The sequence below is a fragment of the Macrotis lagotis genome, chromosome 1 (assembly GCF_037893015.1).
Source record: "Macrotis lagotis isolate mMagLag1 chromosome 1, bilby.v1.9.chrom.fasta, whole genome shotgun sequence".
Classification (NCBI taxonomy): Eukaryota; Metazoa; Chordata; class Mammalia; order Peramelemorphia; family Peramelidae; genus Macrotis; species Macrotis lagotis.
In genome coordinates this window covers 252,665,239-252,809,417 of record NC_133658.1, presented here as the reverse complement: position 1 = coordinate 252,809,417, position 144,179 = coordinate 252,665,239, and the positions used below count along the sequence as shown (strand labels likewise).

Here is a 144,179-nt window from a genome sequence, read left to right as displayed (position 1 = left end):
TAATATTAGTTTTTTTTCTTCCAAGGATAAGATTGAGCCACCTCCTCTGTGAAGCTTTTGCTACTCCTTCTTCCTGTTAGTCTTCTTTCTTTCCTCAATTTATCTTGTATTATAAGGATTTGTGTACATATTGTACTTGTTCAGGAGAGTGGAAATTCCTTGAACATAAGGACTCATGTTTCACTTTTCTCTGTGCATCCTCAACAGTCAGGACGGTGCCTAGCATTAAGGGGCTGATTAATAAATATTTGATGAATTAAATTTAAAAGAATCAAATCTTTGAGTAATCAACAAATTTCATTACTGTAGTCCCATAATCTACATTCTTCTTTATTAATCAGAACTAGCATTCACATTGTTCATAGCAATAGGGGCAGAGAGCAAAGAGCCCCCAAAATATTTACTGAATGGGTCATTATCAGTGTGCAAACTGGTAAAAGCCTGGGGAGAAGGGCAACAGGGATACCTCTCCTCCACTGGATGCAAGCTGGCTTCCTGGAAGGGGAGGCAGGCACAGACTTCTGCCAAGTTTGGAAGGAAAAACAGGGAGGAGGCTGGCAAAAGAGCTATGGAAAAGTGATTCCAGGCCTCAGGGAGGATGTGTGTAGGGGAGAGGTGGGAGGAGGGGGGAGAAAAGAGCAAAGGGAGGTGGTAGCTGAGAACAAAGCAAGGTCCAAAGAAGCTCAGAGATCCCTTCTCAGGTTGTCTTACCCTCTGCTCTAATCCCACCCCAACCCACTTGGAGTAGGCCAAGATAGTGCGGCAAAAAGCCCTACCAGATAGGCAGAGCTGAGATTTCGCCATCCTGGAGGAACCCCTGAGGGGGCCAACTGGGAGGGGAGCTGTGTACTGTCTTTAATATCTCCTCCCCCCCAACCAGAATGGCAAGACTTTGGCCAGGGAAGCCTTGTGAATGAGTCTCTGTACTGTGCCCCCCCACCCCCACTCCTGTACTTTCTGAGTGACTTAGAGGGCTCTCAGGATAGCAAGGTTCTTAACTTGATGCCTGTTTGTTATACATATGGTATTTATTATACATGTGAAATTTTATTTTATATATACATGCACATATACACTTAAATATATTATCTATATTTAGTTATATTACATATAAATACAAAGTGATAACACATAATATAAATATATTAGCTATATAAATATGATATATTACATTAAAATATATTTAGGTATATCACATTCTTAAATAGATTATATGTATTTAAATAAATTATATATATATATATATATATTTTAACTATTTCAATATGATTGATTTTCTTGGTAATCCTTTCTATTTTTTAATGCATTTGCAAACATTATTCTGAGAAATTGTCCATAGGCTTTATCAGACAGTCAGAGGGGACCATAATACTAAAAAAAAAAAAAAGGTTAAGAACCCTTCCTCCCTTAGCACTAAGAGAAACCTTAGAAGAGACTATAGAATGTCAAAGCTGTAAGAAGTTATAAAAAATAGAATATAAAATGTTAGAACTGGATTGGTCCTTAGTGATTGTTCTTTCTACTTCCTTTCTCTTATGCTTGCATTGCTTCACTTTATGGATGAAAACCTGGAACTTTAAGACAGGGATTTTGACGTGACCAATGTCACATAGTAAGTTAATGGCAAAAACTGAATTGAGAAGCTTGTTTCCCACTGAGTTCTCTCTCCTGTACCATGGGCTGCTGCTTACCTGGATTGTGATCTACCATAGAAACAGATCAAATAAGAGAGAAATAACTACTCTCTTCCTCCTTTCTGCTTAAACTCCTGAACTTATATCATAGAAACATAGGATTTTCAACCGGAAGGTAAATTCAAGATCAATTAATCCAAATCCCTCATTTTACAGTTGAGATCCAGTGAAAGGAATGGCTTGCCCACACATGTAACAGAGGCAATATTTGAATTCAGGTCTTCTGATTCTAAATCTGACCAATTCAGACTCACTAGAAAAGGCCAGTCTGGTTTAGGGAAGAAGAAAAAAAAAACTAGGAAAAAATGTAATATATTTTTAAAGAAATATTACTTGATTAGTTTCAAATATTTCTAACAACTGGGTCACCAAAACATTGCCAAAAGCAGGCTCTTTGTGGACTTGCTTTAGTGGGTAGAAGAATCAGAATCACAGAAGCTGGGGGATGGGGGGAGAATCTCAGAGATCGTCTAGTTCCCCACAATTCACTGCATAAAATAAGCTTTGCTATTATTAAGGCTGTGTAGAATCATGGAGTGTAGTGTTGACTTGGAATCATGAGATCTGAGTTCAAAGCTCACCACATATAATGGTAAATGCGTATTTAACCTTTCTGAATTTCAGTTTCTTCCTCTGTAAAATGAGTATAAAAATATTATAGAACCTGACTTACAGTACTGTTGTGAGGATCAGCTGTCTCTGTCTATGTCTCTCTCTGACTCTATCCTTGGAACCAAAGAACCTTAGTTGAATCCTGACTTTGTCACTAATTATCTGTGTTGTCTTGAACAAATCATTTCTCCCTTTCTAAGCCTTGGTTTCTTCATCTGTTAAAAAAGAGAAGACTGGACTCTGATCTTTAAGGTTCCTTCCAGTTCTATGAACCTTCCCTAGTTTTGGCACTCATGTTTTGTGTAGCTCATAAAGATTAACAAATGCTTATTGGTGTGAATAATGGGACAATGCAGGAATGAGTTAAATGCAAAAAATGTTTTCAGCAGTTCCACAAAAAGATTTTACCATCTGGAGTATATGAGTTCAACAGGTTATTATAGTGTTTTCTGCATTTCTTCACATTTATCTTTTAGACCTTTGAATCTTGGGCATTTTTGTGGGAATAAAATAAAGTCCTGATTTTTAAAATTTTCTTATTGACTGACTGACTGAACTTTAGTTTCCTTATTTGTAAAAGGGGATAGCAATAATAAATAATAATATTATATTAAATAATTATATGTAACAATATCATATAAAATATAAATAATAAAAATAACTAATACTCAGTACTTTAAGATTTATAAAGCTCTTCCTACTCCACCTCCTTCCCCTGCATGAGGTAGGTATTGATTGCAAGCATTACTACTGTTCCATTTTATTTTAAAATTTTTTATTTTAAAAATTTTTATTTTTATTTTTAAAAAATAGGGAATTTGATATTTGGAGAAGATAACAGATTTAGCCACCATCTCACAGGAAGTGCTAGAACTAGGATTTGAATATAGTCTTTTGAGTCTTCCTCCTGTGCTTCTTTAACCATCTATTACCATACTACCCTCTCACCAGGATGTGGGGAGCAAATGGAGACTTTTTATCATAATCAATCATGGGACAGCAAGACCTGAAACTACAAAAGCCCTCATCTCTACATTTCATTTTCCAGGCAGTTAGGTGGTACAATGGATAGAGTACTGACTCTGGAGTCAAGAGGACTTGAGTTCAAATTTGGCATCAGAAACTTAATAATTACCTAGCTGCGTGACCTTGGGCATGTCTCTTAACCCCACTGCCATGCAAAAACAAAAACAAAAAAAAATTTTAAATTTTACTTTCCAATCCTCTTGCCAGAACTATTGGTGAGGAAATCTCTTTGTAAACTTGAAGCTTTATGGAAATTAAAACTGTTTTAATTATTCTTAACATCTTGGGGGGGGGGGGGAAGGACATGGGTTTTGAAGGGCCTGCACAATCCTGGGACAGCCCAGAAGGAAATGTTTGATCCAGGACCCTAAGGAGATAACCCTCTGTTTGGGGAAAAAAGATCACAGGACCACAGTAGCATATGGTGGAGAGGATAAAATGCTAAATTCTGAGGCAAGAAGAACTGGATCTGAATTGCTCTTCTACCACTTATTTTTGGCCTATGAGCAGGCATTGATCTCTGAGCTTCAGTCTTCTCATTTGAAGAGGGGGCAAGAGGGTAGGGAAGAAAGGGAATTATAAATGTTAGCTTTAGCAATAAGAGAGAAGAAGAAATTGAAGGAATTAGAATTGGGAAGGAAAAAACAAAACTCTCACTCTTTGCAGATGACATGATAGAGAATCTTAAAAAATCATTTAAAAACTACTAGAAACAATAAGTAACTTTAGCAAAATCACAGGATATAAAATAAACCCTCATAAATCCTCAGCATTTCTATATATGACTAAGCAGCAAGAGCTAGAAAGAGAAATCCCATTCAAAGTAATTTCAGACAATATAAAATACTTGGGAGCCTACTTGCCAAGACAGACTCAGAAACTCTATGAAAACAACTACAAAACACTTCTCACAGAAATAAAATCAGATTTAAATAACTGGACAAATATCAACTGCTCATGCATAGACTGAGCTAACATAATAAAAATGACAATTCTACCTAAATTAAACTACTTATTTAGTGCCCTACCAATCAAAATCCCCCCCAAAAAAATACTTTAAAGAGCTAGAAAAAAAATGTAAGTAAATTCATATGGAGAAATAAAAAGTCAAGAATTTCCAGGGATTTAATAAAGGGGGGGGGCAAAAGAAGGTGGCTTAGCCCTACCAGATCTAAAATTATATTATAAACTATCAGTCATCAAAACTGTCTGGTATTGGCTAAAAAATAGAGTGGTGGGATCAGCGGAATAGACTAGGTGCAAAAGAGGTAGCAGGAAATGATTACTGTAATCTGCTGTTTGATAAACCCAAAGAATCTAGCTTCCAGGATAAAAACTCTCTCTTCGATAAAAACTATTGGGAATATTAAAAGTTAGTATGGCAGAAACATAGATTAAACCAACATCTCACTCCTTGTACCAAGATAAGATTAGAATGGATACAGGATTTAGACATAAAAGACAATATTATAAGAAAACTAGGAGATTGAGTAATAGTTTACCTGTCAGATATATAGAAAGGGAAGCAGTTTATGATCAAGGAAGAGATGGAGAACATCATTAAAAACAAACTAGATAATTTAGATTACATTAAATTAAAAAGCTTTTGCAGAAATAAAACCACTGTATCCAAGATCAAAAGAAATGTAGTTAAATTGGGAAACAATTTTTACAACTAGTATTTTTGACAAGGGACTCATTTCTTAAATATATATAAAGAACTGAGTCAAATTTATAAAAAAACAAATGTTTTTTTATAACAAGCTATTTTATTTTATAACAAGCTATTTCCCCAATTGACAAATAGCCAAAGGATATGCAGAGACAATTTACAGATGAGGAAATCAAAGCAATCCATAGTCATATGAAAAATTGCTTTAAATCATTAGATTAGATCAAATCAAATGATTAGAAAAATGCAAATTAAAGCATCTCTGAGGTACCATCTCACATCTCTCAGATTGGCCAATATGACCAGGAAGGACAATGATCAATGTTGGAAGGGATGCAGGAAATTTGGGACACTAATGCATTGTTGGTGGAGCTGTGAACTCATCCAGTCTTTCTGGAGAGCAATTTGGAAATATGTCCAAAGGGCAATAAAAATATGATACCCTGAAGATATCATGAAAAAGGGTAAAAACATCACTTATACAAAAATATTCATAGCAGCTCTGTTTGTGGTAGCAAAGAATTGGAACTCGAGTGAATGTCCTTCAATTGGGGAATGGCTGAACAAATTGTGGTATATGCACAATATGGAACACTAAGAAAACCAGAAGAACATTGTACACCATAACAGCAACATGGGGGTGATGATCAACCTTAATGAACTTGCTCATTCCATCAGTGCAACAATTAGGGACAATTTTCAGGTATCTGTGATGGAGAATACCATCTGTAACCAGAGAAAGAATTGTGGAGCTTAAACAAAGATCAAAGACCTTTATTTTTTTTTAAAAAAAAGTGATCTTATTATGTAATTTTGCTGTCTCTTATATTTTATTTTTTCCTTAAGGATATGATTTCTCTCTCGACACATTCAATTTTGATCAATGCATGACATGGAAATAATGTAAAGACTATTAGACTGCCTTCTGTGGGAGGGAAGTAAGATTAAGAGAAAAATTAAGAGATTAAGAGATTAAGATTGGGGCAGCTAGGTGGCACAGTGGAGGGGTGGCTAGATGGCGCAGTGTATAAAGCACCTGCCCTGGAGTCAGGAGGACCTGAGTTCAAATCCCACCTCAGACACTTAATAATTACCTGTGTGACCTTGAGCAAGTCACTTAACCCCATTGCCTTGCAAAAAAAAGTGCTGGAGAAAATATTGGTCATGCAAATAATTAAACTCAGAAGTGTCACATTGAGAAAGGAGATGGTTGTTAAATCAAGCAACATAAACCTTTTTTTATTGAAAGAGGTATCACAGATGGCTTAGTCCAAGTTCTTCTTTTTCAGAAGAATGATTGAGGCCTAGAAAGAAATGACTTGCCCAAAGTTACATAAATGGTAAGTAGCTGTATTCTTGAGAAGTTGTTTGGCACAGCATGTAGTGCAGTGGATAGGGCACTAATCCTGGAGTCAGGAGGACCTGAGTTCAAATGTGATCTCAGACAATACTTACTTAGCTGTATGACCGTGGGCAAGTCACTTAACCCTGCTGCTTTGCAGAAATTAAAAAAAAAGTTGTCTTGTACTAAGAAAACTGAACCATGCTCTTCACTGCTTCTTCATTCCTATTCTAAAAAACCCTGTCAGGAAAAACTGGTCTAATTTTGCAACATCTGCTCCCCTCTCCAAGGTGCCCTACAGTCTAGCCTGCATATCTTCCTTCCTTCCTTCCTTCCTTTCTTTTCTTTCATTCATTCTTTCTTTCTTTCTTTTGGGCAATTCTTTTCAAGGAGTTTTGAGGAGCTCATGACATTGCAAAAGCCCAAATAAGCATTAGGTGTGGAAATGGGGAGGTGCAGCAAGAGAATCTCAAAGCACCTTCATAGAGCCAACTCAGAATGCCATCTCTTGCCTCCAATTGGGGGGAAGATGTAGGTACAAGGGAATGAACCCTAAACTTGAAGTGAAAAGAACTGGATCTAACTTACTAGCCATTTTACCTTGAATAAATTATTTAACCTCTCCAAACCTTGATTTCCTCACAAAAAAAAAATGGGAGAGAATTACTTGAACCTCTTACATTGGGGTTGCTATGAGGAAATATCAGGCATTGTTACCATTTAATGGACCTAGAGAAGCCTATCTAGGATTCTGGCTGAATTCATTGAATGTCAGAAATGGAAGTGTACTTAGAGATCACAGTCCACTGTCTCATTTTATGGAGATATTGAAGGCTAGAAAGTAACTTACCTGAACTCACCCAGAGAATTAGAGACAGAAGTGAGGCTTCTTGGCAATCAGAGACCCTTATGCCACTCTCATGAATTCAGGGAAGCCCTCTGTTCACACCACCCCTTTTGGCTATCCTACTAAAACTGTCCAACAAAGCTTTCTCTGTAGGCCAGAAGATTTTGGTGACCCATTGACCCAGCTTTAAAAAACAAGTCATCAAGTTTGGTTCTCAAAGTCTGCATGAGTCTAGAAATCCCAGCTGATTAGAGCCATGGAGTAAGGCTGTGCACATCATTATCCTTTAATTTCCATCCCTACAGACCTGGCTAGGAAGTGTGTTTGGAGAAACTCAGGGGCATGGGGCTACTTGGTAAGAGGAAGAGATTGAGCAATCTAGTTAACTGTGGTACAGTTCCTGGTGCTTTACAAGATCCTGGAAAAGCTCTGGTGCCCTGGCTAGGTGAAATTCAGACTCCTTAGGAAATAATTTAGGTCATATATGGACCCATATGGACCTTCCTCTCCTTCAGCCTGACCTAAGAAAATAATGCATTTTCTAGTCACAATTCTAAATATACAACATCCCTATCTCCCATCTTCACACCTTTGCACAGATTATCCCCCAAATCTGAATTCACTTCCTCTTTGCTTCTCCCTTTTAAAATCTGTAAGGGCTTATTCCCCAATTGACAAATGGTCAAAAGATATGCAGAGGCAATTTACAGATGAGGAAATCAAAGCAATCCATAGTCATATGAAAAATTGTTCTAAACCACTACTTATTAGAGAAATGCAAGTTAAAGCATCTCTGAGGTACCATCTCACACCTCTCAGACTGGCCAATATGACCAGAAAGAACAATGATCAATGTTGGAAGAAATATGGGAAATCTGGGACACTAATACATTGTTGGTGGAGCCATGAACTCATCCAACCTTTCTGGAGAGCAATTGGGAATTATGCCCAAAAGGCAATAAAAATGTGCATACCCTTTGATCCAGCAATAGCACTACTGGGTCTATATCCTGAAGAGATGATGAAAAAGGGTAAAAACATCATTTGTACAAAAATATTCATAGCAGCCCTGATTGTGGTGGCAAAGAATTGGAAATTAAGTGAATGTCCTTCAATTGGGGATATACATACACTTTCTGGGAACAGCTGTAGGCTGAGCTTTCCTACTTCATTGGGTTTCTTCTTTGCCTGCAGAAAACATACCTGAGGCCTTATTCCTCTGTGTCAATGACCAATTTCATTTCCCAATAGTCACTCTTCTAGGCTCTCCTGAACTTTCTACCCTTCCAGTTGGAGGGGGGAAAAGCTATTAGGTCTTGCTAAGCCTCCAGATCACTTGACCAAGGGAGATTGAGATGACCAAAGGTCTAAACAACAGCACTGGAGGGGGAAAAAATTGACTCAGCAGAAGCCTCACTATAAGCCACCAGAAAATCAAGACCAGAAGGATACACAAAATAGACAAAATAGAAAGCTATCAGAGGTAATCTATAATCTCATTTCTAAATCCTGAAGCTCGGAGCTGGAAGGCACTTGGTCTAACTTATTTGAACAGAATTAAATCCCTCTAAAATATCTCTAAAATATGGTATTCCAGAAACACAGGATTTAAAAGTTAGAAGACTTGTCATCTTCTATTTGACCTAATACTATACATTAAAAGAATGCATACCATAATATTTTCAACAAATGACTGTCCTGTCTGTCCTTGAAAAACTCTAAGGGTTGAGAGAAAGAGGTAATCCAGCTCTTCCAGAGAATGCGCTCAAGTTGTCAATGCAGTCAAATCTCTTCTAAGTTCCAGCACATTCTGAGAGTGCTTATCACCAACAGTGAAGGACAATGGAAAATAGGAAAATCGCTTTTGCTCTCACAACCATCAAGGGGGTGGGTTGAAGACATGTTCATGTAATACTGAAGAAAGTAGACACTGACCTCACCAAGAAGGCCAGTGAGTTCACTGAAGTTGAGATGGAGCATGGGATCAGCATCATGCAGAATCCACAGTTATACAAGATTCTAGATTGGTTCCTTAACAAGCAGAAGGATGGAAAAGATGGAAAATATAGCCAGGTTCTGGCCAACAATCTGGACAATAAGCTGCATGAGGATCTGGGGCAACTAAAGAAGATACGGGCACATCATGGGCTTCTGGGGTCTCTGGGTCTGAGGTCAGCACAACAAGACTACAAGCCATCAAAGTTGTGCTGTGGGTGTGTACAAGGAGAAGTAAACATCTTCACTGGCCTTGTCTATTAATAAATAGTTTATAGCAAAAAAAAGTTCATTCCACTTTAGCATAGTTGTAATTATTAAAACGTTTTTCTGGACATCAAACCTAAAGTTGCCTGCTTGCAATTTCCACTCATCGTGCCTGGTTATTTTTCCCCTTGGGGCCAAACAGGACAAGTCTAATCCTTCTTTCACAGGACAGCTTCAAATACCTGAAGACAATTCTCATGTCTTTTCCCCCACCCCCATTCGTATTTTCTCCAGACCAACCAATTTCTTCAACTAATCCTCACATGTCAAGGATGCAAGGCTCTTTGCCATGCTGGTTGCCCTTCTCTGTATGATTTCCAATTTATCAGTGTCCTTAAACTACAGTCTCAGAACTGAACGCAAGACTCCAAGTGAAGCCTGAAGAGTGCAAAGTGTGGGGGACTATCACTTCTCCATTCCTGGGAGCTGAATGCAGTCCAAGATCATATTATCTGCCACTTTTTTTTGACTGACACACTGCTGATTTGCAATCCACTAAAACCAAACTTTAACTGTCCATATCTCCTCCACATTTGTGAAATTGGCTTATTATATCTCAGTGCGAGGCTTTACATTTATTCCTATTGAATTTCAACTTAATAAATTTAGCTCAGTGTTCTAGTCCCTTTAGATCCTGACTGTCATTCAGGATGCAACTTGTACCTCCTAGTTTTATGTCATCTTAGAATTTAATGAGCTTACTATCTATGCCTTTGTCATTAATAAAAATGTTATAGTACAAGGCAAATCACAGATCCCTGGGGCACTTTTCTGGAGCTCTCCTGCCCAATTGACACTGAACCATTGACAACTACTCTAAATCTAACTACACAACTAATTCTGAATCTAATTGATCATATCATCCATATAATCCAAATCTCTCCACCTTTTCCACAAGAATAGTATGAAAAACTTAAAAGTCTTACTGAAATCTCAGTAAGTTATATCCACAGAATTCCCCTTACCTACTAGTTTTGTAGTCATGTCAAGAATTTCCCAAGGAATCAGAATCAGGCTCCCTGGTCCTTTTCCTTTTCTTTCAATTGTCATTGACAATGTCTCAGCAGTTATACCTTCTGGGTGCAGTCCACTTGAAATCAAGTAGCTGGGCAAACATAAACTACTACAACTGTTAATTACACATATATCAGACTGAAAATTATACATCATACTGAATAAAGAACGGTGATTGTAGTATGAAGAACATTGGCCACATAGAGGTTCTGGGTTCAAAACTAAATTTTGTTGGTTATTTGAGGTCTGATTCAAGACAAGGCACAATCTTTCCGAGCCTCATGCAAAATGAGAGCTACCTAGATAATCCTTAGAGTTTTTTCCAGTCCTAAACCCTTTGAAATTCACTCATATTAAAGTATCAGTCAGTGATAACACCAGGAAAATGACATGCAATAACAATAACACTGTGAATCAAACAACCAACTTCAAAAGACTTAAGAACTCTGATCAAAAAGGATCAACCATGATTCCATAGGACAAATAATAAAGCAAACATGCTACCTATCTCCTGAGAGAGGGTGATGGTCTCAGGGTATATACATAGACTTGGTCAATGTGGGAATTTGTTTTGCTTGACCATGAATATTTTTTCTAAATGGGGGGAGGAAGGTCGCGAAGGAAAGTTGATTTTTGTTAACTGAAAAATAAATACATGAATGACTGAACAAATAAGTAAGAAATTATTTCTTGACAATGAATTTGAGCATAAAAAAGTAGACAAGTTAAAAAGAGAAAAGGGTGCTTTAGAGGTCAGGAAGAAGAAAGGGAGATGGTCTGGAAGCCCCCTAAATCAATTGAAATCTTCCACAATTTTGTCAAGGGCCAACCCCAACTTGAGTTCTACATGCAATTCGTTGTCCTTACAGAAACCTTGGCCTTCATCCAGGGCCTCATCTATCTTCTCTCATGGTCACTTCAGTTAATAGTAACATATTTCTCCCAACATAGGTGGGGGTAGGCATGTGTGGCAAACCCTTGAAAAAGAAAATATAACTCTAATTGACAAGAAAAATTTGGATGTTCTCAGTTTGCTGCCCTATCAGACAATTCATTTTCATTTTTTGAATCCACAGTGTCTTGCTTCCAAGGAGATCATGGACATCCCCATTTCATAGTCCCATTTACCTCTCCAGTATGGGTTGTTAGAAAATTGACTGAGGCTAAAAAAGGAATGTTTCCTTATTTGCACAATCAAGATAAGAGATATTTATGTGTGCAAAATCTCAGAGCAAAAACAAATCACTTTCTCTGCAACAGTTCTGCATAGTTGCTAAGACAAGTGTTATTCTACCCATTTTATAGCTAAGGAAACTGAGACATAGTTAATGAGGCTTCCCAAAAGTGACAGAGTAAGCACAGAGCTAGGGTTTAAACTCAGATCTCTCCATGTTCTGCCCACATTTTTCCCACTATATCATAAAAGATAGAATTAGTTTAATTAATTTAATTAATTAATGTAATTAATTTTATACCTAACTTTGCTCTCTATTTCATTTATTCATAAATTATTCAACTATCATAAATCTGGTAAGTAATATGTTCCATGTTCTCATTTTCTTGAAGAACTGACAAGTAGAAGTATGTATAGAATAAATATACATACATATTTGTGTCTAATGGTGATCATTTCTAGGGCAGGGTGAGGGAATTAAAAAAGAAATTAAAATGAAAATTTTATTCCCTATTGTACCCAAGAGATTTGCAGTTTCATGTGAAATCATTTTTTATTATACTATGTTATAAAAATGTTTGCTTTATTCCATAAGTTAAAAATAAAATAAATGGTTTTTTTAAAGATAAGATTAGAACTCAAGTCTCAGGATTTTGTCTCAGTTCACCTATGATAATAAAGACATGAAGTAAACTGAAGAAAACCTAGTCTAGTAAGATGTGGTTAGCTGGATAGGACTCTTGGATAGAAAACATTTTAGTGTCATAGTCAGAACCTAACATTTTAGTGTCATAGCCAACCTAACCCCTATCTCTTTCTCTACTCTTCCTTTGCAATTCTAATTTGCAAACCATATACTTGACCAGTTGATTCTATCCAGTCTTGGATTGTTCCCCAATTTTCCTGTGTGTGTGTGAATTTTATCTCCCCAGCTGGAGTGTGTACACTTTGAGAGCAAGGGTTGGGGCTAGGTCTTCTATGTTTTTCTTAATTTCAGTAGCACTTGTCACAGACCTAGGCAAAAAAGCAAGGCTCCACAGGATCCCAGAAATTCAGAGCTTCAGATTTCACATTCAGTTCTCAATGTTATCATCTCATAAAAGAGGGAGTTGAGCCACAACCCCAAGTTCCCTTTTACCACTAACATTCTGGATTCTTTGTCCTAAGGACTCTCCCACTTACGATATTCTATGATCCAAGATCCTGTCAGGCTATATTATCTTATTTCCTAAGGGCCTTTTAAAATATTACATTAAAATACTCCCAAAAGAGTTTTCTATTCAAAAGTCCTACCAAGCTAACAAAACATTCTCTTTTTGTCCTCAGTAAATTTTTTAAGATAATAGAATATAAAATGTTAGAATTAGAAAGGACCTAGAATATACAATGTAATAGTTCATGGCACTTGGAAGGGGGGAAGGAGGAGAGATAACTGGGATAAATATGGTGATATAAGAAACAGAAAATATTAATAAGAACTTTTTAGAAGAAAAATATTTGAGAAATGCTTAGACAATAACTTTCTCTTGAGAGATACTTGGAAGAATATCTCTCACCACTCAATAAAATCATTACATTTTTGCTATCTCTTATACTTTATATTTTTTCTTTAAGGATATGATTTCTCTCTCATAACATTCAACTTAGATCAGTGTATACCATGGAAACAATGTAAAGACTAACAGAATGCCTCCTGTGGCAGGGAGGGAAGCAAGATAAGGGGGGAAATTGTAAAATTCAAAATAAATAAATTTTTTAAAAAGAAATATGCATAGGTATATGGATGAATGTTTTAAAAAAATCTTTCATATTTGGAAAAGTAAAACATCAATAAAAATTAAAAAATAAAATCATTACATTTTGAGGGGGGGAGAATGTTATAGCTAGAAAGGATTTCAGTAAACATTTATTATACACCTGTTATGTACTTTATGCTAAATCCTATGGAGATAAAGAAAGGCATAGACATTTCCTACTCTCAAGGTGCTCATTGTTTAATGGGGAGATAACAATTATGTACTGAGATGTATACAGAATAAATTGGAAATAATTAAGAGAAGGAAGGCACTAGCATTAAGGATTCCTGTAGAAGGTGAGATTTTATTTAAAACTTAAAGGAAGCAAGATGGCCACAAGAACCAATCAATTGTGTCTTAGGTGCTCTCTCATAAATCTTTGAAACTAAGGACTCCAACTAAATTTTCGAGAGACAGAACCCACAGAGGGACCCAGTGAGGCAGTTCTCCTACTCAAGGTACCCTGGAAAAGAGCAGAAAGGCTCTACTCCCCGGGGTCAGAGGGGCAGCCCACCACAGGGGTGGCCAGCCAAAGCGAAAGAACTTCAGCATCCCAGAGGCAGCCCCAGGGCACTGGGAGCCATGGCTCACAGCAGCAGGGGAGTTTCCTGACCCATACCCCAGGGATCACCGGGCACAAATTGGGGGAACAGTGAGGGGACCTCTGCCAGAGCAAGCATGTGGAGCCCAGCCCGCAGGGCACACAGCAAATAGCATGGCCACCCCCCAGATCCAGGAAACAGAGAAGCAGGTGGAGCTGGTAAGCAGGAGCCCCCAGGGCATGAGCCCATTGAACCTAGGGAGGGGAGTGAAGAGAGAGAGACTGCAGAGCTCTGCCCCTGGAACAGGATGCTGGGGCTCTGACCACATTCAGATCCTGATCGCAGTTTAGGCCCCCCCATAGAACAGCAGGGCCCCTCCCCACCTCAGCCCCATGACAGAGGGGAGCTCATATAGTCATTCACAGACCAGGAGGGAGGACAGAGCCTCACACACTGAGATCTTTCTGGGAGTGTCCCAAAAGCTCAGGAAGCACCCCCAAAACAGGCTTAGGCTGGGAAAATGAGCAAGCAGAGAAAAAAGAGGAACACCATTGAGCAATATTTTGCATATGAGCCCAAGAAGGATCAAAGCACCCAGTCTGAAGATGAAGAAGCACCAGCTCCTGCATCTAAAGACTCCAAGAAAAACAGAAATTGGGCTCAGGCTATGACAGAGCTCAAAAAAGACTTTGGAAATCAAATGAGGGAGTTAGAAGGAAAAACAGGGAAAAGAAATGAGAGAGATGCAGGAAAAACATGAAAATGAAGTCAGCAGACTAGTCAAGGAAATCCAAAAAAAATGCTGAAGAAAATAGCATGCTAAAAACCAGCTTAGGTCAAATGGATAAAACAGTTTAAAAAGTTATTGAGGAGAAGAATGCTTTAAAAAGCAAAATTGGCCAGATGGAAAAAGAGATAAGAAAACTCTCTGAGGAAAATAAATCCTTCGAACAAAGAATAGAACTCAGGGATATTGCTGAATTTACAAGAAATCAGGACTCAATACTTCAAAACCAAAAGAATGAAAAATTAGAACAAAATGTGAAACATCTCATTGAAAAAACAACTGATATGGAAAGCAGATTTAGGAAAGATAATTTAAAAATTATTGGAAAACCTGAAAGTCATGATCAGGAAAAGAGCCTTGACATCATTTTCAAAGAATTACTACAGGAAAATTGCCCTGATATCCTAGAAGCAAGAGGGCAAAATAGAAATGGAGAGAATCCACCAATCCCCCCCAAGAAAGAGATCCCAAAAAAAACCAACCCCTAGGAATATTATAGCCAAGTTCCAGAACTCCCAGGTCAAAGAGAAAATATTACAAGCAGCCAGAAGGACACAATTCAAATATCGTGGAGCTGCAATCAGGATCACACAGGACTTAGCAGCAACTACAGTAAAAGCTCATAGGGCTTGGAATATAATATACCAGAAGGCAAAAGAGCTTGGAATGCAACCAAGAATCAACTACCCAGCAAAAATGAATCTCCTCTTACAGGGAAAAAGATAGACTTTCGGACTTTCAATGAATGGCCAGAGCTGAACAGAAGGTTTGATCTTCAAATACAGGACTTAGGTGAAGCATAGAGATTGGAGGAAAAGGGGAAAATACAAGGGACTTAATGATGATGAACTGTATGTATTCCTGCAAAGAAAAATGATACTGATAATACTCATATGAACCTTCTCAGTTAATAGAGCAGGTAGAAGGAGCTTTTATAGTTGAAGCACAGGAGAAAGCTGAATTTGAAGATAAAATATGGTGTAAAAATAGAGTCAATAGAAAAAAAGGGAAACGTAAAGGGAGAAAGAAAAAGAAGAGGGGGAATAGGCCAAGATATTTCATATAATAAGATTTTTCTGTATTACAATGAGCTATTGCAATGATATGGAAAGGGGGAAGGCAAGGAGGAATGAGGGAATCTTCACTCTCATCAGAGGTGGCTAGGAGAGGAAACAGCATATATACTCAATGGGGTATAGGCATCTGGAGTAAGAAGGGGGGGACAGGGGGAAGGGGGGTGATGTGAGTGATGGAGGAAAGGATGGGCCATGGGGAGAGAGTGGTCAGATATAACACATTTTCTTTTTTACTTCTTGCAAGGGGCTGGGGTTGGAAGGCCTATCCCGGACCATAGGGCCAGGAGGATGCTGAGCCTAAGGGGTGGTATGTGGGCTCAGGGCCTCTTGACCCCAGGGCCAGGGATCTGTCTGCTGCACCACTCAGCTACCCTACAGCAGAGTCAGAGTGAAAGGAGAGAGAAAATATAGTACATGATAGTGGAGAAATACAAAAGGAGGGAGTCACGATCAGCAATGGCGACGGTGGAAATATATGGAAGTAACTTTTGTGATGGACTTATCATAAAGAATGTGGTCCACCTGCAACAGAGTTGTTGGTGTTGGAACAAAGACTGAAGCACATTTTTTATTATTATTTTGGGGAGGGGTGCAGAGCAAATGGGGTTGCGTGGCCTGCCTGGGGCCTTATAGCAGGGTGATCGTTGGGTGTCTGAGGCCAGATTTGGACCCGGGTACTCCTGGCTCAAGGGCCAATGCTCTGTCTGCCACTCAGCCACCCCTACTACTATTACTATTTTATTTTATTTTGGGTCTTCTTTTTTCTTTTTTTGGTTTTTGCAGGGCAGTGGGGTTGGGGTGGCTTGCATGTCACACGGCTAGGTGATTGTTGGGTGTATGGGGCCAGATGTGGGCTCAGTTGCTCATGGCTCCAGGGCTGGTGCTCCGTCCATTGTGCCACCTGGACATACCTACAATTATTACTATTATTTTTTTTAATTTTCATTTTTTTCTCTCCCCTTTACTTTATTGCTGAAGCGAGTCTATATTATTTTGGGGGAGGGGTATTTTATTTACTTTTTTTTTTTTTAGTTTTTTGCAAGGCAAACGGGGTTAAGTGGCTTGCCCAAGGCCGCACAGCTAGGTAATTATTAAGTGTCTGAGACCAGATTTGAACCCAGGTACTCCTGACTCCAGGGCTGGTGCTTTATCCACTATGCCACCCAGCCGCCCCATTTTGTTTACTCTTAAACAAGAATATTTTATTAATGTATCAAAAACATTTGTACAAAATGATAATAAATAAATATTAAATATAAAAATTTTAAAAATTAATATTCATAACTTTAATTGAAAATGGATTAAATAATACAATAAAATGAAACAATGACAAAAAAATTAAAAATTTAAAAAAAACGTAAAGGAAGCCAGGAGGAGAGATTAAAGGGGGAAGTAATTTTAGCATAGGGGCAACTAGTGATAATACCCAGAATCTGGGAACAAAGGTTGGGGGATCAAAGGAATGAGAGTTAAGGTGTAAGAAGACTGCAAAAGTCGGGGGGGGGGGGCTGGTTATGAAGGGCTTTTAATGATAAATACGGAGGATTTTCTATTTAATCCTGGAACTTACTAAGAGCCACTTTACTCAGAATATTCAGAATTAAAAAAGAACCAGAAACCCATCTAATCCAACCCCTTCCATTTTATAGAGGAAAGCAACTTGCCCAGGTTCCCACATCGAGTTCCTGACAAAACTGGCATCAGGATTCCAGTTTCCGATTCCAGTTTTCCCCGACTCCCAACTCAGGACTTTTCCCTCTATACAAAAATGACTCCAATAACTATTGAATTCATGACTCTAATAACTATTGAATTCATCAAAGGAGCTCCTTTAGATAGCTGCTGGCTATTCTCAGAATGAGATAAAGGTCATTTCAATGGTCTGCTTTTTAAAGTGATAGTGAATTAGTCAAATGTGGTGGTACACTTGTAATACCTGCTGCCAGAGAGGGATAACCAAGCTCAGGAGCTCTTCAGTAAGTTAAAAGTCAATCAAGAGGGGTGGCTAGGTGGTGTAGTGCATAAAGCACATCTGATCTCAGACACCTAGCTGTGTGGCCTTGGGCAAGCCACTTAACCCCGTTTGCCTTGCAAAAAAAAAAAAACCCTAAAAAAGTCAATCAAGGGTCTGTCCTAAATTCAGCCCCAAAATGACAGCTACCTGCAGAGGGTCCAGTTTAAGAAGAGAGCAAGTCAAGTCTTCAGTGCCTTCAACAGAGGATTGGGTTTGTAAGTGGCCAGTGTACTTTAAAAATCAGAGGGGAAGAGAGAGATGGGGGGGGGGGGCGGATAGAGATACAGAGAGACAGAGAGATAGACAGAAACAGAGAAACAAAGAGGGGGAGAGAGAGAGACAGACACAGACACAGACACAGACACAGACACAGACACAGACACAGACACAGACACAGACACAGACACAGACACAGAGGGGGGAAGGAGGGAGGGAGGATGGGGGAAAGAAGGAAAGTGAAGAGATGGGAATTGAAGAAAAGAGGAGAAAAGGGGGAAGGGAAGGGAAGGAAAGGGAAGGGAAGGGGGAAGGGAAGGGGAGGGAAGGGAAGGGAAGGGAAGGAAAGGGAAGGGAAGGAAAAAGGAAAGGAGAGGAGAGAGGAGAAAAGAGAGAAGAGGGGAGGGGAGGGGAGGGGAGGGGAGGAGGGGAAGGGAGGGGGAGGAAAGAGGGAAGGGAGGGGGAGGAAAGAGGGAAGGGAAGGAAAAAAGAAAGGAGAGGAGAAAAGAGGGGAGGGAAGGAGAGGGGGAGGGGAGGAGAGGAGAGAAGAGATGAGAGGAAATTATGAAATACATCTGGAATTGGGAAACTTGTGAAACAGCTTGTAACCAGGATACCTAGCTTTGTGTAATGTGTTCCTGAAAAGCTACATGTAAGTCAATTCCTATTTTAAGAATCCAAGGAGAACTTACTATTTATAGGAATCCTACTATTCCTCTCCTATACAGCAAATAATCACCCCTTAGTTTATCATCTTTGTAAATCTAGATTTTTATATGTGTGCATATGTGCTTAAAATAGGCCCACCTCCATTCTTTATTTAGAAATAGGCTCATAGAATGTCAGAGCTGAGAGGGGAACTTAGAACATAGAACATCAAATGTCAGAGCTAGAAAGGGAAGTGTTGTCACTTGGAGGAGGGATTAGACTTTTTTTTTCCCCTATTTCAGAAGGCAGCGCAGGGGCAATGATTTAGAGTTGTAGAGGCAAGTTTAGACCCTGATGGAAAGAAAATTTTCCTAACATTTAGAGATATCCATAAGCAGCTAGCTGCCTTCAAGGGCAAATAAACAACATTTGATAACTATGTTCTAGGGAGGATGTAGAGAGAATTCTTGGTCAGGCAGAAGCTGGATTAAATGAGATCTCTTCTAACTCTAAGATTATGATTCTTTGAATATAGAACAGTAAAATATATCAATATTTAGAATATAAAATTACATAGCTCGAAAGGATCCTAGAATATAGAATGTAGGAAGTGCAAAACCCCTTGGGATATAGAATGTCAGAAAGAAAAGGAATCTTAGAGATGGAATTCAACTCTTTAGTTTAATAGATAAAAATACCAAGGATTACAAGGTGCCAATTACAACACACTGAGAGTTCTGTCATGGTTCAAGACTGACATTTCAGGGAACTGGTAGAAAACTGTATTGGAAGGTTGGTTTTGAACTTGTGTTCTGGCTTTCATTCTCTTAGGAGATGACAGATCCAGAGAGTGATACCCAGAATCCCAAGGTAATTAGCCTATCCTAGTGAGGCATCTAGGTGATATAATGGATAGAACAAAGATCTGAGTTCAAATCCACATCAGATACATAACTGCTATCTGACCTTTGGCAAGTCACTAAAGCCCTCTTTGCCTCAGTTTCCTCATCTGTAAAAAAGGATATAATAATAGTACCTATCTGCCAGGGCTGCTTTAAGGATGAAATGAGATAATAATTATAAAGCATTTAGCATAGTTGCTGGCTCATAATAAAGGCTATATAAACATTAGTTATTATTAGTGTCTGAGTGATAAGTCAGTGTGAGTTTACTAATACTAGCAGGGACACTAAGATTCATTTTGAACAAGACATATTTTGTCAGTGACCTGTGGGTATGAGTTTCTGGAATCTTTTATAGAGTTAGATATTTGGAATTACAGAGCCATCTCTATGAACACCACTGTTTAATGAGCTTATATCTGACTCCATGCAAATAAATAATAGCATGTCTAAAAGACAAAACCAGATTGTGTGTGTGCCCTGAAACCTGGGACACAAGATATTCTAAGGCAGCATAAATTAATGGAGAGAATGATGGAAGGGCCATCATGAGACCTGGTGAGTTTTGGCACCAACTAACTATACAACTTAAATCATTTTCCCGATCAAAAAAATGAAGAAGCTGAACCAAATAATTTCTAACGTTCCTTCTAGATATAATAGAGTGTGAGAAACAGTAAAAAGAGTTCTGGACTAGGAGTCAGGGGACCTAGTTCAAGTTTAAGCTATTCTACTAACAGTAGCCTTGGGCCACTATTCCTCAGTTTCCTAACTTGTAAAATGAGAGGGATGTACATGTTCTCTAATGGTCCTTCCAACTTTCGCATTCCATCTTTGAATTATAAATTTATTTCACTCCCTCTGAACCTTATAAAGAAGGAGTAATAAAACTTTCGATTGTACTTTGAAACAAGTATAAATTGAATCAAACTTCAAATTCACAGTTATATAGAAAGGACTTTGAAAAGTAACAAGTGCCACAGAAATAAAAGCTATAATTCTAAAGTATGATGATTTCTAAAATCATTCCCCATCTGTGATTTTCTGATTTCTGTTCTAGTATCCCCTAAGAGTGATTTGTAATACTCATGGATAGTCAGCATTCTCTGATACTCTACAAATGCTGGACCTAGAAAACATTAACAAATTAGAGGGCCAGGCCACATATGCAAGCTTGAAGCCTGGAGTTATTCAGGGGCAGGAAGGAAGGGAAACATTTCAATACATTTCAAAACATTTCAAGTTTTAGCTAGAGCACTGGGAAATTTTACTGTTAGCTTGCAGAGTGAGGCAACAGGGGCCTCGGGAGGCATGAGCAGAGAATTACTGGAAGTTCTCCAGAACCAGGGCTGGCTGATGTTTCAGGAGGTCCAAGGTGAAGGACTCTTTAGAATCTTGAGGTGTCAGAAAGGACCATAGTGATAATCTAGCCCAGGAGTATCCAATTCAAATAGAAATGGAGGCCACCTAATCCATACATAAGGATCTCTTCTGAGCTACATATGGACTTTACTTAAAATGTAATATTATTTGTGTTATATTGTATTTTTGTTTATTTTGTTAAATATTTCCCAATTACATCTCAGTCTGTTTCTGGACATGATTGGAAGTGTCATGGGTGTCATGAGGTCCTACCTTTTAACACTTCTGATCTAGACCAATGGTCCATTTTACAAGTGAAGAAACTAAAAGCAAGAGAATGGGGAAAGACTTGCCTAAAATCACATGGCTAATAAGTAGCAGAGTCAGGATCTAAATTAGGATCTTCAGGCTTCAAGTTCAATGCCACCCTCATTGGAGGGGGTGTCCTGTTCAACCATGAGTTTATCTTGGAAGATTGGCTTTGAGTGAAAGCACTATAGCTCCCAGCAAGAGTGAGGACAAAGCACATTTCTGTCTTCAAACATTGATTGCTTCTTTGAACCAGGTCAACTTCTTTGGGTTTCTAAACAGCTGGAGATATAAATGCCACCAACTTGGTATGTGAATGTGTAGCTAAAACACACTCACTCTCTGAGCTGCCTGGATCATAAACTGTCAGAACTAGAATTCTTTGTATTCATCTTAGTCCAGGGATTCTTAACCTGGGGTTAGTGAAACTGTTTGTTTTTTCTTTTTAATATTTTCATAACTGTATTTCAAGATAGTTTCCTTTAAAATCCTGTGTATTTAATTTTATACATTAAAAAAATATATTCAGAGAAGGGAATTGTAAAATTCACCAGATTGCCCATATGGTCTGTTACAAAATAAAATAAAATAAAACAAAATCTTAAGAACCTCTGATCTAGCCCAACCCTCTTACAAATGAGATAGAAAATGACTTGCTCAATATTACCAAGTAAGTAGCAGAACTGAGGTCTGAATTCAGTACCAAACTGAATCCAAATTCAACTCCAAAACTATTATAGGATCAGGCTACATCAGTTGTGTCCTTTATAAAATCAAAGGGTTGGCCTAGGTGACCTTAACACTTTCCAACTCAACACTTTTCAGCCTATGTTCCAAGACCTGTTCCAGTTCTCTAACATTTAGTGAGCCTGTAACAGGTGCCACCTACACCCATGGATCCTGTAGTAAACTCCCTTTCCTTTCCCTCCCCTTTGGATTTCCCAGAGTCTAAAGGAGATGAGCATAAGTTTGGATTTAGACATGGGGGGGGGGGGGATGAAATACAAAGTCTTCCAAAAGCTTAATTTTATGATGGGTGCTTCAGTCCTGGCGTCTTTAAATGGAAGGGGTAGAAAAAAGGGAGAGGTGAGGAGGTAACTGAGGTGGGAATGGTAAACCATGGGCTATTCTAGCAAATGACTATTTCTTCCTCCCACCTGCCCTACTTTGTAACTGGCCTAGGTTTCCTAGTCCCACAAGCTTATACATTCTTACACCAAGGGCACAAACGAGAAACTTCAGCAGTTCCCCAGATCCTCCTTCCTCTCCTCCAATACACAGCCAAACTTAGAGTAGCATTAAACTAGGAATCAAGAGATCTGGAGTCCAGTGGCTTAGAAATCACTTTTCCCTGGACCTTAGTTAGATAAGGAAGGGGGCTGATCCCCTTCCCCCAAAATGACACTGGACATTAGATGGATGGGCAATAAGGTTCCCGCCAGCTCTAACACGTGTGATTCCCTGAAGTCCTTTTTAAAAGTCCGTTCCCCACTTTGGGACACAGCTCTAGCTCGCGAAATCAAAACATAACTCGAAAGAGTTTAGCATCAGTCCTGTGATTCAGCAAAAGAAAACCCAAACCACCAAACTGCCACTTTTTCCCCTCTCCCCAGTCTCCTTTTGAAGCGGCCAGGGATAGGAATCGCGATCAATTCCCCTTCACCACGAGCTCCGTGTTTATCCACCGGTTGTGTAGCAGGAGAAGCAAAGAATAGATCCGTCTTGTGATTGGACTATAGGTTAGATAGCCCCGCCCCTTTCTATCCTCCCCACCATCCCATCCCCCATTCTCTCTCCCTCTCCCTCTGCCTCTCCTCTCTCCCTTCCTCTCCCTCTCTCTCTGCCCCTTCCCAACAAGCACCCCCTGCAGAGGAGACCGTCCCTCCCAAGCCCGGATCCACACAGTCCCGTAGGTCACCCTGGCTCCTGCCATGATTCTGCTGAGTCATTCAAAGTCCAGCCTCTAGCAAGCTGCTCCGTCCTTGAAAACAGCTGCCTCCAACCATTTCCTTGAGACCTAACTCAAACCGCACCCCCCCAAAGGCCTCAAAGGGAGGAGGGGGAAGGGGAGAGAGAGAGAGACTTTCAAGAAAAAAAATTCAAAAAAGTAAACCACTGCCCCCCCAAGGATCTTTTACTAGACGCAAAAGTTTATTAAAATTGTTCATTATTAATGCTTCAAACGCAGAGATCCCAAAATATACAGATGCCTCTTTCCTTATAGAAATAGATTATTCTTTATAATAAAAAAAACGTAGGAACATCTTTAACAGATTACTCAATCCATGACTGACAGTTACACGTGGTTACATCAGTTGTGTACACAGTCGTTCCCAGCCATGTTTAAAGATTGCATCACTCACTTTCTGTTTGCCTGCCCGCCGCCCCCCTTCGCTCGCCTTTATCTGTGTGCATACATATCAATACATAATCTATATATTTATAAATACGCACACATCTATGCATGTACGCATACATATACATGCCTATCTTTTTTTTTAAATAACACTATGCCATAAATTCGCGGAAATCCCCGATCTGAACATTTGGTTGGTGGGAAAATATATATATATATATATATATATAAAATAATAAAATTACCAACAAGAAAGCCAATTCGTCAACCAGACAAGGTGCAGAAGGTTTGCAAACGTCGCCGGGGGCTGACGGGGGGGGGGGGGGGAAGGAGCACGTCAAGGCTCTGACTGGGGGGTGGTCTGGGGAGCGGAGAGAGGCGGGGGGGGGGAGGGCGGGGAGGACCGGGGTACCGCGGAGGTGGGGGGCGCCGCCCCCGCCGGCCCGTCGCCCGAACGCGAATCTAAAGCGGCCTCCCGCGCTCCTCCGCCGCCCGCCCCCAAGTCTCCGAGTCTCTGCCCTGTCCCTCCTTCCCGACGGGTCCGTCCCGCCCGGGAGCGGGAGCCAGCGGCCCTGACGCTGGCAGTTCGCGCGGCTGCGCTCGGCCCGCGGCCCCCCGGCCGATGGGGGGGGTGTTGGGGCGCGAGGCCTCGCGGCGGCGGCGGCGGCGGCGGCGGCGGCGGCGGGGGGCCGCGGGGCTAACAGTGTCCGGAGGAGGCCAGCAGGGGCTCGGGCAGCTGTTTGAACAAGTTCCTGAGCGTGCTCAGCTCCCGGGACAGCTGCTCCACCTTCTTCTGCAGGCGCTCGTTCTCCGCCGTCAGCTCCAGCACCTTGTGCTGCGTCTCCAGGTTGCGCATCTTGGCTTTGTCGCGGCTCTTACGCACCGCGATGTTGTTGCGCTCGCGGCGGATCTTGTACTCGTCGCTGTGCTTGTCCACGCTCTTCTTGGCCTTGCCCTTGGCCGGCAGCGGGGCCGGGCCGCCCGGGTAGCAGCCTCCGGCCTTGCCCTCGGCCGGGTTCGGGGTGCCGGGGGGGCTGGAGGAGGACGACGTGGACAGGTTGCCGCTGCTGCCGCTCGGCACCGACTGGTAGCCCAGGTAGGAGCGCATGGCGTAGGGCGAGCCGGCGGACATGCCCCCGCCCGGCCCCGCGCTCGAGTCCTCTTTCCTCTTGCAGGAGGCAGCGTCCGCCGCCGGCTCGAAGCCCGGCTCGGCCTTGAGCTCCCCCGCCCCGGGCGGCGGCGGCGGCGGCGGCAGCGGCGGCGGCGGCGGCTGGAGCGGCGCGAAGCAGGCGGGAGGGTGCAGGCCGCCTTTGGCGGAGCCCTGCGGGGCGAGGCGGCCCAGGCTCAGGTAGCCGTAGTCCGGGCCCGGCGGCTTCTTGCAGCCGGCGCCGCTGCCCTTGGCGTAGTCGTCCGCGAAGAGGTCGGAGAGGAAATCGTGGTGGTGGGGGGGATGAGGCGGGGTGCGCGTGGGGGTGGCCGGAGGAGGCGGGCGCGGAGGAGGCGGAGGCGGCGGCGGCGGCGGCGGCGGCGGGAGGAGCCGGCTCGAAGGTCCCCCCCGCGGCGGCGGGCGGCGGCGGCGGCGGCGGCGGCGGCGGCGGCGGCGGCGGGGCGCCCAGCGGGTCCAGGTAGGGGCTGAAGTCGATGGCTCTCTCGTGGTCGCCGATGCTGAGCTCGCTCATAGAACGGCCCCCGGGCCGGGGCGGGTGCAGCTTGAAGGGAGCCAGACAGTCCGCCTCGTAGTAGAAGTTGGCCACTTCCATGGATTTAAAGGCCGGAGGCTGCAGGGGGAGGCATGCTGGGTCCCAGGACACCAGGCGTTGCATGAACGCAAAGGGGGCGGCGGGAGCGGGGCGGGGGGCAGGGGGCTCGGCCCGGGCTCTGCGCGGGCCCCCTCCGCCCCGGCCGCCGCGGCGCTCCGGCGCCTTGACGCGGGCGGCTTCGGGGCTCAGGCTGCGCCGGGCTGCCCCGGGGCTGGGCTGGCGCTGCCGCCGCGGGCCGGGTCTCCGGGCCGGGCCGGGTCGCTGCGGCGCTGGGTCCCGCGAGCGCGGCGGCGGCGGCGGCGGCGGCGGCGGCGGCTGCTGGGGCTGCTCGGGCCGCTGCTCCCGGGGCTGTGGCGGCGGCGGCGGCTCCGGACCATCCGGTCCCTCCGGGTCCCGAGCGCGGCTGTGACTCGCTAAAGTTTCTCGCTCGCCGGTTATTTATAAAGGCGGCCCTTAGCAACGGCCCCTCGCTGCGTCACGCCTGGCGGCGGGCCCCGAGCCGCGCACGCCGGCCGCGCGGCCCCGGCTCCCCCTGCCGCCGCCGCCGCTCCCCGAGACCCGGCCCCGCGCCCGGGGAGGGGCCCGGGCCCCCGCGCCGCGGGGGTCCCTCCGCCTGCCCCCCCGGGGCTGGGGGAGGCGCGGCCCCGCCCCCGGGAACCCCCGCGGCTCTGCCTCTGTCACACACACACACACACTCGCACACGCACGCACGCGACTCCCGGGCCCGGGCCCCGGGGTCTCAGCACCCCTTCGTCCCCCCGTTCTCCCTCCTTCGGCGTTGCCCGCCTCCCCGCCGCCCCGGCCTTCCCCACAGGTTGGCGCCCCCAGAAACCGCCCCTCCTCACCCAACTGCCCAGCCAAGGGAGGTGGGCGAGCGGCGGCCTGGGGCCCAGATCCGCGACCCCCGCCCCCCAGGCAGCCCCGGGGTCCCCCCCTCCCGCCGCACCTGCAGCCCGGGCCGGGGTCCTCTCCTAGGGAGTGACACACACGCACACACACACACACACGCGCACACACACGCGCGCGCGCACACACACACACACACACACACACACACACACACACACACACACACACCACATTCCATCTGGAGCCCTCAGGATTCTCCCCGTCCACCCGGGAGCCAAAAGCTTGGTGGGACATTTCTGTGGTAGCATGCGGGGACACCCACAAAGGTCGAGCTTAGGTGCAAGCCTGGGTCCAGCGCATCCACCCGGGGTGTGAGGGTGCTCTTCCCATACTATCACTGACAGACCAGCTGGGGTCTCCGATGCAGCAAATGATTTGAGAATGATTGAAGATCTGAATTCTAATTCTGACCACGGCTTAATTGGCAAATCAGCTGTTTGTAAGATTAAGAGCTGGAAAGGACATTATGGGTCATTTGACTCAGCTTCCTCATTTTATAGAGAAGGAAATAGAGACATATCTTGAACTTGGGTCTGCCACTCGACCAGATCCTGAGTTTCTTCAGCTGTAAAATGCAAGACTTGAACTAGGCGTCCTAAAGTCCTTTCCAGGTCCAAAATAATATTATGCTTCCATCTACATATACTCCCCCTTACACCTAGCCTGGGAAAGTGAGCACAGGGAAAGAAAGAAAGATTTGTTTCTGGGGTAGTTTTTAACTTGGAAAGTCTCAGCCCTTTCCAGGGGAGAGAAGAGTTCAGAGGCTGGCAAAGTAATAGGGAAGAACTCCTAACCTCTCCTAAAGAGAAAGATCACCTTATTTTATTTACCTGCCTTTTAGTGCTTTTCCTCTTAAATCTGAGGAGTTCAACAAATACTTTGACTTACTTTTCCCTGTTTCTTCCAAGCCCTGTACAAACTCCTCTTGAAAATAAAAACGGTACCCATTATCCCCTGATCCTGTACTCCACAAAACTCTCAGGTTACTAGAAGGAACAGGTTAGCTTTCCTCTCCTTATTCCCTACTGCCCAGAACCCATTCTGGTGCAATGCCTTGGGCACAGGAAAGGAGCAGGCAGTCACAAAGGACAATTTGACTCCCCACTTTGGCTTAATTTCTTTCATCTTAGACTATTGCTCTTTGGAAAGGCCTTTTCTAGAGAACTCTGCTAAATGACCTGCCATTCCTTGGGGGTGGCTGCTCTCCCTTGCTACTTAAGAATATGATGGTAGCATGGCATGGGAGTGAGTCAGGTAGAGAAGAGGAACAAAAAAATATTAGACTGAAAGTCAAGGGATCTAGGTTCTAGTCTAAACTGTGCCACTGACACTCACTATATGACACTGCATAAGTCACTTCTCCCCAAACCTCAGTTTTCTTATCTACAAAATGGGACTTCAAGGACACTTCTAGGTTTTCTTCCAGCTTTAACATTATAGATTCTATAGTTCCTTCTAGCTTTCATGTTCTAAGGGCTTTTCTCAGTGACATCCTATTGTCCTTCAGCTGATTTCCTGCCTCATTCATTCATTTCCCTTGGAATTGTCCAGGGGACAGGGTTAGCTGGCAAAGCTATAATTTCAGGATAGCCCTGGCATAGTTCATGTTTTGGACAGCTCCCTCTGTCAGCCCAGGATCAAGCTGTCCTATGTGTCTTCTCCCCTCCTCCAAAATTCCTCCCACAAACCCTGCCCCCACACAAATACACATACATAAATATACACCCCAGACATTTACATGTATACATTCATACAGTCTTATTTGGTGACCCCTGACCCAAAACCCCCAGGCCGTCACCCCTGCAAGGAGTTGCTCAAGCCCTGGTTTATCTGCTCCTTTAGTGATCTTTGCCCTGTAAGTGCTGGTGGAAAAATGACTTCTCAGGAGCCTGGGGACAGATCAACTGGATGAGCCTGAAAATTTTTCAGGGCCTCTCCACAGCCTTGAGAGAGGTTGGGAGGCCAGAAGGCAGAACTATCCCTGGAGTTCCACAAATGGAACAATTGCACCTGACCTAGGCTGAAGCTTAAAAAAAAAAAAGGATCTGACATTGTTCTACAAAAAAGTGTCATATGGTGGAGAGAGCTCTGAAATCAATATTAGAAAGCCTGGTTTGAGTCCTTGCTTGGCCACTTACTAGCTATATGCTATTGACCAAGCCATTGGTATATTTATCCATAATGTGGAAAAACATTGACAAGCAAGAAAGTTTTTATAAGTAAACATGTAGAATTTATTATAGATATTTATGAAATAGTGGTTCATGATATATAGAAATGTTCTTTTATGATCTTTAAATTCAGAATAAACCATTTTAACTCAAAATGGAATAACTGTTTTTGTTTCATTTAATTATGAAGATTAAATTAAGTAATCTAAGCAAAGCTTATATTTATACCAGTGTTGTTGTTGTTGTTGTTACTATTTTAACCTGGGATCAGTCACTAGTCAACATACTTTTCAGAATGTGTATTTCCCCTTTGTAAAATAATACAATTATAGTGCATCTTAGACTACAGATTTTCAGAAACAAAAGGGATATTAGGACATACCATCAGAGTTAAAAGAGAGCTTAGAACATAGAATGGCAGGATAGAAAAAGAAAACTTAGGCCAAAACCTTCATTCTACTTTTAAAAAATGTTTAAGTTCTTTATTTTAAACTTCATAACTATTAATGAAAAACATTCAAATAAAACATAAAATGATTATAGACAAAGCAATTCAACATTGATTAAATATCTATGGCATTTAGGCACTGAGAATTAAAAGATAAAAATGAACCAGTCTATACCTTAGGGAGGCTGACATTCTTGATACCTGAAGAACTCACAGAGTTTTGAGGGTCAAATGAGACTATGTATATGAAATTCTTTTGTAAATAACAAAGTCCAAGTTGTTCACATTGTTTTTCATATGCATATTAATTTAACAAAATTAAAAGTGTCCCATTTGCTTCCATGTTCTCTTTTGATCTCTTTTTATTTTGTACATTTTTATTTGAATGCCAAAAAAGTTTGCATAGTGGTTATATATATTTTTATTTCGTATAGTGTAGATTTCTTATGATTCTGTTCTCTTCACTTTGCATCTTTTTATGTCTTCCCATATTTCTTCACATTCCCAATAATTATCATTTTTATGGTACAATTACATCTCATTTCATTACATTCATATCCTGCAATTTGTTCAACATTCCCCAAATATTGGACATATTCTGATCTTAAAGGAAAGGAAACTGTGACCCAGAAAAGAGAAATGACTTTCCTCTGCTCACACAGGGTCCTGGAACTGAAATCTATGTTCCCTGACTCTAAGTTCAAGGCTCTTGCTATCTGATACTTTCCCTTCTTTCTCCCTTCAAGGTTGCCCTTGATAACAACAAACATTGATTTGGAAACTACTATGCTCTGAGAATGCTGCACTAAGATTCTGATCATTTTAACAGTTTGTATAACCTATTCAGGAAATTGCCCTGGTTCCACATCTCCAAGGAAAGATCTTTCAGGAAATCACTCAGACTACTCAGTTCCTAGAGGGGACCCAGGATTGGTGACCACTGACTCTTCCCTCCTTCAAGTCTTTGACATCTTCCCTTCAATGGAAGACTAGAAGAAATCAGGTCAGATTGTCAGATAGCATCTTATAGAGGATAGAGCCCTGGACCGGGAGAAAGGATGCCCAAGTTCAAGTCTCTACCATAATTCTGTGAGACCTTGGGCAAGTTACTTCCCCTCTAGGAAGCTAAATGGCACATTCAGGTCTGGAGTCAGGAAGAACTGAGCTCAAACTTGGACTCTAACACTTGATGGATGAATGACCCTGGACAAGTCACTTAACCCCAGTTTCTTCAACTTTAAAATGAGGATTGTAATATTGCCCACCTGCCAGAATTGTCACTTAATAAATACTTACCCCCCTACTCCTTGCTTTCCCCTCCCTAAACTTCAATTTCCTCACTGTAACCATGATAGGATTCAACTAAATGGTCTCTAGCACCTTAACGGCTCTGACATTCTATATTCTGAGGTCCTTTAGAGTTCTAGTATTCTGAGGTTATAGGAACCATGAAAAAGGGTAAATGACCTCTCTTAGATTGCCTCCATTGATCCACAGCACCTACAACATTCTTTTGGATGTAGTGATTTGTATATTTCAAAGCACCTTTATAACTGTATTGTTGTTCCATCACTCTCTATCATGTCCAAGTCTTTGTGACATCATTTGGGGTTTTCTTGGCAAAGAAGGTTTGCCATTTCCTTCTTCAGCTCATTTTACAGATGAGGAAACTGAGGCAAATAGAACAAAGTGACTTAACATATCTGTTAAGTGTCTGAGGCCAGATTTGAACTGGAATCTTCCTGACTCCAAGTCCAGTCCTTTATCCACTGTGTCACTTAGGTGCCCCATATCAATGATTTCATGTGATTATGACTTTAGTGGAAAAGACTGATGAAATCAAGAGCATCCTGAGTTCAGATTCCCACTTCTGATTCTAACTGTGGGACTATGATTAAGTTAACCTCTCTGCACTGCAATGTTTCCATCTATATAATGAGTTTGATAATAATCATAATTCTCAAAATCATTTTGAGGACCAAATAAGAAAATCCATATGAAGTGCTTTGCAAAACTTATAGTACTATATAAATATTCTCAGTGATCCTGATGGGTTTTATTATGCCCATTTTATAGATAGAGACACTGAGACCCACACAAAACTACCATAAGTCAGTGGTAAGGTTATAACCCACAACTGGATCTCTTGATTCCTGATCTAGTACTTTTGCCACTGTGCCTATCCTTTGTGGGTAAAGCTCAACCCAACAAACCTTTCCACTCGTAGAATAAACATTCCTACACACCCATAGAATCATAACATATCAGAATGAGAAGGGGCAGAAAACACAGAGCATGGTGTGTCAAAGGGAGAAGAAGTCTTCATAATCATCTGGCTCAGTGGTATAAAACTCAAATACAAAAACTCTGGGCCACATATAATCACAAATTAGCATTATTTATTTTGTATTTTATTTATTTTGTAAAACATTTTCCCATTATATTTTAATCTAGTTCCTCTGCATCAGGAACCAGCCAGTAAGCATGACACCTCTCTAGCCCCTCTCTTTCTCACCCTTTTTCTCTAGTCTCCACTCTGAAGAACCTCAGGCTGGATAGTGAAATCAGTGACAGTTCCCACCTTCACTCAGACAGATGTGTATAGGTGATGTAACCCTTTGTTTTTATAAGCACTCCTTTCCCAAAACCCTGATCTGACAGTGCTCAAGATCAATCACCTGAGCATCACTTGGGCTGGAAGCTCCTTCATTTTACTTCTTAATTCAGTTTCTGAAAAGGTACCTGAGGCCTGGCCAAGGAAAAGTACCTGGATTCTAAATGGGGTCTAACCTATATGCAGATTGATTATATATTGAGGTTATACTCCATTTGGAAGAGTACATGAAAATTCTACCAAGATTTTTAGAATTAATTTGGGGAAAATGTGCAGAGAAGCTATGAAGAATTTATAAGACATCTTGTTTTTGACCACTGCATACCTAGAAAGGAATTATATTATTAAGTTCTACCTTCTTATTAAGTTATATTAATTTTCCCCAAAACCCTTAGAGATAAATAGCATAGCTATTATTATCCCCATTTGACAAATGGCAAAACTAAGGGTAAATGAGGCTTGCCCAAGGTCACACATCAAGTAAAGAAAAATGAGAACCAGAAATCTATTCTACTTTCTAGGTCTATACTTTTCCAAGATGGTGGCTTTGCCACTCCATTGATTCTCTCATCCCTTTGAGCTGTAGGTTCTCAAAACTATAAAGGACCTTAGATATTATTCAAAACCCTATTGAGGGGTGGCTAGGTGGTGCAGTGGATAGAGTACTGGCCTTAGAGTCAGGAGTATCTGAGTTCAAATCTGACCTCAGACACTTAATAATTACCTAGCCATGTGGCCTTGGGCAAGCCACTTAACCCCATTGCCTTGAAAAATCTAAAAAAAAGAACAAAAACCCTATTGAGTTTGATGATCAGCTAGGTGCATAGTGGATAGAGTGCTAGCCCTCAAATCAGAAAGGCTTATTTTCAAATCCTGCCTCATACTTATTACCTGAGTTGAGTTTTACCCACAATGGATGGGTACAGCAGCAAGTTACTTAATCCTGTTTGCCTCAGTTTCCTCATCTGTAAAGTGAGCTGGAGAAGGAAATGGAAAATCACTCCAGTACCTTCACCAAGAAAGCTCACAAAAAGTGGGACCCAACTGAAATAGTTGAATAACAGCACTTGAATTCAACATTCCCTCTGCAATGTCCCTGAGAGCTTCTACTGAACAACTTCCAGTGACAGGAAAGTCACTACCTCAAAAGGTAGACAATTTTATTGTCAGATAAGTTTACTGAGATGAAATCTGTTCCCCTTTAGTTTTCACTCATTTGTTCTAGTTGCTTTCTAGAAACCCAAAATGGATCAAATCTCTTTCCCATTAAAATCCATAAAATATTTCAAGTGGCTGTCTCTTCTGGGCCTTAATTTTCTCCTCTTTAAAATGAGGGATTTAGGTCAAATGATTTCCTTTTAAAGTCACTTTCAACTCTTTAGCATCCTATTTTCTAAGGTCCAACCCTTCTCTGACATTCTATGCTCTAAATTCTTCCAGTTTAAACATTCTGTGTTCTAAGGTCCTCCCATTTCTGATATTCTTTGTTCTAAGGTCCCTCCCAGCTCCGACTTCTGTGTTCTAAGGTCACTCCCACCCCCTCTTAACTTCTTGCATATTTTTTTTATTCTTTGATCCTTCCAACAAGGACATTCTTGATTTGAAAACAGCTGTCATGTTCCTGACATAGGTCAGTGTTTTCAGGAGGAGCTACTAAATATGATGTTGATGAGGGGAAAAAAAATTGCAGTGCAATTTATAAAAGAAACCAGTGAAACCTGTGCTGCATCATGTCCATATGGGAAATGAAAATAGAAGCAGAGGACCAATGTATCCCTCTTGCCTTTGAGTGATGGTTCTGGTCCCAAATTCATTCCATAAATTTGGTCTACATTTGACTCCATAACCCTTCCACGTGACCCCTCTACCTAAAGAAAGACTATGGTTCTTACAAAAGAGAGGTTTAGAATTTTGGAGTTCTGATCACAGAATGTTAGAAAGTCAGATTTGGAACAGACAGCAGACCGTTCTACTCCAGTTCCTACCTGAAGGAGGAAGCTACTTTATAACAACAATATAATAACAACTTAATATATTTATATGATACTTTGTTGTTGTTCACTCATTTTAGTAGTGTCCAACTCTATGTGACCCCATTTGGGATTTTATTGGCAAAAATAATTTGCAGTTTTCTCCTCCAGTTCATTTTGTAGATGAGGAAACCAAGGCAAATAGGGTTAAGTGACTTGCTCAGGATCATACCGCTAATATCTGAGGTCACATTTGAATTCACTTCAGGCCTAGTGCTCTATGCATTCTGGCGCCACCTAGCTGCCCCAGTATGGGACAGTACTTTAAAGTTTGCCTATTATCTCATTGGAGCTTCACAACAATCTTGTGAGCTAAGTACTCTTATTATCAGCATTTTACAAATGAAGAAACTGAGAGTGATTAAGATTAAATGACTTGCCCAGGATCACACAGCTATGATCAAAATTAGCTCTTTCTGACCTTGAGTGCTGTATCCACAAAGCCAGTTAGCTTCCTATAACATGTTTGATAGACTTCTTGAATGCCTCTAGTGCTGGTTGGTTCACTACTCAATTGGGCTCCTTGGAATCCCCTCAAAATGGTTAGAAGGATAGAAGGCAGAGAAAGAAGTTATTCTAATTACCCTCCCTCTGGTAATAAGTTTTCTATAGCCTTCTATAAAGCACTCTCTTCACCACGACTCTTTGTGGTATTGTTAGCAGCTAGGTGATACAGTGGAAAGAGCACCAGCCCTGGAGTCAGGAGGACCTGAGTTCAAATTTCTCTTCAGACACTTGGGCAAATCAATCAACCCTGATTGCCTTGAATCCAGGATCGTCTCCAGTCATCCTGATTCATATCTGGTCATTGGACCTGGATGACTTTGGAGGAATCAGTGAAACTGGTGACTTAACACAGCACCCCCTTACTCAAATCCAATTCACTTGCTTGTCATGATATCACCTCCCTGATATCAAGGTCTTCTTCGAGAATTAAGTATAAACATCTTGAAGATGTCAAGAAGCTTTGTAGTCAAACAGTTTGCAAAGGTGAGAGCAGGGATGAAAACCCAGATTTCCTAACTTTACCATGTCCTCAAGATTTTTAGCTGACAATAAAGGACTCTAGCTTCCATTTGACATTCATAGTTCTGGTTTATAGACCCTGGCGTATTCTTGACCATGAACTGGCCCTTGGAATGAGCCAAGGAAATCTGTATCCCCAAAGCTGAGAGAATAAAGTGTGTTGTGAAAAGCATAGGATTCAGTGATTTGAAAACGTATTCTGGGATCATGTGACCATGGGAGAGGCATCTTTAATCCCTCTAAGCCTTAGTTTCCTCACCTGTAAAATCAGAGATCACAAGAAAGGCCATTAGAATTCTGGTCCAACTGGGTCTGGAATAAGGAAGATCTGAATTCATTTTTAAACTTAGTGGGTTCATGATCCTGGACAAGTTACACACTTCCAGTTTGTCTCAGTTTCTTCATCTGAAAAAATAGAGATTATTATAGCACCCCCCTTCCTGAATCAAATGAGATATTCGTAAAGAGCTTATCACAGTGCCTGCAAACTGTAGGTGCTATAATAAATAAATGCTTATTCCCTTCCCTTTCTTTCTTCCCCCCTCCCAACCCTGCTGGACCATCACCAGTCTCCTTGACTTATATCTTGCCATTGGAGTCCATGACTGCAGGAGAGAGGGAGACTGATGACTTTGCACAGCTCTGCTTTACTTAAATCCAATGTATTTGCAAGTCAAGACATCACCCTTCTGATGTCACAAGCCCTTTTTAAGAACAAAGTACAAATAACAATTCCCACCAACCCCACAGGCATTAAGTGATGGAACTGGAATTTGAACCCAGGAATTCCTCTGATTCTAAATCCAAATTACTAGTTGGAATTTCTAGTTTTCATCTAATCTCATCTGAAGCCCTATCTCCTAAAAAAGTGACTTTTCTGAGTTCCTTAGCTGTTAGTACATTTTGTGCTACTCATTCCAAAATGGCTTTGATTCATATTTAATGATTTGATTTATCTGTGTGTATGCTGTGTGTGTGTGTGTGTGTGTGTGTGTGTGTGTGTATATATATATATATATATATATATATATATATATATATATATATCCCAGTAGACTATAAGCTTCTTGAGGACAGGTACTATTTGATTTTTGTTTTGTTTCCCCAATGCTTTATAAAATATATGACACATGTCTTATCGGTAATTTTTGACTCTTTGTGATCTCACTTAGATTTTCTTGGCAAAGATGCTAGAGTGGTTTCCCATTTCCTTTGAACTCAAGACTTCCTGACTCTCTCCATTGTACCACCGATCCTAAATGACATATAGTAAGTGATCAATAAATACTTGTGGATTTAATTGTACAAGGAATTTTTCAGGTTGGGGTTGCTGTTGTTGTGGGGCAGATAGATAGAAAGGGTTTGGAACACAGGATCTGGAATCAAGAGGATCTGAATTCAAATCCTGCCCCAGATAGTTTGCTAAGTGATCCTAAGCAAATCATTTAACCTCTCTCAGTCTCTGTAAAGTGTAAATCATAATAGCACCTGCTTTGCAAAAATGTTATGAAGATCAAGAGTTAAGTTGTAAAGAAATAAAAATTTTCAAAAATGCCAGTTTATTTTCATCTTGACTTTATTCCAACCAAATGGGGTTATGGAGTCCCCAATCTAGTATTCATATGATAACACTTATGAACTAAAAGGCTTACAATTTTCAAGAAATAAAAGCTGAATATTGGTTTTCTGGTTGACCAAAATTCCTTCGGTATTCAGGGAACGTTGACTGGAACCATACTGCCACCTTATGGCTAACTGGGAGAATATTGGTCTCTGCATTCTGCTCTTTAAAGAGGCTGAAGAACCTTATTCTCTTCCCGGAGAGGGAAAAACCATAGCATTCTAAGTCAGAATCCAGATCATATCTTGATTCAGTATCTTCATTTTCCAGATAAAGAAACTGAGATTCAGGGAGAGGAAAAACTAAATTAGTGGCTACACCATAATTAGAGGCAAGTTCTGCCTTGTAATTGTTATATGATTTGAGAGCAAGTCTAATCTTTATGGGCCTCAAAAATTGAGGGGAGGGTGGGTGGAAGGAAATTATGTAACTATAAAATATGTATATGCATATGGATGAATGTTGAAAAACTTATTACATGTAACTGGAAAAAATAAATAAAATATCAATTGAAAAAAAATCATATGGTCCTCACTGATAAGGAAACTAAGTACTTCCACCTCTGAACTTCTTTGCTTCTCTGATTCTTTTGGACTCCAAGTATTCTTTCCACTGGCCCATACTACCTGCCCCTTTCAGGCTGCTTCACCCCATCTGCCAGATTAACTTTATATACATCTCATTACCAGGGATATATTTCTGGGAATCTCAATGAGGTGCAATAGCTTATGGAATAGACTGTAGCATTCTTTGACTCTAATTCATAGTTAATAGAATTAGAATTGAAAGGGACCTTAGAGTTAATTTAGTCCAACATCCTTACTTACAAAGTCTTGGGGGGAGGGGCAAGGGGTTGGGGGGGGAGTGGATAGGACATAGGAGGCATCATCTATGCAGCCTAGATAAATTACAAACATTTTACTTTTTTCCATATTTGGTTCCATTTAGTGATTTGGAGGATGGAGGAGATGCTTACCCCAGCAGAGAGAGAAGGAAGATGACAAGGGGGAGGGAAGAAGAGAAAGAAGAGAGAAGAAGGGGAAGTAATGAAGAGAGAGGGGGAAGGAAGGAAGGAAGGAGAGACAGAATCAGAGAAAGACAGAGAGGGAGAGTCTTAGGCTTTACAGAATCTACTAGAATTTGTATCCAGACCCTGAGACTCATTATCCATTTGACAATGAGCAAATAATTTCAACTCTTTGAACCTCTCTTTCCTTCATCTATACAAGGATGATAATAATCATACTACCTTTGAGATCTACAATTGGAAGCAATTTTAGAAAACAAATCCAGTCTTTGTATTTTACAAATAGTAAACCCAGAACCAGAGAGATGAAAGAACTTTCCCCAAGCCACATAGCTTACAGAATTGAAATCTGAATTCTTGTCTTCTGGCCCCAAATCCAGTAATCTTTCCCCACCAGCACATAGCTTCATAGTAAATAAGGATCACATGAGATAATGCATGTGAAATACTATCTAAACATCAGCTATTATTATGATTATGTCTGTGTTTGTATATGCGTATGGTTATGTGTGTTTATATGTCTGTGTTTATGTGTATAAGTATTTAAGGGCATGCCCAGGCACACCCTGACCTGCACCTAGAAGAGTCTGTCTCTCTTCTTCCCTATTGTCTTCTGAACAAAATATGAATTAGGTAAAGAGGTCGGTTTATCTGTGTATTCTCCATAGAGAACCAAATGAACTTAGGACTAGCACTAGAAGGAAAGACAGAATCTGAGAGAGTGAAGAGATGTAGAGAGAAAAGAGATAGAAACATGAGAGAGAGAGAGAGAGAGAGAGAGAGAGAGAGAGGAAGAAGAAGGAGGAGGAGGAGGAGGAGTGGGGGAGGGGAGGGAAGAAGAATAAAGAGGTGGAGTTACCTAGCTATAATTCAGACCTGGAAATAAATTAACAGGCTATCTTATCTTCAAGACCCAGAGAAAAAGAAAGGTTAACACAGTGGAGAAATATGCTTGTACACCAAGCAACAACCTGGACTTTTCCCTCCTAAATCACATGAATGGTGTAGATTCAGAGGGAAAGTGGGACCCAACAGAGAGTATTGATGTCCTTCAGAAAGAGAGGAGAGTTTTCCTAATTGTTCAGGGTCTGTGGTATTATTTTTTTACTACATTTTTATTTGATTAAATAAAACCTGTGTTGGGGCGGCTAGGTGGCGCAGTGGATAAAGCACCCACCCTGGAGTCAAATAAAAAAATAATAAATAAATAAATAAATAAATAAAACCTGTGTTGTGCCTGAAATTTTATAAATCTGAGTACTTGTAGGGGAACTATACAGTAAAATTCTGATATTCCCAGGCGAAGTTCTGAATTGGGATAAGAGCATAAAATTACAGTGAAAGCCTCAAAGTGAACCCCATCTTGGGTTAACAATTAACAGAGTGGGCAACTAGGTGGCGCAGTGGATAAGATCACCAGTCCTGGAGTCAGGAGTACCTGAGTTCAAATCCGACCTCAGACACTTAATAATTACCTAACTATGTGGCCTTGGGCAAGCCACTTAACTCCATTTGCCTTGCAAAAAAACCTAAAAACAAGCAAACCAAAAAAAAAAAACAAAACAATTAACAGAGCCAGGACTTAAACCCAAGTTTCCTAATTCAAAGCCCTTTCTATGTTTCCAAAAGATTTCTTGATTCTATTAGTCTAGTGCAGAAATAACTGATTCAATTTGTGTATAGATTGCTAATCTGACTTCATTGAAAGTATAAACAAATGCAAAATTAGTCATGACATAATCAAGATTGATGTGTTAATGCAAATTGGTAGGGAGTGAGGATGGAGTAGAACACCTGGAGTCTAGCAGCTAGCCTTGGTGCTGGAACATCCTGCTGGTCCTAACTCCAAAACTGCTGGCCAGGGTGCTGACCTCCCTGAACACCACTGCTATCTCACTACCCCCATTTGAACATCTACTCTGAAAAGATAAACTATTCCCATTCAGCAGTGATAAATATTTTGTTCCTTAAGACTTAAGAACAGGGAGTCTGTCCAAAAAACAGAATTGATTATTAATCAGTTTTCAAGCTCCACTTCTGTTCATATCATAGAGATAGTGCTCAAAGATTATCTAAAGGATGAGGAAACACCAGCCCCAATATTTATAATATAAAGTGTTAAATAATATATTAGAGAATTATAGCTGCAAATCATTTACATATAATATATACTAATATATTATATATATTTAACATATAATATATATATATAATGAACTAAAACACACTGTGGCAAAGTAGAAGTTATAAGAAGACCTGGATTTAATCACAGCCCTGTTCCCTAACTTGCTGTGTGACCTTGGGTCAATTACTTCTCATTTTCAACCCTAACTCCAAGCCGAGTTCATAAAATTAAAGCTAGAGGGCTCTAGATGGGGCTACTCTGCAGAATCTTGGAGCCTTGGTGTGTTTGATGAAACACATGTCTTAAAGAATCAGTGCCCTGAGGAACTTCATCTTTGTAGTATCTGATGATCTAATCCATCTTCCTTTCGGAGAATAGTTCTGTGTATTTTGCTCCAGAAGTCTGAGGTGGCTGCCCCTGACCCAGGGTTGACTTAGTAGATCTCTGCTCTAATGCAGACTGAAAACATCTCTGGGTTAGTTAGGTTCTTGTGAGGTAAAGGGATTAGAATGAAGGTTAGCCCAGGGAAAAAAATATTTTCTACTCAGAATTGGGAAGGTAGATGGTGCAATGGATAGAGTGCCAGACCTGGAGTCAGAACACTTCAGATATTCATCAGCTGTGTGACCCTGGGCAAGTCATTTAACCCCATTTGCCTCAGTTTCCTCAGTTTTTGAGTTTCCTCATCTTTAAAAGGATTGAAGAGTATTTTTTGCCACAAAAACCCCAAATGTGAACAGAGTTGGATACAAGTGAAACAATTGAAATACAGCCTTGTTAGTCCCTAACATTATCTGCCAGTAGAGGGAGTAGGCAGTAAGGTGAAGATTGAACTGAAGCTACTGTGGGCACAGCAGTGTCCAAAAGTGGAACAGATTAGATTTACTGGGCTGTAAAATTCATTCCAGCTCTAACATTCTTTTCTGAGTTCACTCCTAACATTGATATTCTGTGTTCTGAGGTTGCTTCCTGAACGTCATGACATTCAAGGTTCTTCATTATTGAGTCATTCAATAGTGTTTTTAAGTACCTACTATGTGCTGAGAATCCACTATGCTTGGCAAAACAAAAAACAAAAAACTGAAAAGCAAGACCCAAAACAGTCCCTGCTCTCAAGTTGCTCACAGTCCAGTAAGGAAGACAACAAGCAAAAACTATGTACAAACAAACTATATACAGGATGAACTAGAGATAACATTATTGGAAAGTCAAGAGATTAAAGGAGGCCCAAGAGAGGCTTCTTTTGGAAAAATGATACTTTAGCTGAGAATTGAAGAAAGCCAGGGAAGCTAGGAACCAGAGAGGAGGAGGAGTGAGGCATGAGGAATATACAGTGAAAACCTTTCAAGTCAGGAGATGGAGTGTGTTTTTTAAGGAATAGCAAAGAGTGGAAGGGGAATCAGATGTAAGAAGACTGGAAAAGAACAGTCTAGATTATTAAAAGCTTTGAAAATCTAACAAGAATTTTACATTTTGGAGGCAGCTAGGTGGCGCAGTGGATAGAGCACTGGCCTTGGAGTCAGGAGTACCTGAGTTCAAATCCGGCCTCAGACACTTAATAATTACCTAGTCATGTGAACTTGGGCAAGCCACTTAACCCCATTGCCTTGCAAAATCTAAAAAAAAAAAAGAAAAGAATTTTACATTTTGATCCTGGAAGTGAGAGAGAACTAATGGAGTTTACCAAATAAGATATGATATTTGTACTTTAGGACGTTCAGCCTGATAACTGAGTAGATGATGGAGTGGAGTAGGGAGAGATGAGACTGGGAGACCAAGCAGAAGGTTATGGTAATAGTTCAGACATGAATTGATAAAGGCCTGTACCAAAGTGGTTGTAGCATCAGAGGAAGGGAGAGGGGATTGGAAAGATGTGTTAAGGGGTGGCTAGGTGGCACAGTGGATAAAGCACCGGCCCTGGAGTCAGGAGTACCTGAGTTCAAATCTGGCCTCAGACACTTAATAATTACCTAGCTGTGTGGCCTTGGGCAAGCCACTTAACCCCATTGCCTTGCAAAAACCTAAAAAAAAAAAAAAAAGGATGTGTTAAAGGCAGACAATATATGACCATTGATTGGATATGGAAGCATGGGAGAGAATGAGGAGTTGAAGATGACACCTAGGTTTTGAACCTGGATGATTATGGATCCCTCAATAGCAATAGGAAGTCAAGAAGGAGGAGGAAAAGATAATGATTTCAGTTTTGCACATGATGAGTTTAAAATCGTCTGCAGAATATTCATTCAAGATGTTTGAAAGACTATTGGAGATGCAGGACTGGAGATTCTCAGAGAATTTAAGATTGATTAAATATGGAGCAGCTAGGTGGCGCAGTGAATAGAGCACCAGCCTTGGAGTCAGGAGTACCTGGGTTCAAATCCGACCTCAGACACTTAATAATTACCTAGCCATGTGACCTTGGGCAAACCACTTAACCCCATTGCCTTGAAAAATCTAAAAAAAAAGGATTGTTTGAAAATCATCAGAATAGAAATTATAATTGGAACCACAGGAATGGATAAATCACTAAATGGAAATAGTATGGTAGGAGAATAGAAGAAGGACCAGAAAAGACCTGGTGGATTAGCATAACCTGAATAAAGATCCAGCAACAGTGAAGTCAGGTGCGTTTTTTAACTCTGACATTAATTTCAACTAACATTTATTAAATGCCTACTGGATGCATGATATTGGACTTCTTACTGAGAATTGAAAAACAGAAATATAGAACTCCCTATCCTTGAACAATTTAGTCATAGATGAGGCAACAGGTCATTGAATAGAGCACTGGACCAGGAGTTAGAAGGACCTAGATTCAAATCTTGATTTAGCTATTTACTAGCTGGGTAGCCCTCAATCTCCAAGAGCCTCATTTTCCTTATCTATAAAAAGGGAATGATAGGCGGCTAGGTTATAAAGCACCGGCCTTGGAGTCAGGAGTACCTGGGAGCAAATGAGATAATGTAAAGCATTTTGCAAAACTTAAGTACTAAATACTAAATACTAAGTACTAAATAGATGTGAACTATTATTACTAAGAGAGATACAATATTTTCACATGTCATATAAGAGCATGATGGAAAAAGGAAGATCTGGTTAAAAAGCTCCAGGCAATCTTGAGGTCAGAGAGCTCACTTTTATCAAAGGAAAATTTCATGGAACATTGTATACCCTATGTTCCAGGATCCATTTCCAGTTCTGGGAATTCTGGGTTTGATTCCTTTCAAGGTCAGTGTTGTTTTAAGGTGCCTAAAAGCTTTAAAATAATTTGATTTTTGTTAATAACTTATTCATATTTTGGGGTCATGAACATACAGAGCATTCATTGGGGTCATGAACATTCCTGGACAGTTACATTTCCATTATAAATAAATCATTATTTTGGTTACTACAGATTTGTTCATTTAGAATGCATCAATCAAATGTTTTCCCAAGGCCTAGTTGCCTCCAAATAAATTGATAAAATTGAACTCCTGAGCCTAAATCTTGAGGAGTAGACTTTGAACCTGAGGGAACCTTGTCAAGGTTTTATCTGTTGTGAGATTTAACCCATACTGCCAGCCTTTCTCTTTCATAGTGTACTATACTAAAAAGAACCTGAGACTTTCAAAGAATATAGTAAGACTGGCAATCCAATCCTAGATCTATCAGTTACCAATGGTTTGTCCTTTCATTTTCTGGACTTTGCTTTCTTCTTTATATACTAATGCTGAGAGGGGAGGGGGTATTCAAAAGGCTAGGAGAAAGAGTAGAACCATATCTGATATGAGCAGACATTTTTAGAGCTGGGAGAGAACTTAGAAACCCTTTTGTTATTATTGACTCATTTTCAGTCATATCTGATTCTTTGCAATCCCATTTGGGGTTTCCTTGACAAAGGAGTGATTTGCCATTTCCTTCTCCAGCTCATTTTTACTGATGAGGAAACTGAGGCAGAAAGGATTAAGTGACTTGTCCAGAATCACACATGTAGTAAACTTCTGGGGCCAGATTTGAATTCAGTAAACCACCTAGCTGCCCTTTGGAAAGCCTCTAGTAAGTAAGAAATTATTCAGGTTCCCTGCTATCAGAGCCAAAGTTCTTTTCACCTTAACATACCAAAAGGTATCTCTAATAGTCTGGCCTATTAATAAGGGTAGGGTTAGTTGAGATTTCAGACCTCAAAAAGTAAGACATGACTGAAATGACTCAACAATAACAAAAAATATTGGTAATAATATCTTCCAGGGGCTATTGTGAGGGAATTAATTTTTAAACTTTATAAACATGTGCATCATTGCTATTATCATTGCATATTATCTCATCTAGAGGCAGTGGGGTGACTGAAAGAACAATAGACCTGAAATCAAGAGAACTGAGTTTAGGTCCCAGTCTGGTCACTTAGCTTAGTGGCCCAGGATATATGACTTCAACTCTCTGAATCTCAGCTTCCTCATTTGTACTATGAGATTCATACCACTAACTACTAAAACTCAGTGAGTTGTGAAGAAAGTAGTTTGGTAACAGCTAGGAAGCACAATGGATAGAGCACTAGACCTGGAGTCAAGTAAACTCATCTTCCTGATTCAAATATGGATTCAGCCACTTACTAGTTGTGTGAGCTAGAAGTCCCTTGACCCTATTTACCTCAGTTTCCTCATCTGTGAAATGAGCTGGAGAAGGAAATGACAAACCACTCCAGTATCTTTGCCAAGAAAACCCTAAATGGGATTACAAAGAATCAGACACAACTGAACAAACATGTTGAGTTTCCCAATCAATGTTGTCATATAATAAATAGATCCAGATTCAGAAAGGACCTATATGTAAAGAGAATCACAGAATTTGAGGACCTCAACAACCAACTAGTCCAATTCACACACAGAAGGAATTTCCCCCCTAATATGCCCAACAAAAGGTTGTCCAACCTCTGTTTGAAGACCTCGTAATTGAGGAAAGGAAGGATCTACTTTGCAGTCTAGCCCATTCTACTTGGGGCAGCTCTGATTTTTCTGTAAGTCATTCCTAATGTCATATATATATATATATATACACACACGTATATGTATATGTATATATATACACGTATATGTATATGTGTATATATATATATGTATATATATACATATATATATATATATATATATGTATATATATATGTTTTAGAAACAGGACTGAATCCAAGTCCTCTGACTCTAGAAATCTCTACTGAATCACCTTTGCCTTTCCTTCCTACCTCTATTCACCCCAAGACGTAGATCCCCTTAGTTGAAGCCATCAGCTCCCAAATGCTTCAGGAAGACCACCCTGAGATAGAATCCACACCTTCAGACACACACACACACACACACACACACACACACACACACACACACACACACACAAAGACCTACAAATTGTACACAGGATTAAAAACCGTGAGAATTCCAGACATCTGTGGTAATGTCCCAAACTTGCCACCAGGTGGTGAAATGACCAAGTAAAAGGTCAATCAGGAAAAGTAGGAAAAGAGAAAAAATGTGGCTAGGCTCAAGGAGGGAAGATATTACTTCTGTCCAGGGAGCTAGGAGGGCCCATTCATCTCTCTAAATTGTCCAGAAAGTAAAGAGTGATAGAGGAAGAATTAGAAAACACAAAAAAAATTATCTTCCCACCCCTATCTCCCATGAATATCTAGACAAATTATAGTAAATTGATACAATGGAAAATTGTACCATAAGAAATGACAAATGGTAAAGCTTGGGAAAAACCTCAGAATACTCATATGAACTGATGTTGAGCAGTGAGCAGAACAAGAGGGACAACTGATACAATAATTAAATTTTAAAAAATTTGAAAAACCTGAAAATTTTGATGATCAACCATGATTCCATAGGACCACTGATAAAACATGCTAACTATCTTGACAGAAAAGTGATGACCTCAAGGTGAGACATGCATTTTCTCTCACAGTTAATGTGGCCATTTGTTTTGCTGGACTATTCATATTTGTTACATGGGCTTAGTTTTTCTTGGGCAGGAGGTACAAATGATAAGAAGAGACTGAAAAGGGGGAGGGAAATAAAAAGAAAAGGAAAGAGGGCATTTTTCAAGACACAAAAGAAAACTGGAAGAAAACTAATAAGAATCACAGATAAGCAGGACTACTTAAAGCTACAGACTGAATTTATATGCTTAAAAAGGTAAACAAAGGGGCAGCTAGGTAGTACAGTGGATAGAGCACTGACCCTGGGGTCAGGAATACCAGCCTCAGACACTTAATAATGACTTAGCTGTGTGACCTTGGGCAAGCCACTTAACCCCATTTGCCTTGTAAAAACCTTAAAAAAAAGGCAAACAAATTACACATGATAGAGATCTAATCTCCTATACAATCAATCCTCATTTTCTATTCTTCTATGTATATGAAAATGCCTTCTTAATTTGGACTTTGTTAACAATTTCAGAAAATATTATAATTAAGGAAAAAAGAAATACCCAAATATAAATTTAAAAGTTGTTGTTCAACATTGTTCTGTTAGAAACCAGGAGAGATGGGAATTCAGGGAAGCCAAGAAGGATTTGCATGTACTGATGCTGAGCTAGATAAGCAGAACCAGAAGAACATTGTACACCTATCAGCAACATGGGGGTGATGATCAACCTTAATGGACTTGCTCATTCCATAAGTGCAACAATCAGGCCTAATTTTGAGCTATTTGCAATGGAAAATATCATCTGTATCCAGAGAAAGAATTGTGGAAAGACTATTACCTTTAATTTAAAAAAAAAAGTTATCTTATTATGTAATTTTGCTATAATTTTTCTTCCTTAAGGATATGATTTCTCTCTCATCACATTCAACTTAGATCAATGTATACCACAGAAACAATATAAAGACAAACAGACTGCCTTCTGTGGGGGGTGGGGGGGAGGGAAGCGAGATTAGGGGGAAAAATTGTAAAACTGAAATAAAATCTTTCTTTAAAGAAGTGAGAAGTAAGAACATTGTATATAGTTATAGCAATACTTTGTAGCACTGCTAATCGATGAAAGACTTAACTACTCTGATCAAACAATGATCCAAGACAGTTCCAAAGGATCCATGATGAAAAATATTAGAGAAAGAATTGAGGAACTCTAAATATAAGACTGAAGCATACCTTTTATTTTACTTTATGTTTCTTGCTTTTTCTTATTACTTTTTGTAGTATGGCTGTTAGGGAAATGTTTTGTATGATTTCCCATTTATAATTGGAACAGCACATTGTTTGCCATCTCAATGCCATTCAAATGGGGAAGAGACAGGAGCAGGAGAGAGGGAAAGAGTTTGGAACTCATTTTTTAAATGAATGTCTTAAAAAAAAGAAATAGGCAAAGAAAAAACAAAGGAAACCGTATAAAAATAAATAGAAAATAATTTTAAAATAATAGATGTAGGAAGGAATATAGTAGATTACTGTCATTGACAGAAAAGGAAATTGAGACTCAGAGAACTGGCTTGCTTAAATATTATAAAGGAATGGTAAATAGCAGCCTCAGGACTAGAATCGTGGTCTTCTACTCGGGTTGGAAATTCCTACCTGCTACTGCCCAAGTGATTTATCCAAATGAGAAGTCTTTTTTGAAATACTCTAAACAACCACAATGCCTGTTTTACTGGGCCTACAGAACAAGAGGGCCAGAACCTTGATCTATTTATCCAGGTCCCCAGGTCATAAACTCAATCAGAACAATGCAGTTAAAGAGAAAACAACCTCTTCCCAGCCCCACACCAAACATTTCATCCTCACCTAGTGTGTTTCCAACACAGCACCCAAGCCTAATTAAGCTAGTCTAACTGCAGGAGCAGTCCTATCATCTCCCTTAAAAGAAGAGAGGGAGTCAGGAAGTGCTTTAACACAAAGCCTCCCTCTTTCCCCAGGCTGGTCTCTGGACTCCTTGAGTCCTGCTAATTCTTCTACAATGACTCCACATTTCACCCTTCCTTTAGAACCCACTATCACAACCCTGGTCCTCATGATCACATAGCTGGAGAAATGCAAAAGCCTTCTGATGGTTTTTTTTTTATTCTGATTCCTTTTTAGCCTACAAGATAGAACTTCCTAATAGAATGCTCACCAGTCTGAAAGTTGGAAGGAACTTTTGCTGGCACCAAAGGGAAGTGTTTGAAATTGCAAAGTAGCAGAAATTTGAACCCAGATTCTTAGACTTAATCCAGTCTCTTTCCTCTCTAATATATTGACACTACTTTTCCAATCAATACATACATAACTAAAAATAGGAGTCTGACTCTCTCAAACTGCCAGACCTGAATTTGAGCCTGGTCACTCTCTAGGACTTGGGTGCTAGATGCCCAAATTACCAGAATTCCATCTTTTTCTCCTCCTCTTCCTCACATGAAACAACTTGAATTTAAAAGAGGATCTAGATTGATAAAAGCAAAAAAGCCCAAATTCAGAAATAATCTGAGACTAAAATTAATCAGAGAGATTGAGAACTCCCAGGACAGTTTTTCTTAACCCATTTTACCCATATAAAGATCTTAGGTTCTTGGCTCCTGTGTTGGACCAGGACATGAGCCTTTTGCTTGATCACAATACAAAATTTAGGAAAGTATTTCATGTTATATCATTCCTGAGGGATAAATGAATGCAATCTCTCTCAAAAAGAAGGTGCAGAGGTACACTGATTTGTTCAGGGTCACACATTAAGTAACAGGGATAAAAGTCACAGCCAGGATCTATGACAAAACCAGGGTTCTTTTTACCACACATTTATCCTTAGATGACCATGCTTCTCCACCCCGTTCCTTGGTCATCTTTCCCAAGAAAATCACTTGATCCAGTATCCAGTTTCATAGGTAAACAGGTCAAGCAGATTGAAATCACAGATACTTCCCCCCTCTCAGGCCACAAAACATCCTGATTTCTTCACATACTCACATACTCCCAGCAGCACCAGGTGAGTGTGCTCCAGACTAGCAAGCCGAAGAAGATGGCACAGATTGAAGGCGATGAGGGAGAAGCAGAGGATCACACAGCACCATTCCTGGAGCCTCTTGCCTGGGGGGGGGGGGGGGGGGCACAGAGAAGAAGTTTTTACTTAGAGTGAAGTATTCACATCAGAGACACAGACCTGATAGGGGAAGATTGACAGATGGGACCTCAGCCAGTACCCTTCCCCCTCCAGATTTTGGTTATCCCTTAAGTCCAAGGGAGGACTTTTGGCAGGCTTTGTCTGCTAGGAGTTGAGTGGGGTGCATCATAGCTCCCGGAGGCTGGAACAGAACTGGGTGTTCTATGGAGAGGTCAGATCAAGAAAGAAATCACTGTCCTTTCCACATTGCCCCAAAAGTAAAAAATAACACAGGACTTGCTTAACAGGCCTACGTTTGACACTTGGCTCTGATATTTGCCAGCTGGGTAACTTCCCTTGGACAAGTCACTTTCTGAGCCTCAGTTTCTGCAACAGAAAAGTCAGGTTACTAGCAGGTCACTTACTTCAGAGGGTTGTATTCTTATAAATTTTAAAGAGTTCAAGAGCTAGGACAATCCTAGGAGACCTGCTAGGGACATGCAATCTACATCCAGAGGAAAAAGAACAAAACAAAAACCCTTCATAATCTGAGTGAATATTACATTCACTTTTTAAAATTTCTCATGTTTTTTCGTTCCCAACTCATGGTTTTCCTTCTTTTCCCTTAATCCTAATTTCTCATGCGGAAAATGAATGATCTGTAAACATGTTAAACACAAATGTGTATGTATTCGCCACTGAGGAGAGAGGGTGGAAGGAAATTATAGAACTTTAAAATATGCAAAAGCATGTAATATGAATGTTGGAAAACTTTTATAATATATAACTGGAAAAATAAAATATCAGTTCAAAAAGTTCAGGAGCAATTATGATCATTATTACTTCTCTTTAATGTAAAGGATACTGGACAACCTAGCTATGAAGCTTCTAAAAAAAAGAGAAGTCTACATTCCTTGCTTCTACTCTCTCACTTTTTACCCTAACCCCTTACAATCTGGCTTCCAGGAGGAATCTGTTTAAGATAGTGAAAAGAGCACTGAATTTGGAGTCAGAGCCTTGGCACAAACCCTTCATCCTCTATGTTTTCTCACCTTGGGTAAGTCATTTCCTCTTTCTTGGTCTCTACTTCTTCCAAATGCACACTAAGTGCATTGCATCAGACATCAGGTCCTTCCAGGAATAAATCCTATATTCTTATGAACTCCCCTTTTCTGAAACTAGTTTCTTTCTAGGCATTTTTCTCTAGTCACATCTACCTAGATCTCTCTACAACAAATACTACAGCCCATCCCTGTTTTCTTGAGGTTCACCCTTTCTCCTGTCTTCCAGGATAGTGCAACTTCTTGGTTCTCCTCTTTCTGGCCTTCTTCTCTGTTACCTCTTGTCTTTTTTTTTTTTAGGTTTTTGCAAGGCAAATGGGGTTAAGTGGCTTGCCCAAGGCCACACAGCTAGGTAATTATTAAGTGTCTGAGACCGGATTTGAACCCAGGTACTCCTGACTCCAAGGTCAGTGCTTTATCTACTACGACACCTAGCTGCCCCCTACCTCTTGTCTTAAAAGCAGACAGTTCCCAAGGCTCAGTCCTTGGCCTTTCTTTCTTTGCTTTGCCTAATTCAGATGACTCTAAATCTTACTAATTTAACTTTTACTACCTCCAGAAGTGACTTCCAAGTCTATATCCACAGAGCCAACTGCTGTCCTGACTTCTATTACTCTATCTCCAAGTGACTACGGGACATCTCTGCCTAACCATCCCAGCAGGTCTTCAAACTCATGCATTATGTCCCTTAAAAAGAGCTGTCTTTCTGTATTTTTTCTGTCAATTGTACCAAAATTCTCCAGTTTTCTTTGCACACAATAGGTTGCACCGAAAAATGAATTGGAATCTTTTACTTCCTCTACTCTCCTCATATCGACTCAGTAATCAAATCATGTGGCATTTTCTTTAATGTCACTCCACCTGCCCCTTCTTTCCTGTTCTACTACCACCATCTTTGTCCAAGTTCTCATCATCTCATAATTATATGTATCACCTTGATAGATTCCTGGTAGGTCTCCCCAAAACAATCCATCTTATACTGTTTTCATATTGTCTTCTTCAAAAGGTTCAAACCCTGGCTTTGCCACTTATTAATCTATGTAGTCTTGGACAAGTTCCTTTTCTTCTCTAGACCTTAGTTTCCTTTTCTGTTCAAAGGTAGGAGGAAGGGGCGGCTAGGTGGCGTAGTAGGGGCGGCTAGGTGGCGTAGTGGATAAAGCACCAGTCTTGGAGTCAGGAGTACCTGGGTTCAAATCCGGTCTCAGACACTTAATAATTACCTAGCTGTGTGGCCTTGGGCAAGCCACTTAACCCCATTTGCCTTGCAAAAAAAAAACCTAAAAAAAAAAGGTAGGAGGAGATTGACCACAAGAAGAACCAGTAAACAGTCTTTGATGGGGGCAGATACGGGGTGCAGTGGCTAGAGCACTGGCCCTGAATTCAAATCCAGTCTCAAACACTTTATAATAACCTAGCTGTGTGATCTTGGGCAAGTCACTTAACTCCATTGCCTTGCAAAAGCAAACAAAAAAATGTCTGAGGGAAACCACTTCAAGGAGAACAAAATAAAAAAGTCTCATCTATATACTATTTATAGCAGTAGTTTTTGTGGTGGTAAGCAACTGGAAGAAAAATAGGAATTATAGGTCAAATTGAAGCATATGGTCATACCAGAAAGAAATGACAAATGTGGAAGATTCAGAGAAAATTACTTGATATTGAAGGACTATGAAGCAAGCAGAACCAGAGGAATAATTTTGTCAATGACCAACATAATGTTAAGGGAAAGAGCATTGAAAGAATCAGAACTGATGACTCCTAAGGACTGATATGGATGCATGCTTCTCTCAGAGAAGAAGTGGAAATAGAAGTGGAAGAAGTATACATTGTCAGACTTGGCAAATTTGTGGATTTGTTTTGCTTACTAGACTTTCTCTTTACACAGGCAGGCAATTTATAAACGTGTATGTGTGTTTGTGTGTGTGTGTGTGTGTGTGTATGTGGAGGGGGGAGGATCATTGGGAAGTGATATAGTATTAAAAACTCACCACAGAATAAATTCTTAAAAAATAAAAACAACACATTAAAAGGGAGTATAGATCAGATCAGAAGTTGTCTTTATGTGTCATGGACTCCTCCAGCAGTTTAATGGAATCCTTTTCAGAGTAATGGTTTATGTATGCATAGAATAAAACACATAGGATTATTATTGAAATATGACCATCAAAAGATTTTTAAACTAAGTTCATGATTCTTAGAGTAAGAACCCCTGGACTAGATGGTCTCTAAAGGTTTATTCTAACTCTAAATCCTATAACCCATGAGTGCTTAATGAAAACAAAACAAGTCAACAATCATTTATAAATTTTCTGGATGTACAAAAGCTGAGAACTTTGCACAAGACATTTCTGGACAAAACTCTCTATTCCTGTATTATCTCCTCTCTAACCCACCCCCACTGCCTGCAACCTAAAGTCTAAATTCAAGACCTTTTATAAGGTGACATCTGAGAACAAAGATCACTTATAGCATCTAACTTGTGCAAAACACAGAGAGGAAAACAAGAACAAACAATACCTAAATCCTGCCCTCAAGGAATTTATAATAATTTATAATCCAGGAGAAACAATTTCCATTTGTACAGAATTCAGATTTCCAAAGCATTCTCAAAACAACCTCAGGAGCTAGAGAGGACAAATTTCCATTTGGTAGATGAAGTCAATGGAGCTCAAGGAAGAGAAATAACTTGTCCAGGGTCAATCCTTACAGTTATCAAGGTAGGATTTACACCCAGATCTCTTGATTCAAAGTCCCAGACTTCTTCTCATTATACAAAGGTATTTCATACAAACAGCTCTAATTTTAAAACAAAGTATAAGAAGCATATAGCTAGCTACCAACAAAGTACCTTTCCAATATTATAACTCATTTGCTCAAGCATTTATCGCACAACAGCCCTGGAAGCTAATTAATGAAAAAGATTCCTGTCCCAAAGAGATAAAGTAGCTTGTCCTATGTCAAAGATTTGAACCCAGCTTCTATTAATCAAAATCCAGTTGTCTATTAGATTTTTTTCCCAAATATGTCTGCTACTAATGAATCTGTTTTCTGTCTTCTAATTAGTCCTGTCTCTGTGTCCCTGGAGTACCATCTTCCGATCTCTTCCTTAAGTCCCAGTGTTCCTCTAAGACTCAACTCAGGTCTCAGTTATGTATCATAGAGATCTGACATCTCCTATACAATCAATCCTCTTTTTCTGTTCTTCTGTGTATATGAAAATGCCTTCTTAATTTGGAGTTTGTTAATTTCAGAAAATATTATAATTAAGGAAAAATAAATACCCAAATATAAATTTAAAAATTGTTGTTCAACATTGTTCTGTTAGGAACCAGGAGGGATGTGAATTCAGGGAAGCCTGGAAGGATTTGCATGAACTCATGCTGAGCGAGATGAGCAGAACCAGAAGAACACTGTACACCGTAACAGCAACATGGGGGTGATGATTAACCTTAATAGACTTGCTCATTCCATCAGTGCAACTATCAGGCCCAATTTTGAGCTATATGTGATAGAGAATATCATCTGTATCCAGAGAAAGAATTGTGGGAAGACTATTACTTATAATATTTAAAAAAAGTTATTAAGTAATTTTGCTATCTCTTATATTTTATTTTTCTTCCTTAAGGATATGATTTCTCTCTCATCACATTCAACTTAGATCAATGTATACCATGGAAACAATGTAAGGACTAACAGACTGCTTTCTGTGGGGGGTGGAGGAGGGAACCAAGATTAGGGGGGGAAATTGTAAAACTCAAAATAAATAAAATCTTTCTTTTATTAAAAAAAATTGTTGTTCAGTCATTTTTCAGTCATATCTGACTCTTTATGACCTTATCTGAAATTTTCTTGGCAAATATATTGGAGTAGTTTGTCATTTCCTTCTCCAGGTCATTTTACAGATGAGGAAACTGAGGCAAAGTGGGCTATGTGATTTGCCCAGGGTCACAAAGCTAGTAAGTATCTGAGACCAGATTTGAACTCAGGAAGACAAGTCATCCTTACTCAAGGCCTATTACTGTATCCTTGTACCTCTTAGCTATACCAAATTTAAAGATAGCAAGTCTAAAATGTTTTATTAAACAAATAAGAAAAATACAAATTCATATAGTCTTATATTGAAATATAATTATTCTTCAGATGATTTTTTAGAAGTACTAACCTCCCTTTTACCTAAACAAGTATTTATTAAACATCAATTATGTCTCTGGATCTGGATCTATTCTTTAACCATCTCTAACCTATCAGATATTTATATTCCATCTGGCTCACCCAGTTCTCATAGATGAGTTTTTTGCCTTATCTGCCTGGATCTGAGAGTCCCCACAATATCTCAGTTTTGTTACCATGACACCATTAAGATATCCCCTTTCTCTTTTCAGCATCCCTAAACATGTTGCATTCCTCCATTAAATGCAAGCTCTTTGAAGGACTATTTTGCTTGCTTGTATTTATTACCTTAGAGCTTAGCACAGTTCCTGGAGCTTAGCAAGCATAATTTCTGTCTCTATTATGTGCAGATATCTCTAACTACTGGAGATACAAAGATAAAAACAAAATAGCTCTTGCCTTCATGAAGTTTATAGTCTATGGAGATAAAAACATATATATACACTTACACAGAGAGAGAGAATATATGTATGTGCATATATACTAACATGTATGTAAAATATATCCATGTGTACACACACACACACTTTTAATTCAAAGGACTAATTGTATGGTACTCCTTCCTCCTATTACTCAATGTCCTTTGCCTGAGTCAGGGGTGGAATTAGTGAAAAATGAACAGAAGAAATAACCTACTTTTTTGGGCTTCCAGTTCCAGGAAGTTCCAACTTCCAAGTCCCTGAAGAGAGAATGATACAGACAAGAATCTGACATGTAGAGGAGTACCAACCCTATTGTGTCCAAATCTCTAACTTGCTACACTAGAGACTTTGGGAAATTTTCCTATTGGGTATAAGATCTGAAATTCTCTTTCTTAGTTGAACTGAATTATCTTGCTTCCAATGAAAGAACTCATTCATTCGGTATCATCTCTTATGATATGTATATTTTCTCTGATTTCTATCAATTTTTTGGCAGAAAACTTGGATTTCTACTTTTTTTTTACTATCTGCTTTGATAAGTGAGTTTATTTCTTATTGGCTATGGGCGTTCATTGTGAAACTAGCATTTGGTGAAAAGAAGCCAAGTCTTGGATATATAGTTTCTATCAATGTCACTTCTTTTGTGACTTTGGGCAAGTCATTTAGTCTCTGCTTGCTGAACCTCAGTTTCTTCAGCTACACAGTGAAGGTGATGGACTAGGTGACACTGTAGGTTCTTCCAGCTATAGATCTGTGATCTTTTGACATAATCTCTGTTTACTTGACTGTAAGGGTTCTTATCAAATGAGGTAATGTGTGTAAAATGCTTGCTAACTTTAATATGCTCTTCAAATGTTAGGCATTGTTACTGTAAGCAAAGGAGTTCTGTGGTTGATGTTTTGTTTCCACTCATACAAATTAGATCCACCTGGATTAATCTAGATGAGACTCACATGGAGGTAAGAAAAGACTTCTCCACTGAAGTCTTTGAATCTTACCAAAAGGAGGTTGTGGTCAGATATTGGCAACTCTGCTCTCCTCAGAGAAAAAAAAGGACTGGACTAAAATAATATCCATCAAATACTGACCCTTTCAGTTGTTCTTAGTTTCCTTTGCCAATCTGGGCTTTCTCAAAACTTTAACTATTCTAACACTGTTGTTATAGTACTATGCTGTACTTTTCTATTCATCCTCTATTACCACCTTTGTTTCCATCTTTTGTATGTTAGAAAAAAATATTTAGCAATTATTCCCTAATGGATAAAATTGCAGGACATAAATAGACAGCCCTCAAAAAATTGAAAATATTTAACATATGATTTTAACAATCATATGAAAGATTGCTCCAAATCATTAACAATGATAGAAATACGAGTCAAAATAACTCCAAAGTTCCCCCTCAAATGTAGCAAATTATCCAAGATAATAAGAAATATTAATAGGTTAGGAGGAACTATGGAACTTTAGGCACATTAAGATTTTGTTGATGGAATTTGTCCATCTTTCTATAAAGTAAAATTATGCTTTTAAAAAAAAAGTGACTAGACTATTCACATCCTCTGATACAGAAATTCCACTGCTAGGAGTCAAAGAAGTCAAAAAAGAAAGAAAAGTTCTATTTATGCAAACATATTTATAGCAGTACTTTTTGTAGTAGCAAAGAACTGGAAACCAAGTTGCTGGGAAACATATTGATTAGGGAGTTGATAAACAAATAGGGGCACATGAATAAGATTAAATGATGATATATCATAATGAATGATGATAAAAGAATTCAGAAAACTTGAGACTTACATGAATTAATGTAGAATCAAATAAACTAAAAATAGAAAGAAAATATACAAAATACATACATATACATATAATACTGTATTATATGTAGAAATGATAAAATGAAACCTGAATTTTAATTATAGTGACTAAGCTTGGCCCCAGAAAAAGAGTTGAGAAAGTATATCTACTGCTTCTTTGCAAAGGTGGGCAACTAAGGACATGTTAGTTTCCATGTCAGACATGGTTTATGTATTGGTTAATTTTGATGAATTGCTTGTTTTTCTTTTTTTCTTTTTAAATCTTTGCTACAAGAGATGGCATGCTATGAAAGGGAAGAAGTGATCTGTTCAGAAATTGATGTGATATAAAAATTTTTTAAATAAATTTTTTAAAAAATCAAAACTGACCAACCAAAATTGACCCTCTTATCTGCCCTGATTTCTTTAGGCAATTCCTTTTTTTTCTCCTTAATTTCTCCTTGTGACTTCACTATTTTTTTTGTAAGGCAAACAGGGTTAAGTGGCTTGCCCAAGGCCACACAGCTAGGTAATTAGTAAGTGTCTGAGACCGAATTTGAACCCAGGTACTCCTGACTCCAGGGCCAGTGCTTTATCCACTACACCACCTAGCCACCCTGTGACTTCACTATTTCATTCCTGAGAATTTCTTATCAAGCTTTCTAGATTGACTTCTCTGCTAGAAATTTAGACCATCCCATCCTACCCATTCTTTCTTGAAACATTTGAAAACCTACTCTCCAAAAAATCTAGGGAACAAAGTAAACTTCTCAACTTTTCTTCCCCTCTTTATCACAAAGTCTAGGATAAAACAGTTTCTTGTCTCCAAAGTTTTCATTACTTCTAATTCAGTAATCATTTTTTTCTTGTTGGTGAAAATAAAGAGATTTCCCTCACTGACTTCTCCACCTTTAGAAAGATGAAATTATCATAAAGGTAAATCACAAAATTATTAACCCTCTTGGTAAAGAGAGACTGGCTGTGCTGTTCTTCTCAGAGAGACTAAATACTGGGATAGAATCATTCTATCTATTTCTACAAGTATTATTAGTCTAGAGGAGGTAGCTTTTTAGATTCAAGCTATAAATTTTTGATTTGACCCCTTCCTACCAAATTATAGTTCCATAATGAACATACATAGAAAATTGCAAATAAACCTATTTATTCAAGTTAATAGCAAACAGAAATCAGAAAAAGTATGCATATGCAAATATATATCAGATAATACAGAGAAGAAACTCTCCCATTGGAAGATAAAGGGGGGCAGGGAATGAGAGAGAGAGAGAGATTTCCCCAAATGGAAATTCCCCAAAGTCTCTAGAGTTAGCAAACTGGAGATAGAGACATGATAGATACTACTATATACTACTATTTCTAACTTCTCAAAGTCTTTCTCCCTCTTCAATGACCTGAAAAGAGGCTGGAGTCATGTATCTTCTCTCTTGAAGCTGGAAACTAAGGCAGTGGATAGAGCACCAACCCTGGAGTCAGGAGAACCTGAGTTCAAATCCAGCCGAAGACATTTAACAATTGCCTAGCTGTGTGACCTTGACCAAGTCACTTAATCCCATTGTCTGAAATAAAATTTTAAAAAAAGAAGAAGAAGCCGGAAGCTAGCAAAGCCTGAAAAAACTAGATCTCTTTTCTCTGTCTCCTACCAGTTTTTCCTGCCCCTCACACAGGTGTGGGTCATTGAGTAATCAGTTTCCAAAGAGTCTCATGCAAGTAGTCCTTTGAACCAAAGGTGACATTTCTCCCCTGGGCTAAAACTATTTCCAATCCCCAGCAAAGATTATCTAGCACAACCTCAAAACCTACAACTAGGGACAGCTAGGTGGTGCAGTGGATAGAGCACTAGCCCTAGAGTCAGGAGTATCTGGGTTCAAATCCAGCCTCAGACACTTAATAACTACTTAGCTGTGTTGCCTTGGGCAAGCCACTTAACCCCCATTGCCTTGAAAAAACCTAAAAGAAAACCTACAACTATGCAATACAAACACATATATCAGGATTAAAAAACAAAAAGATTGACTTTCCCAACATTTTAGTTAACCAACTTAGTATGCCTTTGAAAGTAAAAGAAAATAAATGCACATTAATAGACATGCAGTAGATAAGGCATTAGAGAGCACAACCTGAGAAGACTCTACAGTGACAACATGCCAAATTCTATAAAGGCATGACACGTCATATTTTTAAGGTACATGCACATCTACGGTATGAAGAAATCAATAAAAATCAACAGGCATAGCCAACAAAGTTAGCTAACTTCAACAAAAACATCAATAGTATATAAAAATGCAACTTAACCATAAATATTAGCATATACAAAAAACAAAAGATATTGCTTTAAAGGAATATTATTGTTCTATAAAAAATGATAAGCAGGCAGATTTCAGAAAAACCTGGAAAGATTTACATGAACTGAGGCTGAGTGAAGTGAGGAGAAACAGAAAAACATTATACATAATAATAGTAACATAGTGTGATGATCAACTTTGACAGACTTAGCTCTTCTCAGCAATACAATAATCAAAAACAATTCTAAAAGTCTTGTGATAGAAAATTCCATCCATATCCAGAGAAAGAACTATAGAACCTGAATATGGATCAAAGCATGCTATTTTCACTTTTTTAAATTTGTTTTTTTTTCTGTCTAGGAATTTTCCCTTTTGTTCTGATTCTTTTTTCACAGCATGATTAATGTGGAAATATGTGTAATATGATTGTGCATATATAACTCATGTCTTAGGAAGATCGGAAGGAAGAAAACTTTGCAAAAATCAATGTTGAGAACTCTCTTTACATACAATTGGAAAAATAATTTTTTTTTTAAAGGCATTGCTTGGGTGATAAAGAAAAGTCAAGAGAAAGCCTTTAGAAAGGAGTGGAATGGAAGAAGGCAAGGAGGAATGAGTGAGCCTTCATTCTCATTAGAAATGGCTCAAAGAGGAAATAACATATACACTTAATAGGGTATAGAAATCTAACTTACCCTAGAGAAAAATGAGAGGAAAGCGATGAGATAAGGAGGAATGGGGGAGGGGAGGGGGGAGTGGGTGATAGAAGAGAGGGAAGATTGTGGGAGAGGGTACTCAGATACAATACACTTCTGAACAGGGACAGAATGAAAGGAGAAAGAGAATGGAATAGATGAGAGAGGAGAGGAATAGAGTGGAAGGAAATACAGCTAGTGATAGCAACTCTGGGAAAAATACTGAAGCAATTTCTCTGGTGGCTATGATGGGGAAGGCAACTCATCCTAGAGACAGAGGTATTGGAATCTGAACACAGACTGAAGTACACTTTTTTTTCTCTCTCATTATTTTTGAGGTTTCTCATCTTTTTTTTGGGGGGGGGAGGGGGTTTATGATTACTCTCACAACAAGATTATTGTCATAATGTAAAATAAATAATAAAAAATTTAAAAAACACAGAGACAGGGACATTTCTAGCCATTATTGCATTGATGTTATGTCTTATCTTTTTTTTTAGTAATTTATATTCTAATCTGAAACACAATTTTCATATTGATATTTGTTAGTTGTCTGATTTCTTTCAGCAAAATGCAGTTTTCTTTATTGTTCTTTTATACAGTGTTAATGTTTATTATGTTTTACTTTGTTTTGCATGATTACAACTTCTGAAGAAAAACAACACTATTCTCACTGGTTATTCTATTCCTTTTCACCTTCAATCCCTAATATTTTTTTTATACCTCTTTCCTTAGTTTTGTTGAACTTATTTTTCTCTCTTCCTTTTATCCAGCTTTTTAATAGACATCAAATAGCCATTGGACAGAAGTACCTTCTACTTAACCCAAATAAATTGTCAAGTAAAATTTCAAAAATAAATAAATAAATCAGGAGAAAAAAGAAAAACAAAAGACATTGCTGTAGTATGGACATAATAAAAAACATAGTCTAAAGAACATAATAGAAAAATAAGAAACTATAGTCAAGCATCACATGTGAGGCACCTTTTACATTGGCAATCTCTAGTTGTGTTGCTTAGAAACACGTGTAACTGTATCTTCAGATTTACCTGTAACATAACTTAATCTAGTGGTTTCAGTCATGTCTGATTCTTCATGTCCTCCTTTCCGGTTTTCTTGGTAAAGATACTAGAGGGGCAGCTAGGTGACCCAATGGATAGAACCCTTGAGTCAAGAGAATCTAAGTTCAAATCCAGCTTCAGACATTTGGCTCTTACTAGCTATATGACCCTGGGCAAGTCTCTTAACTCCTATTGCCTCAAAAAAAAAAAAGATACTAAAGTAGTTTCCCTTTTCCTCCTCCAGATCATTTTACAGATGAGGAACTGAAGCAAATAGGGCTAAATGCCCAGGATCACACAGTTAGTATGTGTCTTGAGACCAGATTTGAATTCAGGAAAATGAGTCTTCATTACTGACTGATCTTTCAGTTTCTTTGGCTGAGCTAGTAATTGGTATTGATGACCATCAGGGTCATTATTGACTTTATTTGACTACACTAGCAGCCATGCCAGGTCAGCTGTCAGTATATTCCTGCTCTCTGGGCTGAATCTGTGCCCTAGTAGTCTCTGCAACAGCTTTGGGTAGGAAAGGAATTACCTTTAGATTCAGTTTTCCTGCCCTGTACTAATACACACAATCTTCTTCCCTGGATGCATCATTTTCAGTACATTTTGGGGGGTCAAAAAAGTCTTTGTACAATCAATGGAAAGTCTCTTTTTCTCAGTCTTTGCCTAGATAGTATCCAACAGTTTTAATGTAAAGTACATAGTCAGTGCAGAGGGAAGGATTAAATATAAAAAATTTTTATGTTCAATATTTCCTCAACTTCATTCACCTTGATAGGGACATCCCTCCTATCCCACTTCATTGCTGTTGAATCATTTCAGTTGTATCCAACTCTCTATGACCCCATTTGGGGTTTTCTTGGCAAAGATACTCAAAGTGGTTTGCTATTTCCTTCTCCTCATTTTCCAGATGAGGAACTGAATGGGAGCAGGGCTGAGTGACTTACCCCAGCAAATAAATGTCTGAGGCCAAATTTGAACTCAAGAAGAGGAGTCCTGATTCCAGACTAGGCACTCTATTGACTGTGCCACCTATCTCCCTAGTCATTTTAAAAGTCTTCCCTAGAACTTCTATCTCCATTGTTCTTTTTCATTGAGTTTGATGATCCAAATAGCACATTGTATCCTTTAGGAGATGCGATGCATCTTGTACCATGTCTGTAAAGTTTAGATCTCTAGATCAAGGGCTAAGGTGGCCTTACAATAAAATTAAAAAAATAAAACAACTAGCTAACATTACCCTACCCTTGAGAAATTTGCTGTAGAATGAGTTGACTGGGGTGAAGTTTCTCTGGGAATAGAAATAAATTTCCTGATTTACAAGTTCCAGCCATAAAAAAGATTGTAGTCCATCCTTTTCTCTTCTATAAGCTCCTTATCACCTGCAGGATCAAATATAAAATCCTCTGTTTGTCTTTCCTGCCCTTCATAGGGTCACCTGCCTTCTACCTTACTCCCTTTCATATGCTCTGCTATGCAATGACATTGTTATAAATGGCTCATAATCATAAAAACTTACTCTGGAGTGATTAAAATAACTTTTATTAATTAATTAACTTTTCTGCAGAAAAGGACCATTTCCTCTAGTGGGAAGGTTCAGTCTTATGTGTAGTTTGAAAGGCTTTCTCTTCCCCTCTGAGCCAGCCATTGGTCTGAATTGTCAGGGTTACAATATAATCAATATGCCCACCCCATACCACCCTCTAATCTGTTTTCCTAGCCTGGTCATTATACTGATGAGCACAGGGGAGTGTATGGCAATATGTATGGACTTCATTAAGCAGGTGCACTTGCAGAGGACAAGAATTCTAGGTCCCTTGACTAGATGGAGCAAGTTTTTGACCTCCCCCTGGGCAAGGAGGCTTAATGTTGGGTGAGGGCACCTCATTTAACTCAATGATTGGTTAGAGTCATTTCTTTTGTCTCCTTTTTTGTCTTATAATCACATATCTACACATAGGCATAATAGCCACAGGTAGAGGGAAGTACTTGTAATGTATATATTTTTTAAACTAACACTCTCCTCTCACATTCTGTGGAAGCCAAATGCCCTACATTCCTTACAAACACCTGTATGGGGTTCTAACTCACTTGGTTGCCCCATATGCCTAGAATTTACTCTCTCCCATCTCTGCCTCCTGGTTTCTCTGACTTCTTTAAAGACTCAGCTTAAGTCTTTCCTTCTGCAAGTAACCTTTCCTAGTCCTCCTTAATCTTAGTGCTTCTCTCTGAGACTACCTAAAATTAATATTGTATATAACTTATTTGTAAATAGTTGTTTGCATGTTGTCTACCTCATTAAATTATGAGGTCCTTGAAGACAGGTCTATTTTTGTCTTTCCTTATATTCATTTTATATTTCTTTCCTTTTGTCTCTATTTATCACTTACTGTGCTTGCCTTGCCTATAGCAGGCTCTTAATTGACAGGCTGGTCTAAGGGGATATATACATCAAGCTGAAAAGTGAAATATGAAATTAACTAAATGTAGTTTTGTCTATAACAAGTGACCAATTTTGATTTCAGCATCACTTATGAGAAACTGAGGAAAGGAGTCTATGCCTTACATAGGGAAGATAGAGAAAACTATAAAATGGTTTGATGTATAACAGAGAAGATGGGAGGCAGTCATAAAAAACAGGAATCTGCTTCTCCTGATAAGAATGGGTAAACTTGCAACAGGAATGCAAGAAACCATAAAATTAGAATACTGGGTAAATTAATGAATAAACTGGCACAGTCTAGTCAGTTTCACATGTTTGTGTTATGCATCCAAATAAGAACAAAAAAGCCTAAAGGCCTAGGTCACCAAATTGTGGGGAAGGGGAGGTTTGATAAGGAATGGGGACTTATGTGGGAAGAAAATTAGATACTTCAAATAGGCCTTTGACTTCTATAATACCCAGCCAACTGGGGATATGGGAAGGACTTGTGTTTCTAGAGTATGAAAAAGCTATACTGTTGTGCCCCAGGTGTGTTTATTTCTGGGAGTCACTGTTCTTAAGAATCTTATAATAAAGGATCCTCTTTGCTTCTCTAATGGCTATTCTGAATTCTTGGGAAGGTGTTTGTTTCTTACATTGTCTATACTTGATTTTTTTTAAAACTATATAAGTTTTTTCCATTGGTTTCCCCAGTTATTCTGACACAGGAAAGAATACAGTTGTCTGAAACACATTACCAAAGCAAAGCCCTAGGAATCCTTAGGGTCAATGCAGTCTTTATTGAATTTATTGAATTGCAAAGAAAGTCCTATGCTAGAGGTGAGAGTCTAGAAGATTTAGGGTTGTTTTGTTTTGGTTTTTTTTGCAAGGCAAATGGAGTTAAGTGGCTTGCCCTAGGCCACACAGCTAGGTAATTATTAAGTGTCTGAGATCAGATTTGAACCCAGGTACTCCTGACTCCAGGGCTGGTACTTTATCCACTGTACCACCTAGCCACCCCCAGAAGATTTAGTTTTAAAAAGAATGAAATTTGGCATCAGAAAAATACAGTTGGAATTTCGGTTCTGTTCTCTATGTGGTTTTTGAGCAGATGCCTATCTGAATCTGTTTTCTTAATCTGTAAAATATAGGAGTTGGACTAGACTCTAAATTCTACCCAGGTATAAATCCTATCAACTAAAGTCCCTTTGTCCTTATACAAGGATTAGTTAGAAATTCCACATAATATAATCAACAAACATTGATTAGTTTCCTGGACTTGTTATTGGGTCAAAGGTATAGCCACTGTGGTTACTGCCCACAAGTTGTTTACAATCTAGCAGGGAGAATATTTAGATCACTTTAATGCCATATGGAATTTAAATGCACAGAAGAGGTACAGGCAATATTAGGGGGTCATAGCTTTAGAAGTGAAAAAGAAACTTATCTAGAGCCTATCTAAACTAGGGGTTTGATTTGGTTTGGTTTTTTTTTTTTAGACTAGGGGCTTTTAATCTTTTTTGTGTCATGGAACTTTTCTGGTGTCTTATGAGCCTTTCTCAGAATAATGCTTTTAAATGATTAATGGAAATGCTAACTTTCAGTTAAGGGTTTAGAGAAAATAAAGCTATCATTTTTCTCATCCTATTAATTGATTTAAAGACTACCTCGTGTCTCTTCATCTTTGTCTTATAAGGACAAACTACTATTCCATTAATTTTTTTTTCCATTCCAAATTTTCTCCCTCCTCTTCCCTTCCTTCCCCTCTTCCTAAAATGGTAAACAAGTTGATATAGGTTTTATATATGAACAACCATATAAAACATATTTCCATATTAGTCATGTAATGAAAAAAGGAACAGAACAAAAGGAAAAAAGATGGGAAAAATGAAAATCCGATGTTTTGATCTGGAGGTGTATAGCTGTTTCCATAATGAGTCATTTAGATTTGCTTGGCTCATTGTATTGCTTGAGAATAAATAATTCATTTAGAATTGATCATCATGTAATATTGTTATTACTGTACACAATGTTTTTCCTAGTTCTGCTCACTTCACTTTGTTGAACACTATTATTTTTAAGTCTGTCTTTTCTAGCTCATCTATTCCACATTTTTCAAGCAGCACTCTCCTCATCACCCCTCTTAGAACCTAGCTAGCTAGGGGGAGGCTAGGTGGTGGCTAGGTGGCACAGTGAATAGAGCACTGGCCTTGGAGTCAGGAGTACCTGGGTTCAAATGCGACCTCAGACACCTAATAATTACCTAGCCGTGTGGCCTTGGGCAAGTCACTTAACCCCATTGCCTTGAAAAAAATCTTAAAAAAAAAAAAAAGAACCTAGCTAGCTTTCTTCAAAACTTCCAGAGATTAAGTTCACTATGCCATACTACTTCTATAGGGAAAGAGAGACAGTTCACTTCCAACTGGGGAAAGTTAGCATTTGATGTGAGATGGAAAAACACCATCCCCACTAGCTATTGTCCCATATTCTTCATAAACTTTGAGGCTAAAATCTTTGCGTTTACATTAGAAGCTTCCAATTCCTCTCCTCTCATTTTCTTCTAAACACTACAATTTGGCATACAGTTTCATCATTCAACAGAAATTGTTCTCTCCAAATTTACCAATGATCTCTTAATTGCCAAATCTAATGACCTTTTCTCAAATCTCATTCTTCTTGACCTCTTAGTAGCTTGTGACACTATTGATCACCTCCTCCTCTTAGACATTCTTTGCTTGCTAGATTTTTGTGGTATTACTCTTTCTTGATTCTCTTCCAATCTCTCTCTGGCAATCTTATCAGTCTCCTTTATTACTTCTTCATACATGCCAAGCTCAATAAACATGAATATTTTTCAAGGCTCTGTTTTGGGTTCTCTTCTCCCTCTATTCTATCTCTATTGATAAATTTATTAGCCTCATGATTTCAATGATGCAGATGATTCCTAGGTCTATAAATCCAGCTGTAACTCTCTGCAGAGTTATAATCAAATATCTCCAACTATCTCTTGGGACATCTCTACTAAATGTCCCATAGGTTTATTATGTTTCTCCCCAAACTCTGCCCCTTTCCTGTTATATTGTCTTATCACTTCCTTTTAATGTCCAGAGCACCAGTATGCTTATATCCAAGTATGGTATCATCCTCAGTTCTTCATTCTCATGTATCTCATATATTCAACCTATTTTGCCAAGTCTTGTTTCTACTTTCACAACATCTCCCATGTACCTTCCTTCTTTCTATTCAGAGTCTTTATCACCTCTCACCCAGATTCCAATAGCCTTCTAACTGGTCTTCCTGCTTCAAATCTCTCTTCACTTCAGCTCATCCTCTATTCAGCTACTAGGTGATTTTTTTTCTGTAGTATAGGCCTGATCATACTATCTTTGGCTCAGTGGCCTACAGTGGTTCCCTAATTCTCTTGGATAAAATATAAATACATCTTTTTGGCATTTAAAGGCCTAATATCTTGGTTATAGCCCCTTCCTACCTTACCATCTCCTTACTCTTTTTTTTTTTTAACTTCATCTCCTTACTCTTGACTCCATGAATTTAATTTTTCAGAAATTCGGTCTTCTTGAAGTTTCTCTAACATCGCCAGCATTTACAAACATTCCATCTCCCTGTCTTTGCATTTGTTGTTTCCAATACCTATAATTACTTGCACTCTGAGTTTCCCTGTCTCAACTCAGATCTGAACATCTACAGGAGGCCTTGCCTAATTTTCTCCCTCCTGGAACAGGTGCTAGTTTGTTCCACTTAGATTGTGGGGGAAGAAGAGACAAGCTGATGGAGTAAAGACAGATTGTCTTCCATCTACTCTGTACATGTCATAAATATATATGTATATATATATATATATATATGTATATGTTAACTTAGTTGTTGATATGTTGTTTGCTGCATTAGAATGTGAACTCATTGAAGACAGGGACTAGTTTAGCTTTCCTTTGTATCTTTAGCACATTTGCTTGTTGACAAACTGAACAGGTGTAAGTGGGGGAGGTTATTTTAGGGCAGAGGGAATAGCTTGAGCAAAGTGATAGATTCAGGTATTAATTAATGAGAGGAAAATACTGCTTGACTGAAATAAAGAACAGGATGAGATAAAAGCTACAGAAAAATCAGAGGATGATTTTTACATTTTCTTATAGGGTAGTGCAAGTAGAACAGAGATTTGACTTTAGAGTAAAGAAGAGGGGCAGCTAGGTGGCCCAGTGGATAAAGCACCGGCCCTGGAGTCAGGAGTACCTGGGTTCAAATCCGGTTTTAGACACTTAATAATTACCTAGCTGTGTGGCCTTGGGCAAGCCACTTAACTCCATTTGCCTTGCAAAAACCTAAAAAAAAAAAAAAAAGGTAGAGAAGGCAGAAATGTATGGATTTTGTGTTACAGGTTAAGTTTCCTGGGAGAGGACCTTTATAAGAAGCATAGAAAAGAGATGATACTGGCTAATCAGTTTTAAGTGTTCCTCACCCAAAAATCATACAGCAGGGGGTATTTCATTTGAGAGGCAACATGCCCTTCAAATATCATTCTGTATACTGCCTCCTTCCATTATGGAATGAAATTTAGCCCCTCTTGCATCAAAAGTATCATGGAATTTATAGATGAAAAGGGATCTTGTAGAGATATTCATTTCACAGCTGAGGAAAGTCAGTTCCAATTAATCAAAAAACTGGAAATAACAAGAAAGTTACTTAAATCAGTACTGGGGAAGAGAAACCCACTTGTCCCTCCCAACATAGTTTCTTTGAAGACTAGTTTTTTCCTCTCAATGACAATAGTCTGATCTAGCTAAGAAAGAATGATGTTGGGGATCAGAGTTCAGGGGATCTGATTTCTAGCCAATTCTCTGTGACCCTGTGGGCCAATACTGTCATTAAGGTTTTCTTGGCAAGCAAAGATACTTGAATAATTTGCAGTTTCCTTCTCCAAGAAATTAAGGCAGGGGCTAAATGACTTGCCCAGGGTCACACAACTAGTATCTGAGGCCAGATTTGAATTTAGATTTTCCTGAGTATAGCCACCTTTGGACCAGTGACCCTAGGCAAGTTACCAGGCCCGGGATGCTTCACTTTGTCAAAGAGCCTCTCCACGGAACCTCATCGACCTATCGGAAATAAATATGTGGTTAACTTTTCCAGAGTTTGTCATAATCAGGGACAAACGTTGCCGGGTGCTTTGGCCTTAAGACAAGCAAAGCCGAAGGTGCTAGATTGACAAGCACATTGATTGGTATTTCTTTTAAATCTGGGATTTCTCCAGCATTTATGGGGATTAGGAGAAACCTATAGCTAGAAGAGTCAGATCCCTCCTGGCAAAAGGGAGGCCTTAAATAGAGGTCGGCTCTGACTTGTCCGATCAAAGAAGGGTCAAATGGGAAGAGTCAGAGAGAAGGGTCCGGGAAGAGGCGGACAGTGGAGGTGGCTCGCGGGGCCCCTTATTTGAGGGGCAGAACTCCTGGTTGACAGCTTGTAAACAAAGGCGCTGGAGCTCCGGGCAGCGTCTCGCTCTTGCAGCCTGCGAAGTGCTGGAAGCCCCCAGGGCCCCGGCTGCCCCCGGGCCGGGGGTGGAACAGGACAGCCGCCCGGCAGGGACTCGGGCCGGGGAGCTTAGGCGCCGGAGTGCCGGGCCGAGAGTCGGGGAGGCCCGCTCACTGCCCGGTGCCCCGGCGCTGCCACTGCCCGCGGCCGCAGGGGGCACCGTGTGTGGGGCGCGGGCCCACGCGGCCGAGCCCTTCGGGGCATCGGGCCCGGCCCGGCGGACGAGGAGCCAAGGTCACGGGCGCCGGGGCAGGCAGCACTCGAATCCACGCCTCCTGCCTGGCGGTCTGGCCGGCACCGCAGCGCCGCCGCTGGGGCGGCCGCCGCTTCCTCCTCCAGCAGGGCCGCGGGGCGCTCGGGGGTCCCACCGGAGGGAGTCTGGGGGAGTTCCCTTCTCCGGGGGTGGGGGCGGGGGGTGGAGAGAAGGCGCCAGATGTGCCTCGGGGCGGTCCCCAGATGTGTCCCTCCTCCCTCCCTCACCCGAACGCGTCGGATTGGCCGGGCTGCCGATCGAACCTCTAGCTTGCTCGCCATTGGCTAGGACCGCCCCTGGAACGGGCGCTGATTGGCCGTGACGCGCAGGGGCCCGGGCGAGGCCCAGTCGCGGCCCCGCCGCCGCCGCCGCCGCCGCCGCCGCCGCAGCTTTATCCCCTGCCCGTTCAGCGGGATCCGCGGTCGCTCCATGCGGCGCTCCGGGCCGCAGCTGCTGCGCCGCTCGAGAGCCGGGGCCGGGGCGCGGGGCTGAGGCCGGGGCCGGAGCCATGGCGGGCGGCGGGGGCGGCGGGGGCCGCGGCTGCCCGGAGCCGGACGAGCCCTCGGAGCCCGGACGCGGCCCCGAGGAGGAGGAGGCGGCGGCGGCGGCGGCGGACGGCGGGGGCCGGCGCTGGGGAGCGCAGCACGCCGGGGCCCGCGAGCTGGCCCAGCTCTACTCCCCAGGTAGGACGGCCGGCCGGCCGGCCTCGGGCGGCCCCTCCCGGGCTGCATCTCCATCCCGGGGCCGCCCTGCCCCAGCCTAGAACCTCCCCGCCGCAGCGACCGCCCCTACAGCCTTCCGGGGGCCGCCCGAGCAGCCTCCCCGGGGGCCGGGGGTGCCCGGGCCTGCTGCAGCCCGCCGGCCCCGGCGCGAAATGGCTCCGAGGGCCTCCCCGCCCCGGAGACGCCCAGTGCCCGGAGGGACCCGGGGCTCCGGCGCCTGGCCGGAGTGGGGGAGACACCCGGGGCCCGTTCTTGGTGCGTCCCCCGGGGGCCTGGAGGCCGGCCAGCTCGAGCGGGACCCCAGCCTGCCCTGCTCCCCCCTCCCGTGCCCTCCTCCTCCATTCAGAGGAACCCCAGCCCCGTCCTGCTGGCCAAGGCCAACATCAGCGTTCCCGGCGCCTCCGGATGTCTCATCCCGAAGGTCCTTTTCCCTGTCTCTCTCAAGGTCTTCCTATCCCAGAGATTTCAGATTTGTCATCGTTACCTCAGGAGCCCTTCCTGCACCCCCCCCCCCCGGGGAAATGGAGCCCTGTTACCTGGGGAACCCCCATCCTCTCCATTCTTTGCTCTGGCCTAATCCTTAGCTACTCAAAATCCTTGGAGTTTTCTGACCTTTCTCCCGGCAAATAACCCAAATGAAGGGAGAAGGAAGGTGGCCGAGTGCTACTGGCATTTCAAAAACTAGGTGATTCCATTCCTTCCCCTGTAATTAAGGAGGATGGAGTCTGTGCCTTTAATAGAGGCATCTTGACGTTTAGTCAGGTGGCCAAACCCAGTTCCTTCCCTCTCCTACCCAAAGCTGCTCTTGCTGTAAGGTACTCCTTTGTTTGCAAAATACCTTATCACTTTTTTCCTCTAGTTAATTTAATTGGATTAATTGGGTACCCACTGTGCATAGTTTTTTGCAAGCTGTGGTACAAATTGAGGCCTGGGCTTGGGTTGGTACTCCTTTTATTCAGTTTAGGAGCCCTGAGGCATGCCCCAAGTTCATTGGGTCACTTTTATGATTTGTGAACAAAATAAGTGCTTTGAAAACAGTAAATCTCTATGGTAGATGTTTTCTTCATGCTCCGTGAGGCAAAGACTGTGTCTTATCTTTTCTGTGTTCTGGGGATAATAGTATTTTGAATGAATGAGTGGATTAATGAGGGGGAAGTCCCCTGCTTTCATCTGAACTGCTTATCACTTAGTTTTATCACCTTTAACTTTAAATGGTGGGAAAAAAAATTGGAAATCTGGAGATTCAGACCTAGGCCCAGCTTTGTCTTTAACTAAATGAATGACCTTGGACTAAGTCCTTTGTTCTTTCTGAGCCTCAGTTTTCTCTGTTAAGAGAAGACTTTGGGCTAGTCCCCTTCCATCTTGAACTTGTCTTATGATTCTATGATTACTGAGTTCCAACCTTTGGTCACCATTCTCCAGCCTAATCACTATACCTTCTTCCTTCTACCTCTCCACCCCTGTGGAATGCTCACCTTTCTACCCCCCCCCCCAGGGCAATACAACAAACTACCCTTTGACCATCTGTTGGCCAACCACAATTCTCTCCTCTTTAAATCCTACCTGAACTTTTCTCTGAACTCTAGAGGGAAAGCACCAACTTTCCTTCCTCCCTCCTTGTCTAACTTCCTGATTTCTGTATTATCTTTTGCTTTAATTACTACCCTACTTAGGTATCTGATTTTACTGACATCCTTAGTAAGGGCCTAACTCACAAAAAAATGACTGGTATATTTGTGCAGCCCTCATCACCAGACCTGATGTCCTAAAAGCTAAGGACCAAGAGAGACTTGGGAGAAACCAAAGCAAGCAAGGCTAGGACAGAACTAGAATGGGAAATGTGTTAGCAAATTATTGTTCCTAATTTCTCTTGGTCTCTGGTTAGTCTGGTTTCTCTAAATTCCTTTTAGTAAGATCTCCATCCTGATTATGATTTTTCTGACCTTGAAACTACTTTATGGTCGGGCAAGCCTTGGACCTGCATTTATTTCTATGGAGCAGAGTAGGAGATGAGCTTTGAAATTATATTTCCCCATTTCCTCTAGGGCACCTATTTTTGGCAGGTGACTAAGGGAGCTCTATGACGGACCCAGGAAGCTGAAAAGCCCTTAGAAACACTGTAGTTTACCTTCCTCAAACACACACACACACAGTCTGTCTGTCTGTCTCTCTGTCTCTCTCTCACACTCACACTCTCTCACTACCCACTGGGGCGGGGTGAGCAAGATGGATTACTCCTTATTCCCTCTCTGAGATCCTCTCTCTGTCACTAGCTTTCTGTTAGACTTTTGCCAGTTCCCCTTCTAGGTCTTCCTGTCCTCTTTAATGAGAGGGTTGAACCAGAGGATCTGCCAAGAGTTGTTTAAGCATTAATATTTTCTGACAGTTTTTGAGGTATAGAATGCTCAGGTACCTTGTCCAGGATGACCATGGCCATGCTAGCTAGAACCTGAGGACCACCCTTCTGTACTGACACCCTGTAAAGGCAGAGTGGTCCCCTGCTCCTACTGCAGACAACTCTTCTACAGTCACACAGTATGGAGGCATGGAATCATATGTGAAGACTAGAAGGGACCAAAGTAGAATATTATTACAACTATGGAGATTATCTCTGATAATCTTAGTCTTAAAGTCTTAACTTTAAAGTTGAGGAGGTTTTTTTTAATCTCCTATTTAAAATCTTACCTAAACCTTTTTCCCTTTCTCCCCTCCCAGTTAAATATTCACTCCCTTAGTTATTGTTCAGTCACCTTCAGCCCATTCTTTGTGGCCCTATTTGAGGTTTTCTTGGCAAATATACTAGAATAGTTTTCCATTTCCTACATCAGATCATTTTATAGATGAGGTAACCAAAGCAAAAACGGTTAAGTTACTTGTCCAGGGTCACAAAACTACTAAGTGTCTGAGGTCAGATTTGAACTTAGGTCTTCCTGACATGACTCCAGGTCCAGTACTCTATCCATTCTGCCACATAGCTGTACCACATAACTGCTCATATTATTTACCTTAGGCTTCATTTATTCAAGGTCAGAGACTACTAATTCATTTTGGTCTGTATCCCCAGAAGCTTTGATTATATGGTACTTTTGCACATAGGTGGGTTGCAGCCCCATACACTCTTCAGAGGAGGAAGTTCATTCAGCAATTATATTAAGGGGCTACCTATAGAGGCTAGGCTTTTGGAAGGAAAAGGAAGAAAATGTGCAGCAAAGGACTGGCTAGTTCTAATCTGACCCCTTTTCCTTTTTTTTTTTTTTTTAGAAAGATTTTATTTATTTTGAGTTTTATAATTTTTCCCCCATTCTTGCTTTCCTACCCCCACAGAAGGCATCCTGTTAGTCTTTACATTGTTTCCATGATGTACATTGATCTCAGTTGAATGTGATAAGAGAAAAATCATATCCTTAAGGAAGAAAAAATAAAGTATAAGAGATAGCAAAATTACATAATAAGATAATTTTTTTTTCTAAATTGAAGGTAATAGTCTTTGGTCTTTGTTCAAACTCCACAATTCTTTCTCTGGATACAGATGGTATTCTCCATTGCAGATAGCCCAAAACTCTGACCCCCTTTTTCTTAGGATCTCAAAAACATCAGCTCATTTCTGCTAAAAAGACAGAGGGAATGGGTCTTGGGCCTAACCTTGAAACTGGGACTTCTGTATTAGCCCTAGGATTGCTCTGCTTTTCAGTCAGACTTTATCTAACCCTTGGGAGGAGAGGTAGGGAAGTTGGAGGATATAGAATTGACTGTCTATTTTTTTCTTCCCTAATGAGAGAACTTTCATGGGGGTAGGAGGGACAATTTTGGCCTGGTGTTTGCTAGTTTGGAGTTTGTTCTGCCCTGTTTTCACAAGTCTGACCTTGGGGCTCCCAGATCCCAGACAGGACCCCCCCCCCATTTAAGGGTTGAAGCCTCCATAGCTTTCAGGCCTAGATCTGTAGGAACTTTGAGAGTGTTTGGCTTCTTTGGGCTTGAGAAACCTAGATCTCAGCCTATTTACAGTGAGTAGCTTGGTTCACCTTGCTTTCTATCTTCCTGCAATAGAAAGTTTTCCTAGGACTGAACCTGAGCCTTGCCCAACCCTCAGCTTTGTGGGGATTTGAAACAGACAGGAAGGAGCTTCCAGAGGAAATATTATTGGTGACTCAACAAAGTTTCTCCAGTTCTTAGGACTGACTGGGAAGGTTATTTATTTTTCGTTCAGTCACCAAGAGAGTAAAATCAGAACAATGGGACAAAAGTGAGGCCTTTTGTTCCAGGTAGATATTGGACCAGGGAATCTTGGAGGTGGCTTCCAACCCTGAAATTACTTTCTATTAAAAGAGGATTGTGTTGAGAGTCAGGAGCTAGGCTTAATTCCCAGCTCTGCTAATTACTGCATGTTATCTTAGGCAAGTAACCTCCCCTCTCTGGATCTGTTTTCTCATCTGTTAAATGAAAGAATTGTACTGGATGATGTCTAATATCCTTTCTAGTTCTAAATCAGATGTTTTTCTGAATGACAAGTGGATTGGGGCCAGGAAGGAGAAGGGTTTATTTTGAGAGAGGTCATCAAACCCACAGCTCCCCTTTCTGCTTTGTTATGGTCAATCAACTGTTTCTTCCTGCCACTTCTCAGACTCAGTATCTGTCTTTTGAAATTGGCAGGAGAACTAACAAAAATCAGCCCATGGACCCATTTCCCTGGATCCCACCCATTGATTCCAGCTCTCTCTCTTTTTTTTTTTTAAATTAGATTTGAAACCAGAAAGAGAAAAGGTTGTCATGGCTCAGAATTGCCTTTTAAATGCCAAATGGCCCAGACACATACTCCTTGGGAAATGTTAGCAGTCAGGGTTTGGGGTGGGAGTGGGTACTAAAGCTGTCTCTCTATTCCAGAGGCTGCTAGTCCCAGAGGCTGCTAGTCCGCCATCTACCTCTTCAGATCCCAGAACCTTACCATCTGGCATTTCTAACAACTTTTTTGTGAACTTTGTCCCTTTTCTAGTTATGTGGATCCCACTAGGTTGAGGGGAAAGCTAGCCAAGAGTCAGCCTTCTGTCTCTAGAGTCATAGAATGCCAGGGTTGGAAGGACTTAGAACTAAGAGTTAAGAGAGGAGACATTGGGGTGTCTAGGTGGCACAGTGGATAAAGCACTGGCCCTGGAGTCAGGAGTACCTGGGTTCAAAATCGGTCTCAAACACTTAATAATTACCTAGCTGTGTGGCCTTGGGCAAGCCACTTAACCCCATTTGCCTTGCAAAAAAAAAATCTTAAAAAAAAGAGAGGAGACATGACCTTCCAGCTGGTATAATATAGCTGGTATTAGAATCTAAACCTTCCTATTTCTGGATATATGCAAACACACATTCTCTCTCTTTCTACTTCTATCCCCCCCCCCCCAAAAAAAAAAAGATTCTCATTCCTCTGTCTTCTGGGTAGAGATTTGAGTGAATAGGTTATTGTCCTAGTTGTTCAGTTTTATCTGACTCTTCATGACTACATTAGGGGTTTTCTTGACAAAAATACTGTAATGGTTTGCTATTTCCTTCTCCATCTCGTTTTAGGAATGAGAAAACTGAGACAAACAGAATTAAGTGACTTGCCCAGGGTCACTCAGCTAGTATCTTGAGTTCAGACTTGACCTTAGGAAGATGTGGGGTTTTTTTAGGACAATGGGGTTAAGTGACTTGCCCAAGGTCACACAGCTAGGTAATTATTAAATGTTTGAGGTTGGATTTGAATTCAAGTCCTCTGGACTCTATCTACTGCACCACCTAGCTGCCCCAGGATATGTCTTAACCCCAGGCTAGACACTCCATACACTGGACCACTAGACTGTCCCATTGTTACAGCACAAAAATATAAGTTTAGAAGAGCAGAATGAGAATTTAGAGGTCATTGAAGTTAGCCACACATTTTACAAATGAAGAAATTGAAGCAAGAACAGGGCAAGTAACCTAGGTCTAGAATCTTGGTCTCCTGACTACCAGTTGAGCTTCTTATCTCTCTCTTTTCTTTTCTTTTCTTTTTAAAGCTAACCACTCAATAAGTAAGTAGGAGCTTCTTATCTCTTTTTCTCCCTAACAACTCCAGGGAGTGAGTAAGAAGCCTGATTGATAAAGAAGACTCTCCCCAGCAGAAGGGTGGGGCTCAAGTGTAAGCAAAGCCAGAGATTTACCTAGTTTTCCTGTGTCCCATCTTATTAGTCCCCCCCCATGACACTGATAAGTTGTCTCCTTCAAATCATTCCTCATCACTCACAGTTTCTGAGCTGCCCTCTCAGAAGGCAATATTGGTATAGTGAAAATAATATTAGAATTAAAATCATAGGATCTAGCTTTGAACAGTTATTAACTGCTTGAGAGGTATAGGAGGTCCTTAGGGAAGACAGGCACCTCTGGTGTAAGGATTTTCCTAGCCCTTTTCATGGATGTTCATTTGCCTTTGGTGTGTTGACCTTTACACCTCCTCTCCCTTGGGACTCCAAGAAACTGTAGCCTGTCCAAGCACTCATACCCCAGCAGATGGTTAACCAGGTGGAGACTTTGAACCCATTGGTGAGTTAGGGGGATGTCTAAGAATGTGAAGATTCCCTCCACCCCCAGCCTCTGGTGGAATGGTCAGGTGAGCACAGTTTGTTCCAGTGGTCATGAAAGGTGACAGAAACGTATGCTGTGGAGCAATTAGAACTTGGTCAGACATGGAAAATTCCAAGGTCTTCCATTGCATTCCAGACCTTCATCAGTGGTCTTGACTTTTGTTTTACCTCTTGACCTGGATGATTGTGGCAAAGAGTGAGGCTGATAAGTTTGTGCAGCTCTACCTCACTTAGATCCAGTTCATGCTTAAGTCAAGACATGGCCCAGGATACATCATTGTTCCTCTTCATAACAAAGGACAAACAGCAAAAATTGCTACATGACCTTGAATCTCAGTTTCCTCATCTCTAGAATAAGGGAATAGGACTAGATGATCTTTAAGATCTGAATCTTGTGATCCTTTGTGCCAAAGTACTCAGTGTTATGTGTTCTATTATACTTGGTTAGTCTTCTAGTTCCTTAATCTGTCTAGCCACCTCCTCAAATCACTCCTTATTGTTCACTGTTTCTGAACTGTCTGCTCTTAATTACTGTTCCTTTCTGAATTGGAAATGAGCACTGGGCTTTTTGAGCTTTTTGGCCACCCTTTCCTTCATTGAATATCCATTCCACTTCGGTTAAGGCCTGAGGCTGATGGTGCTGTATAATAAATATTTTTCTCTTCCAGCCTCAAACTTACATACTTATGAAATTGAAAAGGGTTAGGGTTGTGATAAAGGTTAAAGAAAGAAACTTATTAAAATTCTGCAGTGACAAGAGAAAGACAAACTGGAAGGAGGTGACAGTAGAATAGAATGGAAAGGACTACAGATCTGGGAGACCTTGGCTCTCTAGAACTTTGCCACTGATAGTCTGTGTGAGCATTCATAAGTATCTGTATTTGGGGGCCTCTCAAATGAGTGGGTGGGATTAGAGTGATCTCCACAACCCTAGCAGCCATTCTTCTAGGGTGCTTTCCAGTTCTGGAAAGGCATTCAGTAGCTCTGACTCAGTAGACTAAAGCCAAGTGGCCAGTGCTTGATACAGTCTTTTAAGAAAGCAGAATGGAGATAGATCACCAAGGTGGACCTGAATGAGGGTGGGTATCAATTCAGTGAGCCTCATGGAAGATCAGACTTGAGTTGAGTCTTAGAGGAACAGTGGGACTCATCAGTAGCAGACATATTTGGGGAAAAAAATCTAATAGATCAATGGATTTTGATTAATAGAACCTGGGTTCAAATCTTTGTGGCATAGAACAAGCTCCTTTATCTCTTTGGGACAGGAATCTTTTTCATTAATTAGCTTCTAGGGCTGTTGTGGGCTAAATGCTTGAGCAAATGAGTTATAATACTGGAAAGGTACTTTGTTGGTAGCTAGCTATGTCCTTCTTATACTTTGTTTTAAAATTAGAGCTATTTGTATGAAATAACTTTGTATAATGAGAAAAACTCTGGGACTTCCCAGTCAAGGGACCTGAATGTAAATCCTACCTTGATAACTATAAGGATTGACCCCCGACAAGTCATTTCTCCTCCTTCAGCTCCATTGACTTCATCTACCAAATGGAAATATTATTTGTCCTCTCTAGCTCCTGAGGTTGTTTTGAGAATGCTTTGGAAATCTGAATTCTGTAAAAATAGAAATTGTTTCTCCTGGATTATAAATTCCTTGAGGGCATGATTTAGGTATTGTTTGTCCTTGTTTACCTCTCTGTTTTGCACAAGTTAGATGCTATAAGTGATCTTTGTTCTCAGATGTCACCTTATAAAAGGTCTTGAATTTAGACTTTAGGTTGCAGGCAGTTGGGGGTGGGTTAGAGAGAAGATAATACAGGAATACAGAGTTTTGTCTAGAAATGTCTTCTGCAAAGTTCTCAGCTTTTGTACATCCAGAAAATTTATAAAAGTTTGTTGACTTGTTTTGTAATTGACTTGCCTAAGATTACACAGCTAGGTTATTATTATAAAGTGTTTGAGACTGGATTTGAATTCAGGGCCAGTGCTCTAGCCACTGCACCCCCTATCTGCCCCCATCAAAGACTGTTTACTGGTTCTTCTTGTGGTCAATCTCCTCCTACCTTTGAATAGAAAAGGAAACTAAGGTCTAGAAAAGAAAAGGAACTTGTCCAAGACAATATAGGTAATAAAGTGGCAAAGCCAGTGTTTGAACCTTTTGAAGAAGACAATATGAAAACATAGTATTATAAGATGGATTGTTTTAGGGAGAGCTACCAGGAATCTATCAAGGTGATACATATAATTATGAGATGATGAGGACTTGGACAAAGATGGTGGTAGTAGAACAGGAAAGAAGGGGCAGGTGGAGTGACATTAAAGAAAATGCCACATGATTTGATTACTGAGTCGATATGAGGAGAGTAGAGGAAGTAAAAGTTTCCAATTCATTTTTCGGTGCAAACTATTGTGTGCAAAGAAAACTAGAGAATTTCGGTACAATTGACAGGAAAAATACAGAAAGAGAGCTCTTTTTAAGGGACATGATGCATGAGTTTGAAGACCTGCTGGGATGGTTAGGCAGATATATCCCTAGTCACTTGGAGATAGAGTAATAGAAGTCAGGACAGCACTTGGCTCTGTGGATATAGACTTGGAAGTCACTTCTGGAGGTAGTAAAAGTTAAATTAGTAAGATTTAGAGTCATCTGAATTAGACAAAGCAAAGAAAGAAGGGCCAAGGACTGAGCCTTAGGAACTGTCTGCATTTAAGACAAGAGGTAACAGAGAAGAAGGCCAGAAAGAGGAGGAGAACCAAGAAGTTGCACTATCCTGGAAGACCGGAGAAAGGGTGAACCTCAAGAAAACAGGGATGGGCTGTAGTATTTGTTGTAGAGAGATCTAGGTAGATGTGACTAGAGAAAAATGCCTAGAAAGAAACTAGTTTCAGAAAAGGGGAGTTCATAAGAATATAGGATTTATTCCTGGAAGGACCTGATGTCTGATGCAATGCACTTAGTGTGCATTTGGAAGAAGTAGAGACCAAGAAAGAGGAAATGACTTACCCAAGGTGAGAAAACATAGAGGATGAAGGGTTTGTGCCAAGGCTCTGACTCCAAATTCAGTGCTCTTTTCACTATCTTAAACAGATTCCTCCTGGAAGCCAGATTGTAAGGGGTTAGGGTAAAAAATGAGAGAGTAGAAGCAAGGAATGTAGACTTCTCTTTTTTTAGAAGCTTCATAGCTAGGTTGTCCAGTATCCTTTACATTAAAGAGAAGTAATAATGATCATAATTGCTCCTGAACTTTTTGAACTGATATTTTATTTTTCCAGTTACATGTTATAAAAGTTTTCCAACATTCATATTACATGCTTTTGCATATTTTAAAGTTCTATAATTTCCTTCCACCCTCTCTCCTCAGTGGCGAATACATACACATTTGTGTTTAACATGTTTACAGATCATTCATTTTCCGCATGAGAAATTAGGATTAAGGGAAAAGAAGGAAAACCATGAGTTGGGAACGAAAAAACATGAGAAATTTTAAAAAAGTGAATGTAATATTCACTCAGATTATGAAGGGTTTTTGTTTTGTTCTTTTTCCTCTGGATGTAGATTGCATGTCCCTAGCAGGTCTCCTAGGATTGTCCTAGCTCTTGAACTCTTTAAAATTTATAAGAATACAACCCTCTGAAGTAAGTGACCTGCTAGTAACCTGACTTTTCTGTTGCAGAAACTGAGGCTCAGAAAGTGACTTGTCCAAGGGAAGTTACCCAGCTGGCAAATATCAGAGCCAAGTGTCAAACCTAGGCCTGTTAAGCAAGTCCTGTGTTATTTTTTACTTTTGGGGCAATGTGGAAAGGACAGTGATTTCTTTCTTGATCTGACCTCTCCATAGAACACCCAGTTCTGTTCCAGCCTCCAGGAGCTATGATGCACCCCACTCAACTCCTAGCAGACAAAGCCTGCCAAAAGTCCTCCCTTGGACTTAAGGGATAACCAAAATCTGGAGGGGGAAGGGTACTGGCTGAGGTCCCATCTGTCAATCTTCCCCTATCAGGTCTGTGTCTCTGATGTGAATACTTCACTCTAAGTAAAAACTTCTTCTCTGTGCCCCCCCCCCCCCCCCCAGGCAAGAGGCTCCAGGAATGGTGCTGTGTGATCCTCTGCTTCTCCCTCATCGCCTTCAATCTGTGCCATCTTCTTCGGCTTGCTAGTCTGGAGCACACTCACCTGGTGCTGCTGGGAGTATGTGAGTATGTGAAGAAATCAGGATGTTTTGTGGCCTGAGAGGGGGGAAGTATCTGTGATTTCAATCTGCTTGACCTGTTTACCTATGAAACTGGATACTGGATCAAGTGATTTTCTTGGGAAAGATGACCAAGGAAGGGGGTGGAGAAGCATGCTCATCTAAGGATAGATGTGTGGTAAAAAGAACCCTGGTTTTGTCATAGATCCTGGCTGTGACTTTTATCCCTGTTACTTAATGTGTGACCCTGAACAAATCAGTGTACCTCTGCACCTTCTTTTTGAGAGAGATTGCATTCATTTATCCCTCAGGAATGATATAACATGAAATACTTTCCTAAATTTTGTATTGTGATCAAGCAAAAGGCTCATGTCCTGGTCCAACACAGGAGCCAAGAACCTAAGATCTTTATATGGGTAAAATGGGTTAAGAAAAACTGTCCTGGGAGTTCTCAATCTCTCTGATTAATTTTAGTCTCAGATTATTTCTGAATTTGGGCTTTTTTGCTTTTATCAATCTAGATCCTCTTTTAAATTCAAGTTGTTTCATGTGAGGAAGAGGAGGAGAAAAAGATGAAATTCTGGTAATTTGGGCATCTAGCACCCAAGTCCTAGAGAGTGACCAGGCTCAAATTCAGGTCTGGCAGTTTGAGGATGAGGGAGAGTCAGACTCCTACTTTTAGTTATGTATGTATTGATTGGAAAAGTAGTGTCAATATATTAGAGAGGAAAGAGACTGGATTAAGAGTCTAAGAATCTGGGTTCAAATTTCTGCTACTTTGCAATTTCAAACACTTCCCTTTGGTGCCAGCAAAAGTTCCTTCCAACTTTCAGACTGGTGAGCATTCTATTAGGAAGTTCTATCTTGTAGGCTAAAAAGGAATCAGAATAAAAAAAACCATCAGAAGGCTTTTGCATTTCTCCAGCTATGTGATCATGAGGACCAGGGTTGTGATAGTGGGTTCTAAAGGAAGGGTGAAATGTGGAGTCATTGTAGAAGAATTAGCAGGACTCAAGGAGTCCAGAGACCAGCCTGGGGAAAGAGGGAGGCTTTGTGTTAAAGCACTTCCTGACTCCCTCTCTTCTTTTAAGGGAGATGATAGGACTGCTCCTGCAGTTAGACTAGCTTAATTAGGCTTGGGTGCTGTGTTGGAAACACACTAGGTGAGGATGAAATGTTTGGTGTGGGGCTGGGAAGAGGTTGTTTTCTCTTTAACTGCATTGTTCTGATTGAGTTTATGACCTGGGGACCTGGATAACTAGATCAAGGTTCTGGCCCTCTCGTTCTGTAGGCCCAGTAAAACAGGCATTGTGGTTGTTTAGAATATTTCAAAAAAGACTTCTCATTTGGATAAGTCACTTGGGCAGTAGCAGGTAGGAATTTCCAACCCGAGTAGAAGACCAAGCTTCTGTAGTCCTGAGGCTGCTATTTACCATTCCTTTATAATATTCAAGCAAGCCAGTTATTTTCTCTGAGTCTCAATTTCTTTTTCTGTCAATGACAGAAATCTATATTCCTTTCTACATCTATTATTTTAAAATTATTGCCTATTTATTTTATACAGCTTCCTTTTTTTCCTGTTTTTTCTTTACATATTTATTTTTTTAAGACATTTAAAAAGTGAATTCCAAACTCTTTCCCTCTCTCCTGCTCCTGTCCCTTCCCCACTTGAGATGGCACTGAGATGGCAAACAGTGTGCTGTCCCAATTATAAATGGGAAGAAGTCATACAAAACATTTCCCTATCAGCCATGCTTCAAAAAGTAATAATAAAAAGCAAGAAACATAAAGTAAAAAAAAAGGTATCCTTATATTTAGTAGTCTTATATTTATAAATATGAGTTCCTCAATTCTTTTCTCTAATATTTTTCATCATGGATCCTTTGGAACTGTCTTGTTTGATCAGAATAGTCATGTCTTTCATAGATGTACAATGCTGCAAAGGATTACTATTACTATATACAATGTTCTTACTTCTGCTCAATTTTTTTTTTTTGCAAGGCAATGGGGTTAAGTGGCTTGCCTAGGGCCACAGAGCGAGCTAATTATTGTCTGAGGCTAGATTTGAACTCAGGTCCTCTTGACTCTAGGGCCAGTGCTGTATCCCACTGCGCCACCTAGCTGCCCCTCCTTTTTCTTTAAAGAAAGATTTTAGTTGAGTTTTACAATTTTTCCCCCTCATTTTGCTTCCCTCCCCCCACCCCCCACAGAAGGCATTCTGTTGGTCTTTACATTGTTTCCATGCTATACATTGATCTCAGTTGAATGTGATGAGAAAGAAATCCTGTCCTTAAGGAAGAAAAATAAAGTCTAAGAGAGAGCAAAATTTCATAAGATAATGTTTTTTTCCCCTAAATTAAAGGTTATAGTCTTTGGTCTTTGTTCAAACTCCACAATTCTTTCTCTGGATACAGATGGTATTCTCCATCACAGATAGTCCCAAATTGTCCCTGATTGTTGCACTGATGGAATGAGCTAGCCCATGTTGTGTTAGGGTGTACAGTGTTTTTCTGGTTCTGCTTATCTCCTCAGCATCAGTTCATGCAAATCCCTCCAGGCTTTCCTGAATTCCCATCCTTCCTGGTTTCTAATTAGTGTTCCATGACATACATATACCACAGTTTGTTAAGCCATTCCCCAATTGAAGGACATTCACTTAATTTCCAATTCTTTGCCGCCACAAACAGGGGTGCTATGAATATTTTTTTGCAAGTGATGTTTTTAAATCATTTTTCATCATCTCTTCAGTGTATAGACCCCGTAGTGGCATTGCTGGGTCAAAGGGTATGCACATTTTTATTGCCCTTTGGGTGTAATTCCAAATTGCTCTCTGGAAAGGTTGGATAACTTCACAGTACTACCACCAATGCATTAGTGTCCCAAATTTCCCACATCCCTTCCAACATTGGAAGATTCACAGTTTATATAATCTTGAAAACAGTTGTTTATCTTTTTGTTCTTTTGTTCTCTAACAGGATTATGACATAAGAGGTGATTCCATGATATGCAAGTGAATTGGATTTCAGAGCCATTTGAGTCCAGTGACCAAATATAGGCAGTTTGACTACTGGGGATGGCCCTGGATGCAATGGGAGGCCTTTGCCTTTTTAAACTAAGTTCTTTAACAGGCAGGTCTCACTTTGAGGCAATGTCATTTCAGTACTAGTTAAGAAAGAAATGAGATTTACATAGTCAAAATAAAAATCAATTTGGGAGGGCAAGACTGACCTACAAAGTTTCTTGACCTAAAACAGAAACAATTGCTATTTGCCTTAATTCTGTGCCAATAGGGACCCAAACAATGACCAAGCTGGGCCTGGCATGGGACCTATTATTGGCTAATCTAGGAGAGCCAGTGTGATTTGGGTTTAAGGGATGTTCCTTAAGAAAGAAAACTAGTCCCTAAACCCTAATATATCTTCTCACAACAACTTCTGAGTAAATAGTAGGAGATTTTGTCATTAAACAGATGTGTGATTTTTGGCTTAGATCCTCTCAGTCATAGAATCATAGAGTCCAAATTCATTTCACGGGTAATTATTTTTCAAAGGTACTAAGTGGCAAAATCAGGATTCAAACTCTGGTTCTATGTAACTCTGGTGTTCAATGAGGGACCAAGAATGACCCTTGCAGAGAAAAATTATCTCTTCAGACCATCTTCAACCTGGGGCTATCTAAGATTAAAAAGATCTATCTCCCCAAGCTTGAGTTGATTACAACAGGCTTTTCCATTTAGATTAAATTCCTTACCAGAACTGTGCCCAAAGGGCTATAAGCCTATGTATACCTTTTGATCCAACAATACTTTGGGATTGTATCCCAAAGAGTTCATGTACCAAAAATTTACAGTAGCTCTTTTTTGTAGTGGAAAAGAATTAGGAATTGAGGGGATGCCCTTCAATTGGGAAATAGCTGAATAAATTGTGGTACATGAATGTGATGGAGTAATATTGTTTTGTAAGAAATCAGGAGCTCTAGTAGATTTCAGAAAAATCTGGAAAGACACATGAACCAATGCTGAGTGAATGAGCAAAATCAGGAGAACATTGTACATAGTAACAGCAACATTGTATGATGATCAACTATGATAGGCTTAACTTTTCTCAACAGTATAGTCATCAAAGAATTCTAAAAGATATGTGTTGGAAAATGCCATCTACATCCAAAGAAAGAATCTGAATGCAGATCAAAGCATACAATTTTTACTTTTTTTTTTTTTGGCAAAGCAGTAGGGTTAAGTGATTTGCCCTTGGTCACACAGCTAGGTAATTATTTAGTATCTGAGGTGGGATTTGAACTCAGTCTCCAGGGTTGGTGCTCTAACCATGGCACCACCTAGCTGTCCCTAACTTTAACTTTTTAAAATTTGATTTTTCTTTCTCATGGTTTTCACTTTTGTCCTGATTCTTCTACAACATGACTAATATGGAAATATGTTTAACATGATTGTAAATGTACAATTTATATCAGATTACTTGTCATCAGGAAGGGGATGGGAAGTAGAAAAATACCAGACACAAAATCTTACAAAATGAATGTTGAATGTTAAAAACTATCTTTACATGTTAGAAAAATACAATTAAAAAACCAGGGAAAATAAATTGCCTGCAAGCTTGGGTGGGATCTGATCACATTTGAAGAGAATTTATGCAGTCTCATTACCAGTAATTTCCTTCAAGAAAACTGAACTTTTTAAAATGAGGAATTTTAGAAAAAGGGGAGACCTTTGAATCTCCCCAAGACATTGGCTATTAATAATCATTTCTCTCAATGACTCCTTTTCCTTTTTCTTTAATTTATTTGGGATACAGACCTAATAGTGGTATTGCTATGTCATTCTCCAAAATACAACTTGCATTGTATACATTTGTCTGAACTTGTCTCTTCATTTAGATTGTAAACTTCTCCAGGGTAAGGACTATCTTTTCATATCCCCATAATGTCTGGTATATAATATGCATTTAATGTTTATTGAATTAATTTAGATCTATTCGATCTCTTAATTTTTATGATCCTATGATCATCCATCACTGTCTTGTGGTCATTGTGAATTTAGCACTCTTATGCATTAAGGATTCCAAAGAATGGAATGAGGGAAGGTCCTTCCAGGCCTTAACATGTCCAAACATCTCTGCAGGCATCTTAGAGCTGCCCCAGCAGTCTTTGCTCCCCAGTTGACAGCAGAGAATGAACCCTGGGAACACTGAGAGCTGCCTCTGTTACCTCTAGGGGATTCTAGATTCTTAATCCTGAGATGACTTAAAAGACCTCTCTTTGTAGGGGAGAAGTCAAAGACAAGTCAGGGGAGCCGGCACCACCTCCTTTCTGGAGCACTTCCTAAACTTTGGTTGTAATGATTTACATGGATACATGCTCCTGTGGTCTGCCTGCAACACCAGACTGACTTGTTAAAATAAACCAAAAAAAAAAACTGGTCTTAGAGTCAGAAGACTAGTTCAAGTTACAACCCAGGCACTTAAGAGCTATATAACCTTAGGCACACACTTTTATTTCCTCTTAGTGTGCTGACCTATAGTTGTACCTCCTAACTCATGAGGGAGGGTGTGTGTGTGTGTGTGTGAGAGAGAGAGAGAGAGAGAGAGAGAATATAACAGCTTGGTACAGTGGAGAGAATGCTGGAATCAGTGTCATAGGGTCTGGGGGTAAACCCCCCCAGACATCTGACCCCAGTTTCTTCATTGTAAAATGATGGGGTTAAACCAGGTGACCTCCAGGTCACTCTGGGTTTATGATCTCATATAAATCTGAATTATTATTGTTTGGGGATTAAGCTGTCTGCATGGGAATCTTCTGGAAGATTTTTTTTTTAACCAGCCATCAAAAAAATTCTCTCAAACTGTTAGCTTCTCTATGCAAATTCTGAGGTTTTAGAATCCTAGAATGTCAGAACTGGAAGGAATCTTAGATAAAGCTCCTCCTCTGGCTCCTCTCCTTTATTGAGCAGAGGAAGACACTGAGGCCCAGAGAGGAAATTAATTTCCCCAATTCACAGTTTAATGTTAATGCTAGAGTCAGGATAAGAGTTTTCTGATTACAAGCCCAGCATTTTTTTTTCTCTTTCACATGCTGAGGTTTTGGATTCAGGTAGATTTTGGCAGCTCTGGTAATATTTAAACCTCCTGGCTTACAACTCTGGAGTCAGCTGTTTGCTTCTCCTCAAAGGGTCCAAAAGCATAAAGTACCATGAGCCAGCCTCTCTTTTGAAGCAGTTGTTCTGTGGCCATTGAGCTCTGGCCTTCCCAATCCCATTAAAAAGCTTCTTGTCAGCCTAAGCCGATACCACGTAATCCGACTAATTTAAGCTGCTGGGACCTATGCCTAGGCTTTAGGAGAAAGAGCAGTGGCAGGGGGAAGACCCGGATCATTTGGAAGTCCCATTATTAACCTTTGAGGGCCCATGACCACCCTGTTCCAGTCTGTCCCAGCCTATGCTCCCTGATTGACTTTATGGTTTCTGTTTTTAAGTGGCCTATCATTAATTTCTAGGCAGTGTTGACACAGAATCTCAGGGCTGCTATTCTGATTGATTAGGGCCTGTTCAAACAATATTATCAGTGAATTGTCAAGCCTTATCTGAGTAGCTACTAGCATTAGGCTGAATGTGGGGGGAGGCAGGTCTCTCCTCTCCAAAGAAGAGTCACAGGACTCAATAATAAGTCCATCTCACTCTGGAACCAGGCACCTCTCAGAGTCTGGGCTCTCAGCCAAGCAGAGGTGCGATACCAAAGCTAAGGAATGATGATGAGCTTGACGTGAGGCTGAGGAACTCATTCAGCTTTGTTGGGTCAAGGGGCCATGAGGCTGATCAATGTGGAGCTGGCAGGGACCTTTACAGTCGTCTACCTTTTCCCCTGAGAGACTCAAATATTTTTTCCTGGGGGTGGAAATTTGTTGAGACCTGGTTGGGGAAGAGTTATGTTCCTCAAATGTAAAAAAAAATCTTGCCATTACTAAGGGTATTTCTAGTTTTATTATATATAACAACTCCCATTCCTATGGGGCTTCCAGATTTACAATGTATTCTTCATAACAAACTGATGAAGGAGGTGGCATAGAGGTCTTTAATCCCCATTTTATAGGATGAGAAACTGAAGCCCCCAAAAGAGCTAGGTTACATAGCAAGTCCAGGGTTCTTTTGCCTGTACAATACTATATGTCCTTTCCTTTTCTCAAGTCTGCCCCTTCACATTTCTATAATTGCTTCAACAAATCTCATAACAACCCTATGAAATAGGTACCATAAATATCATTGTCCCATATAAAAGGTAAAGAAACTAAGGCCCAGAGTTGAAATGATTTGCCCAGGATTACATGATTAGTAAATGGTAAGAACTGGGCTTCAGGTCATCTCATGACATACAAGGGCTCAAACTTTTGTCTGTGCTTCTACATTGCTTCTTTTGGGGCAAGTAGAGTCACATCCCAACCACTGGCAGCAGATCTAAATTTTATACTGCATAGTGTTTAACTGCCCATACAAGACTGTAGGTGGAGATGGCAGGACTCAAAAGTGCCCCAAGTGCATGGGTAGACCTGGCTTCTGGTCCTGGCCCTGCCACTAACCCTGGGTGAGATCAGCAAGTCTCTTCCCTATTCTGAGCCCATTTCCTCATTTGTAAAGTGAAGGTGGGGGGGAGGACTAGATGAGCTGCAGAGGCCATGGAACTAGATTAATTTAAACAAAACCCTTGCAGCTAAAAAATTCCACCTACAATCTGTTCTCTGCCCAATCAGTCACTGATGGAAAAAAGAGGCCTGGCTAAGTATTTTCTTGGTAATAAAAAATTTCTCATTATTCCATAGTGTTTTTCAATGATACAACATTATCACTGGAAGTGATAGTGAAGTAGTCGTGTAAATAAATATTGTTATCCCTATTTCACAGATGAGAGAACTGAGGCTTGGAGCAGTCTAATTGACTTGCTGAAGGTTATTCTGTAAGGACTTTAAACCACTGTCATTTGACTTCTAATCCAAGATTGTTTTTTTTTGTTTTGTAGTTTTTTCCTCTGCCACAGAGCTTTGGTTGAAGATGGGCGGGGAATTGAGTATTGCCTGTATTCAGCAGCTTGGAGTCTCAATAGATTACCTTTCCCAATCCCTTCTCCCTCAACCCTCTCCTCCCCTCCACACACACAACTGCCCTCTGAAGTCCCTAAATTGTTCTGATTACATAGTGTAACTGCCACAAAGATACTTTTTGATGGGCTGGGGAAAGCCATGGAATCAGGGAAGCAAACCTGAAAGAGTGGTACAGCCTGAACCCAATGAAGACTAATCTGGATTGTGGAGGTCTGGAGAGGAAGTTGACTGTGGTAGACAGTATTTGAATTCAAAGGCACCTATCTTCCTCTCCTTGTAATCTCCCCTCTTCTTTTTTATGTGGATAAGAAGAGAGCACCTACTCTCCAGGACCAGGAAAGGAAGATCTTTATGAATTGAAGTGTTCCACTAGGCCTCCAGAGATTCTCGTTAATGAGTATGATTTAAATAGTCAGATAATGAAAGTTTTACACTGGGCAGCCTCATGCAGAAGCAGGGCCCTGGCCCCTGGCCATCTCCCAGAGGGTTTGGCACAGGGAGAGGCCTATCTGGTGAGGTTCACCCTGACTTGGCCTCTCTCCCAGCATTGGGCCAGAGCCCTGCAGAACCTTCGCAGTTTTATCTACCTGTATTGAAGCACAGCCCCAGGTCTGCTTAGTAAGACTTAAGTCAATAATCTCTCCCAACTAGGTCAGAAGTCCATTCCAATGCTCCTAACTCTTTCAAGGGACCACAGAATTTAAAACTAAATGGGACTGGAAGCCATCTAGTGTCATCCCCTCATTTTACAGACGAGGAAGTTGAGATCAGAGATGTGTTGCCCAAGTTAACACTGCAATTTAGTGTTTGTGTCAGAGCCAGAATTAAAAAAAACAAAAACATGTTCTCTGACACCTATATAGCAGTTGGAAAATTTAATCATCTTTATATTAGCTGCAGGTCCAGCACTGTCCTGGAGGAGACAGTAGAAAAGATGCAGTCATTGCTCTCTTAAAGCTCATAGTTCAATCTGAGGAAAAGATGTGCTCTGAAAACAATATTTATATATCCACATCAGTATTATCCTTTAGAACTTAAATGAATGAGAAGTAGTTAAAAAAATAACCTTCCAGTATGGTGGTCAGAAGACTTTGGTTTGAGTCTATATCACCTACCTCAATGTCATTATTAAAAATGTACTTTAAAAAAAAGGCAGCTAGGTGGCGGTGGCGTAGTGGATAGAGCGCTGGCCTTGGAGTCAGGAGTACCTGAGTTCAAATCCGGCCTCAGACACTTAATAATTACCTAGCCATGTGGCCTTGGGCAAGCCACTTAACCCCATTGCCTTGCAAAAAAACTAAAAAAAACAATGTACTTTGTAAATTTTACAGTGTTTTTAAAATGTAAATTGGCATTTTTACTGTTTTAAATGAATAGAGAGCCTTGAAAGATTTTTGAACATTACATTTGCATAATTGGACTGTTTTAGTAAAATTAATCAATCACATTCAGGATGGGATTGAGAAGAGGGTGATGATGTACAATTCTGTCTCTGGCATCAAGGTAATTTTTTTCTTCTTCCTTCAGCCCTGAAGTCTTCCCTTCTTTCCTTATTCTCCCTGTGTCTTCCAGTCTCTGCCATGTGTTTGGCAGCTCACAGACTTCGATTCTTCCTGCCCCCCTTTCCTGGGACTCAGAATAAGGGAATCTAAAGAGGTGTATATAGTTTGGTTCTTTCCTATTGGGAATTTGGAGAAAACAAACTCTACCCATTAAAGACTTCTCTCTCTCTCTATCTTCCCATTATTTTAATATGAGGCTCCTTTGGACTAGGGTCCTTTTCAACTAATCCATGCTGGAGGATGAGTGAGAAGAGGCTAGAAACAGTGGCACCCAGGGCTGGGAATCCCAAGATCTGGGTTCCCATCATATGTCATTATTGTGTATGACTTTAAGCAAATTACTTCCTTGGGGGGGGTAGCTATTTCTTCACTGGTCAACTGACAACTAAGAGCTCCAGGTGCACTTCCAAATCTTAAGATCCTGTGCCTGGAGCAGGAGGCACTGAACAGAGCTGAACAATACCTATTTAAGACTTGAAGGACTTCTTAAGAGATCCTAAACCAGGGGCAGGGAATGGAAGGATAAGGCCTGCAAAATCATTTGGTCTGGCATTTCCATAGCAATCACAGACAAGACTCAAAATTCAATAAATCTAGGAGCTTTTTAGGTGTGAATTAATTAAATGTTTGACCAGATGTAGTGGTTAATAATTTTGTATGGCCCATAAATGTTGTTATAAATATCTAAATGTCCCTTGGCAGAAAAAGGTTCTCCACCCTCTGCTAAAGCCAATCCTGTTGTTTATCAGGGGAGAAATGGGTTGATCAGAGTCATCATGAGTTAGTGGCAAAGTTGAGAGCCAATATTTTCATTTCTTCATCCTCTGACCTGTCCTATTCCCCACCCCTCTCCTACCACCAGCAAAGCATCTGGTAGGAAAAGCACAGAAAGCCAGGCCTTAGAGATCTGAAGGGAGCCACTGGACCTCTGCTGTCCAGACCTCCTTGGTGGTGGCTGCCTGCATTGACTGCATTCTGTTTACTGCCCCCAGCTGGGGACAAAGGAAGGTCTGTCTGCCTACCCTCCCTTCCCCCCACTAAAGGGATGACCCTGGGCATTTTGGAGCCTGAGCCAAGGAACTGGCTTTTCTTTTCTTTTCCTTGTTTCTTTTTGTTATGCTGTGGATTGAAGTAGGGTATTTATATATTTACAGGAAGAGATATTTCTGGATCAAAATGGAGAATAATAATAGTAGCTAGTTTTTACATTGGCACTTTAAAGTTTGTAGAAAGTTTACAAATACTATTTGATCTTCAACAACAACCCTGTAGGGTAGATGCAATTATTGGACCCATTTTACAGATGGGATAACTGAGGCAGATAGAGGTTAAGTGACTTGACCACAAATACATAGCCAGTAAGTATTTTTGGAGCTGTCACTTGACCTTTGGCCTTATGTTTCTCTAAGTGTGAGCAAGCTCTTCTTCAGGCCCCTGTGGGGAGATGGGGGAGAGGAAATACAGCTATCTTTAGTATTTTCTATGAGATATAGAGGAAGCTAGTGCCAGTGTTCCATTCAGCAAATTAGAAAACTGGGATATAAAGGTTAAATGAATTTCCTGGTATTTAAGCATGGTCACTTTTTCCCTCCAAGGCCCAATTTATGGACTTGTTCTATGATTCCATATATCTTTCGGTTTTAAATACTTTCAGTTTTAAATACTATCAATTGATTCTTCCCCCTATCTGACCCACACTCTGCTCCAACCTTAAAAAATGTCTCCAGTGACTTCTAATGACCAACTTCCTCCTTTAGCTATCTTTTAGCTCACAAAAAGAGGGAATTTTCATAGCCAGCCTTAGGGTCCCTCCTGACTTCTGGTTTTGGAGCCCTTTACAGATACCTTCACGGACACTTTTGTCCTTGAAGACTCTCTCATTCTGTCATCCTGTGATCCTATTTCCCATCGGGGCTGAATGTGTCCTTTTGTCAGAGCAACTGGGGTGCAACTACAAAGAATGAAACAATCCATACCCAAAAGGAACTTAAGTTCTTAATGGAGAAGACCTGGATATATATAATGTGTACAAGTATAAGGTTTATCAATCCACAACTAGATGGCACAGTGAAGTACTGACTTTGGAGTCAGGAGGATGGGAGTTCGAGTGCAGTTTCAGACACTTAGTAGCTTTGTGACCTTGGGCAGATCACTTAACCATGATGGCCTCCCTTCCAGGGTCCTCTCCAGTCATCCTGATCCATATCTGGCCACAGGACTCAGATAGCTCTGGAGGAGAAAGTGAGGCTGATGACTTAGCACAGCATCTCCTCACTCAAATCCAGTTCACTTGTGATGCTTGTCATGGCCCTCTTCAAGAATGAAGGACAAAATTATTATTATCATACAAAATAGTTTAGTAGAGGATCATTAAAGAGATCAGGAAAGACCACATGTAGGAAATGGTGTCAGAGCCACATTTCAAAGAAGGACTCTGAAGGAAAGTCTGGGGAGGTAAAGCTTTTGGAAAGTAGAAATAGAAAGCAGGAACGAGAGTGTTAGGAGAGCTCAAATTTCTATTTGCTTTTAAGTTTAGGCTGCCTTGGAGCCTTAAAAGCCCTGGAAAGAAGGTAGTGTTTATATTATTATCCACCCCCATTTTACAGATGAGAGAACTCTAAAATGGGTATGATAATGATATAAGGAGAGATGGCAGAATTTGTTCATGGTCACACAGCTAGAACTTGAATTAGTATTTTGATTCTGAGTTCAGTGCCTTTTCGATTAAAATTCTCTAGCTCAACTCACAACCACTTTAGATTTAGAGGAAGCAGGGAAAAGATTTTAGATGTCATTGTTTATATTATTTTACTTGTTAATGTTTTTGTTTCATTAATTCATTTTGATTGTTTTTTAAATACTATAGTTTAGAAAGATTAGAAAGTAGGCAGTCCAAACACATAAGATAAAATAATAATATATTTTCCTCATTTCTATGTTAAAACAATTTTTAAACTTTTTGAAGTTTTGAATTCCAAATTAAATTTAAATTCCAAATCCCTCCCTCCCTTTCTTCCCTGAGATAGTAAGCAATCCAATACATGTGCAAACATTTCCATATTACTCATTTTGAACAAGAAGTCTCTTTAAAAAAAGAATTAAAGAAAGTGAAAAATAGCATTCTTTGTTCTGTTTTCAGATAGAATCAATTCTTTCTCTGAAGGAGATAGCATGCTTCATCAGAAGTTCTTTGGGTTATCATTGCTAAGCCATTCACAGTTCTTCATCTCTCAGTGTTGATGTTATTGCATACACTGTTCTCCTGGTTCTGTTCACTTCATTTTGTATCAGCTCATTAGTCTTTTCAGATTTTCTGAATCACTGCTATTTTCCAATTTATGTGCATCTTCTTGATTTCCAGTTCTTTAGCTAAGACTTTTAAAAAAGACTTTTAAAAAGTTCCAAATTATCTTCCTCCTTGAGAAAGCAAGCAGTTTTATATCAATTATATATATGAAGTTATGTAAAATATATTTCCATATTAACCACATTTCAAAAGAAACCAAGAAAAATAATTTTTAGAAAGTTGTACTTTGGTTTACATTCAGAACTGTTTATCAGTTCTCTCTGTGGAAGTGAACAACATTTTTTCATCATGAGGCCTTTGGAAAGTGACCAGGTTCATTATCTTCATCAGAGTAGCTAAGCTAAGATGAGGAAAGAAGAAGAAATGAGATTCTCTGTTCAAATGAAGACTGAAGGGACACCTACTAGGGATCCTGGAGAGAATTTTTATTTCAGAGACTGGATATTAGATAACTAATAAATAACAAAAACAACAATTTTACATGGCACTTTACATAGAGTAACTCATTTAATTCTCACAACCCATTGAGATTGCCACTATTATTTAATAGCTCCATTTTATGGATAAGGAAACAAACAAAATGAAGTGAAGCTATGTGATCCTGAGCAAGTCATTTTATATCCTTATTTGCCTCATTTTCTCAACTTGGGGACATACTGGAAAAGGAAATGAGAAAACCACTTCAGTAAATTTGCCAAGAAGTCACGAAGAGTCAGACCCACATGACTAAACAGCAACATGGGTTATCCGTTGTACTCAGCACTAGAGATACAAAGACAAAAACAGAGCAAAATAGATCATAATCTAATTAAGGAGGTAAAGCACAAATACTCAAAGGAAGAAGAAACCTTTATGCCCAGGGCTTCATGAAGAAAAGACCTGAGCTGGACCCTTTCCCACCATCAATACTTATTAATTGGATTTTGGTCCCCTAGCCCTACTGCTTCCTGTTTCCAGGTTCTGATGCAGCCCCTGGATTCCACGTTTCTAAATAGACCTTAGGTATTTGTACAGATGTTCTACCTCAAGAGTATCCCGCTCTGGCAGGGAAGGATCTGCCATTAGTTCACTTTGTAGCCTTGGGGGTGTCACCCTTGCTCCCTGCTGTAAAGCAGTCCACTAGATTATCTCAGTTGCAAAATTTATATTTGTCAAATGGAATTGAATCAGATGAAAGATCATTTCCAACTTTCTTACTTTAAAACAGTATGGTATGATGGGTTAGCCAGAGTTAGAGATCTGAATTTGAATCTTTCTCCAAATTTGATATCTGAGAGCAAAGTCTTTTAACCTATAAAATAGAAGTGATCCCTACTAGTAGAGATGTAGTGAAAAATTAAATGAAGTAATATATATCAAAGAGAACATCTTAAAGTATTTATTGATATGCTTCCATTTTAAATATAAAATTATTGTAAAGACATTTTTTTTCATTATTATCTGTAGCCAGGTATATTGTGAAGACATTTGAACAAACCAGTGATATTGGTTTTCCTGAACCCCCAACTCCCTCTTCTAAACAAATTGCATTTAACATTTATTTGAGCTTCCAGGTAACCAGTCTTAGAATCTTAGAATTTAAGGCTCAGCTTTGAAATCACTTGGTCCAAAAACCACTTTTTTTTATAGAGGAGAAGAAAACCAAGACATTTATTCAAGGCCACGTAGTAAGTTGTTGACATAGCCAAGATTTGAACTCAAGTTTTCTAACTACAAATCCAGTTTTATTTTGTTTTCTACTTTTCACTGAGTTATTTGTTGGCATTCTACTTCTGAGGCTGAGTCCCCTGGGCTTCTACTTTGTGGTTTGACTGAAGACTGTGAATGGTGACCTGTAGGGATATATGGAGTCAAAACCCCTCACACCTTAGCCACCCAAACTACTGGGGGGGAGGGGGGTGCTATGTGGTAGTTTGTTCTGGTTTTCTGTCAAGGAAATGACTGTAATCTGAAGTATTTTAGAGATGTGTATAACAACCTCTATGCTAACTACAGTATTCTGCTGATTACCAATAGAAATAGGGTCAGGAGGCCAAAGAAACTGGGATTAATATCAAATACTATGGAAGTAGGATATCTGTTATCTGTTGTTGTTTTCATGGGAAACAGGTCCAAGGCCAGTCCACAGCTTAGCACATACCCCTCCCTAATCCCCATGAGTATGATGTCCACACTTCCCCCTTACCTGATAGGTTTCCTCCCCAGTGTGACAGTCACTCTAGGCTTCTTCACACCTACATGCACAAATCATTTTTTCAAACGAGGGGAGCTACCAATGATGCCAGTTGTTCTAAAGCCATGGTTGTACCCTAAATGTGCCACCTCTTGGTCCTGCTACCACACATAATACCTATCTTCAGGGACTTCTGTTGTCTAAGACAGTATGATCTTTGCCCCAACCACTAAACTGGGGTGCTGATAGTGAGTTCAAGAGAGAAACTTGTCTGTATGACCGTAGGCAAAATACTCAACATTCAGTGTTGTTAGTTCTTTAGTGTTTCTCATCTTTGAAATAAGTCTTATAATGCCTGACAGGCAAAAGAAGGACTTTTGCACGAAACTTATTTTCTTTTTAAGGTTTTTGCAAGGCAAATTGGGGTTAAGTGGCTTGCCCAAGGCCACACAGCTAGGTCATTATTAAGTGTCTGAGACCAGATTTGAACTCAGATACTCCTGACTCCAGGGCAGGTGCTCTATACACTGTGCCACCTAGCCGTCCCTTGCATGAAACTTGTAAAAACGGCTTTTGAGTAAACTGAGACTTGGGTCTCAGAGGATTCCTCTGAGCACAACACGCATTATCTGTCTGTTCAGTTCCACAAGTATTTCACAGAAATATACACTTTAAGAAATCCAAGAATCCTAGAGGTTCTTTCATTCACCTTCTGCCTGAACACACCCAGTGAGGATTCCATATTATGGGTGGACATCAAATTATTTAAAACTTTGTCATATTTTTGAGCCAAATTATGATTCCTTCTCTCCCCATTCCCAACCCCTCCAAAGGGTCTCATTATGTCTTCCACTGCTACTCAAAATAAATCTGCTTCTTTCTGTACTGGTATACCTTTTTTTTTATTTTACTTTGACAGGTGGTTTAAATTGGTCCTTTATTAGAGATGGTCAGAATTTCCAATGGCCCAAAGGGCAAAGGAGAGAAATGTGATAGCTGTAAACAGTTACTAGTGATGATTTACAGGTACAATGATTAAAAAATACAGCTACCATCCAGGATGTGTATGATCAGAAAAGGAGGTGAGCAGGTCATATTGCAAAACCTATGTATATCAAAAAAAACAGTTCACACACTGTATATGGTATTTAAAAAATGTTTTCTTTTTTTAAAAAATAGAATTGTAACATTGAGAATCCGAAGGGAAAATTAATACTATCATTTTACCCAGAGAAGAAATTTGCCTAAGGTCAAATAGCTCATGATAATAGTTCACATTTACATAGTTCTTTAAGACTGTAAGTTTACAATCCTGTGAAGTAGAAAGCATTATTGATCCCATTTTATAGACATGAACAAACATACTCTTAAATAGCACCTATCTCTCCAAAACCATGACTCACACATACAGTGGAACTAACATACTCACACATAACTCACTCAGTATGTCTTAAGTTAAAGAAAAGTTACCCCTCTGCATGAGGGATAATAATTTTCTCACCAGTAATTTCCTATATCCATAACTGAAATTAGAGGTTCAGATTTTAAATTGGAATAAAAAAAAGATATTAAAAAAGATATCACCTCCTAGGATGGGGAGATTCATAGGTCATTATCTTAGAAAAGCAGAATGAGTCATAAGGTGAGATCAAAGATCAATGAATAGAGTGAATAGAGCACTGGCCCTGGAGGACCCAAGTTCAAATTGTGGCTTCAGACACTTGGCACTTACTAGCTGTGTGACCCTGGCAAGTCACTTAAACCCAATTGGTTCCTCCCCCCCCCCAATTTTCCCTAAATCAGTGAGAAGTACTTAGGAGAGCTTGTTTGATTGATACATCTGAATATCTTTGGGTATTGATAGATGTCCTAAGAGGAGGCTAGTATTGTAAGGGTTGGTATGTGTTGATATAGAAGTATCAGTCACAACTCTCACTACAATGCAGCCATATCTCTAAGGACAAGAGCACATTCATTGGAGTGCAGACTCAAACTGAGAATGCCAGACTGAGGGTAACACATCTTTCATTACAACATACCTCTCCCCCATGAGTGCTAGCTAACCACTTGTCAAGGAGACTAAAAGTGATTTTTTTTTAAGGTTTTTGCAAGGCAAATGCGATTAAGTGGCTTGCCCAAGGCCACACAGCTAGGTGTCTGTGTCTGAGGTCGGATTTGAACCCAGGTACTCCTGACTCCAGGGCTGGTGCTCTATCCACTGTGCCACCTAGCCACCCTTGAAAGTGATTCTTGATTCAGGGTGTAGTTCCCTCCCAGCACCGACATTTTCTGACCTTGTGGTGCCAGGGTATTTCCAAGACAAGACTGATTTCCAAAGGTGGTTGTCTTTTGTGGCCTTTAATAGCTGGGTCTATAGGGTATTAGTTGTCAGAGTAATATTACCAGAGATGTGCGATGGTAAGGGTGGATGGTGCTAGAGATTTTATCATCTCCTCTCTCTTGAAAATAGGCTCTTCATTGGCTCAAATACTTGGAAGAGAAGGGACTAATGGGGGAACTGGACATTATCTGTAATATTCTTCTTGTATGCCCATATTATCTGTATAAAATGTGTGAAACCTGTATGAAAATAACTCCACTTCCTATGCAAAGAAGAGCAAAACCTTGTCACTGGAAGGGACCTTGAACCCTGTGGCAATCTGGTAAATAACCAGTCGACCCCTTCCCAGAAGAATGTTTGTTGCCTGCATTCATGTTGAACGTTAGAGGTTAGTGAAAATGAAAGTGCAATTTTTTTTTCCAATCTAAGTTTATTATTTATTTAGTGCCTAGTCCCCCTCACCTCTCAGGTAAGGAAACTGAATATATCAGTGGGTTTTAGTAGCAAAAGATCTGAGTTCTCCCACCTCAAGAGGGTGAGTGGGAATATAGTACCCCCAGTATCAGATCCCTCTCAAAAGCTTATGTTGAAGGCACATACTCCCTGGATCCTGGGCCTCACCCTCGGGGACTAGCCTACCTCCTGGCTAGGCCCACACCCTTGGTGGTTACACACAAGTATTCACGCATGAAGGAGCAAGAGGACACACCCTAAAGTCTTGTTTCTATATCCACCCTGGATACCTACAGCCCCCCCCGGGCCCCAGGTTACATGGTGCCGCAAGCCAGCTTACTGGCTGGGACTGTCCAAACTCTTCTCTTTCTCCTCCCCTTTCCACCTTGCAGCCCAAGAAGGCTGCGAGTGAAACCAGAGCCCACTGTTCCCGCCCACTGGCTCGGCACACAGAGGGGCAGCCCCAGGCCACCAGAGGCAGGATTTCCTGGCCACAGCCCCCAAAGCAGCAGCTGACTCCAAGTTCCGCTTGGGTAGAGGACAGCTACAGTTGGGTGCAGGGAGGGCATCCTATCGAAGGGCAGGCCTCCGGGCCATGAGCTGCCCCAGAAGCCCAGTCTGCCCATTTAAGGAGAGTGTGGAATGAGCCATCCCTATATGCTAAGGAAGGGCCCGACCCGGGAGACTGAAAGAGCAGATCTAAGCAGTTGTGAGGGATGCAGCAGCTCCCTGCTCTGTCTCAGGCTCGGCCTGACAGCTCACAAATAGCTAAAGCACTCACAATAGTAATGCTAAGAGGGCTAGCTCACTTTAAAGCTTGTTTTAAGTGCTTTGCTCATTTGACCCTCACCACAGCCAAGTGAAGGAAGCAATGCAAATAGTAGTGTGGATAATCTATATTAGATTACTCTGTTGAGGGGAGGGAAGAGGAGAAATGGTGAATTTCAAAATCTTACAAAATTGATCATGGAAAACTTTTTACTTGTATTTGGAAAAACGAGTAAATAAATTTACCTAAATAGAGCAGAGAAAAATAGTAGGTATCCCTCCCACAGATGAGGAAATATGCATAGTGCCTGCATTGCCCAAGGTTGCACAGCTTAGAAAGGAGCGGAGTCAGCTCTCCATATATATAGCCAACAGCATTTTAATGGTACTGCCTTCGTTGTGTTGTCTCCCCCTGACTTTCTTGGATTGTATCCTCTGTGGGTGGGGGGGGACTGGACTGTTAGTCTTCTGTCTTTCTCACTGGTCCTACACACATAGATGATCCTGGACTGATTGTCCTCAGCTGGCCCTGATAACCATCTACTCCTTAACACACCTCGCCCGAGGTGTTTAAGAGATCCAGTCAAAGCTAGAGAGTTAAACAGTGAAAAATTCAGGGATCAAAGCCTGGACTTTCCCTCTGGACAGTACTTCCTCAAGCCTGAAGCTTCATGATGGTCACCACTGAACTGTTCAGTAGATTGACTTTCTGGGGCTGCTGTGTGATGGTCTCTGAGAGTATATAATAATAATTCACATTTCTCTAGTGCTTTAATGCTTTGCTTACAATAACCTTGTGATATAGGTAGGGAGCATGCTAAATTCCCACTTCACAGATGAGCAAACTGAAGCTCACAGAGCTTAGTTGACTTGCCCAGCATTGCCTGGTGTCTCATGAAGACTTCTGACTCTTAACAATTACAATACTCTTCCTAAGAAAGCCTTATTTTGGGGAGTGTGAACCCAAATAGATTATTTCAAGTACCCCCTTGTCCCCAAGTGGTCCTTATTCTAGAGATAGCAGAGGTATTGTACAAAATGAGAGGAGCAGTCCAAGGGTCAACTTACTCTTCCTCCTGGACTCAGGGCTTCATAATTGATTATGTCTAGGAAGCCAATGCCCAGAGAGGGAGTGGCATTGGTCCAAGATGCTAACACAGGAAACCAGGACAACATCAGAGAGCTGTTCTGGCATATTGTTGGAGAAACAGACTCACATCTGCCAGACCTGAGGTTGACACAGGCCTTGTTATTGTTATAAGGAGTTCTAAGAGTCACAGGACTATATATAGAGCTGGAAGGAACCACAGAGATAATAAGGTGAATCCCCTCATTTTCCGGGTGAGGAAACTGAGGCCCAGGAAGATGAGGAGATTTGTCTAGGGTTACGCAGATAGTAAGTGACAGAACCAGGATTCTCTGACTCTAATGCCAGTATACTTTCCCTTCCATAATTGACTCCCTGTGGCATGGAATGGAGCTGGGTAGAAATGTATAGGCACTTGTTGAGATCCCTGGGTGAACACAGGTTAAGGGAGACAGCAGAATGTTTGAGGGACGGACTTCAGTAATAGATCTTAGATTTGGGGATTAAGGAAATAGCTCCAGAATTCCAAATAGGAGTCCTGCTCTTTCCAGAGTCCTCACTCCCTCCTCTCTTTTTCTCAGTTGCAGGGGCCCTCATTGCTGACTTCCTGTCGGGGCTGGTGCACTGGGGGGCCGATACCTGGGGCTCTGTGGAACTACCCGTGGTGGGAAAGGTTTGTATTCTTGAATGATTGCCTCCTGGATGCCACTATCCTCGGCTAATTTCTTAAGAAAATTGAGGCCCTGACCTCCTTAAGGCTTGGGACTATGTCTCCTCTTTGGCTATCCTATAATATCTAGCCCAGGGCTATGCTGATTCACTAGCAGACTGGATAGTGGAGATTCTCTCCCTGTTTAAAGAAGGCAAATGTGCCAGAGGCCTCCCCGGCTTTCCAGTTGACCGCACTGCAGGGCAAGTCTGTTCTGTCCACCAGTTAGTGAGGTCAGGGCAGAGCAGTCCTTGTAACCACAGGCAGCAGCTTGTGGCTCCTAGAGATTGAAATCTGGATAAAACTTTCATGTTCTTTCTCCCCTGGAGGGCACCTGGCTCTATGCCATAGGTATTTATTGAACTCTTCTTATTGTCCAGCCTTGTCAGAGACACCAAGAAGTATGAGCCATAATCCCTGATTTTGGAACCATTAAGAATCCATTAGAGAAAAACTCCAGCCTATGTAGATTCAAATGACAAGTGGTGTTTGGTGGTTTAGGCATTCAGAAGAAGAAAATGTGAGTTAGACTAATCAGGCAGGTGTTCATGTGGAGCTCAACCTTGAATTCTGGCCAGGATTTGAGTGATGGGAGGACATTCTAAGCAAGGGAAATGGCCCAATCTGTGGTGGCAGTGGGAGGAAGGGGCTAAGGAATCCCAGCTGATAGACTCACTGAAAATCCACAAATGGAGAGGGTAGCAACAAAGTTGCTTGGGTTCTGCTGAGGCTGGGGATGCCTCACCCTGGATCATTAGGAGGTGCTTAGAGGCTGTCTTATCCCTTCTCTCAGGCTTTTATCCGGCCCTTCCGGGAGCACCATATTGACCCCACAGCCATCACTCGGCATGATTTTGTTGAGACCAATGGAGACAACTGCCTAGTGACGCTGCTGCCCCTGGTGAACATGGCCTACAAGTTCAACACCCTAAGCTCTGGTGAGGAGGGTGAGGGCACACACAGACTTAATCAGCATCGGGGTAAGGTGGAAAGAATATTGGGAATAAGAGAGGAAAAGTAATCCTTGAAGGATGAGGAACATCTCAAATTGAATTTCTGGTAACTAGAGCAGATGGGAGGTGGGGAGGGTGAGCAGCATGGAGAAGGAGGCAAAGACCCAAGGTTATCCCAGGGCAGATTATGTCTTCATTGTTCCTAATCTCAAACATTCTTCTTGGCTTTATCCCCAGGTAGCACATGAGCATTATGCTCCAATAGTGTACATCCCCATGATGGTGAAGTGGAGTGTCCCTAAGTCAGGGTGTTGAGAAGAGATCTCAAACACACTTCCTCCTTGCCCACCCCTACTGATTACTCACAAAACCCTAGTCACCCAGTGTTGGGGGTGACTCCCCTTGGCAAGGTGAATAACGGGAAGAGAGCAGAGAGGACATACTAGGTGACCATGGTGCTTGAGGGAAAGTCTTGGGATTTAAAACCTGCCCCTACAACTTTCTGTCTATGAGACAAAATCAACATGGTGAAGGGAAAAGAGCACTGGATGAAGTTAAGAATGTCCTGGGCTCAGATTGCCGTCTCTGACATGTTCTAGTGTTGTGACCCTGGGCACACTGGGACATTGAATCTCGGTTTCTACAGAACTGAGGGTTATACTTCCAGAAGTTTCCTCATAGAATTCAAATGAGACAATGAATCAATGTATGGTGGTTGTGTGTGTGTGTGTGTGTGTGTATGTGTGTTAATCATCATCCCTTACCCCCTTTTCTCACATACAGAATGCACACTCCCTTGTATGAAAGGCTATCTTTCTTCAGTAGGCAGCACAGTCCCTTATACATACAGGCATTTAATACATATTTTATTAGATTGAATTTCCTTAATGATAGTAAAAGTCTTTTGCCTTTTCTTAGACTTTAGTCTCCTCCCCATAGCATGAATCTCTTAAGGCTCCTTCTAGCTCTAAATCCTGTGATACCCTGTAAGTCATAATGAGCATAGCTGCCTTCCTGTCTACTTCCTGCCGGGAGTGGGGGAGGGGGAGTAAGTAATTATGAAATGAGGAACATCAAGAGGGCTTCCAAGTTAGCTCTAAGGAAGAACTGCCAGCCTAGGGAAGAATTCTTCCACACATGGCCAAGAAATCAATGACATTGGATCTTCTTTTCTTCAAGGGCCATTCAAACCTGACCTTATTTTGGGCAAGTTCTAAGCTTGAATAAAGGGTAGTGATGTAACAACACCTCCCTGAGCTAGGTCTCTTAAAATACTTTTGATCACTATCAGTATAGCAGGAGTTGGAGAGGAGAGGTAAGATCATAGTAAACTCTAACTATTAGAGAAAATATAATCCTTTAGTCCCCTCCCTTTATGTAGTGGGGGGGGGGTGGAGCCAGGCATGATGAGTTTAAGTTGTGCCCAAGGTCATACAGGTAGTGATTTACAGCTGTTATTGGAATCTTGGATTGGAGCTTTCTAATTAGCATGATATCAGTGTCTCTTTTCTCCTCCCACAGATGAACTTTATCAGCTGTATCCCTGGGAGTGTTTTGTCTTCTGTCTCATCATCTTTGGGACCTTCACCAATCAAATTCATAAATGGTCTCACACCTATGTTGGACTTCCCCAATGGGTCACTCTCCTCCAAGACTGGCACATCATCTTACCCAGAAAGCACCACCGAATCCACCATGTGTCCCCCCATGAGACCTACTTCTGTATCACCACAGGTGAGCTGTTGGGTTAGACACTGGAAAGTTAAACAGAGCCCCTGCTCTTGGGGGCTCCTAAGTTTGTGAGGCAGAGAGGACAGAAACCAGTGAAAAGACCAGGCACTCTGTGTTACTAGATGAGAAATACTTGTTAATGGCTGTAGGAACTGAAAGGAGTAAGAGAAGCTTGGGATTGGAAGAAGGGGAGACTCCCTTTGGCCTAGAAGGATAGTCAAGATTGGATAGGAAGGGATTGAAGGTACTCCAGGTGATTGGAACAGTATAATCCAAGCTGCTGAGATGGAAGAACCTGAGATATATTCAGAGACAGTGAGGAGATCAGTTTGACCCAGAGGGGAATTTCAGTAGTAACATAGTAGGAGATAGGTTGGGACCAGATTAATCCATTGGTCATTTTAAAGTCTCTCTGATCTGTGTTCTTTGATTTGGTGAAATCTCCAACCATTCCATCATGCTGCCTCTCAGAATGTGGAAAGCTAAGAGGTTTGAGCTTCAGAAATTTTTGGCATTACTTTTAGCAGAGACCATGTGAGATGACCTGGAAAGGAAACCTCCTTCTCAGGGGTAGGACTTTGAAGAGCCAGTATCCTTTCTTGGGGCTCAGGTAGCTGACCCACCTGGTCAGTGATTTGAATATGCCCTCCCCTCCTTTTCAGAAGATTAGATTTTCATTAGAGCTGATTTTCTTCCAGAGTAACTCAAGAAAATAATCCAGGTTTCCCTATTTCTTCTCTTTCATGACATCATTCAGGCTGGCTCAATTACCCCTTGGAGAAGATTGGATTCTGGAGACGGTTAGAGGATATCATCCAAGGACTAACTGGAGAAAAGCCCAGAGCAGATGATATGAAATGGGCCCAGAAGATAAAGTAGTCCCCAACAGCTTTCTTATGAGCTCTAACCTTGTTGCCAACCTTTCCAAACAACGTCTCTCTCTCTCTCTCAGTTTTACACACACACACACACACACACACACACACAGACTCATGTTCACACTCACGCTCAAGCTCACATTCACACACACACACACACACAGACATGTCCCATCCGCCAAGTGCCAGACTTGAAGTGAAATTACTTGGAGACCTGCTCAGTAGATGGGCAGCACCAACGACTTCTCTCCTTTGAAGCAAAAAATGCTACTTGACATGTAACCGATTAATGTGGAGGAGGGGGAAGGGAGGGCAAGGTGGGGCAGTGCCTCTGTACCTGCTGGCCATTATCCTGGGGGTGCCCTTCATTTTTCAGAGCAGGGTGGCCCCCTCCTCAAAGAAGCACCTCATGGAAACTAAGGGAGCTTGTGGAGAAGGAAGGAAAAACACAGGGGCTGGTTGACATTGTCACCATGTTTCTGCACCGCCTAGTTGAGCCTGGGGCCAGATGGAGAAAGGGAGAAGAGCAAGAAGGTGGTTATCATGACTTTGACTCTGATCCATTAGGGTCCTTAGCTTTTATTTTGAATGCAGTTCCTCAAGGCTGCCCTGCATGAAAACAGCCATGGAGCCAAAAGAGCCCACCCCACAGTCAGCTCTTCATGCACTTAATGGTCCATTCACCAGTGTCTCCTTTGTGCCCTTGGTTGTAGAGGGTACCTGCTGGGCTGGCTGACCTCTCCTAGGGGGCCTAGGAAGCAGTGGGACAAGCTTCTCTGGCCAGGCTGGTCTTCCCCTCTGCCAAGACTGAGGGAGATCAATATGTAACTGGCCACCTGACTCCCATCTCAGTTTAGGAGCCTCACCTCCCTAAACCCCCCCCCCCCCAGGAGCAGGCTTGAGCCGGTCATTTCCCTTTTCATCAAAAGGTGATAATTCAGCTGGTGCTAGAGAGGTTTCTTTGCAATGTAAGAGCCATGAGCTAGGTTGATGACTGGATGGGAGGGAAATGATAGCCCTTTTGGAGAAGGGTTGTCAAGAGAGGAGAGTGTTGTTTTTTTTTAAGGTGCTTGCTTGTTTAATGTAAATAATATAAAGCCTTAATATCTTTTCTGTAACATGGAATAATATTTTACGGTGATGTTTTGAATGTATATAATATATTTATAACAAAGCAGCCGAGAATACTAACTTTGTTTGGCACTTGATGTTTTTAGATTGGGGATTGTTAAATTATTCTCTGGCCCTCCAGGACTAAGGCCTCAACCCGTCCAGCCAGGATATTGACAAGGATAATGGGTTCTGTTGTCTCTACTCTAGGGTCTTCATAACTCTAGGGCATACTTGCTTCAAAAGTTTGATCAGTTAAGGTGATCCTTCTTCCTCTTAGGTATTGGAGCTTATTATAATGTATAAAAAAATAGATAAATTTCCTTCTATGGACACACATTTATTGAGCAATTACTGTATGCAAAGCATTGGTCAGAAAGCTAGTACTCCCTGACTCCACCCATCATAGCAATCAGCATGAAAAGTCATTCAATATGGGATTTGAGATGACTAACAAAAACTCAGTATGAAACTACAGCTTAATGTGGCCAGGAGAAATCCTAATTAAATCTTGGGCTGAACTATTAGAATTGGAGAGTCACTTTTGACTCCATGTGAGACAATTATTTATTTAGAGCAACGTCCAGTAAAGGAACACATTCTAGAAAGGGAGTGCTCCATCATTTCAAGTGTTCAGTCCAATCAGAGATTGTAAATGGATGATTCATTGTCATGAGACGTGATGACTTCTTACATCCCTCCCTATTCTGAAATGCTGTAAATGATTAGAATGTAAAAGCAATAGAAGTGATAGTTCCAGTATCAGACCACATCTGCAGGATGGTGTTTAATTCTAGATGTCACATTTACATTAGCAATATCGACATATCTGGAACATATTTAAGAATATGACATATAGGATGGAAAAAAGATTAGAAATAGCCTGCTATATCAGACAAGAAACCAGGTATGGGAAAGAGATTTAGGGAGGACTGAATCAGTTTTTAATATCAGGGCTGTTGTGACAAAAAAAGAATTAGATTTAAATATGTATAGAATTAAACTATGGGTATAAATTACAAAGATAAAGTATGGCTAAGTGAATACAAGAATATGACTGCTCTGCAATTACAAATTTACAATCCTAAAAATTTTCCTAAATTAAGAATTTTCTAACCAACTTTGGAATGGGCTGCCTTAGTTTCTAACATTGGAGGCATTCAAGAGGAATCTAGTAACCATGTATTTTTATCTGGGATTTATGTATCATACCGAGGAGCTTGTTGTGGCATTGGTGGCTTCCTTAGAATTATGCCACTGGTGTCAGATTTGGAACAAGAAAGTGAGAGCCTCACCAGATGTTATTTGCTTGAGGTAAGGACAGCATGTATGAAAGATCTATTAAAGTCACTGTATCTGCTATCAGTAGTTGGGATAGAGACTAGTATTAAGGCAGAAGAAAACAGGGTCAATGATAGCTTTTGAGAGCAGGATAGAAGAGCTAGGAGATGTCAGAGGGCAGCCTGGCCAATCTAACCAGGAATTCCCCTATAGCATCCTGAGCTGAACATAGTATTACTCTCTGTGAGAGGGGTCTAGGATGTGCAGGAAGGATGTAAGGAAGAGCAGCCAGGTAGCTGATAGGAAATAATTTCCTCATTCCGTGGTAAATTCCCAACCTTTCACAACAGTATGGACCTTGTATATCCTCTGACCATCTCTACAAAGAAAAAGAATTTACCATGGCTACCAAATTTAGACAGGGCCACTGAAGAAAAGGGTGGAATTTTTTAAAAAAAGTTTTTGCAAGGTGAATTTCAGCATGTACAGGATAGAGATGAATTATGGTGGTAAATAAAAGTTCCACAAAATGTGAAATCAGTGTGAGGACTAAACATGAAATCACATTTCTAATACTGTTTCAAAATTCACAAAGAGATTTTTTCCATTCAACCCCATAAGATAGATCATAGCTAGAATTGATTTCTTATAATCCATCTGTTCTATCTGCAAGTCTGGATAATGAGGTGAAGTGACTTGTCTGGGTCACATAAACTGAAATGGAGAAACCTGGGGGCCTGAGTTCTTGCTATGATAAAAGTAAAGTCATCACCATCTTACAAGTGACAACAGGACCAGAAGAGTAAACTGACTTGTGGCAGAGCTAGGACTTTTACCCAAGTCTAGAGACGAATAATAAAAATCTAATAATCTTTCTTACAGAGCACGTCAGTATTTACTAAAGGCCTTTCAGGAGAAAAATGGGTCAGGCAAATTTGGAACTGGCTTATGAGATGGCTATCTGAAGAGAAAAGGAGGGACCCACTAACATTTTTAAAAGGGGTCACATCACTCGACAAGTGTCCCCAAAACACCTAGGGTTGTAGTTTGTCCAACTTGGTATTTTATGGTGAAATTATAAATGTTCTCTTCATTCCTTCTTTAATCCCACCTTGGAGCTTGGTCTTGAGCAGAGCAGCCAAGACCTATGAGAGATGAGCTAACATTGTCCTGTTTAAAGGTCTAAGAAGAAAGGTTGCACTGACTTTTTTTTTTTGCTAGGCAGTGGGGTTAAGTGACTTTGCCCAGGTTCACACAGGTGATTATTAAATGTCTGAGGTTGGATTTGAACTCAGGTACTCCTGACTCCAGAGCCAGTGCTCTATCCCCTGTGCCACCTAGCCACCTCCAAAGGTTTCTCTGATTAGTCCATGGAGATCTGGATTAACTGTTGTTGCAAAATTATTGTGCCTCAGGCTGGGAGGTTCTGTTTTATCTCCAGATATCACATACTGCATTTTTGCCCTCAGGGGCCAAGGACTCCACCAGCATACAGAACATCACCAAAAGTCCTATTTCCCATCAAATTAGGCCATGGAGTAGTGAGTAGTTCTGGTAAAAGGCAAGTGAGAAGGATGTCTGCACAACACTGTCACTATAATATACGTAATTGTGCAAGTCATATTATCATATATATGACTGCATGGTCCTCATCAAGGATGAATTGAATATCAGTCCTATCTTGGAAACCTGAATAACAAAAGAAGCCCTATTCCCTTCTCAGGCACCAACACTCAGGGTAACAAAACCATGGAGAGAGGTCTCAACTGGCCCTTTCAGTTCTTCCCCCAAATTAGGATTGACTTGGCCAGGCTCTCAAGTGTCTGTTAAGTATTGTGGATATTTGAACTCAGGTCCTTCTGCTTTCAGTGCTAAGAATATCTGGCTGCCCCATTCCTTTTAAACTTTGGAGAGAGGTTATCCTTTGTCTGGGTCAACCGTGGACCAGAATTCGATCTTAGCCAAAAAATACCCAGTCCCATGCTTCACAATTATGGAATCTTAGCGTAGCTAACCATAGGAGAGCATCCCTCACCCCAACCCCCCAGATGAGAAAACTGAGGTTCAGCAAAGACTGTGCCTGAGAGACAGTGCACATTTTGATTTGTTTACTCCAAATCCAATTTTGCCCCTACGATGTACTGCCGACATAGAAACCCACGTCACTGAGCCTGCTTGATCAGTGCAGTGAAACCTGAATTCAAAATCTACCTCTGCTACTTAATCCCTTCACCTTCCCTCTCTGAGAGGGGAACCTGTGGTTTGCTACTTTCCTACTCTGGTGAGGGAGGATGGTAAATTAATGCAGGGTTTGCCTTTTTTAATTGAGCTTTTATTTTTCCCCCAATTACATGCCAAGAGAGTTCTCAGCATCCATCCTTTTTTGTTGTTTTGTTTTTATGTGAGGCAGTAGGTTTAAGTGACTTGCCCAGGTCACACAGCTAATTAAGTATCAAGTGTCAGATTGAATTTGAACTGAGGTCCTCCTTACTCTAGGGCCAATGCTCTATCCACTGCACCACCTAGCTGCCCCTATATTCATCCTTTCCAGCAGTTTTTAAATTTAAAGAAATAGATTCCTGTTTTTGTTTATAACAAGATGTTAAGAGAAAGAAGAGGAAAAACATCAAAACCATCTGCATTAAAATTGATGTACAATGTGCAATAATTCATGCAACAAACTTCCAGCCTTTGTCAGGGTGGGAGACTGTTTTATATCTCTTAATTTAGGACCAGATTTGTTCTTTATAGTTCTGTGAACATGTGTTTTGAACTGTGGCAAATACATGGATAAAAAGGGTGGGGGTGTGGTCTATATTAAATGAATATTAATGAAAGTGACCACTGGTATACTAAATAGCAGTTTAGAAATAATGTTCTTTAAATTTCCTTTCTGCTCTGAATCTCATCCTTGAACCATTCCTGTGATTGTGCACTTTGAATTTGGATCCAGATTGAGTGGGGGGCTTGAAGCACAGAGCTATGAGGATCCCTTTTGGAGATCCTATCAATCCTCTTGCTGCCAGACGGTGAGCTCAGTAAGAGCAGGTTATTTCTCTGGCAGCAGTGTTGGTTGAAAGTGGTTTATAAACAAAACCTAGGAAATGTTTGGGGGCTCTCCCCATGTTTTCCTGACCTTGTTCATTGGTCAAGGATGGGGACATTGTATTCGTATCTACGCCAGTCATCCTGTATTTGGGAGACATGAGTTCCCATCCCCTGACTCTTCTAAATAATTGTGTGACCTTGGACCAGTCAGTCCCTTTCAGGGCTTCAGTTACCTCTTCTATAAAATAGGAATTTTAAAATGTGTGCTCTCTTTGACTTCCATTTTTTAAAAAAAAATGAAGAATCTCCTATGTGGCAATCCTCCCTTCAGGAAGGTGTGTACCAGTCTTCTAGGTGGATGCAAGAAGAAAATTCCAACAAAAAAAAAAAATAGGTGGCTTGTATTTTAAATGTGTGGTTGTGCTGCCATCTAGGGGGATGAAGCATATTGCGATACTATTGAGGTGACACAGGGAGGGTTTGGGTGGTTAAGGGTTAACTTCCATCCTTTGATCAGGAGCAGCTTTCCTAATATTTAATTACCAGCTCTTATCTCAACAAGAATACAGGCTCTGAAAGGGTTGTGGAATAAAGGTTCTTCACTCTTGGACTCCTCTTTTTCTCTCACCACCTCCTATTCCATTCAGTGATGATGACCAATTCATTCTTATGCAATAATTGTCTCTCCCAAATCCAAAGCCCATCATTTTAATCCTAGCCCTTCCTACATTTCATTAGAACTACAATTATGATAATAATGCACATTCCTATAATGCTTTAATGTTTACAGAGTGTTTTCTTCATAGTCTCTGCTGAATGCTTAGGTATTATTCTCATTTTACAGATAAGCAAATTTAAAAATAGCCTGATTTGCTTAGGGTCCTAAAGCTAATAAATCTCAAAGCCAAGATTCTTCCAAGGTCTTGTGGTTCAAAGACCAGGATTCTCTATTATATTCATTTTATTAAATGTTGATTGAAATAACATCACTGGTCTCCCTCTCAGTTTCTCCTTCTGATTTCCTAATCTGTCCTACCAATACTTCAAGAGCCATTTTATGGGATAGCAGATAAGCTTGCTCCTTGCTCAAAGACCTCTGTTGCCTGCAAAGTAGGCACAGTAAACATATATGAAATGATAGTTTAAAATGTCTACAGTATATGGTTCATAAAGTACCCTCCTTAATGATTATATGACATTCTACAATTGACACATTTTGCTTTCCTCACAACCATTCTGTGAGATGGGTTGTGAAAGTAGCCTATCTCCATTTTATAGGTGAAAGTGACAGACTCAGATCTAGATCAAGATCAAGATCCAGGCTTGATTTAAGACATAGAGCTAGGAAGTTGGGACCAAGGCAATTTACTGACTCCAAGACTTGCTTTCCTAGTCCCTCAGCCCAGTCCCTCCACATTCTACCTTTTCAGCTTCTCTCCCACTGGTTCTTTATGAACTTTCTGTTCTACCTAAACTATATTCACTGTTCCCAAAATATTTTCTGAGCTTTTCCACCACTATGGCTTTGTGTAGAACATTTTTCTCTTTGTCTATGGAAATCATATCCTACTTTCAAGGTCCAGTCAAACTACAACTTCCAGAAAGTCTCCACTAACCCTGTCAGCCAAAGGTGACCATGAGCATTTTTTGAGTGGTAACTATATGTAAGATGCTGGAGACACTAAAACATAAAGCTGCCCTCTAGGAGCTCATATTTGTTGAGACAATCTGGTCATATGTATGTAAAACAAATGAATATGAATCATCAGATCCATGATGAAGCATGTCATCATCTGCTTTCTGACCAAAGTGTTGGACCCAGGGGATGAACTGAGACATTTTTTAAAATATGGTTGAGTTGGGAATTTGTTGCGTTTGACTACATGCTTGTTACAAATGGTTCTCCATATACACCACTCCTCCCACTCTCTCCATCTTCCCCTAACCCACTGCAAAGGCAGAAGTCAATGGAAGGGAGAAAAAAAAACAGATTTTGTTAATAGAAAAAAAATAATTTAAAAAAAACAAATATGAGAGATAAACAAAATAAATGCAAAGGGCGGGACATGAACAACTGGGGAATCAGGAAAGTTCTCTTGAAGGATGTGGATGATCGAACTGAGCCCTGCAGGGATCTAAGAGTTCCAAGAAGGAAGAACATTCCGGTTCTGGGAGTAGGCATGAACACAATTTGTGATGGCATGTCAGACTCCAACATTCCCACTGATATCTTAAAGAGCATCTGACTTTCTGACTGGATAGAAATCCCTGTTTATGTTTGGATACAAGAACAGAATCATGTTCCCTTACATTTCCCTATGCTGTTCCACTATAGCTATTGCCTGGGACTAGGGCTTTCCCCCTCTGCCCCACAACACAGCTTAGAGTATTTCTATAAATGTGAAGTCTGCAGTTAAATAAACTTACCCATGCTTTAGGCTAGGTCAGTTTACTATTCACTTTGGGCATTTCTTCATCTAGCTCGTTGCCCCTTTCTCAAATTCTTGGGGATGTCCCTTATATGATTTCAGCTGATTATATCCTTGGACAAATCCCTAGCTGAGCTCTCATTCTCTCATTCGCCTCCAACATGTTGTGAAAAGAGTACTCAATTTGGAATCTGAAAACCTGGGTTTAAATCTCCATCCATTACATTCTATTTCACTAAATTCCGTTTTCCTTAGACTGGTGGACAGCTCCAATCAATACACATTTATTAAGCACTCACTATGTAAGTCAGAAACTTACTCATTGGGAAATCTTATCATCCTGCAAGAAGGAATCAGCCTTGGAACTCACATTTTATCAGTCTTGGATCCTCTGATTGGCAGGCTGAGCCATGAGCTTCAAAATTTACACGTAAGGAGGGAGCCAGGACAATCATCTCATTGTTTCCCATGGCTGCACTGCTCTTGGACTTCTTCCTCATGCCCCGAAGCTGGCTAACTTCTCCCATTCTCTTGACTTTTCAACTTCTTTTTGTGTGCTGTTTTTTTTTCTATTAGATTGGAAGCTCCTTGAGGGTAGGGGCTGCCTTTTTTTTATCCCCAGTGTTTAAAATGGCATTTGGCAAATTAATAAATGTTTATTAATGACTGTGCTAAATGTTGGCACTACAAATACAAGTGAGATTAGTCATGCCAGCAAGGAGCTATTAGAGGATAAGTAAAAAAGAGAATATACAATAAAGTATGGTATAGTGGGGAACCCTAACAATGGGGAAAGGAGGAAACACCTTTTCAAGGATGTAGTACAGTCTATGAAGAGAGTGGGGGCTTTCAAGGGGCAGAGGTGAGGAAGGTGAGCTTTCCAGTCATGGAGGCAGCCAGGGGAAGAACATGGAGGTGACTGACCAGTTTGGCTGAAATGTAGGGTGAATAAAGGGAGTTATTTGTAATTAACCTAGAAGGATGGTCTAGAGATAGTTTGTGTAGGGTTTTAAATACCAAACAGAAAAGTTTTTATTTTATTCTAGAAGGAATAAGAAGTCACAAGAATTCTAGAGCAGTAAAGTGGCACGGCAGTCCTGAACTTTAGGAAGATCACTCTGGTAGTTTTGTAGAAGATTGGCCAGGGGAGAGGATAGATGCAGGGAGACCAATAAGAAGCTATTATAATAATGCAGGTGATTGAGAGTACCTGTACTAGGACAACTGTAGTGAGAGGTGACTGTGAGAGAAATGCTGAGGAGGCAGAATTGAATGAATATTTATTGGACTCTTTTGTTCAGTTTTTCATCATATCCAACTCTTTATTTGGGGTTTTCTTAGCAGATCCAGGAGTGATTTGCTATTTCCTTTCCCAGTTCATTTTACAAATGAAGCAAACAGGATTATGTGACTTGTCCAGAGTCACACAGGTGATAAATGCAAGAGACCAGATTTGAACCCAGGTTTTCTTGACACCAGGCCTGCTGTTCTCTCACCTAGTTTTTTTTTTTTAAGTTTTTGCAAGGCAATGGGTTTAAGTGACTTGCCCAAGGCCACACAGCTAGGTAATTATTAAGGGTCTGAGGCCAGATTTGAACTTAGGTACTCCTGACTCCAGGGCTGGTGCTCTATCCACCCTTCACTTAGTTCTTTAAAGAAAGAATAGGGGGACAGCTAGGTGGTAAGGTGGTCAGGATAACCTGAGTTCAAATGCTACCTCAGAAACTTAATATTTACTTAGCTGTGTGACCTTGGGCAAGTCACTTAACTACATTGCCTTACAAACACCGCCCCCCCAAAGGAAGAATAGAAAGAACAACAGACCTTTTCTCATGGATTAAGAATTGAGGGAAGCAACATATAAAAGAGAGTTCAGTTGCAGGGCAGATAGAAGGGTCTAGAAATCCTAAAGTTGTAGTAGTGGTGCATTTGGCAAGGCCCAGAAGTCTTTAAGATACATAAGTAGGTCCTGTAACAGGACAGAGCTCACTGGCATGTAAGCACAGGCCAGGTGGTCAGGACATGAGGTTCTATGGGGAGTTCATGCAGCTGCTCTGACATGCATTCTATGTGTTCAAGTTTGCTTTGGAGGGCACTGTCACCGAGCAGCCTTGCCACCTGCTGGCAGAGTTCCATGTGTAATACTTTATTCTTGCAGAGTCCAGTTTTGGACATCTCTGATGGGGACCTGGATCCAACGCTGCGCCTTTGAGTTTAAAGGTAGATGGTGAAACAATGAACCATGACCTTCTACAGGAGAGTGGTGCAAACCTCTGTGATTCTTTCTCCCTCCCCACACATATGTATATACATTTGAATGAAATGTGTATGTGTAAACATATATATAAATGTATATGTCAAAGGAGAACCACTTTGTTTCCCCCCCTTATTAGAAACCCAGAAGGGCATTGATTCCATGAATTCAGAAATACCCACACAGATTTGTTATTTTTTGCCATTTCTGGTCTTTGTTATATTTTATTTGTTATATTTGGATGAGTTTGGTCTTTCAATGGTCGGATTTCAAGCCGGAAAGGGCACCAAAGATTTAGTTCCGCTTCATCATTTTGTTGAGAAGGAAACTGGGGTCTGGGGTGGTGATACTTATCCATTCCATAAAGTTTTCCAGATAACTCTTAAGTGGAGTTAATGATCCGCTAAACGCTATTCCCCCACAGACTGATCCTTTGTAGCATTTTAAATGTTTGTGAGGGGGCCGCTAGGTGGCGCAGTGGATAGAGCAGCGGCCCTGGAGTCAGGAGCACCTGAGTTCAAGTTCGGCCTCAGACACTTAATGATGACCCGGCTGGGTGGCCTTGGGCAAGCCGCTTAACCCCATTTGCCTTGCAAAAAACAAAACAAAACAAAAAAACCTAAATGTGTTTGTGAAAACATCAGCCAGTTTTATTCTTCTAGTCCCTGCCCCGTGCAGAGGATTCTTCTGTTCCTCTCCCCCGCTTTCTTCTCTTTCTGAATAAGTTGCTCACAACATAGAATTAAAGTTCTTTTATTAAAGTTCTTTTAATTAAAAAAATAAAATTTCTTGCAAATACTGACTATACTTATAGGGTAATTTTATTTTTTTTTAGTTTTTACAAGGCAGTGGGGTTAAGCGGCTTGCCCAAGGCCACACAGCCGGGTCATCATTAAGTGTGTGAGGGCGCATTTGAACTCAGATGCTCCTGACCCCAGGGTCGGTGCCCCATGCACGGCGCCACCTAGCGGCGGGGTAGACACTTTATGTTTCTTTTTCTTGATTTTTGAAAATAGGAGATTTCAACTAGAATGGGCGGAGGGAGGGGCTGGCCGGGAGGCTCCTTCCGCGACGCGGCTCGGGCGGCTGCCTCGGGGGATGCGGCGCCCGCGGGCCGCCATCTTCGTGACCTCTAACCCCTACCACAGGTGGGCCCCCGCTCCCCTGCCCGCGCCCCGCCCCCCGGGCCCCCGCTCCCCTGCGCCCCGCCCCCCGGGCCCCCGCCCCCCGCCCCGCTCCCCCGCGCCCCGGCCCCCCGTTCCCCAGGCCCCCGCCCCCCGGCCCCCGCCCCCCGGCTCCCCCGCGCCCCCGGCCCCCCGTTCCCCAGGCCCCCGCCCCCCGGCCCCCCGCCCCCGCCCCCCGGGCGGGACGGACGCTCCGGCCGCGCCGGCTCCAGAGCTGCTCTCGGCCTGAGGCTGCGCGCGGCGGACAAGACGAGCCCCGGGGCGGCTGGCGGGCCCTGGGGGGGGGGCCCGGCCGCCGGCCCCCCCGGAGCCCCCTTTTTGCCTCTCCCTCCCCGGCGGGAGGGCGGCGTCGGGCCGCGCCGACGTCAGAGGCGACGTGGTGACGTCACGGCGCGCCGCGTCCGCGGGGCGGGGAAGGGAACCCCGCTCGGGGAGGGGGGCCGGGAGGAGGGAGGGGCGGGCGGAGAAGGAGGGGCGGGCTCCGAGCGGCAGCGACGCAAGATGGCGGCGACCACGGGCTCGGGTGAGCGGGGGCGCCGGGGCCCGGGCCGGCCTCCGGGGGCGGGGGGCCGCCCGCACGGGCTCGGCGGCGCGGGGGGGGGCCGGCGGCCTGCGGGAGGCGCGGCGCGGGGCGGGGCCGGGCCCGGGGCCGCAGGCCGAGGCGGCGCCCGGGCGCGGGGGGCCGAGGCTCCGGGGGGCCCCCCTCGGCCCGGCGGGGCCCGGGGCCGCCCGCGCTCCGGGGCGCCCCCCCGCCCCTCGGCCCGGCCCGGGGCCCCCCCGCAGCGGAGGGCGCGCCGGCGCCCGCGGTGGCAGCGCCCGGGGGCGGGGGCCGGAAGCCGGGGCCGGGCGCGGAGAGGCCGCGGGGGCCGGGTGGGGGGTGGGGTGGGAGGCGGCCGCGCGGGGGCGGGGCGGCCACGCGGGGGGGGGGCGGGGGTCCCCGCGAGTCGGGGGGCCGGGCCGGGGAGGGGCCCGGGGCGCCGTGCGGCCGAGACCTGCGGAGGGGCGGTGGAAGTCGGCGGCGGCGGGCGGGCGGGCACCCCGGTCTGCGCTTAGCTGGGATGCCGCGCCTCGCTTTCCGAGCGCGTTGGTACCCCAAAACACGCTTCTGAGAGCCTCCGCGTTGCCGGGCTTGGGCAGGGGCCGCTAACAGGTGACGTTTCCCAGGTGCGCTTTCCTCTTAAGGCCCTCGTGAGGCGAGCGAGGACACCTGAGATTGGTGAAGCGCTTCTTACTGGAATCATTTAATGAACCATTCCACATAAGGGAGGAAGGGCAGACCTAACCCATCTTAGACACGTGAAGCCTCTCATTAGTAAGCCGAGGGCTCGCATCTTCCTCCTCCTCTTCCCATGACCGCCAGAGCCGCAGTTGATTGATCCGGTCTCCGCTTCGTGCGGCTGCATTTGACTTGTGCAAGTCCGGCTTTATCTTAGCAGGAGACCGGAGGAGCTCTCGTGCTGGTGGCAACTCTGAGAATGATGTATTAACGCACAAAGCTCCTGCAACAGGCACTCCTCCCGGAGAAAGGCTGAGTCAGGGCAACTGCTGTGGGAAACTCCAAGCTACAATAACCTTTCTGCCAGGTTGCCCTGAATTGTGTGCAGTGAGTTATTATGACCTCCTTAGGTAGGGTGTCATGGTATCACAACTCGACTCTGTCGATAGTGTCTTATAATTCCGACTTCATGGACTTGTTTTAACAACCACTTAATTTTAACTTTTTAAGGTACTTCCAGTCTTTTAACAAACAAATGATGATGCTCTAAGACCAAACTCTGTAGATGATGTAGAAAATTAGAAAAAAATTATAAAATTCTGAGGAAACCCTTCTCAGGGCATCTATGACTTGAATCTGTTAAAAGCTGATTTTGATTAACTGCATTCGTACTAGTACATATGATTAATGTTTCTACTCTTGTAACAATGGAAAGCAGTTCAGGCAGTATGGAGTTTGCATCCCATGCCGTTGTTTAGCTCTATATGTAAACATCATTAATGTGAAGTCCATACTTAGAAAACTGCCCTCCCCACCTCTCTTGGAAAAAGTAGCCTTCTTATGTTAACTCCTAGCTTTCTGTGATCATTCTGGCATTAGCTCCCACCTTCCTAATCTTCAATTCTTAAAGCATAATTTCAGGAGAAAGTAGGGATTGGACTTCTGAAGTGAATGTTAGATTCCTTCAGGATCTAACTTGGCTTCTTCTGGCCTATGCTGTGTACTGATGTGTTAGTAATCATAATACAGTGTGGAATAGGCACTAAACTTGAAATTAGAAATCCTAGTTAGATTTAGACCTAGCTTTGTCATTTAATAGCTATGACCACAGACAAAGCAACTAACTTCTTAGGGCCTTGGTTTTCTCATATCTTTTTTTTTCTTTGGTTGTTTTTTTTTTTTTTTTGCAAGGCAGTGGGGTTAAGTGGCTTGCCCGAGGCCACACAGCTAGGTAATTATGAAGTGTCTGAGACTGGACTTGAACCCAGGTCCTCCTGACTCCAGTGCCGGTGCTCTATCCACTGCACCACCTAGGCACTCCCTTCTCATTTCTAATATGAAAGAATGACTCCCTCAGATTAATTTAACAGATAATGCCTAATACTGGATAATGTCTATGGTCCATTCTAGTCCTGACAGTATGGTGTTATAAAGCTCTTTAGCTGTACAAACTGCTTGCCTCATAACAGTGCTGTTGCTTTACACATAAGTCTTAATGTTTGTAGAGGGGCGGCTAGGTGGCGCAGTGGATAGAGCACCGGCCTTGGAGTCAGGAGGACCTGGGTTCAAGTCCAGTCTCAGACACTTCATAATTACCTAGCTGTGTGGCCTCGGGCAAGCCACTTAACCCCATTGCCTTGCAAAAATCTAAAAAAAAAATGTAGAACTGGACAGCTCTATGAGGTGCAAGTATGGTTGCTTTCCATGAGATTTAAGGTTGGAAGAATGTTGAAAGACATTTAGTCCAAACTGCCCTTCCCAACCCTCCAGAGTGATTGTGAAACAGCTTGCAAGTCCATATTGGAGCTGAGTGCTGTCCACTCTAGATAGATTTGGGGGTTAAAGGGCCACTAGGAGATTTTTTAATTACACAGTATGTTATAGGTCACAGTGACCATTCCAGTTGACACCTATTTGAAATTTATAGAAGGTTAATATAAACTCTAGCTTGCCAGGATCTCTGTCCTTAAAACAGTTGATTGATTGAACCATGAGTTACTAGTCAAATAATAATTTTTATATCTAAAACTGAAAAATAATTCTTTATCATATTTTAACCAACTCTTGATCATCTTCCTTAACAGAAAGGAATTTTCAAAGCACTTTAACAGTCATTTAAATTTTTTCCCTTTACTAGAACCCCTTGAGGTAAATTGGAGGAGAGGTGCCATCTGTTTCTCTTCTTTACAGATGAGAAAACTGACACTCAGATTAGTGAAGTGACTTGTCCATAGATCTTCTGATGCTTCTTCCAAGGGTCTTTTCTACTAGATTGTGCTGTTTTTGGAGGGAAAGGGTACAGATAAATATTAGGCCATTTCATTTATTTTAGGTTTAGTTACCCTTAGGTTAAATGTGGGTGGCGCACCAGCTTGCTCTCCTTCCTTGAGAACTGGTGCTTATTCACTAATGGGGACATAGTAACACACCCTCAGGAGATCTCAGAAGAGTTGTATTTAGGACTTCTGCAAAGAGCTGAGGTCCCTGTAATTAAATTAATAACTTTTTTTGTGAATCTGTAATATTTGACAGGAAATAAAGTTAAAATGGCCAACCTTTGGAAAATAAGAGAATGTTCTCATAATTAAGTATTTAGGGAGCCCCTTGGAACCTTAATTTCTTCGCCTGCATTAATCATATTTCTACAGAACTTTGAAGTTTATGGAGTATTTTGCTCATGTAGCTCTGTTAGAGGTAAATGCTAGTGATAAGTTGAATACTCCATGGGTTTGACTTAACATCATCACTAACTTTTAACCAGCACTTGAAGGTCTGCAAAGCACTTAGATTAATTTGATTCTCATTACAATCTCAGAGAAAGGTGCTATTACTAATCCCATTTTACAGATCAGGAAACTGAGGGAGATAGAGGTCAAGTGACTTGTCTAGGATCATACATCTAATACATGTCTGAAGCTGGATTTTAATTTAGGTCTCCTTGTCTCCAGGTCCTCCAGGTCCAGTGTACTTTCCATTGCGCCTCCTAGCTGCCTCTAATGAAGTGTAGCCTTCTATCCACTTCGCCACCTACTGACTGATTATATAAAGTCACTAGATTTGGAAATTGAGGATCTGGTCTTGAATTCAGACTTCACTATTTGCATTCTCTTTTGAGCAGATCATGAGCAGACCATAACCTCTCGGGTACAAATTTCCTCACCTCTAAAATGAGCAAATTGAGCTATGTAATTTGTAAATTTTCTTCCAGGTCTAATATTTTGTGAGTCTAGGTATGCTTGGTACATTATAACAATCAAATTGCCTTCTCTCTCACTTATGTTGGTAACCCCTTGCTCAAGAGGCCCCAGTTGTGGTTTTTTTGGTTTTAAATTTGTTCCATCCGTGGTAGCAGAGAATCTCAGAAGCTTTATTTTGCTGAATTTTAATTCTTGCCCTGCAAAAATTCTTGTTTGCCATATAGCGCTCACGTATGAGAAGGTAGTTCTAAGAAACAATGATACTTGAATGATACTAAAAGGATATGATCCCTTTAGGAACCATGACTTCTATATTTTCACCTAACAGATTCTTTTTTCTTTCAAATTTTTCTTTTTTACCAATTACACGTAAAGATAGTTTTCAACATTCATTTTTCTGTAAGATTTTGAGTTATATTTTTCTCCCTTCTTCCCTCCCTTCCCCCCTTGGTGACAGCAAGTAATCTGAAATTGGTTATATATGTAGTCATGTTAAACATTTCCATATTAGTCATGTTATAAAAGAAGAATTAAAACAAAAGAAAAAACAAAACATTTTAAAAAGTGAAATAGTATGCTTTGATCTACATTCAGACTCCATAGTTATTTCTTTGGGTACAGGTGGCATTTTCTATCACAAGTCTTTTAGAATTGTCTTTGATTATTGCACTGCTTAGAAGAGCTAAGTCTGTCATTGTTGATCATCATCACACAGAGTTGCTGTTAATGTATGCAGTGATCTCCTGGTTCTGCCCCCTTTACTCAGCATCAGTTCATAAAAGTCTTTCCAGGTTTTTCTGAAATCCACCTGCTCCTGATTTCTTACAGAAGGTTAATCTAACATATTCATATACCACAGTTTGTTCTCTACCATTCCCCAATTGATGAGCATCCCCTCAATTTCCAATTCTTTACCATTTCAGAAAGAGCTACTTTAAATATTTTTATACACGTGGGTCTTTTTCTGTTTTTTATGATCTCTTGAGATACTGACCTAGTAGTGGTATTACTGGATTAAAAGGGGTACACAGTTTCATAGCCCATAATTCCAAATTGATGTCCTGAATGGTTGGATCAGTTCACAACTTCTCCAACAGTACAATTGTGTCCCAGTTTTCCCACATCCCCTCCAGCATTTCCCATTTTCCTTTTTTGTCTTATTAACCAAACTGATAGGTGTGAGGTGGTATCTCAGAGTTGTTTTAATTTGTATTTCTCTTATCAATAAAAATTGAGATCATTTTTTCATATGACTATAGATAGCTTAATTTCTTCATCTTTCAGGGATTTTTTCCAGCATGATTAAAATAGTTTTTTATTAAATTTAAAAAAATTTAAATTTTATTTATTTAAGGCAGTGGGATTAAGTGACTTGCCCAAGGTCACACAGCTAGGCAATTATTTATGGTTCTGATGACAGATTTGAACTCAAGTCCTCCTGACTCCAGCGCTGGTACTCTATCCACTCACTGCTCCACCTAGCTGCCCCTTTATTAAGATATCTTAACAAAATGGCACACCTCTCAAGGTAAAAGAGAGGGGCAAGGAAATCCCAAAATGCAAGGTCTTTTATGCACTTTGCAAGGCTTTGTCCCTGCCCCCTCATGGCAATCATAGGCTGGGGTCACAATCTGAATTGATACATTGGTTCCCATACATTTTCCCTGCTCTGCTTATTATACTAATGAGCAAGAACAACTAGATCTTGAGCAATTGCAGGGATTCTTAACCTCAAACCTTGTGAGCTTGGGGTTTTTTCCCCGTTTAAAATATTCTGACAAGTTGATGCCTTAAGAAAAGATTAAGAACCTCTGACATAGAATTAACATTCCCAATGAATATCATTTGATCTATTACATAATATTTTCCCTAAGAGTCAGGGACTACTTTGGGCTCTTGCCATGCAGATTTTGTATTTAATAGACACTGAGATTTAGTAATTCAGGATTTCCAGATCAGTTGACATTTACCTTAAACTTCTGTTAATGTCAAACCACAACCAATTTTAAGTAGTTTTTCTTAGAAACTTAGAAAAAGGTGTGGCTAGGTGGCGCAGTAGATAGAGCACTGGCCTTGGAGTCAGGAGTACCTGGGTTCAAATCTGGCCTCAGACACTTAATAATTTTACCTAGCTGTGTGGCCTTGGGCAAGCCACTTAACCCCATTTGCCTAGCAAAAACCTAAAAAAAGAAAAAAGAAACTTAAAAAAAGTAATGTTTCTTAGGGGGATGTCATTTTTTAAAAGTGGTGGCTGAAGCAACCTGAAGGTTTCTTCCCTTCCCTCCCCCCTCTTTTTTGGCATGTTGTGATATCTACTGTTTTGTGGTCATCCCTTAATAATTCTCTTTTTAAAGGCACTGGTATTTGTGATATAGCAAAGTATGCATTGCCATCTTACTGAACCAGCTAGAATATCATGACATAATATATCAGATTCTTGTGCCTCTTGTGATTGTAATATTTTCTCTCTACTTACTGATTGGCAAATTTGCACCTAGATATATAAAAAAGTAAATTACTTTCTTTTTTAAAAAAATCCAAGAATTTGCAGAAAGGATCAATAAGGAGCAAGAGCATGCATTTTCTAAGACAGAAAAATGTCTGTGTTACTATAACAGTCCAGCCCAGAACATCTTAAACCTTTTTTTGTGTCAAGCATGTCTTTGGTAGTCTGTATACCCCTTATCACAGTGTTTTTATTTTTTTTAATTTAATTTAATTTTTTTAAATTCTTATTTTGTACAAATGTTTTTTTTTACATTAATAAAATATTCTTGTTTAAGAGTAAACAAAATACTTCCCCCCCCCCCAATGAATATAGACTTGCTTGGGCAATAAAGGGGAGAGAAAAAAAATTAAAATTAAAAAAAATAATAGTAATAATTGTAGGTATGGCCAGGTGGTGCAATGGATGAAGCACCAGCCCCAGAGCCATGAGCACCCAAGCCCACATCCAGCCCCATAGACCCAACAATCACCCAGCTGTGTGACATGCAGGCCACCCGATCCCCACTGCCCTGCAAAAACCAAAAAGAAGGGGAAAAAAAGACCCAAAATAAAATACTAATCATAGTAGGGGTGACTGGGTGGCAGACAGAGCATTGGCCCTTGAGCCAGGAGCACCTCCAAATCCGGCCCCAGACACCCAAAGATCACCCTGCTATGTGGCCCCAGGCAGGCCACCCAGCCCCATTTGCCCTGTACCCTCCCCCAAATAATAATAACAAAAATGTGCTTCAGTCTTTGTTCCAACACCAACAACTCTGTCATGGGTGGATCACATTCTTTATGATAAGTCCATCACAAAAGTTGCTTCCATATTTTTCCAACGTTGCCATTGCTGATCGCAACTCCCTCCTTTCTTATTTCTCCACTAACATGTACTATATTTTCTCTCTCCTTTCACTATGACTCTGCTGTAGGGTTGCTGAGTGGCTCAGCAGACAGATCCCTAGTCCTGGGGCCAAGAAGCCCTGAGCCCCCATACCATCCCTTAGGCCCAGCATCCACCTGGCCCTATGGTCCTGGGCAGGCCTTCCAATCCCAGCCCCTTGCAAGAAGTAAAAAAGAAAATGTGTTATATCTGACCACTGTCCCCCCATGGTCCATCATCTCCTCCTTTATTCACATCCCCACCCCTTCCCCCTGCTCCTCCCCTCCTTCTTACTCCAGATGTCTATACCCCATTGAAGTATATATGCTGTTTCCTGTCCTAGCTACCTCTGATGAGAGCAAAGGTTCCCTTATTCCCCCTTGCCTTTCCCCTTCCATATCATTGCAATAGCTCATTGTAATAAAAAAAAATCTTATTATATTAAATATCTTGGCGTATTCCCCCTCTCCTTTTTCTCCCATTACATTTCCCTTTTTTCTATTGACTCCATTTTTACACCATATTTTATTTTCAAATTCAGCTTTCTCCTGTGCTTCAACTATAAAAGCTCCCTCTACCTGCTCTATTAACTGAGAAGGTTCATATGAATATTATCAGTATCATTTTTCTATACATGCAGTTCATCCTCATTAAGTCCCTCATATTTCCCCCCTCTCCTCCAATCTCCATGCTTCACCTGAGTCCTGTATCTGAAGATCAAACCTTCTGTTCAGCTCTGGCCATTCCAAAAGGAACATTTGAAATTCCCCTGGTTCATTGAAAGTCCATCTTTTTCCCTGGAAGAGGATATTCAGCCTTGTTGGGTAGTTCATTCTTGGCAGCATTCTAAGCTCTTTTGCCTTCCAGTATATTATATTCCAAGCCCTACGAGCTTCCAATGTAGTTGCTGCTAAGTCCTGTGTGATCCTGACTGCAGCTCCACGATATTTGAACTGTGTCCTTCTGGCTGCTTGTAATATTTTCTCTTTGACTTGGGAGTTCTCACAGTGTTTTTAAATACAAAAATTAAAATATTTAAAATTACAAAGGAAAGCAGTTATATTGACATACATTTTAAGTTCATGAACTTCGTGAAATTTATCTCAGAAGCCCAGATTTAGAACCCCTAGTCTAGCAAAAGAATGCCAGTGTTTCTCAGCACCATTTTAGTACCACATGTGAAAAAGATTTAGTTTTTATGTGTGTTTATATATGTGTATTATATAGATGAATGTGCTTATAACAGCTTTAAATAACTGCTTTACATGAAAATTTTGGTACAGAACTGTAATTGATGCTTTACTGGGGTCTGTGATGCTCAATTTAGGAGAAATACCCCCCCAACTTTACTTAATCACCATGGTTCATAAACTCAACATTTTAATAGTAAAAGCATACTTTAGTGTATTTACATTTAGCCTTTGAAATCAAAATGAATTTTACTTAAGCTCTTTATCTCTACAAATCCTCAAGGTCTCATGGTTTACAAGATTAGCTATAGTCAGTTTTTGGTTTGAGATGTTTTTTTTAAAGGGGTTAATTAGTAATGTTTCTCTGAGATTATTACCTTTCTATAGAACTCAGATTTTTAAATAAATAGTGGGAGGTTTCAGATTTTTCAGTGAACCAAATAAAATGCAAATGTGAAATCAAATATCTTGGTAAAATGTTTTTTGTGGCTCTTATGTTCAAGAGGAAAGAAAGTGGAGGGGTAAGCATTTATATGGTTCTATCTTTTTTGATCTTCACAGTTGTCCTGCAAAGTAGGTGCTATTAATTATCCCTACTTCACATTTGGGAAAGAAACTGAGACAAACAGAAGTTAAGTGACTTGCCCAGGATATGCAGCTAGTAAGTGTCTGAGGCAGGCACTTCCTGTGTTTCTGTCTTCCTGACTCCAGACCAGTATGATCCACCCCAACACCTGTCTACCACTACATTACTATTTTGCCTTTATGCTTGGTGCCTGCCAGAGCTTATGATCTACACCATAACCTTAGAGAATTTTGTTAACCTCATCATAATAAGGTTTCAGAGCAAGTCTTTATACGTGCCCTTTTTTCTTTTTTTTTAGCAAGAAGCAGTATTATTCTGGCTTCTTAATCCAAAATTTTAGTTACCATAATAAATGTTATAAATAATTGTTAACATAAGTAGTTTTATTTTCTAGAAAAAATCTCTTTCAATTGTTATTATTGGGAAGAAGGAAAATGTTCTACTTTAATTTATTATTAAACTTCTCTAGAAAGTAGTTCAACCAAATTGAATTCTATTAGGAACTCTTTTTATTTACTAAATTGAAATACTTTAGTTGTTTGGGGATGGATAATGTCAAAACTATTTAGGTAGAGTTTGAGATAGAGGAGCAATGCCCATTATGCTGTTCTTAATAAAAAAAATTTCTATTTCTTTAAGCTCACTTTTATTGGATTACTAAAATTGAGACATAAAACACCCACTATAATTTTTGAAATTCTTGTTTTAAGAATTAGCATATTTTCAAGCTCTTTATTGCTTTGATTTACATTTTATAAATTTAAACTTAGAGGGTACAATGAATAGAGTGCTAGTCTTGGAATTAGGAAAACTCCTCTTCCTAACTTCAAATCAGGTCTCAGACATCTACTAGTTGAGTGACCTTATACAAGCCATTTAATCCTTTTGCCCCAGTTTCCTCATCTATAAAATGAACTGGAAAAGGAAATGGCAAACCACTTCAGTATCTTTGCTAAGAAAACCCTAAATGAGGTCATAAAGAATTGGACACAACTGAAAAATGATTGAACAAGAAGAAAACTGGATTTTGAGTAAGAAGATCCAGGGTAAAATCCTTACTGAAACATGTATGATCTTGGAAAAGTTGATTTACCTGATAGATCCCAGTTTCCTTATCTGCATAATGTGTTGGAATTAGTTGGAATTTATATTGCACTTGGCTCATAGGTACTTAATAAATGCTTGTTGATTGATAGAATTTTCTGACAGTATACAAAATTGAAAAGATGGCTACTGGAAGAAGTTATATAATCTATATAAGATACTAAGACTTACTTGTTTGGGGTATTTTAGAGGCTGGAAAATGAACTGAGGAGTTCCATAGTGACTCTTCCAACTTTTTTTTTCTGGGGCGGCTAGGTGGTGCAGTGAATAGAGCAGTAACTGAGTGTAATTGCTTTAGGCCTATGTTTCTGATTTGTATCCTGCTAATATTCAAACTGGTTTCTCTCCCATCAATCCATCCTAAAATTATAAAAGCAGTGTTTTGGAAAGATGGATGTTATTACTTGCCAAAGACTTTCTATGGCTCACTGTTGCGTTCAAGATAAAATCCAGACTCCTCAGATTTGTTATTACTGTTTAATATAAATTAACTATACCCTAGCTCTTCAACCTTTTCTTTCAGTGCTTTAAAATAATAATCCTTATCTACAATTAGGCTAGTCTCATTGTTACTCTTCAATACTCTTTGGTTGGGGTGGTTAGGTGGTGTAGTGGATAAAGCACCCACCCTGGAGTCAGGAGTACCCGGGTTCAAATCCGGTCTCAGACACGTAATAATTACCTAGCTGTATGGCCTTGGGCAAGCCACTTAACCCCATTGCCTTGCAAAAAAAACAAAAACCTAAAAAAGAATTTTTTTAAATTAAAATACTCTTTGGTACCTTTAGATTGCTTTATTTTGTATCTGGAAGCCTGGGCAGAATTTTGGAACTAGATACCTTTTTTTTTATTATTATTTTGAAAGGGGCGGGGGGAAGCAAAAACAGGAGGGATCAGCAATATGTTGCCATAGAGTAAGAAGGCCCAGACCAAAATTCTTACGGAAACATGTATGACCTTGGCAAAGTTGATTTACCTTATAGATCCCAGTTTCCTTATCTGCATTAATATGTTGGAATTAGTTGGAATTTGTATTGGATGGGGGAAATTACATTTTTATTTTCACTTCCATTTCTAATGGGAAGTTAGTATTTCCTTCATTTACGAATGGGGCACAGACTTTGTTTCACTAGATTGCCAGACAGAAATGTTTAAAACCCATAAAATATAAATATGCTATAAAAATGCATAAAACCCATAATAGAATACTGGTTCCAGCTTTAGGCTGAGATCTAAAAGGGGCCTATGGAAAAGTCTTGAGGAATCTTTGGGGAAATCTCAGGAAGCTCAACATATCTGAACACAGGATAAAGGTGTTCTGGTGGTCTGCAGTTCATTCTCTCCCTAATCTGTGAGTGCTACCTTCTTTCTTCACTGTCTTGAAATGTTCTCAAAGAAGAGCCAAAACTAAAGCAAGTGTCTTGAGGGTAAGAAGCACAGGACTACTTTTCAACTATGAGCATCCTTTAGTGGGAAGAAGAAAAGTGGTAAGACTGCTGAGAATACTCAGCATCATGACCTGGTTTTGTGACAGCCAGGTCTTAGGAGTCCTCTACTATCTTCCTTCTGGTACCCTTGCATAGTATTCTGTCCTCCCATTGTGACCCATTCTTCATGATTGTGATAAAGGTCTATCTCCTATTGGATGTTTCCTAGACTTCATTCCCTATTGACCATTATATATAGCATTTGTGTTCTGTCAGCTTATATATCATTTAACAACAACTAACAATCCTGTCATGTGAGTGGTATAGATTTTACAGATGAGGAAAGTAAGACATATTTCTAAGAAGTGAAGTTATCTCGACTAGGACCTTATAGCTGCCAGATGAAGAAGGTAGAACACAAATGCACTGATGTCAGAACTGTCACTTCCAGTACTTAGTCATGTGTGGCCTGACTTGTCAGTTTTGTACGCTTACTTTGTAACTTCGGCTTAGGAAACTTAGGAGTTGCTAAGTAAATATTATTTGATTTGAAGAAGACATGGGATGGTCACTGGTCAGGTTGAGTGTTGGTAGTAAAAATTGGTGAACATGAAAAATATTTCTTAACTTCTCTGAAAGCTCTTATAAAAATGACTATTGAACAGTCTTGCCCACAAAAGCTAAATAGCTAGTAGTTATGAGGCATTGTGCAATGTACTAGGGATATCGGGATAAAAAAATGACAACCCCTTGCCCTCAAGTGCAAAGAAAAGCATCTATGTTTTATGAATAACAGTCAAAAAATAGTAACTGTGCCAGGTACTAATCTAAATAATACAAGGTAGAGAAAGATGAAACAAAAGAATACAGACAATGTACTCAAAAAATCTTGAGAATGGAGAGAGATACTTGGAAATATTGGTTCATGAGTGGAATTTGTTCTTAGGCACATTACATTTCAGTCTACTAGGTAACCAAAGGACAATTACTGTTTCAGCTGTAGGAAAAACTCTTAATGAATCAATTTATAAATTAATATGAAAACTCTTCCTGACTTAAAGAAATAGATTAAAATTTAATACTACACTTTAAGGAACCATATTTTCATGATCCTTACTATAATCATTGAAAGCCCTACCTGTCTCATCTGATTGGCAGTTTGTTTCGCATAACTACTCACAGCATCATAGAAAATTAGAAGAAATTTTAGAGATGATAATCTCTTCCATTAAGTTTACGAATAAGGAAATCATGGCCAGTTAGGTAAAGTAACTTATCCAGGTTTACACAGCAAGTGGTGGTTCTATCCCAGATTGTCTTTGGAATCATGCTTGGTTTCTTATCAGAGAAATGTATCTTATTTGTCCTTGGAATTAGCAGAAGAGTTAGCAGTTGAAAAGTGTAGAACACTTTACAAATGAATCATTTTTAGTCTTACAGCAATTCTGGAGGTAGGTGCCATTATTATCCCCATTTTACAAATGAGGGGGCTTAAGGCAAACAGTCACATACACTGTTTAGAAGTTCCCAATATAGAATATGAACTTGAATCTTCCTCTTCATCATAAGTCTTTGCATCATATAACTCAGATCTATAGAGTTCATTACAATTTATTAAATATTTTCCTTACAATAATCATTTCAGTGACAGAAGTGTAAAACATACTTTAACCACATATTAGCAAACAACGCCAGGCACAGAAAGCTCAGTAGTCAGTAAATATTTATTAAAAGGACCTTGTCAGATGCTGTATTAATAGCTAGGGGCACAAATACTAAAACAAAAGGTAAGACCACTCCTGACCTTAAGTAACTTACATTCCAATGGAGGAAGACTACAGAGAAAAGGAAGCTGAAAAGTTGGGGGAGAGGAGTTGGGGGGTTTCCACTAATATTCAATGAAAGGACTTGAAGTCAAGACCCAGAGGAGTAGTACAAGGTAGTGAGAAAAATGATGTTCTGAGGTGAATGCCCTCAGGTCATGGCCCCACCCTTTAGTCAGGGACAGAAGAGATGAGATGGAGTACCTAGATTGTTGGATCTTGCAAAATCATGTTTTCCTATAAGGAGCTTGCCATGTGATTTTAAGAATATAAAAACAGAATTAGAACTAGAAGAAACCTCAAGGTGTATCTGGTGTAACCCTTAATTTCATAGTTAAGAAAATTGATTATCCCAAGAGGTTAAGTACACATATAGTAAATAGCAAAGCTGAGATTCAAATCCAGATTCTTTTTTTATTGAGATTTTATTTTTCCAGATATATGTTATGAAAGTTTTTCAACATTCATCCATATGCATATACATATTTTAAGTTGCATAATTTTCTTCCACACTCCCTTCCTACCCCCCCTCTCCTCAACAGCCAAGTCAGGTGAATATTTTACTTACACATTTGTGATAAACATATTTACAGATTAGTCATTTTTGATATGAGGAATTAGGATTAAGGGAAAGAAATACATAAGAGAAAAAAAATCCAGAAACTTGACTCCATGTTCAATATGCTTTATAAAAAAGAGGGAAGCTGTACTTGATCCCAAGTCATCTGATTAAAAATATTACATAATTTTCTCTATAACAGGTGCTTTTTTATTGAAGTATTTAAAAGAAAAAAATCATTACACATCTCTTCAAGCCATGATCACACTATTTCATAGTATGTCTCCATTCCATGTTTTCCCTCCATAATCCCAAACAAAAGAAGTTAGTGGCACATTCATTTAGATTCTTGAACAATTTGAACCAGACCCTTAAGTTGTTCTTTCTTTAGCTTACACACTAATAATTCTACCTTTATTTTATTAATGCTTGTTTATGCTTTAAAAACTTGTGAAAACAAAGAACTCATTATGCAGTGTTGTCCTAGCTAAGCCTCTAACTAGTTTGCTTCGAAAGAATGAGTACACTTGCCCACTGTGGGAGTAAATACTATTATTATTTTGAAGTTTTTATATCATTGAACACCTACTTGAAATTTTTCCAGCTTACCAAAGTGGCAATAAACCAAACTTTTCTATATTACTGAACTATTTCTAATGTATGTTTTACCAGTTGAACCAAATTTGAATCATGCTTTTATGTTGAGTATTCTTTGTTGTAGTTATGGGCAACTAAAATATCTGCATTTGAAGAGTAAAAACAGTGAATTTTTCCCTTTAATTTCATACTACTCTTTTGTATCTTTTATGGATACTTAGAACTTCTTCTATTCATTATTTGTCTTTACTCCTAGGGATAGTAAAGGGGAAACCCTTTAAGGCTTATTTCATTTTGCATCCTTAGAGCCTCATGGTCTGTCTTTTCATCTCTATCCATTGAAATCAGACCCAAGAGTCAACTCAGGCACCTCTTCCACATGATTGTCTGTGGCCACTCTAAAACTCACACAAATTCTTGCTAAGAAAGTCCTTATTCTTTGCATTGTAATTTCACAATTCTACAATTCTAGAAACCCTGTTAAGATTGAATAGTAAGTTTTAACAACAAACTCATATTCACTTATGCCCTAAAAAACAGGTATAGTTTTATTAGAAACCAGAATGTTTACATTTCTTACATCTTTTTTGTCCTTAAAACAAATGTAATCATCATTTCTCTAAGTGATCCTTTATCCAACTGTTCAAAAATGAAATATTCTCATAAACCTACATTTTTGTAAGTATTTCATAGAATCTGAGCTGAAAAGGACCTTAGAATGAAAAATGTCAGAATTAAAGAAACTATCTTGTCCAAGTAATAGGAAACCTGTGACCTTCAGGCTAAAGTCAGTTTTCCTTGATGTTTTAGTGCTACCTTGTTTCAAATACAGACTGAGTTACAGTTTTGATTAACACCCCTCCAAATTGTTTCTATTATTTTATCCTAATCTCAGCTGAAGTCCTTAGTAACTTGTCCCTTCATCACAATTTAGATTTATTGAGTTTAAAAAGGATTTTTTATGAAATCTAATGCTCAAAAGTAATTTTCTAATTAAAAAAAAAGAAAAATAATCTCAGTGCATTAAGGCAATAATGTAATACCCCCCAAATATCCAAAGTTTACAAAGGTGTACTTCATTTCTTTGCTCATTGAACTCAAGAAAGAAACATTCAGCTTCAAAAAGTGCCATTGGCATTGTCAGTATATTTAATTTCTTTTCATTCATTTTAGGAGTGAAAGTCCCTCGAAATTTCCGACTGTTGGAAGAACTTGAAGAAGGTCAGAAAGGAGTAGGAGATGGGACAGTTAGCTGGGGTCTTGAAGATGATGAAGATATGACACTTACAAGATGGACAGGAATGATTATTGGGCCTCCAAGAGTAAGCTTTAAGCAGTAATTTAAAATTTGCCTCATTAGAACTATCTTAACATTGTTATAGAAAAGTTCACCAATAGTTTATTTCTACTGGAATTTTTTTTAACCATATAGAGTTCATATATATATTCTTCAAATGTTAAGTCACTCAATGATAAGAAAAAGTATTTACTATCTTCTCTCTTGTTTAATTGCCTAGTTTGATTTGTTTGACAGTATAAACAGTGAAGTTTGAAGTGATTCAATTTCACATATATCTTTGTTAGGAATGTTTATCAGTGGAAGGCTATCATAAAAATTTTTGAAGCACCAACAAGATTTGGTTTTTTTTTTTAGCACTTGATGTCCATTCCCAGTTCTGTCACTTTGTTGTTTCTAGGAATATGAGAAAATTCTATCATTTCTGAGAGGCTATTCTATAGTTTACAATAGAAAGCTTGCTTTATTTATATTTACATTTTCATTTGTTAGTATCATAAAATTTACCAGAAGAAAGAATGCTTAGTGTAAGAAGTTAACAAAGGGGGCAGCTAGGTGGCACAGTGGATAGAACACCGGCCCTGGGGTCAGGAGTGCCTGAGTTCAAATTTGGCCTTAGACACTTAATAATTACCTAGCTGTGTGGCCTTGGGCAAGCCACTTAACCCCACTGCCTTGTAAAAACTTAAAAAAAAAAGTTAACAAAGGAATTGATTAAAATTTTAATACCATTTTGTTTCAGACCTGAACTCATTTAAGTGCTGTTTAGTACCTAATGTGTACAAGGAACTGTAGTTAATAAAGAAACAAATGAGACTTGGACCTCAATCTCAAGTAATATATGATGTATTTCTATCATTGTTATTACTTGTAATGGTGTGCATATCAGTGTGATGGAAAATATGGATTCTAATTCTCAGTTATTTTGCTTCCCTGATCCTTATTTTTCCAAACATAAAAAATGGAGGTAATCCCCATGATTCCTACTTCTGTGGGTTTGGTGAGGGACAAATGAGGTAGTCGGTGAAAACTCTGTAAATTAAATATAATGGAATATACAATTGATGAAAAAAGAAGTGCTTACACAAAGTGTTAATTGAATTAACTCAGTGTTAATCACCCACAAGTTGAATAGTAGTAATTTTTACATTAATACCTGAAAGTAAAATTTTGAGTTTTAAATCAGTTTTAACTTTGGTAGATGTTAATCTCATCTTGGGTACCATCTATGCTTTAACATAGTCTGTCTCTTTCTTGTCTCTCATTTCTTCTTTCTCATTATCCTTTTCTGATTATTATGCTACAGTCTGCTCAGTAGGTATCTACCATTAATCTTTTCATTGCCTTTTGTTTTTGTTGAAGCAGTTGGAGTTAAGTGTCACACAACTATTAAGTATTGGATTTGAGGGGCAGCTAGGAGGAGCAGTGGATAGAGCACCGGCTCTGGAGTCAGGAGTACCTGAGTTCAAATGTGACCTCAGACACTTAACTAGCTGTGTGGCCTTGGACAAGCCACTTTGCCTTGCAAAAAAAAAAGTATTAGATTTGAACTCCATTCCTCCTGATTCTAGGACTGGTGCTGTATCCACTGTGCCACCTAACTACCCCCTCAGTTACCTTGTAAGTTATTTGTAATTTTGTTTACTTGGTGCTCGTTTTATAATATGTGACTTTCAACTAAATCACTTATCTTAGCTGTTGGAGATGCAAGATCTTTTAAGAAATATTTGATTACAGGTTCTTTTGCAATTGAAGAAGAACTTGTTTAAAATAATACTTGATTTATGGGCATATATGTTGCCTGCATGTAGTGTTTACATCACTAGACATAGAGCACTTAATTAGCTCAGCTTTTCCTAAAGACATTGTCTCAGTTATATAATCTTCCTCAAAAGAAAGTCCTTCAAATCTCAAAGCCAGGAACCATTTTACCTGTCCAACATGTGTGTGTGTGTGGGGGGGGGTGTTAATAATTATATTTATAATATTTTATTTAAATATATTAAAATATACTTATTTGCATTTTATATTTATGTAGAGAGGAGAAAGAGACAAAATGAATTAATTTATTAATGAATTTCTCTGAAAACCCACTGACTGAGAATAATCAACTATCAGAGGACATCTCTCCAAACTAATGACTGCATTTTTACAACTTGGAATAGTATGTTTTCTGCACATAAACTTAATCAACAAATAAATTTGTTTCATCACCAAATTTTTAAATGCATCTTAAAAAGCTACATCCATTACTTTGAAGCACAATATTCCATTGGTTCCTCTTGAAGGAACTTGTGCTTATTTCAGAATTTTTATTAAATTCTTATAGTGCTCATAAGAAAGAAAAATAAAAACCCAGAACTTTCTCTAATATTGATCATAATTTTTGGCTTTCATGTTATATATAAATATATATTTTCAAATATCTGACCCTTTGATTTTTCAGCATCTTCATTAAAATAACACTTTAATTTTGGCTGTTTTTTTTTTATCATTCCATTTTTGAAATTAAATCATCAGATTCTCCGCTTTCTACCTCTTTCTTGACTTTTAGGTTTCATGTGTTTCTTCAGCATTAAACAAAAAGCACAGAACTGAAAACTGATTCTCATTTATGAAAAATCCAACTACATTCTTGTCCCAGCAAAAGCATAATTTCTGCACTTGATGCTGGATAAACTTTGTTTCTGATACTGAGCAATTGTACAACACAGTCATTTCTAAAACATGAAACTGGTTGAATTCCACTGAGGAAATAGAATCTAGTCAATTTACCTTGTAGAGCTAAATGCATCAAAACTCCAGCTAGATTTTCTTGCTCTTTTTTTTTAATTTTTAAATTAGAATCCTGACTTGATATTTTAGCAACTTTTATGAAATGTGGAAGATGACAGGTACAGTGCTTTTTCTGCATCAAGGAAAATCAAAGTAACCTTTTTTAGATGTATAAAGGACTTCACATCATATGGTCTGTCCCTTATTTGTTTTAAGGATTATTTTATTCTAAACTTAAATACTAAATAAAAAGAACTTTTCCATAAAAATAAAAGAACAAAAAAAGGATTAATATATGAAACTGCAAGTGTACAGCTTGTTTTTCTTTTAAAATATTTAACAAATTCAGCATTGAGCTTTCAAAACTCCTACTTCTATGATTCTTTTTGGCCTCTCTGTCTTGTGTGCATTTAAGAAAAAAATACTTCAATGATTCTTTTCTTTTGAGAGGGGGAGGTAGTATCTTATTCCTGCCCTATCTCCAATACTTCATTGGCAAAAAAAAAGAAAAGAAAAACAAAGCCCTTATAAACACATAGGCAAACAAAATAAATTCTTACATCAATCATGTCCAAAAATGTCTTTCTATCTTGAATCTAGCAGTATGAGATCTTGTGTTTCATCATTGGTCTGCTAGAATCATGGTTGCTCATTGGTCTTTCAGTGTTTTTTTTTCTTGTTAATGTTGTTATTGTATAAATTTTATACTGGTTGACTCTGCATTAGTTCATACAAATCAGCCCATGTTTCTCTGAAACTATGCCTTTGTCATTTCTTGTATCACAAGAATTTTGCATGATATTTGTGTGCCATTCTGGTTCTTAATTAAAGAGGAAGAAACTGAAGGCCCAGAAATGTGAAGGAGCTTGGCCAGGTCTCAGAAGCTTAAGGACAAATTGAGCCTAGACCCAGGTCTTCTGACTCCTTAATCAGTCAGTCCAGGTTGCCTTGTACTCAGTAGACCTGAGATGCTTATTTTCTTAGTTTTAATGTCTTGAGTGATATTTTTCTGTTTGGACTTTTCTTTGCAAAAAACAATTATAATTCTCTGAAAAGCTTGTTAAAAAATAACTACTTGATATATCTTAGGTTTCTGTACCTTCTTAAAGAGTACCTACTGAATTTTAAAATAGTTGCACATTTTCATTGATAGACCTTGATTAAAGTTTTTAAGAGTCTGTTTCATTTATCTTGTGCTATATTTCAAAAGTTTATTCTAAGGTATATTATCTAAGCAAAAGTATAATTGGTTTAAGCTTAAAAATGTTGTCTTTAAGTGTTGCATGTATTTCATTTTTCTGTCTGGCCACTAGCTGTCACTGTTGCAAAGGAAGCCGCCACCTAATGAGCTTAAGGATACTTACTTAGCTGGGCATTAGGGTTTAGAGTCCAAGTGTATTTAGAAGTTTTTAAGTCCAGTCCCTTCATTTTACAGATGAGGAAACTGAGGCTGAGGAGGTTAAATGCTTACCCTACAGTCACACAGATAATAAATAACAGAGCCTGAATTTATTTGAACATAGGTTTTCTAACTCCAAATCCACTATTCATTCAGCTGTACCATGTTTGCCTTCTCTAAATGGAGAATATAGATGGTTAACATTGGAAAAAGACTGCAAACCTTAAGAGAGTGTGAATGAATGTATCTAGACCAATTTCCCCCCTTTTTAACAGATAACTAATCTGAAGGCAGAGAAGTGACCTGCCCAAGGTCACACAATGAGATCAGGTCTTCAGAGTGAAAGTAATAGAAGACACACTATCTGATTGGTAAACAAATTATTGGACTGCTGTTCCTTTTTCTGAAATTTGTTTAGTAAAAGTTCTAGAATTCATATATACCAGGTCAAAAACATGATACTATCATGTCAAATAGGGAAATTAATTTTCTGGTGGTAAAATAGTAATATATAACTAATATGAAATCAGTATACTTAATTCCACAAACAAAAGCATTATTTCAAGTGCTATGTTCACTGAATGTTTTATGTTCTAAGATGTTTACTATCATGATCCAAAATTGGTTGTTGACTGTCTATATGCCCCTTTTCTTTTTCTAGACAATTTATGAAAACCGAATATACAGCCTTAAAATAGAGTGTGGACCTAAATATCCAGAAGCCCCCCCATTTGTAAGATTTGTAACAAAAATTAATATGAATGGAGTAAATAGTTCTAATGGAGTGGTAAGTTGTGTTTTTCCCTCTTATCTTCACTTATATTCTTCTAGAATAAGAATCATATAACATTAACTTGAAAGGATAATTTTAATGATCAAGACTTCTAAAAAAACTTTTGAGTTTTTTCTTTGTAAAAATAATATATAAAGAAAAATTATGCTGATTCTACAAATTGGTAGGTATCTGTAAATCTGAATCCATAATCCCTAGTCATTCAAACACTGATTAGCACTGAAGGAGATACAAAAATAAATCATATGTTGGCCATTTTCTCTCCTACCCTAAACTTCCAGGGTATATGCATTTGGAGAAGAGCAGTAATATTAGAGTTTGTAACAATTCCTTTGTGTCTCCTCTATTCTTTCTGTGCAGTATCCCTTTGAGTATTGCTATGAGAGGCAATGTGTAGTAGAAAGGACAGTGGACTTGGAGTCAGGAAACCTGGATTCAAATCCCATCTCTAAGACTTAGATTTTTTGTTCTTGCCTTTGGATCCATGATGTTTTCCATGTAGTAAATACTTGATAAATGTTTGTTCATTGTTGTGACTTTGGACTAGTTACTTCCCTTCTCTAAGCCTCAGTTTATATATCTTATGTAATTTTTTGTGTGTGTAAAATGAGGTTGGACTAGGTAACCTCTAAGGTTCCTTCCAATCCTAAATCTGTGGTCTAAATGGTCTGTAGCATTAGGCTAATGCTACTTGTACTACTTCCCACAGATTTGTTGTTAACAGTGCTTAAGGCATTATATAAATGTGAACTGTGGTCTCTTATTTGAGGCATAATGTTTCAAAGTTAAGGTTTATGCCTATATCTGTAGCCCCAGGCTCTACCATTTATAATTATTTCTTCTTCCCTCTACTTAATCATAAGTTTCTTGAGTGTCAGAATTATTTTTTTAAAAAATTTATCTTTGTAGATTTCCCAACATTGCACATTGAACATAACAGGTAATGATTAAACCTACTAAATGGGGCAGATACACATAAGATCTGGAAGATCAGAAGAACTTTTTAAAAGTCATTTTTAAAAACTTATCTTAGGCAAGAAGGAACAGTGCCATTGGAAGAGAGAAAAGAATCACCAAGCCAGTCATTCTGGAGTATATGTCTATTAGGAACAAAATAGAATCTCAAGTAGTTTGGTCACTGTTTGGTTATGAGAACTGCCCTCCTACCTGCCTTGAATCTTTTCTTTATGTTGCCCAGTATAATTGTTTTCTAACAATTATGTACCCTTCCCAGAACAAAGACTGTATTTTTCAACAGAAGAAAATGTAGGAGACAACTCAAGGTTTCCTTACCTGTTTCCTTCTCAGTAACATCAATTTCAAGAACAGAAAGGTGAAAACTGAAAGGAGAAGTAGGCCCAGGGCTACTCCCTTTCTTGAGAGTAGAATGTCTGAGTTGGAAGAGTCCTCCAAAGTCCATCTATTCAACCTAGTATTGCAGGAACTTCTTCCTTTATAACATCACTGACAAATAATCATTCCACCTCTTCTTGAAAAGACCAACAGTGAAACTTAACTTTCTCTCTCCTGAAGTATCCCATTCCACTTTGGGACAGCTGTGATTGTTAGGAAATTTTTTTTACCTCTATTCAAAATTCATCTCCTTATAACCATTAATCTTTTGGTTCTAGTTCTGTCCTCCAAGATCAAGCAAAGGCTAATCTTCTTTCTTCCACATAACACCCCTTCTAATATTTGGAATAATGTTGTTTGTCCTTCTTTCTTGAAGCAGGTACCATGTCTTAACCCCATCAGTCCCCTATCCATACTGTCCCCTGAAATCTCTCCTGCAGACTAAATATCCACAGTTCCTTCAACAAACTATTTTATGATTTGGTTTCTATTTCTCTGTTCTGGCTGCCCTCTTCTGTACAGATTCCAGTTTGACAATGATCTTCCTAAAATCTAGTCTCCCTTCATTGAGCAGAGTGTTTAAAATGTAATTGGGCCAGGGCAAAATAAAAGAAACTATTAACTATCTCAGATGTGATGCCCTTATAGCTGATTAGCTTTTTTACCTGTCATATCATGTCATGTGAATGTTAAAGTTAGTGATTATTTTATTGGAAGATAAATTTGGAAGAAAAAGGTGAAAAGTATATTTTTCTTAGAATTATATTGTTCATAATACATCCTAACACACACAGAGCATACACAAGAGATTCCAAAGCTCTATAAATTGATGATTTTTGTTGAATTTTTTTTAGGTGGACCCAAGAGCCATATCCGTGCTAGCAAAATGGCAGAATTCATATAGCATCAAAGTGGTTCTGCAAGAGCTTCGACGTCTAATGATGTCTAAAGAAAATATGAAGCTTCCTCAGCCGCCTGAAGGACAATGTTACAGCAATTAATCAAAAAGAAATCTTCCCCTTTATTCAGTTTTAAGCTGTCTTCATTTTCCACAGTAGTAAATTTTCTAGATGCATCTTGTAGACCTCAAAGTACTGGAAAGGAAGTTCCCATTCAAAGGCGATTTATCTTAAGATACTGTAAATGATACTAATTTTTTCATTTGAAATATAAGTTGTGCTATAACAAATAATCTTGTCATGTGTAACCACTGTCCACTTAGTTGAACTTCTGGTATCAAGAAAGTCTATTTAAATTTATTACTGTCATAACCAGTGTGGCACATCTAACTCAACTGTGAAAAAAAAAATAGATCACACAATCACCTTGCTGCTTATATGGCCAAGGATTCCACCACCCTACCCCTATTCCTAGCCTTTTGCAATAGCATTCCAGCACTGAGCCATTTATTAAAGTGGACACAAAGGTTTTAACTTCCAGTATGACACAGGAAGCTAATGGACTACTATTGAGGGTGTGTGCTAATCTGTCACTCCTCCCTTTGTGCTGGCTCTAATAAAGGCGGATAGTGCTGGTGTCTTTATTTTTATTATTAAATAACCTTCCATTTTAAATGGTGCCCCAGCAAGCCATTGTACTTCCCCACAACCTCTCCCACCTACTCATCCACCCTCTCTTCCATGGGCCTTTGGTGAGGGATTCAGGGTTCTTTCAGTGTCTTCTCTTCCCCCACCTTCATCATGGGGTGCTGCTCTTCCCTCCTTCCTAAAATCAGTCTCCCCATTTCAGTGATACTTCCTCGCTTCTGGCCAGTAAGCCAACCCAGGTAGGGTTGGAAGAAATCCCTGACTCCCTTTGCTTCTCATTTTTGAAACTACATTTAATCATCACCAGCCTGGGAAATGAATATCTAAACTGTTTGCAAAACCTGGATCACCCCCCTCCACCAGCCCTGCCACGCTGGGATGCTGGCAGCGGGTGGTGTTTTTAGCTCCGCTTTTGATACAGTGACAAGAGCAGTCATTTCCCAGGATTGCTCAGATCTGCCAGCTTAGCAAAGGCTTTAGTAGTTAAAAGGAAGGGCTGCCCAAAGACTCCCTAAGCACACACTCCGATTAAAGAATTGGCCTTGTCCTTAAACATTGAAGAAATGTGACTTGACAAGCATTACACTCACTTGGTTGCTCTTTGCCATAGCTTAATAACAGGTTTGGAATTCAATGGCGGGAACAAAACCTTCAATTTGAATTTGGTACAGATTTAGGTTTTGGCACTTCCTCCTTTCAAGCTCTTCCACAAAGATTGAAAGGGGAAAAACCTGGGTGCATTGCAGATCCCAGAATTTGGCTGGCAGAACTCCCTGGCAAATCACTGCCTTTTCTGATTCACTGTCTTGGACCACTCGCTGCTGCCATGTGGATACAAGCTTAAATGAAAACAATTTATTGTGTCCTGAGGAATTTTTTTTTTAATTCAGTATTTGTGTAAATCCACATTTTAAAGCAGCAGCTGTCAAGTCAGAAAAAAAAGAATTGTTTCCATTAAAACTCTTTTGGGGAAAATATTCATTGTAAGGATTTCATATCCTCTGTAATTAAAGTTTAAAATAACAGTATTCCATAAGCAGCCTTTTTATTGTCAGACCATTGCCTGGTTTTAATATAATAAAGTGTGCGTTAATATTAAGAGGCTGCAGTCTTATTCCTCTTAGCTTATTGATTTAGGAGCAGAACTGCTCTGAGCTGTGGCCTTTAATGTCCTGGATGCTAGAAAGAGAGCCTTCTGTGCCTAGCTAGTTCAAAACCTCTTTTGTCATGTGTTCAGTTCATGTAGGTTTTCCAAATAAATTCTCTCCAACCACTGTATTTTCTCCCCTGATAAAACTTGTGGCCAAACAAAATAAACACTAGGATAATGGGAAAGGATCCTTTCTCCCCTTGTCTCAGCAACCCTGTCACTGTTATGATTTGTTTGTGATATCATGCATTTCTTTCTGTTTCAAGTTGCTAAACACAGCTTCCCCCAAGAAGTTGTTCGTCTCTTGCTGAAAGTAATTGATAGCTTTGCTGATTTAAGCTCCAGAAGTGTTTATCTTGTTGGATTTTAATTATTTGAAATAGTACTGATATTGAAGAACTGAAAATTTGGACGACCAAATAAAGTTTACTTGAATAGTTGAATGAGGTGATGGGTAGTCAAAAATGTTACTGAGAATGTACAGATTGGACCTGTTAGTAATAGGAAAGACTACCATTACCAGGTCTGAAAAATGTTCCCTTTATCCTCTTCCAAGTGTTTCTTTGTTAGCTTTCCAAAGACTTAAGAGTGGTCTCATTGAGTGCCTTCCTCCAAGAAGGAGGCTCCTGGGTCACCCTCAGCCTTGCAGTACCTATTTTTAGACTGAGCCGAGAAACTACCACTGGAGAAGAGGGGCGCCATGGGATGGATTCTTAGGTCCCCACAGGAAGAATGACTTGAATTTGAAATAACCCATATTTGGATAATTAATATGAGTTTTAAGATAGAGCTAACAGTAACACCACAAAAACTTGGATTCTAGCATTTCCAAATGAAAAAAAATGTGGCTTCAGCTCCTTTTTTAAGGCTTTAGAATTATTTCTCTTGGTACTTTGCTCCACCTTAGTATAAGGGACACTGATACGTCCTCTTCTTTCTTTTGTATGCAGCCCGAGCCAGCTAGATGAAAGGAGAAGACAGATCAACCCTTGGAAACAAATTTTACTATCAGCACAGTTTGAAAGGTTTAGCTGTCGGAAAAACAGACTTAAGTACAGTACAGAAGAGGTGGTGAACTTCATTCTTATAGTCCATGATATCCAAAAGCAGAGGCTGACAATACATATTTTCATGTCCTGTAGTGCATACCCCTTACCTTCTTCCTGATGGGATTTAGCCAACCCAGCTGTTACTAGTATTTCTGCAAATGTCTTCAGTGAAGTCCTCATTTAGACTTAAAATGTGATTGGTTTGATTTCCTTGCCCCTTACCTCTCCCCACCCTTTTAGGAAGAGGATTGGATGCAAGCAGTGCCCTGCTTATTGATGAACCTTCTAGATGGACTTTATGGGCAGGATCAAAAAGATTTGTGAAGGCCTAAGCCTAGCATTAGATTAGAAATGTTATTTCAACCTTCCAAGCATCAAAGAAAGCCTTCTGTGCCTGGCAATGTCATAGCCTTCTTTGTCACGTATTTGCTTACAAGGGTCTTCTCTGAACCCTGTATTTTCTATCCTTACTCGTACAAAGAGGTTGCCATGTAAAATGTCACTGTATTTAAATCAAATGGGATGCAAAAGTGACTTGGAAAATATAATTGCTGGGGGTTTTGAGGGTGGGAGAAATCTTAGAAAATTGATTCCCTTTGGTTACTAGATCTGCTTTCAATCTGTTACCGTATTGGTCCAGATATAGGCTACACTCTTAGAATCGACATCTCTTTGGAAGGAAAAAAGAAGACTACACTGAAAAAAATAATACTAAAGTTCCTTATAAAAATACATTTACTGTGAAAGACTTAAAAAGATTTTCAATTCAAATAAAGTTTTTTAAATTCACTTTATCATCACTGCTCTTTGTCACTTTCACTGTCATTCTCTTCCTGCTTTTTGTAATGTATAACTTTAGGTGGTATTAAAATTTCCTAGAAACCAAATTTTTTAGGGGAGTATGGGGGAGTAGAGGAAGGGCAGAGTTAAGCCCATATTGGTACCAATACGGTAAATTTGTATTTGCAAAATCAGGAAATAAGACATGAGCAATGTTTTAGAGCTGCCCTGTGACCTTTGCTGCATTCCTGAAATTGAGTGAGGGCAGGTATGTAGGGTTTTCAAAGCAATATATGTATGGATTGTTTCTGAGGCTTTAGACCTATGGGTTGCTTGGTATATGTGCCACCTCAGGCAAGGTTTAGTGTTGTCTAGCATTGTGAATGGTATAAAAATAAACAGTTATGCTATTTTTTCATTGCCCTATGGAGTGTCTTCAGTGATCTTGTTTATATTGTCCTCATGGATATATGCATAAATATTTAATTTTTGGAAGGAATGAGGGTGGAAGGGATACTTTCAAGGTTCTAAGCTTAACAGAAAGAACCTTGTTTGGGTTGGACTAAGTATGTACCGTGCATATGGATTTGAAGTAGCCTTCTAAAGAAAGACTGTAACTTTGACCACAGAACATTGATCTCTTGGAATTACACTTAGTAAATTCAAAAGATCAATCATATGTTTTTGGTTAATTAAAATGTTTATTATGCACTACTTGAATAAAGGATATAGACCAACAGCAGAAGTCTAGAAGTTTGTCACACAAAGATTTTCATCAAAATAATATTCATTGTAATTAAATTTAGCCTGAAGTAGATTGGAGACTGTTTTATTCTCCTTGAGAGTGAAGTGGCACCTTGTGAATTTATAGATTATAAAGGCTTCAAATGAAAGGTGCCAAAATCAACACTGGATTGTGTCATCATTGTCTTCTTAGGAACTGTAGATGTTGAATGAAAATATTTACAGTTTATTATGAAGATCACAAGATAAAGATGTATGTGATTCTTGAACCACATTGAGAGAAAATATGTCTCCTTGAAAAAGAAGTGTTGTGTTTATAGTTATGTGGGACCCTGAACAAATCACAACTAACCTCCAATCTAACCTTTCATGATTTTAGCTTCCTTCAGGGTCCCCATCCAGCTCTTCTGGAATGAGTTACAATGTCTCTGTTAAGGTCTTTCTGATAGCCATATCAGAGAGCACTAAATTTATACTTGGAAAACCTGGGTTCAAATCTTGGCTTTGCACTTTAGTACCTCTATGACCTTTTAGTCAATTAACTTTCCTAGATCCAAATTTATTCTTCTGTAAAGTGAGAGGATTGGACAAGATTCTATCAACTATCACCTCTGAAGTCTTATAATTTCATAGTTGCATCAGACAATTTTTTACATTTTATTTTTTTTTAATTTAAGGCAATGGGGGTTAAGTGACTTGCCCAAGATCACACAGCTAAGGTCACATTTGAATTCAGGTACTCCTGACTTCAGGGCTGGTGCTGTATCCATTACGCCACCTAGCTACCTCAAGACGCATTTTAAGCTCAGAGAAATGGCCCTCATTTGTAATGACCAGAGGTATATTTAGATGTGGATGACTAAAGGAAAAACAAAAGGCAACAACAGAACTTGAAAATAAATTACAAGAAATCCCAGAATTTAGAGTTGGATTCATCTAGTTCAATCTCCTAATTTTGTAGGTAAAAAAATTTGAGGCCTCTGATGTTTGTGGTTCACCCAGAGTTTTAGAAAAAGTGGCAAAGCCATGTTTCAGTCCAGTGTTCCTGCAAGTCCATCATGCTGCCTTAGTATGGCCTCAGTGATAATCAGGGATCCTTAGAGCCTCAGACCATCAGAACTAGAAGTCCTTTAGTTCAGGAATAATTTAACCTGGGGTCCATGATCTTGGACTCTTGGAAAAATCACTTTTTTAAAAAACTTCCAATATAA

At 40.2% G+C, this 144,179-nt stretch overlaps 3 protein-coding genes and 1 long non-coding RNA gene across 6 annotated transcripts; 3 read left to right on the top strand and 1 right to left on the bottom strand.

The window, feature by feature from the left end:
- Positions 1–23,568: 23,568 nt before the first annotated feature.
- CEBPB (CCAAT enhancer binding protein beta) lies at positions 23,569–25,574 on the bottom strand. The gene is given in 2 exon segments (XM_074210239.1): positions 23,569–25,110; positions 25,112–25,574. Coding segments are annotated over 2 exon segments (1,125 nt in total). The 5' UTR covers positions 25,475–25,574; the 3' UTR covers positions 23,569–24,348.
- A 3,088-nt stretch (positions 25,575–28,662) lies between these two features.
- LOC141504875 (uncharacterized) lies at positions 28,663–53,067 on the top strand. Its single transcript, XR_012473489.1, has 2 exons — positions 28,663–35,878; positions 52,805–53,067. It is a non-coding gene; the product is annotated as an uncharacterized LOC141504875 (long non-coding RNA).
- Positions 53,068–68,653: 15,586 nt separating this feature from the next.
- On the top strand, positions 68,654–103,844 carry PEDS1 (plasmanylethanolamine desaturase 1). Its single transcript, XM_074190053.1, has 6 exons — positions 68,654–68,828; positions 79,522–79,641; positions 100,014–100,105; positions 100,935–101,079; positions 102,616–102,828; positions 103,583–103,844. The coding sequence occupies exons 1-6, from the start codon at positions 68,654–68,656 to the stop codon at positions 103,702–103,704; spliced, it is 867 nt and encodes a 288-aa protein (XP_074046154.1). The 3' UTR covers positions 103,705–103,844.
- An 11,354-nt stretch (positions 103,845–115,198) lies between these two features.
- On the top strand, positions 115,199–142,640 carry UBE2V1 (ubiquitin conjugating enzyme E2 V1). 3 transcript variants are annotated; one of them, XR_012473488.1, is made up of 5 exons: positions 115,199–115,532; positions 131,255–131,403; positions 136,214–136,339; positions 138,553–138,837; positions 141,346–142,640. XR_012473488.1 is itself a non-coding variant. In XM_074210237.1 (4 exons), the coding sequence occupies exons 1-4, from the start codon at positions 115,511–115,513 to the stop codon at positions 138,697–138,699; spliced, it is 444 nt and encodes a 147-aa protein (XP_074066338.1). In that variant the 5' UTR covers positions 115,199–115,510; the 3' UTR covers positions 138,700–142,640. The 3 variants fall into 3 exon arrangements, 2 of the variants coding, with proteins under 2 accessions (XP_074066338.1, XP_074066339.1); XM_074210237.1 differs by having other exon boundaries at positions 138,553–142,640; XM_074210238.1 differs by lacking the exon at positions 136,214–136,339 and having other exon boundaries at positions 138,553–142,640.
- The last annotated feature ends 1,539 nt before the right edge of the window (positions 142,641–144,179 follow it).

Bases quoted from the DNA above. Each gene is read 5' to 3' on its own strand.
- UBE2V1 (XM_074210237.1), top strand. From the start codon at position 115,511: ATGGCGGCGACCACGGGCTCGG. The intron at 115,533-131,254 runs GTGAGCGGGGGC...CATTCATTTTAG, and splicing joins GGCGGCGACCACGGGCTCGG to GAGTGAAAGTCCCTCGAAAT. The intron at 131,404-136,213 runs GTAAGCTTTAAG...TTCTTTTTCTAG, and splicing joins TGATTATTGGGCCTCCAAGA to ACAATTTATGAAAACCGAAT.
- PEDS1 (XM_074190053.1), top strand. From the start codon at position 68,654: ATGGCGGGCGGCGGGGGCGGCGGGGGCCGCGGCTGCCCGGAGCCGGAC. The intron at 100,106-100,934 runs GTTTGTATTCTT...CCCTTCTCTCAG, and splicing joins AACTACCCGTGGTGGGAAAG to GCTTTTATCCGGCCCTTCCG. The intron at 102,829-103,582 runs GTGAGCTGTTGG...GACATCATTCAG, and splicing joins CTACTTCTGTATCACCACAG to GCTGGCTCAATTACCCCTTG.